This window comes from Thunnus maccoyii, chromosome 19 (assembly GCF_910596095.1).
Source record: "Thunnus maccoyii chromosome 19, fThuMac1.1, whole genome shotgun sequence".
NCBI lineage: Eukaryota > Metazoa > Chordata > Actinopteri > Scombriformes > Scombridae > Thunnus > Thunnus maccoyii.
This window is the reverse complement of record NC_056551.1, coordinates 27,223,790-27,338,308: the sequence shown is the minus strand read 5'-3', so window position 1 is coordinate 27,338,308 and position 114,519 is coordinate 27,223,790. Positions and strand designations below refer to the sequence as shown.

General features: G+C 39.1%; 1 protein-coding gene and 3 long non-coding RNA genes across 6 annotated transcripts; 1 reads left to right on the top strand and 3 right to left on the bottom strand.

Annotated features, from left to right (window-relative positions):
* Nucleotides 1-23,445: 23,445 nt before the first annotated feature.
* On the bottom strand, nucleotides 23,446-66,112 carry npy8ar (neuropeptide Y receptor Y8a). Of its 3 annotated transcripts, XM_042394833.1 has the most exons (5): nucleotides 66,043-66,112; nucleotides 33,538-34,147; nucleotides 31,137-31,378; nucleotides 26,406-26,612; nucleotides 23,446-24,675 (listed from the first exon to the last, which is right to left on the bottom strand). In XM_042394833.1, exons 2-5 carry the CDS (start codon nucleotides 33,847-33,849, stop codon nucleotides 24,225-24,227), a joined length of 1,212 nt encoding a protein of 403 aa, XP_042250767.1. In that variant the 5' UTR covers nucleotides 33,850-34,147; nucleotides 66,043-66,112; the 3' UTR covers nucleotides 23,446-24,224. The 3 variants fall into 3 exon arrangements, with proteins under 3 accessions (XP_042250767.1, XP_042250768.1, XP_042250769.1); XM_042394834.1 differs by lacking the exon at nucleotides 66,043-66,112 and having other exon boundaries at nucleotides 26,466-26,612; nucleotides 33,538-34,783; XM_042394835.1 differs by lacking the exons at nucleotides 26,406-26,612; nucleotides 66,043-66,112 and having other exon boundaries at nucleotides 33,538-34,783.
* A 31,352-nt stretch (nucleotides 66,113-97,464) lies between these two features.
* On the bottom strand, nucleotides 97,465-99,627 carry LOC121885137. The gene is made up of 2 exons (XR_006092471.1): nucleotides 98,282-99,627; nucleotides 97,465-97,967 (listed from the first exon to the last, which is right to left on the bottom strand). It is a non-coding gene; the product is annotated as an uncharacterized LOC121885137 (long non-coding RNA).
* A 363-nt stretch (nucleotides 99,628-99,990) lies between these two features.
* LOC121885136 lies at nucleotides 99,991-104,223 on the top strand. Its single transcript, XR_006092470.1, has 2 exons — nucleotides 99,991-100,070; nucleotides 103,784-104,223. It is a non-coding gene; the product is annotated as an uncharacterized LOC121885136 (long non-coding RNA).
* On the bottom strand, nucleotides 100,064-108,253 carry LOC121885135. Its single transcript, XR_006092469.1, has 3 exons — nucleotides 107,553-108,253; nucleotides 107,212-107,392; nucleotides 100,064-100,506 (listed from the first exon to the last, which is right to left on the bottom strand). It is a non-coding gene; the product is annotated as an uncharacterized LOC121885135 (long non-coding RNA).
* Nucleotides 108,254-114,519: the final 6,266 nt, after the last annotated feature.

The window sequence follows — 114,519 nt, the reverse complement described above, 5'->3', positions numbered from 1 at the left end:
TTCTATAAAATTCAGTTATCATGAAAATAAGAATAATGACAATGTTTCATAATAATGAGTTAAGTTAATTTAAATTGTACCATAAATTGTTGTTTCATTTGTATATTTTACACAATTGATTCATGTGATTATTGATTTCATAATTATTTATTTATATACCAACACCTGGAAAAACAAGTAGTCAGATGAGGATAATAAAAGCAACGACTGTCAGTTTACTTTTAATGGAAGTAAAAGGTGTTGAAGGTCAGTTTAAAAGCATCCGAGTCGCTCTGATTATGATTTAAAAATCCTTAATTAATACATGAACGTACCAACGAGTTTCAGCTCTTCATCAGGGTGTTAAAGGCTCAATTTAAAACTATTATATGAGAAGTGAAGTTGAGTGAAGATGTCGCAGTATTTGTCTGCACTTATTTTGTCAAGTTATTGTTGTGTTTTTGTATTTTGTTCCCCAAAGTGGGCAGAATTTGCAGCCATGTGATTAATGTCACATGATCACTTGATGAGTTTTAAATTGAGCAGCTGTCCTCATTGCACTAATAATAATAAACAAAATGTAATCCGTTAATAAAATAGTGTCAATCCTAATATCCTGGGGTGCGCTGGAATACTTTTTTGACTTAAAGTTGGTTACATTTCATTTTGGCAAATTCATTTTATACACAATAATCCACAATGCAAAAACATATTGTAAATACATACTGTAAATAACAGATTTACATTTTTCTTTTTAAATAAATGTGCAGAAAATTAAACACAAAAAAGTTCTACAGCACAGAGGAATAAGATACATCAGACTTTGATACACACACAGTGCCTGTTAGTGGATCAGTTCATTGTTGGTTTTGGATTTTAATGGGATTTAATGACAATAAGAAAAACAGAAGTTCATCCTCTGATTAACTGAGATAACAATGTGCTTTCATGATGCATATTTCTACATTAAACTGTGGGTTCACGGAGGGTCAAAAAGGGTAAATGTTTGTCTGAAGTGTGGTTGGACTTTGAAGGGGTCAGTGTTGCTTCAGGTAAAGACAACCAGAAGATGAAGGTCGTCTTCCAGGTGATTCCAGCTGTGACCACCAGATGTCAGTCAAACACCATCAACAACAAACAGTCACTTAATGCTTCTACTCACTGTAACAACAGAAAAGACACAAACACAAGTAAAGCCTCATTTGTTTGTGAAATATATTTAGAGAGTTTATTCCACAGAAGCAAATAATTTTTCTCCGTCTTTGAAGTGATCTTCTTCCCACACAGAACAGTTTCAGACAAAACAAAAAGGACTTTATATCTAATCCAGAGTTAAATATTAAGACTGCAAATATGAATAAACAAATGTGAAAAAGAAAAAAGAAAAGCAGAACAAAAAAAACAACCGTGATATCTCATAATCTCTCTGTAATAAATCACACTCACACAGGCCCGACAGACTGGATTTACAACTAGAGCTGAGAGGATTACATGATCAATAGATGAGTTGATCAACAGAAAGTCAATCACCTACGATTCTGTCAATCAATTCAATGTTAAAACAAGTCCTCAAGAGGCCTCTCAGGCCTCCCTGCGACGGAGAGTTCCCAATACTTTACATTTATTAGAGCAAATTACAAATCGAGGGACTAATCAGCAGATCAATCAGTGAAAACAATCATTAACCTCAAACTACAATAACTTAAACCAGCAGTCAGGTGTCTGTAATCATTCCTCCTGTTCATACTGGATATTAAAACATCCTTCAAATGTGCTTTCAATGGAAGTGATGGAGGATAAAATCCACAGTGTGTCCACACAGTCATTTAAAAGTCTGTGTGAAGCTTCTATTCAGCTTCATCAGTCTGAGTTAGTCATATCAAGTGGATATCTGACACATTTACAGTCTTTTCAGCATCAAATTCCCTCTTTGTGTTTCCTCGGACAGTGTTTCCCTGTTGAGCTGCAGGTGGAAGTATAGTAACAAAAAGAGGAACTTTAACACTAAAAAGACTGTAATGTTGAAAGATATCTACTTGATTTGACTCATTTGGACTCTGAAGCTTCATATTAGCTTCAGATAAACTTTTAAAGACATTTTTTTGCACAGAAGGAGGACTGTGGATTACACTGTCAGTGCATTATGAATGATGTTCAGTATGAACGGGAGGAATGATTACAGCAAGAAAAACATGTCAATGTTCATTTGGGATCCTGACTGTTGTTTGAAGACACACTGGAAAATTGTAGTAGTGAAGTAAAGCTCGGTGAAGTGTAAACAATAAAAAAGTTTGATGGAGTTTGCTCTGTTGTCAATCATGAAAGCTGGAAAAAGATTTTTCTTTCCAACATCAAGATTGAACTTTCATCCTCAACAAATCAGAGCCCAGTGCAGCCACACTAGAGACGAGATTGACTTTGGTTTTATAAAGTACTGAACAAATAACATTTTTGATCTGATGGTGGCGCTAGATGAGAAGTTAAAGGATCACTAAATGTATCACAGTTCATCCTCTGAGGACTATGAATGTTGAATTTTAAGGCTTTCAATCTTATATTTTCTAACGTAAAACCATAAAAGTCATGGTGACAGAGGATCAACACAGTCAGCAGGATTCATCCTCTGAGGAACATGAACATCTGAACAAAATATCATTACAATACGTCATTACATACAACAAAAACAACAACAAAAAACTACCTAAAAACAAACAAACAAGAAAAATCTATAAATCTGAAGCCTTCATGAAGTTAATACTAAACCACAAGCAAAAAAAAATTCTATAAAACGTATTAATATGTAAACAGGAACGTGAGCACACGAGCTGCAGTCATGACATCAATAATGAAAAGAAAAAGATATTTCTACTCTCTACGTGTTTTCATGTTTTCTCTTCAACCTTCACGCAAGTTTTCTGTTTCATTCTCGGCCTTGAACCTGTTGTGATGATACGAGGATCCGAGAGAGAAAACAAGTTTTTATATCAGAGCTTCTCAAAACTTTTCACATCAAACCGACTCAAATGAGACCGAAGACCCTCAACTGATCAGGTTTCTGCTTTTAGATGTTTTATTACAGAAAGTATGAAACCCATGATGAATATAGTCACACATTCTTTCATTATGTTACTTACAGATGGAATTATAGTCAAAATAAATGATTCCCCTTTTTGCTGGGACCTCCTGGAACACCCTCAAAGACCCCTGAGGGTCCCTGGACCACCCTTTGAGAACCACTGTTTTATACAATAAAAACGATGATAACTGACGACACGGCTGCACACGTGGCTGCAAAACTCTTATTTACAGATTATGTTTATCATATTATTTTTTGCTGCTAATGGTGTTTATTGTATTTACTGGTCATACTGGAAGCAACACCAGTATAAATGGAGTTTGAGAGGTGAGATTACAAAATTAATCCAGACTCAGATTGACTGTAAAAGGAACCAGATCTACATTAATCCTCTGAGCCTCCAAGTTGTCATTTCTACATCTCCATCCCATAATTTATATATATATCTCCATCCCATACTTTATATATATATGAACGCAACATCTGGAACAGCAGCACCTTCGTGTTTATGTACTGGACCTGTGGATGTATTCAGGATACATATTTAATCATGTTGTATATATTTTAAATCAAGAAATGTGTTAGCAGGCTAATAGTTAGCCGATTAGCTTCCGACTATTAAATTAATCATCAGCTATTTTGATAATCTATTAATTGTTTGGAGTCGTTTTTTAAGAAGAAAATGTACAAATTTGGCATTTTGTGACATTTTATAGACCAAAAAAATAATTAATTAGTCAAGAAAATAATCAACATATTAATAGATGATAAAAAATAATCGTTAGCTGCCGCCCGGCAGGCTAACATTTGCTAATTCGCACTAAAAACAAAGTACATCTGAGGCTGATGGGACTGTCGTTGGTTGGTTTTGTCGTTGGAATCTGGTCATAAATCAAAGTATTGGACAAAATGAAATGTTATTACAGTTCATCCTGAGGGGAACATGAACGTCTCAACCACATATCACAGCGATCCATCCAACAGTTGTTGAGATATTTCAATAAAGAGTTAAAAAGTCGACCTCGTGGTGGCGCAACAGGAAAAGTCAGAGAATCACCAAAGTCAGTGGGATTGATCCTCTGGGGAACATGAAAGTGTGAATCAAATTTCACGTTAATCCACATAAAATGTGAGACGATGGAAACGTTTAATCCACATCGACTCCGACCTGCGTTCAGCGTCTCTGTCTGTCAGCAGAAACTAACTGAACATAAACAGTTTTCATGTCGGATGAAACAAACAGTGTTTGTATTTATTGATTCAATGATATATTTATCAGCGACTGAGGAGAATCTGCCTGTAGTTAGTCTCACATAGTCAGATGTATCTCCGCAGCAGACTGGGAGCCTGATCAATCAATATAGATAGTAGGGATGTGCAGAGAGCCCTGTATTTGTATCTGTATCTGTATTTGTTGAGGTAGCAAAATTATTTGTATCTGTATTCGAATAAAAGTGGAAAGAGGCCTAAAAATACTGATTTTGTCTTTATTACGCTTTTAATTTTAGAAAATTAAAGTGTCAGTAGCTCCAGGAGTGATGTCCAAATTAGGAAATGTGCGTCATGTAGCAGGTGGATGTGACTCCCCTCGTTGAGACCTGCTGATAGACGTCACAGCGGAGCAGAGGAGAGACACTGAGATAGCGACGTAACCGACCTGTATGCTGGTATTTCACTTTCCTTTTTTTTTCTTCCCGAAAACAAATAATATTTAAAATATTTGTATGAAATAAATATTTGTAAGAAACCCCACTGTTTGTACTTTGCCGAATAACGTATTTGTATTCGGGCACACTCCTAATAGATACTGTTAATAAGTTCAGAACATATAAACAGCGGGACTAATTATGTAATTTAAACAGCTGTCTGTGCAGATTACGCTTCACTAAACGCAACAGAAGAGAAAAACATAGACCTGGAGGGTAAAAAAATGTCCGTTCCGAGCTGACACGTCTCTCAGAGTCAATGTATAGATAGATTTGATAAAATATATCAAATATATCTGTCAAAAAAGCCTCTAAAAACACTTTTTATGTGGATTGGCTGTTAGAAGACGGACTTACAACTTTTAATAATGTTGCTAAGTTTGGTAATTGTTGCTATGCGTTTGCATTTTTGACGTTTAAAATAAAAAATAAATAAAAAATTTTTTTTTAAAAAACATCTCACCCTTGCTATTATAAGAAATTTAAATTTAATTTAGAAATTAAAAAATTAAATTAAAACAGAGTTGCCGTCGCTGCAGATTCAAACTGACTCAGCTGATGTTTTTACGCCTCCACGCTGTGACCGTCCCGTTCTCTCAGGAACGCCACGAGGGAATTTCTCCAAATTTGGCACAAACGTCCACTTGGACTCAAGGACGAACTGATTAGAATTTGGTGGTCAAAGGTCAAAGGTCACTGTGACTTCACAAGGCACGTTTTTGGCCATAACTGAAGTTATATACAGACTAAGTTTCATAAAAATGTCTAACAGGATAAAATGATGAAATGGTGAGATTTTATATCCAAAAGGTCAAAGGTCAACTTTCCCTGTGACATCATTATATTCTGCAAAAACACTTTACTGGCCGTTATTCAACACCATAACTCAGGAACTGAAGGGAGACTGTGAACATGTTTCACATTTGGTCGGATACTGAAATGGTGACTCTGATCTTTTGCTCCCATCTTGAAAATACGGTGATTGTTTTATTACATTCCTTCAAAGTTTTCTCTACAAATATTATTATATAAGTCTGGACAGACATGGATGTAAAGTGCAACTTCACTGTTGGCGGAGGCAGAAATCTCTAGTTGATTATCAACTCTTTAAATAACAAATTAAATAATGAAATAATGAATATTCATGAGAATAAAAGTAAAATCCAAACATCAAATAATACATTTCCATAACTAAAGCTGACATAGACCATATAGCTGTATTTTTTTTATTTATAATTGGCTTTTCATTGATTGAAGTGAGTATTTGTTAACTGATGTTTGGTTTTCATGATTAAATATGGATTTTTATTATCTGATGGTTGGATTATACATTTATGTGCTGTGAATATTCATTATTCGATGACGCACACGATCATTATTTGTTGTGGTAATTTGTTATTTTTATTATTAGATGATTCATTGCTGTAATGCGACATGATGAATACAGGTCATCACACTTTAAAACCTGCACTTTTTCATCTTTATTATCTTGTTTATCAGCAGTGTTTGTAAGGTTTGTCTGAAAAACATTAAATTAATCATCAGTCTAATGAGCCGATGAGCCAAAATTACAATAATTTGGGTTTGTTTTTTTTTTTTGGCAAAATAAAACAAGTTTTATCCCATCAATTCAATTTCTATTTTACTGTCATAACACAATATGCAGACACATACTGTATGCGGTGCATTAAACACAGCAAACACACAGTAAGACACAATATAGTGAATATATAAAAACACACTGAGAAAAATATCAACATATACACAAACTTGCATTATGCATGAGTTTGTAGGCTATATATTTGATTCTCTTTTATGCAAAATAACCCCATGAATTATGGGTTAGTTATCGGATAAATATCGGCGTCCCCGAGGACTGCGTAACGATAACTGGAGGCAACAAACACGAGGAGGAGGAGGACGAGTGAAGTGAAGATCTGAGAGCAGGAAGCTCGATCTGTCATTTTCTGCTCTCTGTCTGTAAAATATTGAAGAAACAAAGTTATTAAGCAGCCTGCTGACATGATGCAGGAGACGTGGTTTTGGCACAATGACGTTCATCACCGATGCTGTCTCATCTTTCCTCTTGAGTTTGTACCCTTGAAATCCTGCTGCACCGTAGGAAAGCGAGCGTGTTTCAAGGCAGCAGCAGCGGCGGCGGCGGCAGCGGCGGCGGCAGCGTCCTCCCCTGTCCTCAGATAAATGAGCTCTCCTGACATGTAGACCAAGGTTTTCCTTTTGCTGAGCTAACAGTCTCCCCGGGACTTTTAATCTCCAGCAGGAGTGAAAAAAGTCAAGGACAAGAGCATTTTGAGAGTAAATCAACCCCAAAACAACATGAGAGCAGAATTTAAAATCTTTTATTTAAAACATCAGCTGCAACAAATTCATTTTCATCCAGCAGGAAAAGTGAATACATCAGTGTGAGGAGTTCAAGCTGCTTTACATAACATAGAAAGCTTAAAGGATCATTTGGGGTTTATTACAACTTGGGACTTATTTATGTAGTTGCCTTTGTGCTCATCAAAGCTGCTGTTGAGAAGTCAAACGAGACAAGAAGCTAGATGATCTAAAGCACTTTAATTGGGGGTCAAACTGAAAGTCAATACACCTGTAATGCAGTGGTGGAAAGTAATTAAGTACATTTACTTGTACTTTACTTGAGTATTTCCATGTGATGCTACTTTACACTTCCACTCCACTCATTTCAGAGGGAAATATTGTACTTTCTACTCCACTACATTTATTTGACAGCTTTAGTTACTTTTCAGATGAAGATTTGACACAATGGATAATATAACAAGCTTTTAAAATACAACACATTGTTAAAGATGAAACCAGTGGTTTCCAACCTTTTTGGCTTTTAACGTCTTACAAAAAGCAGTGTGTAGTCGGGGTCACATTTCAGCTGACAGCACTGAGCGACCTCATAGTGATGTGATGGCTCTTGTATGGACATCCTGGTGTGTGTGAGTTCAAACAAATACGGTGATAACGCAACACAAATAAGTTTAACCGAGTGTTTGTTATACAGTGTGCACTAATTGATGCTTAATGTTTGTGCAAATACTATAGATTTCACAGCATTGTTAATGTTATCACACAGTCAGACTTCATGTTCCCAGACCGACGTTATCGCACTGAACCAGATATACAGTACAGGACTACATGCTAACGTTACTTCATTGTTTTCATGCTAATGTTACATCATTGTTTTCATGCTAACGTTACTTCATTATTTTCATGCTAATGTTACGTCATTGTTTTCATGCTAACGTTACTTCATTGTTTTCTAATGTTATTGTTACTTTACTGTTTTTATGCTAAAATTACTTTATTGTTTTTCTAATGCTAATGTTACTTTACTGCTTTTATGCTAACATTACTTTATTGTTTTTTTAATGCTAATGTTAATTTACTGTTTTTATGCTAACATTACTTTATTGTTGTTTTTTTTAATGCTAATGTTACTTTATGGTTTTCATGTCAACGTTACTTTGTTTTTTTATGTTGAAAGAAAATTCTGGTTTATTTGAACCTGGCGTTTCCTATAAATGTGGCAGTTTTGACTTTATGTGTCATGCTAACTTTGCTTTCTGCAGCTCCTTTATTGAGATTCTGGAAATTCAGATTATGATTCAGGCAAACGAGGCCTCACGTATACTGACGGTTACCGGGGCAACTTCCATCAGCCTCCTACTGCTTTTGAAATAGACATGATTGTTTCAAACATTTGTTTCTGAGTCTGAACGAAAGTAAACACAGGAACTAACCATCTGTAGCAGCTATTAAGGCTAAGGGAACTACACCTGGGGCAGCATACCAGCTACTTGAACCACCCACAAGTGCAATGACAGATTATCGCGTGGACTATTATGAGGACAATTGTGAGTCATTTCACTTCGATGGCCAAGCATATTTATTTGAGTACACAAAGGAGATAAAACAACTGAAAGAGGAAAAAATGAAGATTGGAGGCAGAAAGGCAACAGGACCGTCAGGAAAGACAATGTACGGTAACGTTAACGGAGAAACTACTGGTGTTCCTGCAGTCACTGCTCCTCTTCTGCTGAGTGAAGAAGAAAACTTTTTCTGCAGTGAGACTGTTCCTACCAGACTCGGAAAATCTACACGTAAGGGATAATCAACGAGTAGGTGTGTGCTTAACGGTTTTAAGGCACGACGTGGAGACGAAAAACCACCTGACACGCACACCTATTAGTTTATTATCCTGCTCATACCATGGTCATTTGCCAACAATATAAAAGAAAAGCATTCGCAAAGTTTTGCACTCATAATTGAAAGGTTACAAAGCAGGAACTTACTGTTGTCATGACAACTTGCCACCAGCCTGAACCGAGGCTTAAAATTCATGTAACGTGTCATTATGCATAACTGCAGAGTTTGTCTCCAAAACAGTGTTCTTTTGTTTTTGGTAAAGAAAGTTCCTGAGTATATTAACTATCCATATTTGTTGCCTTTTTAATATTAATCTCCTTCTCTTCCTCTGTCATTTTAAGCTCTTAAAGTGTCAGTTCCTTGAGCCACTTGGTTTCTTTCTTTTCCCTCTGCTGCGTCCCATTCTTCAACACTTCATAACGAGTAACCTTTGACAGCTGTACTCTTTAATGTTGCTATGGTTACAGGTTGGGTAGCAGATTAATCTAGAGCGGTGATTAGACTTGAGCTGAACTACGTGTGCAATAAACATTTTTTACACACACCTGCCAGCCAATCAGAAAAGAGTATTCACCAGACCATAGTATAAATGGACTTACATTTATACACATTGTAGTCCTGGAGACTGTTTCACTAACAGCTGGACCAAATGTTCAGCTCCACACAGTAATGTCCACGGTTCGAATATGGCAGCGGACCTTTGTTGCATGTCATTCCCTGTTATTGTTTTCATACGAACGTTACTTTGTTTTCATGCTAACGTTACTGTAATGTTATGAGGGGAGCTTCAGTGTTTTTAATCTGTGCTGTTTGGGACACTCGCGGTTCATTTCTCACTACTTTTAAAGCTAACTTTGTGTAGCCTGTGTTAGCGTCATCACTGCTACTAGCTGCCGTTTCTCACTGGAATATGTGTCGTATGTTAGCTAGCCAGAGCTGACAGATGTCTGACAAAGATGGCGTCTGGAGACAGAAAAGCTCTGGAAATGTAGGGATGAGTGTCACATACAGATTCATCTCTTTGATTGTAAATTGTCTATTTAGCTCAATGGATCTAGAAGAAAGTGAAGCAGATTAGTATCTTAGCATGAAACTGGGTTTGGTGTCAGGAGATTTTTACCTGCCTGAATGCACAGTGCCAACTGGTTTTTGTGTGGCAGGAATATTACTGTAAATATCTTATTTATTTATTTATTGTTTGTTTGTTTGTTTATTTGATAGAGACAGAGCACATTAATGAACATCAGTATAAAACATGAGATGTAAACATGCTGGAGTTAGCAAGAATGCTAATTTACATCTGTAGTCCCTTGATGTAATTAATGTTATGTATTATTGTGTGTGTGTGTGTGTGTGTGTGTGTGTCTGTGTGTGTGTGTGTGTGTATGTGCGATTGCATGTTTTTGTTGCCTTATTAGGACCTTTTCCAGTATAAACACCGATCTTGTTGGGACCAGTAGTCCTCATGGGGACCAAAGCCAGGTCCTAATGAGGCAAAATGTCATTCTGAGGTCCTGGTTAAGGATAGGTGTGAAGGTGTGGGTTAGGGTTAGGGTTAGGGTTAGGGTTAGGGGTTAGGGGGTAGGGGGTAGGGTTAGGGTCAGGCTGTCCACAATGAATGGAAGTCGATGCAATGTCCTAACAAGAACAGCTGAGCAAACAGACCTTGTTTCCACAGCCCAAAACTGTTTTATCCTCAGCACTGCTGCACTATGACCCACACAAAAAGTGAGGACAATTTAAATTTCAGTTTGATTTCATTCATTAAATAAACATATTTCTGTGTGTGTGTGTGTGTGTGTGTGTGTGTGTGTGTGTGTGTGTGTGTGTGCGTGCCATCAGAGGTAACCAAGGAAACCAGGGATGAGGGGAAACGGTGGTGCTACTGTTCTTTTTTTTTTCGCCATTCGGCCACAAGCGAAGACAGAAAAAGATGAAAAATCCATCATCTCTTTGCACCTTCTCCTCACAGGCGGAACCACTTTTCAACCCACTTTCTGTTTGATTCGACTCCTCTGAAATGAAATCCTTGAGTTCCACCTTCACATGTTCGTCTCCATGTTTATTCTTTCTATATATCAAACTAATGCTAATGTATGCAAAGTGAGTCACCCGTGCGAAAGCCCAGCAAATCCCTCTGTAGTTCAGAGCTGCTGTGTGTTTTCCAGGCGAGCTGAATCCCTCCCTGCGTAGTTGTATACAGTGTCAAATTGTCTGCTGCTGCATTGTGCTTTAAACACCCCCCCCACCCCCACCCCGCCCCCCGCAGCAGTCTTGTTGTTAGGGGCTTGAAGAGCTGGTGGCAAGAATCTTATCTTATCTCCGTGTACTTGTCATGTTGAATCTCAGGGATTTCTGCAGCATCTTCGAGACACAAACTGCAGCTTAAAATAAGACAAATCATCAGTCAAAGCAGCTGTCCTCATAAGAGCAGTCACACAGAAACAGTGTCATGATGTAGGCAGTCTGCTGCTGAAGACTCTGCCAGCACAGCGAGCTCCTATCTATAATTGAGGTTTAGAGGGATAAGGGCGGAGGATATGAGCTGGGTCACAACTGGACAGGAGATGTTTGGACCCCCCCTCCACCCTTCCATCCCCCGTGGGAAATCAGACTGAGGCTTTGATCTGAATGCATTTTGTCCTCGCAGTCATGTACACGTGCAGAGGAGAGATGCCTGCCAGCTGCTGTTTGAAGTCACGCAGCACGTTTTTATCTCACGGCGAGTTCAAGTTCATCACTTATTGCGTCATTATTGTCTCATCGACTGCTTTAGAGGCTTCACCGTTACAAAACAAGCCAAACTTGTTAAAATCTGTGAAATTGATGTTTAAATGTCATCTGTGTTTAGTCTAAAAACACTAAGACTATATCTCAGGAGTTATTTCATAATAGAAGTCTGATTTATTATTTATTACATCACGGCTTAATTGTTCACAAGAAATGTTTCAGAAATAGAGCGTCTGTTCTTCAGCAGCCGAATTTCTAATAAAAAAAATCTAATTTTTTCCGACATTTTAACTGTTTTACCAGCATGAACACGTCGGTAGTCGAGTTAGATGTGTGAACAGATGCTTTGTGGCTGTATTTGAATATAACAACATTTTGCTGCTTCTAACTTTTTTCTGTGATCGTTAATTTTAAATATCACATATCATATCTGACAGCTGCTGTCATTAACCTGTATTTTTGATGATTTTGTCTGACAATGTTATTACAGTGTTGGGCAAGTTATTTGAAAATGTAGACACATATTACAATATTGCATATTGCACTAATTACTTGACAGCAAAAGTAATTAGTTACATCACTCCTCACTCAGCCGTCAGTTCTGTCCAAAATATTTCCTTTAAAGGATATTTTTCTTCTCGTCAACAAATCTCATGTTTGGATCCAAACCAACAATGAACTGATCTACTAACAAGTATTGTGTGTGTATCAAAGCCTGATATATCTTATTCCTCTGTTGTTGTCCAGAAACTATTAAAAACATGTCAGTGAGCCACACCGCTGCACTGGGTGACATGTTCCTTCATTATGAAGAGTTTGGTCAAGTGAGTCTGTTTAGAAACGGCTCCAAAGACGAATAACAGCATCACGTTTTTGTGTAAAAACCCCTTAAAGTAAACCCATGAAAAACACCTACCTACACATACCTTGAAATGCCTCAATTTTCTAATTAAGGGGAAAATTCAGGGGTAGTTTTCATGGGTTTTTTCGCACTTCCCCCATTCGAATGAATGGGAGTAGAGCTTTTCAGCTGCGGGCATTTTGGCCGTGGTAGCGCCGCACTGGACTGCGGCCAGAAAGTTGAGCCAGCGTCAACTTTTGGAGAAACGCAACCCCATGTCACTGCGGCTGAAGGCTGCGGTGATCAATCACAGCCGGAGATCAGACTGATCAGAGCTGTAAACTCTGCCATGAGGGAGAACAAAGACGTTAGTAGGACGAGGGGAGGACATTTCTCTTAGTTTGATAAAGTTATAAGTAAAGTAAGTAAGCAAATAAAGTTAGACTTTGCTGTCAGCTTCCCGACTCATTTTAAAAAAGACCAGAAAAAGAGAGAGAGAGAAAGAGCAGATGTGGTCAAGTGAGCTGAAGAATGAGTGGAGAGACAAAGTGCTGGTAGCGAGAGAGAAGTGAATCAGAACAATAAAACATTTTCTGATTGTTTCAGAAATAAACACACTCACACCCCCACACCACACACCCCTGCCTGACCCTGCGGCAGTGTGCCGCATCGCCTGATTTGATCTGAATACAGCTTTAGTTATGTGATGAGTTAAAAGCTCTTCTGTGCAACAAACAGTCTGGTTCAAATGTCTCATCATAATGAAATAACTTGCATATTCATGATCATCCATTCAGGCTGCACAAACCTGCAATCACAGCAGAGACGCGGCAGTGTTACAGCAGAGTTCATTAGACTGACAGGTAATTCAGTCTGTGTGATGACAGAACAGGAAGCCGGTTTGCAGCTGGAGGCCAGGATTCAATCAGCGGCACTGCCTGAGGCCACTTCACAAGTCAGTGAGTTGAGTGGGATTATTTCTGTCATGCATACAGAGCTGATGGTGGTCGCAGAGGATGTGAGGCGCACATGCTCGCAATAACTCATGATATGTTACACACACACACACACACACACACACACACATATATACACAGAGCTAATTAGATGGTGGTAATGTTGTACTCTATATAATGGGAGACAACAGACCACCAACAGACTTCATCATGGAATGAAATGAGATTGTAATGGAGTTAAAGTCTCACAGAGTGATTTGAAACAGCTGGATTAACAAGAAAAGTCTAAAAACTTGTAGCGTCTCATGAGCCACCTTCGCTTTCTTTCAGCTCCACAATTACAATATCATTAAACAAAACAGAGATAGTATCAGCTCTGACTTTATTTAATGCATTGTGCCGTTTTTCACTTTGAGAAACTAATCAACACAACAACAACTAATCTCAGTCTGCTTTGAATAATAATTTGTGTCTAATTTGTTTTTTCCACAAGAAAGTTTAATTACCTGATTAGAAATTCTTAAAGCAAATCTACTTCTTTTCCCACATTAGGTGCGTTTCCATCCACTTGTCTTTATTTGCATTTTCAATTTGCAGTGGAATTTGAGTGGAAATTACAAACGGACAAAAAGGGAAACTTTAAATTAGTACTTAATGAAAAATATCTGCAGATCCCGTCCTTATTAATATTATCATCACGTCATGTTTCTGTCCAGTATTCACACTGTCACTTGATCCACTGCTAATATAAAAATATTGATTACAGCAGCTTTAATAGTATTGTAAGTCCGCGTCATATTGTGGCCATAATTGGCTCCAATCCCCTCAACAAGCAGAGAGCTCATCATGCCCTCTGTTGACATCTCGTCATCAGTCGATAAAGAAACCTCAGCTGCTGCTGTTGTCAAACATCTGTCCTGGCTGGAGGTGAGATCCACCTGTGAAGCCTGTTTCTCCTTCAGCTTGCCTGAGTGCAGAGATGTGAGCTGTCTGGAAAATAGTTTTATATTCTCTCTCCCCAGTCGCCTCCTCTGTTGACATCAGCACGTAGCTGAGGGCTGAATCAACACCGCCATCCTTTATTCCGTCTACATCGGCCACGTCCCCTGCAGCGAGCGTGGGGGGGGGGGCGTTCTGCTTCTGTTTGTCACCTGCAGACTTCAAATCTGGCTCCCGTCCGCCCTCGACGAGTCGCTCAGCAGGCAGGACGGCTGATTCTATCATCAGCTGCAAGATGTGCTGCTGTCTGCAGTGTTTATCAAGAGGAGAAGAAGACAAACTAAAATATTTCACCGTAAACAATAAATTAAATATAAATACAAATACAGGTAAATATATGTTTTAATTTATACAGTATATGCTGTATATATACATAAAATGTGAAAATTACTATATAATTTACTGTGCTTTTTATATTAATGCTTTATGACTACATGAAAAAGACTTCATGCTTTATGATAGATAATATAGCTAGTAATATTGGACTATATCTGTTAGTATAGTATTTGCATCTTTACCACAAAGAGCTTTACTGCCTTCTTGTATGATGATTAACTGGTATTAAAAATATAGATAAAAAACATGTTTTTACTCCGAAAACATGCAGAGCAGGTACAATCCTTTTTTTTTTTTTAGCCCTGAGTCTTGTCTGCAGGCTTCCTTTTTTTTAGGCTGCAAACAGTCCCAACAAACTGCAGCAGTAAAGTAGGGCAGGGCAATGAACTTCAGCATCTGCAGTTTCTCCTTAAATTTCTTGCTGTGAGCGTACGGTAATAATTGACTCAGATGATGAGCATATTTTAAATTACATTTTCTTTCATCTGGATTTTGCTGGCTGGACAACAAGAGGACACGGTTAAGAGATATTTTAAAAAAGCAAATCAACTGTAAAAGTGGAGGGGGGGGACAGAAGTAGGAATTTGAATATTTTCACAATGCAAATCATGGCCTTGGCTTTGATACACATCCGCAGAATGGAATGAGCGATAAAGATGAGAGATTTACATCCATTTTGCTGTCTTTAAAAGAAGAAAATGGATGAATGACATAAAGACATACTCATGGTAAGTCACAATTACTAGAAAGCAAGTCAAAGTTTAGAATTATTTATAACTTATCTTAGTATAACTTAGGATTTTTGACATGGTTACTCAAATTTATCTTCATATCCATATAATTTTAACTCAGTTTTCAAAAAGTACTTAAAAAGTTCACACATCAAAATCACTTTTGTTTCTATTATTACGCCTATTTTGTGCATCTTCCCTCCTTTGCTAAAACTGTCAGAGAAGAATGACAATAACAACAGAAATAATATCAACAAAACAACAAAATACAATTTACAGGACTCTGATTTGGTTAAACACACTCCAGCTCCCTGTTTCAGTCTTTGGTTTGTTTGTTTTTTCTTCTACTTCTTGTATTTTCAGTTTTATCTCAACTTTTCATCTGTTTTTTTTTTAAAATTTTCTCTGCAGGACGGGGCTTCCATAGAATCCCTTAAATATGTGCATTTAAGTAAGAATGTTGATAAAGGAGTTCAATTAAGTTCATTAAGTGACATCCAGCAGACCTGTAAAACACTCTGGAGCTGCTGTCTCCTTTAATCAGGAGACACCTGACTGATGCAGCCAAACTGTGCAACATCAACATCTGTACAAACATGAATGTCTTCAGCAAATGTCACGACAGTCCATCAAATATCTGTCAAAACATCTCACTCTGAACCAAAAATGTCAACCTGCTGCGGGCTGAAGGGAAAAGTCCCCAAAGAGATTCGGATACTTTGAGGAACCATGAACGTCTGTACATGTTCCTGACATGCAGAGTCAATATATACTTTCTATAAGATGTAAAAGTCTTCATAGTTCATTTAATTTCTTCTAGTGTGGCGTTTGGTGATGATCTTGAAATCAGTTTCAGTGTCAAAACATAGATGTGGGTTCTGCATTTGTCACATATTACTTAACAAGACCAAATATGTTTATGAACACAAAGTGAGGTGAATTTTCTCGTATCGTTTGACTGCTGCTGTTTGTGCGATTCAACCGTGTGTGTGTTTATGTTCAGCTCAGCCTCAGTTTTCTTTCTGTCATTTCCCTCCAGTCTCTGTATATTTATGAAGTCATTTAAAGGGGAAATATTCTGCACATTTCCAGCCTCTATATTTATATTCTGGGGCTCTACTGGAATATCTTTGCATGATTTATAGTTTAAAAACTCCTTATTTATCTTCTACTGGTCCTTTATGCAGCCCCTCAGTTCAGCCTCTGTCTGAAACAGGCCGTTTTAGCTCCTGTCTCTTTAAGGCCCCGCCCTCCTGATGAGTCCACCCACTCTGTTCTGATTGGTCAGTTTCAGGAAGCTTCCTTCGGCTCTGGAGGCTACGTAAACAAACTATAGTAGCAGGATTTCACTTCTTTTTCTCCTTCTTTACTCCAAATGTCAACTTCTCAAATCCATCCGTACATGTTGGAGCTGAATCAGATCTGAAATATGAGTGGACAACACATGGAAACACCTTAGCAACCACCTTAGCAACCAGGGCTACTGAACAGACGGCTGTTTATGATCATGTGCGATGAGCCCACGTCAGCTCGTCAGCAAGGTAGAAAAAAACCTTGCAAAGAAACGTCCAGAGCAGGTTGACGCCCTGACTTTTGACTTGCAGGCAGCATTTCTACATACGTTAACCTTAAGTTTTAGGAACTTTGACCATGTTTAACATCCAACAACAGGATATAAATAACAGAAAATAACAAATAGCATAATTTGTAGCCTTTAATAAAGCCCTGGGACAAATTCCTCACTCAGGTTGAAACATTTTGAACTTCCATTGACGCCTTCATCTGTGCTTCTCCAAGCAAATTTGTGTCTAATCGTGTCTTTCCATTGACCTTGTATGTAATTGTGTATGTATATATGTAAAAGTCTAAATGAAAAGTCAGAAAGATACAGGAGTATCTCTGTCTCCTGAAGAAGACTGTGAGCCACAGTTAAAACTCTGGAAAAAGCTAGTAAGTGGTCTTGAGTATGTTTCTAAGGCCAAGAATGAACTTGTGGCAACAAGCTGGCAGTTGATAAGCAGCACCTGTGTTGGATAAAGTTTAACTAGGCTTTTACATCATCTTTGAGGATTTATTTTTTCCTCTGTGTCTCAGATAATACTCTTCTTGTAAATGGCTCATTTATAAATCTATTACCTGGAAAGAAAGCTCTTTCATCCCATCATTACCCCGTAAAGCCCGACCAGACACAGCCTTATGTCGAGCCTGGCATCCATCTGCCGTGGTTGCCCTCAGGAGACCTCTGTCACAAGTCTCATACAGCTGTAGAAATGAGCTCTCCCATATTTTTCAGGCATTCAGCCTCACTTTAGAAACCATTAGAGCCCGTAATCGAAGTAGTGTGGCCTCAGCAGTAGTGAAAAGGTACATTTGGTGGTCTCTGATGGCTGTTATTGGCAGCTACTAAGTGTACTAAGGTTCAGACAGATAGATATCTACACAGTAGGTAGCAATCTTTCCAAATAAGTCACTTTAGCCAGGTTTCCATCCAAATGTAATGCAAATTTTAACAGAATTTCCAGAAAATCAGCAAAAGAAAATGTGAATTAATGCTCATTTCCATCATCATAACTGTTATGTGAATATAAGAAGTTGGTTTGTTGAGATAAACAGCTGACGAATGATGGAAAACATGACGGAAATATGACATTTCTGTTTGTTTCATCTATTGATGTGAGGAAGGTTACAGTCTCATCATCGCTCATCACACAGATCTGATGTTTTCAGCTCTTCAGTGACGTTTAAGTCACATGACTCATGGACGTCATCATTTATTCACTCAGTCTATTTACATTTGCTTTTTATCCACACAACCACTGTTACACCTCAGACAAGGAGGAATACTATTTTGTGATATTCTGACTTTTTCTTCTTTTTTTTTTTTCAACATTATTTATGCACAAATTGAAAAGGCAAATAAAATCAGATGTGGGTGGAAACATACTTACTATGCTGTATTTAAAGTAATTCCCAGTCAACTACCCTAAACTTTTAACAACAAATCTGCTTCTTTTTAGAGTTTTTTTTATGTCTATGTATAATCACTGTTTGGGAAAATAGGGGAAAATATCACGCATATTTCCAGTTGTATATTTATATTCTGAGGCTTTACTTGAATATCTTTGCATGATTTACAGTTAAAAACTCCTTATTTATCTTCTACTGGTCCTTTATGCAGCCCCTCAGTTCAGCCTCTGTCTGAAACAGGCCGTTTTAGTTCCTGTCTCTTTAAGGCCCCGCCTCCTGATGAGCACACTCTGTTCTGATTGGTCAGCTTCAGGAACTATTTACGTAAACAAACTATAGTAGCAGGATTTCACTTCTTTTTCTCCTTCTTTACTCTGAATGTCAACTTCTCAAATCCATCCAAACATGTTGGAGCTGAATCGCATCTGAAATTTGAGAGTAAACAACACAAACAAACTGTTTATGAACGTGTGCGACGAGCCGATGTCACAAATGAAGCGTTCAGAGCAGGTTGAAGCCCTGACTTTTGATTTGCATCAGCATTTCTGTATACTTTAACCTTAAGTTTTGGAACTTTGACCATGTTTAACACAGATATCTGACATCATAACAGTATATCAATATCAGAAAATCACAAAAAGCATAATATTGCTGTTTACTGTGATATTTTTCACTACAGTGAAAAAATTGTGGTGTGAAAATTCCCCACTAACATTTTAACCCTCCTGTTGTCTTCCCGTCGACCAGATGCTATAAATTTTAAATAAAAACACCAAAAATTCAATGAAAGTAGTGATCATTACTTTTACCAGCAAAGTGTGCGGTATGCAACCATCCATGTGATTTTCAGGCAATTAGATGAAAGAAATCCATATTTCTGATATAAAAACATTTGCAAACGGGTCAAATTTGACCCGAGGACAACAGGAGGGTTAAGACAAAAAAGATTACAGAAGAGTTTATATTTTCAGGCCGTTTGGGTGACTCTGGGTGTCTCCACTTGGACTTTTGATAACTTCGTTGTATCTGTTAAAATTGTTCATCTTCTATCGTTTAAATAGCTAAATCTTTAGCTCAAAAATCAAATCTGGTTGATTTCCATTTATAATTTGTGAAGTTATGAGCCGCTCTTTTAAAAACTTGGTGTTTTTCAGTCCACACTTAAATTTGTGCATTTCCAGATGAAGCCACACACACACTGCACACTACATTTTTCACACTTGGTTTAATGACATGGTCACAATGAACTAACAAACTTGACAGAGTATTCAGCGAAGAAGAAAAGCCAAAACTCACTGTTACATCACTCAAAGATACACTCCCTGATTTATGACTCATCATCCAGATTTTCCTTTATGGGAGAATAAATAAAAAGAAATAAAATTAAAGGCAAAAATGGAAAATTAAATGTAGCAAATGAATCATTATTCTGCTCCACTACGAAGGATAATCAGTCATAATTAAATGTTAAAAGGAAACTAAAATCACGTTTGGATATTGTTAAATGTCAAATTTTGAAAGTGAAAATAAAAATGGAAAAGGAGGACAGAAAAGCTCAGATATAAATGCTCAAAATGAAAAAGCTCAAATTAACATTTGTAATGGAAACATAAATAAAATAAAAGTGAATTTTAAGATATAACTGTCTTTTTGTTGTTTTTTAAACCTGGGAGGAAATCTATGAAACCAAATCCCTTCTCTTTTTTTTTTACCTTAAAATTCCAATAATTTATCCATTTATAATTATGAAATTAAGTTTTTTTTAATGGGATTTTAAGGGGATAATTAATGGATTGTAATACATTAGGCCATTATATGCACAGATGAAGGGGGTTTTATGGGGTAAATCCCCCTTATACATGGGGGGAAAATACCCCTCCCCTTAATTTACAAAAGCTTTGTTCTTTACATTAAAGTGTACATTCAGTGATGTTTTTTCATGATTTTTGTAATGTTATTTTGTATATTTTAAGGGGTTATTCCTTTTATGAGGCCCTTAGTAACACCTTAAATTGATAATTATGGTAAAAAAAAAATGGCTACCCTACTAAACACAATGGGTTTGGTATGTTTTCAGGTGTAAGTTAAAGGTACACAATGCAGGATTTGTCGGTTGGTGTTTGTAAACACAACATTCAAAGTTGGCCCCTCCTCCCCGGCTCGACAGCAGAGCGAGTGAGAGAGAGAGAGAGAGAGAGAGAGAGAGTGCAGCAAGCGAGCTAGAGAGTAAATGAAGAGAGCGAGCGGCGCCAGCGAGACCAAAGCCTTGAATCAGATAAATAAAATGTAATTTTCTGCTGCAGCTCTTTATACATTCATGACAGAGACAGAGAGCAGAGCGGAGCAGAGGAGAGGCGCTACACTACGAGTCACGACCTCACACCCTGGGCGCTTTTATTTACTGAGGGCTACACACCCACTGCCCAAAGGCTGATGCCCAGAAGCTTCTGAACACAGCAAAATAATAAGAAGATGCAGGCAGACGGCAGAATCTCTTCTCCTCTTCTAGTGGGTCATAAGTGATGATTGAGAGGGATTACCTCTGTCTGAGTCTATACATTGTTTTTTTAGGAAAATCCTGCATAGTTTACCTTTGAGGAGTAATTAATGGTGTTTTAAGGGATTCTTGTTTCATCCTGTTAATTTGAGGAGATTTGGTGGCATTCATTAACAAAACCCCCCCCCCAAAAACAGGGAATGTATCTTTGCAATTACTCTCGTTAGGTGTTTCCTGTGACTTCATAATTCATAACCTGGTGTTGGATTTGATATCTGCTACAAAACATGCTGATTCCTCAGTATTTTTAAACATTCCTACAAAGTTTTGTCCCATTCAGAGAAAGTATAAGGCTGAGTGGCATCAATAATAACTACATCTCTCATAGACTTCAGTGTGTCTATAACTCAGCTAACGGAAAACAGGAGAAAACCCATTCAAGTTTCTAAATGGTCATCATAGCAAATGCATCACTTGTTTGGTGGTTTATAATGAAAACCTTCATAGTTCATGAGTTATATAATACAATAATGTTAGGCAGCAATTGCCTCATTTACTTCCATTGTATTTAAATCAAGCACCAATAATCTCCACCAGACTTTTGAAATGCTCACTATGGGATGCTTATCAACAGTGTTCACTATCATAATGATATCATTTACACTTGGTAAGTCACATATGAAATACATGTATGTCTGCAAGCTGTTTCCATTTCCAAACATCTGTCAAGTTCTCCCTTTATGACATCGGCAGTATTTTTCTCCTTTCATCTACATCTTCCATATTTTGTTGTCAGTCACTGCTAACAATCGACCGTTCGCTAAATCCTCCACTTGACAAGACACGTTTGTCGGTGTTTGAATTTCTCCACATGTCGAAGCAGTGTACAGGAGCTGCAGTAAGAGAAACACTCTGTATACAAAGAGTTTGGAGGGTCATCTTTTTTTTTCAAGAGCAAAAACATAAGGAATGGATTTAACAGTGTTTGTGACGTTAGCATGCCTGGCTAACTACCATATTATCCACAGTAGTAACCTAGTGTTACTTCCAAGTCCAAGACATATCATCAGATAACTATTTTAGTTTGTGGGGTTACAGGTGACGTTCGAAAAAGCCTTGTTCAGGACTGGAACGCTCACTGTGGTGGGGCTGGTCCTGTATGCTAGTATATCAGAGTTTTAAGCTAACATTAGCAGCTATGTCCTGCTCTTTATTTGGTTTGGGGAAGCTTACACTCCAACAACCACAACCAATGTTCAAACATTTCTCCCTGCAGACCCCAGAATGTTCCAGGAAGTGCAGGATCATTTCTCTGGTTTTGTCACAACATTTGCTTTAGCATCAAGAAATAAAATCCAGTCATTATGTTTCTTTTTAAAGAATATTTTTCTTCTTGTGAACAAATCTTTCATTTAGAGCCAAACCAACAATGAACTGATCTACTAACAAGTATTGTGTGTGTATCCATCTCCGTTGTTGTCCAGAAACTATTAAAAACACATCAATGAGCCACATTTATCAAGAAGAGTTTGTTTGTTAGTCACGTTAGTTTGTTTAGAAATGGCTCCAAAGACTAATAACAGCGATCACATTTTCAGTCTCCGGAGAGTAGTTCTGTGTCAGGAAGAGGCCAATGAGCATGTGCAAGGATGCAGTTCTGTTTACAATACAGTGATACAAATTACAGCAAACAATTGCCATTTTTTCACGCTCACTGTATTGATTAAACTCTGACCCAGACATTGTAAATTTCTCAAAGAAGTTTAGTACAAATTCAAGACTTCGTGATACGTAGTGGCGTCCTCACGCATGCATGGTGGCCTCTTCCATACATGGAAATACTTCCTGGAGAGTAGAAAAAATTGATCGCTGTTATTAGGATACACATACAAATACACTTTCTGTATTCCAATTTCAAAATTTTAGTTAGTTAATCCTTGGTATTACTTAACATAGAAACACGGGACTCTCCTAGATACGAACAATCAAAGAGTTTACATATTTAAGTTACGACCACCGGTTTTGATGATTTCGCTTCCAGACTTCAATTATAGTTTCTGACAAATCAAGTTTTTTCCGTCACTTTGGATACCCATAACTCTTGGCTGCCGTTGCTATGGAGAAGAAGCCGGTCAGAGGCACGAATGAAAGCGGTAAAAAATTCAAATGTTTCGTAATTACAGTTGTACAAAAAAAACGCAGCCCCACAGTTACTAAATTCACTCAAAGTGACTTAGAAATTATTTACGCTGCAGATTGTAAAATCAGTTTTCTCAAAAATTCTTTCCACCCACCGTTAACGGAACACCTGAAAGAATTTTTTAGCTCTGTGATTGGACGTTAATTTTTTATTTTTTGCCCTTTTTGTGGTTAACGTCTACCACAAAGTTTTTATGTACACAGTCTTGTAGCTTCGGCTTTTTTTTTTTTTTTTTTTTAATTCAAAGAACCAGATATTTTCTAACATAGTTGTTAATTGTTTGGACTGATGATTCAACCAGGAGAGTTTCATGTTGATCTAAACTGTAGAAGTGAGTCACTAATGTTGTCTATGAGAAAAATGAAATGAGATGTTTCCCTCTGTAACCAGAGCACCTGAAATCTTCCACATGTCGCAACTCTGAGTGCGTTTACATGTGCACTAGTATCCCGGTTTTGAGTCTTATCCTGGTTTTAATCATATTCAATCATATGGTGTTTACCTGGTTATTCATATCCATGTTTACATGATTCTAACAGTATCCAGGTTTCATCTGTGTGCAGCTGTATCTTGATTTCTCACCACATTTCTGAAACCAGGTTGAGATGTTTACATGCACAAAACATAACCAGGATACTGGTGCACATATAAACGTGTCTATGTAAACTGCAGACGAACCGTGCTAATGTGTAAATCCCGACAACCATAGCAACTGTAACCAAGGGGGCGGGGCTTAGCGAACAGTCAACTCTACCAGCTCTTCCACTGCTCGATGTCCCTCTGCAGAGTCCATTTGCCTCTTGTGTTTGGACTTGAGGATCCATCAGTGAACCTGTCCTGTTCCTGAACAGTCATCCCGACTGAAATAAGCTGTTTCATTCTGGCAGGAAAGTTATGGAAATGAAGTGAAGTAATTGACTCGCTCAGAGGTCCCAGACAGTCTGTTACACGCTGTTCCAGCTGTCAGACACTCACAAGCTGATTGCCTTCAGCCACTTGTCAGAAAAGAGTTTGCTGCCAGTGGTTCCTAGGTGTTAGCTGGTATTGTTTTAGCTGGTATCTCTGAGCTGATCTCAGGTTTGGGTGAGGGAACGCACACGGATCCCATCCTGTTGAGGGACGTGGCTTTGGTCATGCCCTCGCTGCCCACGGTGGAGAGAGGGAAGCTCTCGTAGCTCTCTGCCGCCCGGCCGCCGCACTGGCAGCGCTGCAGCGTCACCTTCAGCTCCCTCTGGAAGTTGCTATTGAGAAAGCCGTACACCACGGGGTTAATGCAGGTGGAGGCCATCGCTGTCAGGTGGCAGGCGGAGAAGACGACGTCGTGCTGGCAGTCGGGTAAGGCCTGGTGGTGCCAGTCGAACAAGGTGTTGAAGACGTTCAGCGGCAGCCAGCACAGAGCGAAGGCTATGACGATGGCTAACAGCATGACGTTAATCCTCTGGGCCCCTCGAGTCCTCCTGCTGCGCTCCAGCATGTCCCTGCAGACACACAGCGTGACGCCTATTGTCAGACAATCCACTGTGAAATATCACTCCAACCCTCAGGCACAACTACGGGACAAAGTGATGACAACGTGCCTGAAAAACTGTCTTGATATGATGGCATTGGATTGGTTTCAGAAGTGGGGGAAACATAATAAAGAAAAGCACAAACTCTCTCTCTCTCTATATATATATACATATATACATATATACTATATACATTCACTGAGCACTTTATCAGGAACACCTGCACAGTCTAATGCAATCAAATACAACAGCTCTGCCATAAATTCTATTTTTACGAAGCTTCTACGTTTTCAGTTTTTGTTGACATTGTCAGAAAGGTGATATTGTATTTTATGTTTATTATTGAGGTCATACTGGGTGGTAATGGTGGCGTACTGGAGTGTATTAAATTGAAAAGGTTCCAAATATTCTGTCATACATACGTGAGGGCTGCTGTATTGGATTGCATTAGATTGCACAGGTGTTCCTAATAAAGTGCTCAGTAAGTGTATATATATATAGTAAACACAGCAGGGCTGCAACTAATGATTATTTTCATTATTGTTTAATCTGCAGATTATTATCTCATGGATCGATTAATTGCTGCGGCCTGTTATAAAGAGTCAAGGTGACATTTTCATTTATCTTTTTTGGGATTCGGCCAACAGATGATCAGTTGACTGTCATGAACGACAAACAAAAGCAAGAAATCATCACTAACGAGAAGCTGAAACTAGAAAATGTTTTTGGCATTTTTGCTTAAAAAAACAACTAAAACAAACGATTATCAAAACTTTAGATTAAAATTCTGTTGATCATATAAATGATTAATTGACAAAATGTTGCAGCTTTAATACACAAACACACAAATATATGATACTTAATGATGGACTGATAGATAAGAACACTGTCCTTTGCTGCCTAATCTTTTTTTGAGAATGTTAACCGTTTAATATAATGTAAAAAATACAGATTAAATAATATTTATTTTTACCTGAAAAACACGAGCAGTGAAGTACTTTTAGAGTGTCTGAAGCTTTTCCTCTCAGGCTGCATTCAGCCCCAGTAACCTTCAACAATAATGTAGGTCAGCCTGTATGAAGCCTGAGAGGCGAAACCGAGGGCAAAAAGGCTCCTAAACACTTGCCACTCCTCGTTAAGTTTCTTCCTTAACGAGCAATAATTGAAAGCGACTCAGATGAGAATATTTATAACATTTATATGAACTTAGATGTTCTTTCATGTGGTTGTACGCTCAGAGGAAATGAAATGATTTACAGAGATTTTAGTGAGAAAATCAACCTGAAACTGTAAAAATGAACGATTTTGAAAAGTCGACCCCCGTTCCCAGTGAAATTATGGAGTAAGAGATAAAATAGATTTTACCGCCAGATGGATGAAAAGTTAGACATGATAAAAATAAAAATACTAATGGTAAGTCAACATTTACTGTTAATATCTCCTAATTTTGACTCAGTAACTCAAAATTCGGTCTTTATATCTCATTATTTTAGCTCAGTATCATACATTTAACATGAGTATTTCTAGTTTTACAAAGCTGACAGTGACGGCGACTCAGATGTGCTTCACATCAACATTTTTATCAACTCGTATCTGCGCTGTGGTTTGTGGATATTCTCAGACGCTGCTCACAGAGCTTTAAAGTGAGGAAATGATTTTCTTGACATAACGACACAAAACAGGCTGTCACACACACACACTGGATGGCAAATAGCTTGTGATGTGAATGAAGTTCGCCTTTGACAGGACAGCGGAGCGACCTGCGTCGTCTCAGGCGCAGGAAGATCCGCAGGTAGCAGAGGAGCACCAGCAGCAGAGGCAGGCAGTACTGGAAGAGCAGCAGCGAGGTCGTGTAGGCGAGACGATGTTTATCTGACGGCCACAGCTCCATACAGATCAAGTGGTCTCTGAGACGAAACAGACACAGGGTTACTGCACGGGAAAGGAGAGAGCTATTCGCCTATTTGGCATACCCAAATGGAAAAGCTTATAATAGATGAACTGTAAGGCTATGATGCAGGTATCAGGCTTCATTTGACAAGTGACATCTTCTAGTTTCTGGTAATGTGTTTGTTTAGCATGTAGCTAAAACACAAACAAAACTACATCAGTTCAAATAAGGCTCAAAAAGGTGTTTTTGGTCCTCGTCTATAATGAGTCATATTTGAATAACAATAATTAGGACATGCAGAACACCATAAACCTTCTACATCTTGTCAACCTGTGTAATATTCCAGACCTCTAGGCCTAATCTTATGGGAGCTTTTTAGTTTGTGGTGTCACTGGTGTCCCTGAACCTCTCCAGTCATCTCAAATTGGCCAAATTGGGCCAATTGCTTTGACTCATTACTGCGTAATTTTACCGCTTATAACCGGCTTCAGTGAGTTATGAGGATGTTATGAGGTTAAATACAGAATAAAATGATTAAAAAGCTCCACATCAAGGCATCTCATTACATTCCACGTTTTTGTCAAACATGATTTTGACAAGTTATTAACGTTTTGTGTCGGTTTATGTTTTTTTGTTTTATATATTAATGGCACTAAAATTAGAGGAAAAAAAAAGTTTCTATGTGTAAAATCAACCTTTAGTTTGGTGAGTGAGGTCAAAATGAGCTGAAAAGATTGAGAAATGTTAAAATACTTTTTTCATTTTTCACCATCTTGTTTGATTTTGCCTTTTATCAACCATGTTCGCTTGCTAAGTTTACAGCTCATGTTAATGTTTATTAGCAATAATTAATGCTATTAATAGTAACTTAAAGAAATAACCCTCATCCAAAAAAAAAAAATCCCAAAACAAAACCACAGGGTTAAGTTTAGTGGATGATTGTAGTTATGGTCCACATATATACGTCATCTGAACTGCACCACTGCTCTCGGTTACTACGACCGCTAGACGGCAGCTGTCACTCAAACGTAACTATCGGTCTTTTTTTGGGTGACTGACAGTACGACTTTTCTTGGGAGGGCAAGAAAGGCTCTGAAAATAAAAACGACAGACGGACAACAGCAAATAACTGTTGAACAAGGAGAGAAAATATCTGCCTAAAGGGATTTCAACAGGCTGAGTGACACAAATCAAGTGGATCTTGATTAAAAATACTCGTTTTGTTCACTTTATTAACTTTTAGCACTCGATTGTTATCTCTCTCGCACAGAAAAACTAAAGAAATGTAAAAGAACTGCATGAGTGAGACAATTGTATGTTCTTCTCATGTCAGATCAATCTATGAAGATGTTTTACGAATTACACGTGATTAAAGAGTCGGCATCTTCACCAATTTACCCAAACTGTGAAGTCAAGGTTCCCGCAGCACTCGAACGCACCGCGGCGAAAACAAATTGCAGAGAGCAGCGAATGTTTTCTGATCAAGGTGCGGCGAAGAGTGAAGTCGTTGTATGATGACTGAATATCGTTTGATGAAGAGGAAACAATGAATTCATTGTTTCTTCGGCCGAGTGCTTCAAAGCTCTGAAGGGATTTACGTTTCAAAGCAGGCGGATAATACGCTAAATGTGTAATTACCATACTCGCTCCTGCTCATGTCGGTGTGTTCTCCTGACGAGGGAAATGACTTTGAAGTACTTTTACTGTAGAAAACACACAATGTCCACACTGGACGCTGCTCACACACACACACACACACACACACACACACTGCATTTGTTGTTGCTGTCGGCTGTGTTATGAGCCTGCTAATCTTATAATTATGTTCTTGTTTTACTTTTTCTTCATTAAAGCTGTTGCACTTCTTCTTCTTCTTCTTCTTGTTTGGCGTTTCTTGTAGTCTGGCTGCCCTGTTGATGCTGGAGGAATATGAACTTACTTTGTCACTGTGCTCAGTCTGCACTAAATGCCCAAATGGGGAAATGCAAATGAGTGAATTAAACTGTACTGACATCTTCCCTGCACTTCATAATAAACAGAACTTCATAAAAGCTGCAGTCTTTGCTGCAAATATACACCTGAATTATACCTTTGTATTAGTAGCCTTTGTCTTTGCAGTTTGAATGCATACACTTGAAATCTGTGAGTGTTAATAACTGTTAGATCCTGGCCTGCTGCTGCTGTGTTGGGAGATTTAAATAATTAATGTTAACGATGCCTTTGTCTTAATCCAGAGACTGTAGATGAAACATTAAAGTTCCTGCTGCTCATGAAGACGAACGCAGGTGTTCAATCAACTGAAAAGATGCAATTTCATTGTTGTTGGAAACTCGGTCGGATGAATATCGACGTTTCTGCAAAAACTGTGAGTCCCTGAATGACACTCAGTGATGTGTGAATGATATTCTGGGTGAGACTCGGTCATTAATGCGCCCATTACAGGCTCTGCTTTAATCACATTAAAATGTGTCTTTTGACGCACATATCAATCTTCATTAGATTAGAAAAAGAAAAAAAAAGTGTAACATCATACATACAGGATGTGGTGTTTTGGAGATATGTGTGTGTGTGTGTGTGTGTGAGCCTCTTAAAAACAGAAGCCACAAAAACGTCCCCGTGTCTGTGATGAGAGGTGGTCTGAACAGGCGGAACGGCGATGCAGAAAATGTCCCGCGTGGCCTGAAGAAAACTGCAGAAGGAGCGATGTGGTGCTGTCGCTTTTTCAAAATGTCAAGTTTGAACAAATTCAAACTAACAAGTTAGTTCGTTTGAATTCATTTGAACACAACCCAGATACTGTACTGACTGTCATAAGCATATATGTACAGCTGCACTATGTGTGTTGAGATCACACCGTGTCTGTCCAGGTTGTAGAGCTGCCTCACCTGTGTGGTAAACTAGCTGCTGAGTCCTCAGATTTGTCGTCGCAGCCAGACCTTTGTAGGCAATTTGTAGGACGCCGAGCAGCTTCCAGCTGCAGGTCATTACAGTTCAAACATTAAACTTTACCCCATGTTTCAACTAAAGTTCAAATTTCAAATAAAAAGTGTAAGAAGCCCTCGACTGTGTTTGTGCTACCAGGGCTGGGTATCAGTACTGGATACCTTTAAGGCAGTGGTCCCCAACCCCTGGGCCGCGGACCGGTACTGGTCCATAGGTCATTTAGTACCGGGACGCACAGAAACTTATGTTATTTCTGTTTATCTAAGTTTGAACGATATTTTATTTTGAAAAATTGCCGGCTTCTCCCCATTACATCTGTCTATGATTTTACTCTTGACGCATGTCAAGACGCTTGTCTCGGTCACGTGATACGTTACCGCTAAAAATGAAACCCACAAGCTAGCAAAATGAGTAAAAAACAAACGTCTTTGGAAAGCTTCTTTGTGAAGGGGAAAAGGTCCAGTGAGGAGACAGAAGAAGAGCCTACGACTTCCAAGAAAAAGAAAGCTGCATTTAACAGACAACACCAGGAGTCCTACTTAAAATATGGATTTATCGCGACAGGTGATTCCTACAAAATCACGGAGTAGACCGGACAACACACTTCGGGTGTCATTGTCTCCCGTTACCCCTAGATGGGACGTCTCGTTGCAGAGAAACAAGCTCAGGTCCGTGAAAATATTGTCTGACATTAAACCGGTCCGTGGCGCAAAAAAGGTTGGGTACCTCTGCTTTAAGGTATCGACTGAAATAACCCAGAACCAAGTAGTATCCAAACCTCTCCAGTCAAACGACACCTGCATTCAGTCCTTTTTGTACCCTGATCTAGAAAAAAATGACTATTTGTATGGTTTCATTGATTCAATGCAACATGTGATTGGCTCACTGCTGCAGCAGCTACGACACATACAGTCTGTGGTTATAATACTTCATTGTACAGTTTTGTACAGTTATTTAAATAAATATTTCAATCATTTGAACACTTTCAAAATATATTTGTGTAAAAATCATTTGGATTGGGAGGAGTGGTGGCGTTTTACGCAACTAAATGCTTCCATTCGCATGTCGGGTATCGAATGAAGTACTCTGTTGGTATCGGTATCACTTTAAGGGTACTGGTATTGGTACTGGTATCGTAAAATAGGGCATCAAGGCAATCATCCTGAACGACGTTTTGTTCGCAGGACTGAATATTAATTAATTCAATAAAGAGTTCTCCAAGAATCTGTGCTAACTAACTGCTCATTAGCTCTGTTGCTAACGGGACTATAAGTTCACACAGTTTATTTGAATCACTGACTCCTGTTTCAACTGAGTGTAAACCATGTTTCTGTTGTGGAGCAGTTTATATTCCAACAGAGGACTTTAAAGTAGACAGGATGGTGACACACAATTAATAAGCTATATTAGCTTCCTCCATTTTTGCTCTCCATCACCTCAAAGGTCAGCACCGTCTGCTGTTGGTCTGTGGTGTAAATTCGCAGGTCTGATTGTGACATTTCCTTTGGAATAGATGCTGCCTTTTCCCTGATGCTGTGACAATGTGCTACATGTAATCAACACATACCTGCCCACATGTATCTATATTTGAGCTCACCTGAACGGGTTGGCGGGCAGGCTGATGTTCTGGAAGGGATCATTAGTGAGGATGTTGAAGGAGAGGAAGGGCAGAGAGATGAAGCAGGCCACCAGCCACGTCAGCCCTACAGCCAGGTAGGAGTGTCCGGCGGCGGGGGACCAGCCGGTGGGATGGAGGATCAGCTGGTGACGCTCCAGAGCGATCAGCACCAGGGAGAAGATAGAGACTGTCACTGACATGCACTGAACAAACGGAGTCACCTGATAGAGACAGACACAAAAAACATAAACAAATCTCAGCCAGATTTAGACGTTTTTACACACTTTTTAAAAGTCGAACTTCATTTTTTCTAAGAATTCAATATCAACTCATTGTTTGTTTTGGCATGCGTACTTATTTGGTAAAACTGTAATTACTAAAGAGAAGAAACTTAATTCATCTTCACAGTTCGTCCTAGTTTGTTGAACTCGATGTTTTGATTTGTTCAGAACTATAATTACAGCCTCAGACGCTCAGGAGCAGCAGCTCCATGTTCAACTGAAAAGCTGACACAATTATGACAAATAGTTTCAAACTGTGTCGATGAATCTTTCAACTTGATTGAAAAATTCATGAAAGAAACTGAAGTGAAATAACAGAGAAATGGAGTCTCTGCAGTGGCTGTTTGGGGCGAATAAACAAAAATGTTCAAGCGGTCAACTTTTCACTGTCTGTCTGAACACACATTAAAGAGGACACATATTCTGCACATTTCCAGCTCTATAATTATATTCTGGGGCTCTACTGGAATATCTTTGCATGATTTCTAGTTAAAAACTCCTTATTTATCTTCTACTGGTCCTTTATGCAGCCCCTCAGTTCAGCCTCTGTCTGAAACAGGCCGTTTTAGCTCCTGTCTCTTTAAGGCCCCGCCTCCCGATGAGCCCACTCTGTTCTGATTGGTCAGCTTTCAGGAAGCTTCCTCTGGAGGCTACGTAAACAAACTATAGTAGCAGGATTTCACTTCTTTTGCTCCTTTGGCCTCGGACGGCCGTTTATGAGCATCCGTGATGAGCCGACGTCAGCTCGTCAGCAAGGTAGAACAAAACGTCACGAACGAAGCATTCAGCCCTGACTTTTGACTTGCAGGCAGCATTTCTACATACATTCACCTCAAGTTTGGGAACTTTGACCATGTTTAACATCCAACATCATAACAGGATATAAATGACAGAAAATCACAAAAAACAATAATAATAACAATAATAATAATAAAAAACGAACAGCACTATAGATCCTCCCATATGTTGACTATTGTAAAGGGACAGACGCTAATGTGCAACGCTATGTGGATTTTTCGAAAAAGTTCGTGTATCATTGTTCATAGGATACACATTGTGTCCAGTCAGTAGAGCACCACAGACAATGTGTCTCCTAGCAACGTAAGCTCTCTGTTGTCAATCATCCATGGATACCATGGAAACGGATCCTGGCAACGCTCAGAATCTGTTTCCACAGTCCAAAACTGTTTATCATCAGTTCAATAGCTGCATGATTATAGTTTGCACAAAAAGTGAGGACAATTTAATTTTTAGTTCAACTTTAAGCATTAAATAAACATATTACTGTGTGTGTGTGTGTGTGTGTGTGTGTGTGTGTGGACCTACAGTAATTCTATTTACACACTTACATTGTAGGGACTCGCCTCCCTTTTGGGGACAAGAAGCAAGTCCCCATAATGTAAATCACTTAATTTTATGAAGACTTGGTTTAAAGTTAAAAATGCAGATTCATAATTTTTCAACCTGTTCATACTGGATATTAAAAGATCCTTCAAATGTGTTTTCAATGGAAGTGATGGAGGCCAAAATCCACAGTGTGTCCACACAGTCATTTAAAAGTCTCTGTGAAGCTTCTATTCAGCTTCATCAGTCTGAGTTAGTCATATCAAGTGGATATCTGACACATTTACAGTCTTTTTAGCATCAAATTCCCTCTTTGTGTTTCCTCGGACAGTGTTTCCCTGTTGAGCTGCAGGTGGAAGTATAGTAACAACAAGAGGAACTTTGGCACTAAAAAGACTGTAATGTTGAAAGATATCTACTTGATTTGACTCATTTGGACGCTGAAGCTTCATATTAGCTTCAGATAAACTTTTAAATACATTTTTGCACAGAAGGAGGACTGTGGATTTTGTCCTCCATCACTTCCATTGTAAGGTCATTATGAAGGAATCTTCTAATGGTCAGTATGAACAGGAGGAATGATTACAGCAAGAAAAACATGTTTCAATGTTCTTTCAGGCTCTCAACTGTTGTTTTAAGACACACTTGGAAAAAAGGGTCAGGGTAAGTCTCCAGAAAATGAATATAAGTCAATGTAATGTCCTCTGAAGTGATGTAAACGTGTGTGTGTGTGTGTGTGTGTGTTGCTTACAGACCTTACACAGGGCCTCTCCCAGCACCCAGCGGTCCATCAGCGTGTATATGACGGTGACGGGCAGACACACCACACACATGAGGATGTCAGAGCACGACAGGTTGGCGATCAGGATGTTGGTGACATTACGCAACTCCTGTTGCCGGGCGATGATGAACACCAGGCCTGCATTGCCTAGCAACCCGATGGCTATGACAGCACTGTAAGCCACAATCAAGAAAGTCGCCCCGCCAACCGAAGGCGGACACTGAGGGGTTTCTGCCCAATCGGAGGCCTCCCAGGCGCCGAGGAGGCTGCTGTTGTCGTTGGACATGGCAGAGGGAGGGAGGAGAGGGGAGGGGGTGATGTGAGGAGAGACTGTGTGTCACGGGTCAGGCTGAAGGGGGACCAAAGCCCGGAGGCTGCTGTTAAACTTCTCCCCCCCGAAAAAACAAACGTGTACGACCGGATCAAAGTAGAGATGACAGGCAGGAAACAGTGATGGACTGCACAGTGAGTTGCAGGAGATGAGGGAGCGTGTGCCTGAGTGATTCAGATATAGATGCTGTTCTCTTTTTCATTCACTGCCGGCATCCCCCCCGGTGGATCAGCTCAGCATCGATGTTTCCCCCCTGCGAAGGACAGAAAACAAAACAAAGCAGAGACAAAAAAAAAATGAAAGACAGACAGGGAGGCGAAGGGCTCTCCACGGACGACGAGACGCAGTTAGAGGTGAAGATGAAAGAGAAAGTGAAGTGAGGCTGTGTAGAGGAGCGACTTTAAAAAGGGGAATTCTGAATACAGAAGAAAAGAAAAAAGGAAGTTTTAATGTCCCTTTCTTCTGTCAGACTGTCTCCACAACACTCATTAACATACAGCGTCGCTGGTTTGATGGCACATTATACAGCTCGGTTCAGCGGGGTCAGACTCGTACCAACAGATTAGTTCTGAAGTGGCTCGTACAAGAGCTTCAATGGAATCTGTGGCGTTCATCATCATTTTTTTCACGTATTTCTTTTCAATAGAAAATCTAAAACGATCCCTCTGAGACCACCTACTTCAAAGCCATTGAGCGTTCACACCGTCTGTCAGACAGACAGAAGAGCTGAAACCCTCCAAGTCCAACTGAAGATAAATTGCATTTTTTGTCTACTACAGTATACATGTGTTTTTATTTTAGAGAAAAAAAACAACCTGAAAGTGAGATTTACCTGGTGAATGTCTCCTTTAGCTCTGCTCTCTACTAGGGAGTGTGCCTGAATACAAATATATTATTCGGCAAAGCACAAATAGTGGGTTTTATACGAATATTTGTTTCATACAAATATTTTAAAAATTATTTGTTGGGGTGTTCCCCAGAGATAAAGCTGAGCTAGTCCCAAAGGACTCTCCATAACCTGTTGTTCCTCTTCTCCTTTCCACAAAGTTAGGTTGTAAAAAGGAAGTTTTTCTACATGTTGCACGCTGTGCTGTCTCTGTGTTATGGGTGTATATACAGGTAGAGGTCTGTCTGCAGTGAGGCGATGAGTAAAGTTTTAGCTCAGTCGTCTATGATCTGGGAGACTCCAGTTCAAGACCTGATGTGGAGACCTTCTACATAAGGTAGTTTATTCATGAACACTTATTGTAACACTTTTTCTAATTTAAAAGTGTCATAAAAACAAAAACAGGATTTTTAAGCCTCTTTTCCACTTTTATTCAAATACAAATACAAATAATTTTGCTGCCTCAACAAATACAAATACAAATAATTTTGCTGCCTCAACAAATACAAATACAAATAATTTTGCTGCCTCAACAAATACACATACAAATACAAATACTGGGATCTCTGCACATCTCTGCTCTCCACCAACTCCTGAGGGAAATATCTGACTCTTTAGCTGCTAAACGCTCCACTATGTTCACCAGCTAGTCTACAGCTTCAGATCAACTTTTAAAATACATTTTTTTTTTGCATTTACATTTATGAAAAGATCTTCTAATGATCGGTATGAACAGGAGGAATGATTACAGCAAGAAAAAAAAAAACACTTTTCAATGTTCATTCATGCTCACACATTTGAAAAACTGTGAACTCGTCCTTTAACGGCAGGAACAGACAATATGTACATAATAACATTATGATGATTAAATTCCCAGATGACTGAATTCTCATTTCAATAATATTACCAAACTCTAATTACTTTTATGAACGTAATGAACCTTGCACATATAAAACCACACACAAATATACATGAGCATGTAAACAGACAAAATGTCACGTTTCTCATAAACAATTAAATGCTAATAAATAAAAAAAAACACACACACACATGCAGTATTATGTTTCCTCTCTAGCACTTATCTGCAACATGCTTTCTCTCCCCGAGGCAAAGTGACTTTCTGCTCTGAGTGAACTGTTTAATTAAGATACAGCTCATTAACAGCCTCAGCCTCCTCCTGTACATCACATCATCTTATCCTGCTGGCACAATAATAATGCACATCCACTGATTACAGCATTCATCAAACCCTCACTCACATTAGCATATACCATACCGAGCAAATGGAAACAATCAGCTGACAGCCGCCCATTCACTCTGCCAGCCCTCCCTCCCTCTCTCTCTCTCTCCGGAGAGCTCCGTCTGTCTCTCCCACTCTGAATTTCTTTTCTCCTCTGACAGCCTTTATGGGCCCCCGAGGGACGGCGCTGCCAAAGAATGAGACGCATTCACAGGTGTTACAGCGAATCCACGCTGACTCACTCGCAGCCATCCACCCCGGCTTGTGATAACACCCGTCAAAAAAAAAAAAAAAAAAAAAAAGCTCGCTATATCCTGCAAACGCACACAAACACGCCTCTTTTATAAAAAAAAAACGTCTCACAGGTGTGACAAAAAATAACCCCACCCTGACAACAAAGAGGTGATATTTGTAACCGCGTTTCTCCATCTCTTGCTTTTGACAACAGTGAAGGCATCACATATTTATTTCTGTGCAAACGAACAGATAAGAATCTATTCCATCATTTTTTTTTTTTTTTTTTTTTTTTTTAAATCCAGTCACCTCCAGAGTAAAGCATTAGCTTCAGCTGTGGGTGCAGATTTGGCATACTTTGGGGGATATTACTGGGGGAAAAGGTCATCATGGAAACCTGCTTTGCTGCCTTCATCATAAACTGCTTATTTCTGCCAAAATTTTGAGAGAAGGACGGTAGAACAATGTCTGAAACTGGCTCCTCCATGGCTGGATTAAAGAGGACATATTTCTGCATGTTTTCCAAGTCTATATTTATATTCTGGAGCTCTAATGGAAACTGCTAGAAATATTATGATGTGTTCCGTTTGAACTGGGAAGTAGGAATTTTTGAGTGACCCTTGAAGTCGGAAAAACCTCATCAACCCCGACCTCAACATCCAAGATGGCTGCTCTGCATATCGGCAGTGTGAAAGCGGTAATAATATACTGTTTATTAGCACATCTAATATAACCTGGACACAACATGGAGGCTACGACTGAGTCTGTAAAACTCATTGCAGAAAAAAATAAACTGTTAGATAAAAGTTTACTTTATACTTCCACTCCACTACATTTCAGAGGGAAATATTGTACTTTCTACTCCACTACATTTATTTGACAGCTTTAGTTACTTTTCAGATGAAGATTTGACACAATGGATAATATAACAAGCTTTTAAAATATAACACATTGTTAAAGATGAAACCAGTGGTTTCCAACCTTTTTGTCTTTTGACGTCTTACAAAAAGCAGTGTGTAGTCGGGGTCACATTTCACATGTCTATGAGTTGTTAACAGCTCCACCAAATAGTGATTTTTCCCTCTAAACTTCTCACATGCTTTCATTTCAATAAATGTTCAAATGATCCAATATTTCACCAAAAATCAAAGATTAGAGAAAATGTCCAAAAAACTGAAAACAGATTTGTGTATCAGAACTTTGTTTTTTTTTCTTTCCTCTCCCATTAATCATCTCACCACCCCTCAGATTTATCTGCTGACCCTTTGGAGGGGCCCGACCCCTAGGTTGGGAACCACTGGACTAAACTAGCTAACTGTATATAAAGTAGTGTAAACTAGCTCCACTTCCAGCAGCTACAACAGTAACATGCTGCTCTAACACTGATGCTTCACTATTAATAATCTAATGATGTCATATATAATAATATATCAGTCAGAGGGACCAAACCACTACTTTTACTGCAATACTTTAACTACATCAAGCTCATAATACTTATGTACTTTTACTGCAATACTTTAACTACATCAAGCTCATAATACTTATGTACTTTTACTGCAATACTTTAACTACATCAAGCTCATAATACTTATGTACTTTTACTGCAATACTTTAACTACATCAAACTCATAATACTTATGTACTTTTACTGCAATACTTAAACTACATCAAGCTCATAATACTTATGTACTTTTACTGCAATACTTTAACTACATCAAGCTCATAATACTTATGTACTTTTACTGCAATACTTTAACTACATCAAGCTCATAATACTTATGTACTTTTACTGCAATACTTTAACTACATCAAACTCATAATACTTATGTACTTTTACTGCAATACTTTAACTACATCAAACTCATAATACTTATGTACTTTTACTGCAATACTTTAACTACATCAAACTCATAATACTTATGTACTTTTACTGCAATACTTTAACTACATCAAGCTCATAATACTTATGTACTTTTACTGCAATACTTTAACTACATCAAGCTCATAATACTTATGTACTTTTACTATAGTAGGATTTTTCATGCAGTATTTTTACATGGCTGCATTCATACTTTTACTTAAGTAAAGGATCTCAATACTGCTTCCATCACTGCTAATTATTGTGCTGTCTGAATAAAACAGAATTTTAAAAAAGCAGAAAAAAAATTGCAAATGCTTTGCTGCCAATAGAAATTGTTCAGTTCATGTGCTTCTACTCTTGAATAAGTCTTCAAAGATATATTATATTCACATAGACATACTGAATAGGATAATATAGTGAATAATTTCAGTTAAGCTAGTTTAGCATATTAACAGTTGATGAATAGAACCAAACACAAAGTAAAGTTACACGTCTGTAGGATTCATCGTCTGCGGATCATCAATGTCTGTTCAAAATGTCACGGGAACTCATCCAATAGTTGTTGAGATATTACAGTCTGGTATGAAGTGGTGGAGGTTTCCATCCCCGGAGTCACGCTGCTGGAATGGGTAAAAATGAGTAATCGATGAAAAATATAAACAAAGCAGGTCTTGCCGTAGAGAATCGATTCATGGCAGTGGAGATGTTTATCAGATATTTATCAAAGGTGTCTGTTTATGTGTCCATGTAAACATGGTCTGAGTGGATGATAATGAAACGATGATGCAGTTAATCTCACTGAAGCTGCAGACAGACACATCGATCCAACATACTTAATTACAATCGGACTCAAGGTCATTCAAGCACATGTTGTTATGTTACAAAGCCAGAAAGTATTAATAGTATTAATGTAGGATTGTTTTCCTGCACGGGCCTCAAGCGAAACTCTACATTTTCAGTGAAGTTATTAGAGTTATATCGTCCGTGACATTAATTTGTATGGATGTGGAGGAGCCCAGCGGGTGAGAGCTTTGCCACTTTACCCCTTGATGACGACGGTGCCCTTTTCTATTTAATATATTTATTTATTTGACAACACAGCCTCACTTTACCTCACCTCACCTCACCTGACAAAGCTGTGATGCTGAGTTTAGTTTGGACTCTTCATAACTCTGAACAATATAACATTTAGATGATATTGTAGTATTATGTCCATCCACTAAAATACTTACTGGGCACCTACAAGAGACAAGAAGTAATAACGGGGAAACAATTTTGTGTTTAAGAGAATTTAACTGTAAGTTTTGTTTAAATTACAGAGTACTGATTTAATAAATATGGGGGTTGTTATTATTGTTACTGGGTAAAAAGACCATTTTCTCCATTTTAGTTTAGTGTGTTAGCATGCTAACACTTGCTAATTAGCACTAACACAAAGTACAGCTGAGGCTGATGGGAATGCCATCGGTTTTACAGATATTTGCTCATAAACCAAAGTATTGGACACATTAAAGTTTTAACCGGATAATGGCGCTAAATGGAAAATCCATGAGATTATAATGATTACATTTCATCCTCTGGGGAAAATGAATGTGTGAACCAAATGTCATGACAATCCATCCAGTAGTTGCTGAGATATTTAAAAAAATTGCTTATGCTGTGATATATCTCAACATCTACTCGATGGATTGGCACAAACGTTGGTTCAGACATTCATGTTCCTCAGATGATGAACTATAACAACTTTGGTGATCCTCTGACTTTTCCTCTTGCGCCACCATGAGCTTCACTTTATAGTTCCTTAATGAAATATCTTATCAACTATTGAAAGGATTGCCAAAAAATTTGGCGTTCACATATTCGTGTTCCCTGATGATGAATTATAATAACTTCAGGGATCACTTATCTTTTCACTTGGTGCCATCATCTGGTCAAAATTTTATTTAGTCCAGTACTTTGGTTTGTGACCAAATACCTGAAAAACTGATGACATCACCATCAGCCTCAGCTGTACTTGTGTCTAGTGCTAATTAGCAAACGTTAGCATGCACACGTTAAACAAGCACTGTGAGCATGGTTAACATTATATGCTGGCGTTATGCTCACATCGACACCCGAGCTGTAATTATTGAGTGAAACTAGGAACAAATGAGAAAGCCTCATGTTAGTTTGTCGTTCAGTGTAATTAAACCCACATTTAATGGATATAATACAATTTAACAGAATTTTACCACCAGCTCACTTCACACTTGTCAATCCTTAACACAATCCTCCGACATAGCATGAACGGTCCATTATCTCTACCTCAAAATATTTAATAGGTATCAGGTAATTTAAAAAGTTCTTACAGTGTAATTTATTTCTCAGTTCCTTTGAAATGCAGATTTGCTACATGTACTCCAGTGTTTCCTGTACTTCTACCATTATCCTCCACTGGGCACCCAGTACTTCACTGATACCCTGCATATGTACAAAATATTTACACTGTAATTTGCAGACTGTAATCTACAGTATTATGCTGGAAATTGTGCAGCAACTTGTGTCTAAAAGTGGTCCTGTTTGTGCAGATAAAGCCACTATGTACTATTCTATTGTTATATGCATATACTGTACAAATTAATTTCTGTAAATGTCATAAAACAAACACGACAAAACAAACATGACCCCCCCCCCCCCCCAAAAAAAAAATACTAGCAAATGAACATAAAACACGGAAAATAAAAGAATCCTCTACAAGTCTATTATCTCCGGGCCATTGAACATGCATTGTTAATACTGCATAAAGAATTAAATAATGTTTTCATAAAGCTTCACCCAAGGCTCCTGAAGAGGATCATCGAAAAAATCTTCACTACAAACACTGAAGAAACAAAAAGAAAAGATATCTGTGCTGCCTCAGTAGCAACTCACATCAATGAATCTCGGTCAAACTGTTATAGCCTGAATCTTTGGCTCAATGCTTATTTATTAAATTTTTAATGAGATATTGTGCACCAGACATTACGGTTGAGCTGAATACTTGGATGAAAGAAGTATCTGGTAAAGATATTGTACTTTTTACAGTGTCATCCGAGTAATATGTGTCAATATCTGTACTCGTCATGAAGGAAAACCCTCATTGGACAGCTGTTTCTACATCGTTCTGTGATAGGCCAACCACACACAGAGCCTCTACAAAGCAACATCCCCAACTTCCGGTTAGGCAACAACCACATCCGGTTTACTATAGTTGGTTGAAGAGACACAGATCACGGTGCACTCGCTCACCCCTTCCAATCATGCAGTTCAAAGAAAGCTTTCGATAAATCAGAGCTGTCCTGGTGATCTGACAATAGAGACTGCTCCGCTTTGAATATTACTGCGCCTCCCACGGTGAAATCAAACAGTTATTGAGCTGCACTGTTGCCTCACAGCGGGAGAGTCCTGATTGTGAACCTGACTGGCTGCAGCCTTTCTGTATGTCTGCTTGGCTTCCTTCCGTGCCGATCGAACACACGGCGGTCAGGTGAATTGGAAACTTGCTGGTAGGAGTGAAAGGAAAGTGTGATTGCGTCATATGTGTGAGATACCGGTTGGTGCGTATTGTGGGTGGATGGGTGATGATATTTTTACATTAAGTCGTGCAGACACTGTTTGGATTCAGCTTGACTTTCACCTCGAATGTCTGTTAGTTGTGGATTGACGTGCAGTTTGAGGTCACGACGTCTGATTAATCACTTGATTGATCGGTTGGGTTTCTGGCAGGTCGGAAACCTGCAGTTTGAGCAGCTCTGAGATCAGATTCCCCAACATGGCTGCTGTCAAAAGATGTGTTATAAACTGTGGTGAGCTGGTTTTAATGTTATATCATACAGACGGGTGACAAATTAAAGGAAAAACCAGTACAGGTCTGAATGTTAGACCCCTACAGTGAGGAGGTCTGGTGGCTCTGTTATGCTGTGGGGGGCATTTTGCTGGAATGGTTTGGGTCCACTTGTCCCCTTAGAGGGAAGAGTCACTGCTGAATGATAAAACATTTCTATCCTGATGGGAGTGGTCTCTCTTCCAGGATGATGATGCCCCAATTCACAGAACACATAACAGAGCCGCCGGATCCCCTAACTGTAGGGGTCAACATCCAGGCCTGTACCAGTTTTTCCTTTAATTTGTCACCCGTCTGTATGCGACATATTGTGGTTAAACGCTGTGATAGAAAACTGAACTTCACATCAGATTGTCTGCATCTTCCAGACATCTGCAGCTCCATGTTTTTTCTTTTATTTTGTAGCAGAATTGCATAAAGTAACGCTGCCTTTCTCTGTTTTTGTGAACATCGTTGAGGACACGGTCGTCTTGTTTGAATCAACTTTATTCAAATTTTAGTCAGGTTGGGTTTTTTTCCCCACTATGATGGCGGTGCGCTGCAGCTTTGTGTCTCCTGACACAGTGCTTTGTTCTTGTAGGGCCCTATTTTTGTGCACCCATGGTGCACTTAGATACGTGGCGGGATCAGAGAGAATACATTACCATACATTATAGGAGGGCATGTTATAGGCTGTGACATTCATGGCCAAGCATATCCGCTACTTTTATCCCCATTAAACACAGGACTTTCCCTATCGTGACACACTGACAGTTTGGGAATCCTGCATAGAGAAACTGTACAGAATAATTAATCATCACTGATAAGTTTAATCAGCACAGCAAGCTGAGGTTTCTGTGGTTATTTTGCAGCAGTCTGGTGCTGGTTGCACAAAATTAAACCAGCAGATCTGGTGTGTGTAATTGCGCCCTGGCAGCACAAAACATCATTCCAATTAGAGACTGCAGAATGAAGAGATACCTGACATGTTCAAACAGCTGTAAAGAGAGTAAACAGGTGGAAGAAGAAGAGGAGCAGGCCGTCAGTATGGGATGCTGGCTGTTGTGGATGACAGATGCTGGTAAGAATCCCTCATTATTCTTTAGTCTCACAGGTATTTAAGCCATTACCAGAAAAACAAAAACTGTCTGGGAAACTGTAAAGACGAGCAAAACACATTATATAGATGTGGTTTCACAAAATAAAGTGACAAGATAATACTGAACATTAGTGCGCTGAGCTGTTGACCTGCTCTGGGCAAGATGTACCCATTCTTGGCACCAGGATTGCGTCAACACACCCTCAATCGCACCTCTCCTCCCACTGTGGTGCATGACGAGTCACCAAGATACCAAACCTGCACGGCCGAGGATGTAACCTCAGTGCACTGCAGGGAAATACCAGAATACAATAGGTCCCTTAGTGGTACTATTGTTTTTTCATTTAGTGTTATGGTGTTATATTGTGTTTCCTTCTTTTGTTATTGCATGTTTATATTGTGTTGTGTTCAATTGCATGCATATTTATCCCTTTTATCTGCCTTTAGGAGCCACAAGACACTTTTCGCTGTACATGTTCTCTGCACTGTATAATATCTTTATATATCTCCTCACAGTTTTTGGTGTAGTGTTTCCAGGTGTTGGGGGAGTACTACTGTATATGTAAAAAAAAAGTAGTATAAAGCCTTTTGTGTGTCCAGAAGGAGCTGCTGTGTGAAATCTGATAAATTGCCTCAAGTGACGTCACTTGAGTCGGCGTCAGTTGGGGCTGATGTTTGAGAACGACAAAAATCTGGAGGTGTGGAGTTAGAGAGAAGTGAGGTTAGCAGAGGCTAGCAGCTCCAGGCTACATTACTACGCTACTAGCATAACACATGCTAATCTCTGATTGAACTGTCAGCGTCAGTTGGGGCTGAAGACTAAAAGTTACAAAAGTAATAAAATCTGGAGGTGTGGAGTTAAAAAGAAGTGAGGTTAGCAGCTCCAGGCGACATTAACCGCTACTAGCTTAACACATGCTAATCTCTGATTGAACTGTCAGCGTCGATTGGGGCTGAAGACTAAAAGTTACAAAAGTAATAAAATCTGGAGGTGTGGAGTTAGAAAGAAGTGAGGTTAGCAGAGGCTAGCAGCTCCAGGCTACATTAGCCGCTACTAGCATAACACATGCTAATCTCTGATTGAACTGTCAGCATCGGTTGGGGCTGAAGACTAAAAGTTACAAAAGTAATAAAATCTGGAGGTGTGGAGTTAGAAAGAAGTGAGGTTAGCAGAGGCTAGCAGCTCCAGGCTACATTAGCCGCTATTAGCATAACACATACTAATCTCTGATTGAACTGTCAGTGTCGGTTGGGGCTGAAGACTAAAAGTTAGAAAAGTAATAAAATCTGGAGGTGTGGAGTTAGAAAGAAGTGAGACCTCTGTAGTTCCTCATCTCTGCTGGAGGCTAGCAGCTCCAGGCTACATTAGCCGCTATTAGCATAACACATACTAATCTCTGATTGAACTGTCAGCGGTGGAATTGCATTGTGGGTAATTTAGACACCAGGTTTTGACAAAGAAGAACAGAATAAAAAAAACAACAACAATATCTTTGGTTCTGCCATCATGAATCTGACTCTTCGTGTATTAGACGTTTTACCTCGAGGAATTTGTGTTGAGACCATTTAATGTGTGTTTAAATGTTGTCATCGCCTGGTATGTTTACCGGTAATGAACAGAGACAAGGTCCCTGTAATAATGTTTTCTGGTGAGTGTGAGTGTTCTCGCTGCAGAGATATAAATAACTTTGGTGTTTTGTGAGTGTGGAACTGGGACAGTCAGATAGTAAAGCTATTTAATCCCTTTGGATTAAACTACATCATGGTTTACTTTATGTTAAAAAAGAGAAGAAGAAGAAGAAGGAGCGCCTCGTCATTGAGGCATCTCTGAGGTTATGTTGTGATGTTCTGAATGACGCTTTGATATTAATTAGATGTGTCAGAAAACAAATGATTTACTCCTTTAGTGTTATTACTGTTTGGTCATCTGCATGTTTAGTTGTGACTTTGTGTCTTTGAGTTTCGCACACATTCAGACAACACAGCCTGTGGACCCGTGGAGCTGCAGTATGCCATCTTCAAACTTTGCCACGCAGGGCCGAAGATGGTTGAAATGACTGGTCGGTCAGTGTGGGTGAAATGATCCTTCAGGTTTAATGTCTGTTAGGATTTAAAGTGTCTTTCCCAGCTCGAGGGGAGAATAACTTCACACAATGAACACGGAGCCGGGAGGGGCGAGAGAGAGAGAGAGAGAGAAAGAGAGAGAGAGAGCTGCTCCGGCAAAAAATAGAAGGAGAGGACGAATTCAAGGACGAAACCCGCACAAAGAGCAGGAAAATCTCTGCTTGTGTGCTTGTCACATCGATGCAGATGGCGTATTCTCACTTCTCCCCTTGATTGAATGTGACTGTCACTTTCCGTCACACTGAACAGACTGTTATGTTCCTGAAACGCAGATGGGAGTAACAGAACTGCTGCACCTTTTCATGAATTATTGAACCAGATTTGATATGAACGCTAAAAAATTGTCTTATTAAATGAAAATTTCAGCTGCGGATGAGAGGTTCAAGTACACAAGCATGAGTGGGAATCCGCTAAAGGTTGAAAGCACTGATTTCACCCTGGTTTAACATCTCCATCAGTCAGTAGTGACAGCAATGAGGACGCGATGCAAAAAAACAAAACAAAACGTGGGAGTATACACAACCTAATTTCCTCAACGCTGATATTACTCACACACACACACACACACACACACACACACATTATCCCTTTCTCCTTTTCTTCTATCTTACGCAATCCCACACAGCAGAAGAAGAAGAAGACAGGCTGCTGCTGGAGATCAAACGAGATACTCGTCAACAACCTCATCCTCTCTAGTTACAACAATCCCCACCTCCTCTGATGCTACTTCAAAGTTTCCCCGAGTCACAGTCTTATCTAAAATAAGGTCTGCTGGCAGCCTGATCTGGTTTTAAAATGAGCCTGTGATGTTAATCCCTCGAAAAAGAGGCGTTTTTTTATTATTTTTTAAATTTTTTTATCAAGTTGAACTCGATTCCGCAACTGATAAATTTCCTCTCCTACAGTAGTCTGAGAGCTGTGTTTGGAAGATTTGTGTTCCACTGACAAAATAATTAGATACTGAAGCCTCTCAATCCAATTGCTATGATGCTTTCATTATGAAACCGTTTAGCCTGATAAGAAATTAAGCATAAGAAATAATACTGTTTTAATACGCATTCATTGTAATTATTGTTGTTGTTTTGGGTGAAAGAGGATTGTAGGGATGCTTGTTACGTCGCTAAAGGCAGACGCAAGGTGCTAATCTGTGCTCGATTCTACCAACAGCTGAGAGATAAACATAATTAGCATGCAAATAGATCTGGAAGTCTCTCTCTCTCTCTTTCTGTTCTCCCTCTGAGAACACACTTTTCATGTTGGAACTCGTGTTCACGTCCCAAGTGGCTGGAAAAGTTTTTTGTAAATCAGATGAGACAAGTTTCTAGTGTTTATCTCGCGGCTCATCCTGTGTTTGTTGCCATGACGGCGTTATAAAGAGGAGCCCGTGTCCTCCTGGTTACGCAGGGAGGGGGGGGCGGTATGATTAATGATGTTTCCATTAAATGCGGCGCCATGTTCCACCAACTCATATCATGTTATCAGCTCACAAACAGAGAGCTCATCGTGAGGTAATAGCCTTGATCTTCACATCAGTTTTTGTCCTTAAGGCATAAGCCCTAAGAAATCTTAGAGAGATCTTTCAAAGCCTGACAAGGGGGGTTTGTTAATGCCAGCAGGGCTCAGACAAGCGATTCATCCAGCAGATGGCAGGTCGGTCTAAAGCCAGGCTGCCTCTGGCTGGCTCTGCCACGGGGGCCCCTTATGGGCCCTTAGCTCTCTCTTTATAATCCTTTCCTAATATTAAAAGATGGTTTCTCAATATCTCAAGTGTGTCTTAATACAGCAGTCAGGTGTCAGTATGAGCAGTGAAAGAGGTTTTTCCTCGCTGTTCATTCTGGCTATTAAAAGATCTCCTTCAAATGTACTTTCACTGTAATTGACTTGCGGTGTCTTTCATGGGGAAAGACACTCGGCTGGAAGCAGGAGATGAACAGTGGTCTCCTGCATTAAAAGCCACTTTCTTCCTTTTTGCCATTTTGCTAATTATCTAAGGAAGTCACCTGAGCTGCGTCGCTTCCCCGGGTCATAAACGTAACCGTAAAAGTAACCATAAGTCGTTTTTGCCGGCTTAAATTTTAGACCTATACTGTTTCACGTCAACCTCCAAGTCATCATTGCAATTTAATTGTAGTTAAACCCAAATATAATGTAATTTAGACGACCCACTCGGTGTTTTTACAAGCTTCCTGAGTTGTCAGACTGCCTTTTTGCCATTTTGCTAACTATCTAAGGGAGTCACCTGAGCTGCGTCACTTCCCTGGGTCATAAATGTAACCATTAAAGTAACCATAAGTCGTTTTTGCTTAAATTTTAGACCTATACTGTTGTTTTTCTTGTGAGTGCGGGCTGCATATATGGAGTTATCGTAATTATGAGTTTATGACTTGTAAATAACAGTCATCATTGCAATTTAATTGTAGTTAAACCCAAATATAATGTAATTTAGACGACCCACTCGGTGTTTATACAAGCCTCCTGAGTTTCTGATGCCTGATTTTTTTCCCAGCGATCTGACGTAACATAAACAGCATTATCATCGTGAGCATGCTCGGTCCACTATCAATACCAAACTGCAAATGCAAATTTGTTGCCCCCTTGTTCTCTGCACTTCTGATAACCTGCATGTACAAAACTATTTATAATTTAAATGTACAGTAGTTACACTGCAACATGTGCAGCAGTAACTTATGACAAAAAATGGTTATGCTTGTCCAGATAAAGCTGGTGTGTACTATTCTGTTGTTATATGCATATACAATAAAAATAAATATATATGTGCTGTGATCATGTGACCTGGAATTAAACCTGCAGTGTGGAATTTTTACATGTAAATTGAGTTCACACAATGCTGATTAAACCACCAGATAAATCTCTCTGTATTTCACAGTATAAGTTTTATCTGGTGTTGGGTTTGACATTCCCACGTCGACCGGATGAATGCATGAATGCAGCCGGCTAACTTCCAGTTAGCTCTCTGCTAGCTAACGTGAAGGGGGATAAAATAATTTAATCGTGCAGCTCTTCTAGACTTTCCAAACATTTTCAGACCGAATGGATCAAATTCTGATAGTGAAACAGTTCATTTCATGGGGGTTTCTGTGACGCTCAAAACAATTTATCCACCGTTTTACAGCTGCAACAGTATTGACGCAGTAGGCTATGGCTGCGGCTACGACGTTAGCATGTGTCGAAAGTGTTTTTGTAATTACAAAAGTCCCGCACTGCAGCTTTAATTGATTTCTGTAAATGTCATAAAGCTGATAAATTACATCGCAATTTCCACAAATGTCTTTTCAAAACAAAACAAAAAAAACCACAGACAGCAAATACAAAACAGATTTAATTAATTATTATTAATTACATCATCAACATGTAAAGGAAGACAGATGCATGGTGTTAGAGAGAGAGAGAGAGAGGAGAGATAAAGGAGGAGGAAAACATAATCCTCTTTAAGACTTTGATATTGTCTCTGCAGTTCATTTACACAGTCATAGCTGCAGGTAAACAGGAAAGTGTTTGAATACATGTGAGGGAGAGGCAGAGAGGTAAACATGAAGATATATTCACACACACACAGCTCTGATATAGCTGTAGTTGTTCCATATTCATAACTCAAATGTTTATTGATGAGCTATCGTCCTAATAGGCCCAGAAGGCCAGAGAGAGAGAGAGAGAAAGAGAGGAAGTGAAAAAGGACAGCAGAGAATATTTATACTCTATTGTTCGGACACAGTCTGATGCCTGTCCTTGGTTCATTTTTTGGCTCTAGCATTCACTCTTGCAACCATCCTTCTCTGCCTTTTCATAAATAAAGAGGAAATGAGCAGATGAACAATCCTCCCACGCGCTGATTATTAAAAAGAAGCGTGACGTGCCTTTCACAAACGCTCGTGACGGCTATCTTTAAAGTCAGCGATCGATCTGCTGAATGAAGATATGCTTCAAGGACTGAGTCACTTCTTTTATTTCATGTGCGACTGCAGGACGCGGCTGGATCACTTTGACTTTAGCCTTCCTAATCCCTCAGTAAACTGAGGATTTACCACCATTCAATCCCAACGCTGAAACTATAAACATGAGTCATTTAAAAACAACATTAATTATTGATTGAACATCAGAAACATGTTTGATATATTATGGTCTTATAGAGAGCCAAAGTCTGCTTTTCCTCTTCTACACATGTTAAACACAGAAGATGGAACATGTTGTTTAAAGAGTAACTACATAATCAACTTCTGCTTGCTCCCTCCATCCATTTTTAATATTTTTTATCAATTTATATTGTTGTATTATGCATCTTTCTGCTCTCTTTATACACAGCACTTTATAAAGCCTTTTATCTTTACTATTAACTACTATTATTATTATTATTGTCATTATCATAATCAAAGTGTTTCTAAATGTATGCCATATCTAATAGGCACATTTTTAGATTAACAAAAAACCCAAGTACCACCCCCATAGCTGCACCTTTCTAATTAATGGACTAAATATGGTGTCACCCATGTCCCTTCTTGGACAACGATTGGCCTGAAGCCACATGACCATATATCCAACCCGTCTTTGTAGATGCCCCATTGGCTGATATGTGTCTGGATGTATATGATTGGTTGTCTTTTTCATACCCAACTCCCAACGACCCTGATGAAGACCACAAGCCGAAACGCGTCGGTCAACTAATAAAGTTGTTCTTCATACTACAAGTGTTGCTGGAGTTCTCATCTCTCTTCTCTGTGCACCTTGGAAGTAGTTGAAGTTGTGCCAGCTGACCTTCACTCTGCATCTACAGCTCCCTCCATCCCAAATGCAACAGAGTAGTGGAGGGAGACGACTGTGTGGAGCGTGGCCACGTCAAGTGAGATGCCACGGTCAGGGGTCACGACTGACCACCGCTCAGTGTAGCATGAACAGCGATGTAGAGCTGGTAGTCGGAGCTAACCAGCCATGAACAGCTGCTGTCAGACTCTCAGTGTCTGTGCTGGAAAACACAGAGAGAGTCTGCTGCTGCAGCTTTGACCGTCACTAGAAGCTCATTCGACTAAACCCGTGTTGTAGCTGAGCCGTGTGTGTCAGTACGTAGCCGTAGCCCTGTTGTTCACCACGTTAACATTGACCACCGTCAGCCTTGAGTATCTTATTAAGCTAAGAATATGCAGGAATGTAAATTACTACAACTTGTCCACATGAAATGTCCAAATCAACAGACGGCTTGTGATTCAGACCAACTGTAGCATTTGTTGTTGTCGTGGTAACTTACATCATCACAGCACATTCAGCAAGGACTCAGGCGCATTCAGGTGGAAGATGGACAAATCTCACCCGCCAACAGAAATTATGCCACAGACCGAGTGAGACAATTCCCAAATGTTTTGCACGACAGCTTGTAACATTGTGGTCGACCACAAGAGGAAATCTTCATTGAACAGTCACTTCTCTACCAGGAAGCATAAGAAACTATAAGTAAATATTATTTTAACAGCATTATTGACTGAAGCTAAATAAATAAAGGCTGATAAATGGAACTCAAGTACAATATTTTCTTTTTTATATAACTTAGAGCCGGTGGTTCTCATGTTCAGAAAATAAATTAAAACATACACATATGCGATTATGTGTACTGCATAAACAAAATGATTTAGTGCATAGTTACAAAGGGTGTGTCCGAATGCAAATACATTATTCAGCAAAGCACAAATAGTGTTTTGTTTCATACAAATATTTTTAGAATTATTTGTTTTTGGGGAAGAAAAATAAACCATGTCAAACACCAGAGTGCAGGTCGGTTACAGTCGCTATATCAGTGTCTCTCCTCTGCTCCGCTGTGACGTCTATCAGCAGGTCTCAACGAGAGGAGTCACATCCACCTGCTACATGACGCATATTTCCTAATTTGGACATCAATTTAATTTTCATCTTTAATTTCTAAAATTATAAGCGTAATAAAAACAAAAACAGGATTTTTAAGCCTCTTTCCACTTTTATTTGCGTACAAATACAAATAATTTTTGCTGCCTCAACAAATACAGATACAAATACAAATACTGGGCTCTCTGCACATCCCTAGTAGTTACCCTTTAAAGGAGCCTTTGATGGAGCTGACGACTGAGTAACAAGTAATGTAACTAATTACGTTTGCTGTTAAGTAATTAATAATGTGATTACTTTTTAAACGAGAAATATACTACGTGTAAATGAAACTTGCACTACATGTAGACGTTTGCTTCATTGTTCATATAAAATAATTGATTGGAGCAGCTGTCAGTGTAGCCGGCAGCGTGCACCTGGGAGATAATGGAGGGAGGGGAACCCTGAACGGAAGGTCAGTCAACTGCAGAGCTAAGACACAGAAAGACACATTAACATAAACCCACCAGGGAGTTTGGACTTTCCGATTCACCTGACCTGCATGTCTTTAGGAGTGTGGGAGGAATCCAGAGCAACTGGAGAGAAGCCACACATACAGCAGAGAAAAAGACCAGACGTGGCATCGACCACTGAGCGGGACTGAGTCACTTTAGCACAGAGCAGAGTGTAGTTTCTAACAGATTGCAAGCTTGTTTTCTTCTGTATAATTTGACCAATGTATAATTACAATCAAGCAGACATTTAGAGACAAGCGGAGTCAGACCGAGCAGACCAGACTGGCTCCTTTATTTGCAGAGAGCGTTCGCCAGCTCTCAAGGCTGGCATAAATCTTAGAAATTCATAGTGTATGCCTTAGTTTTTATCATTCTGACTATAACAGATGTTTCTTTATACCAGGGCATTTAGATTTCTGCCTCGGGTCATAGTCACTTTGTTGATAAAGTTTTCACCACGTAATTCTCATTTTGCTCTTTCATGACTTTGCCTTTTAGAAAAGAGTCCTAATTATCATAAATATTATTTTATCACAGAGAATTCAGACCTCTGATAGAAATATTGATGCGCCTCACATAAGCGCAGATTGTTTTGTCCTGTCCTTCCCTTTAGGCATGATTAAATGCATAACCTCCCACTTGTCAGTCTACATCAAAATGGTACAGCTTTGACACAAACTCAATGTGATGCTATTTTGGTTGTTGACCATCTCTGGAAAAATCTTTACATCTCCAAAAATATCTGATTTCTCTTTGACAGTACCAGAGATTAACATATCGTGCTACAATTATTTTCATTATCGAGTAATCTGCAGATAATGTTCTCGGTTAATCTTGTAATCTTGTTTTGTCTATAAAGGCCTTTTCACACCAGGATTTAAAAGCGGCACAATTTAGCTGAATTAATTTCAGTGTCATTTCCTGTCAGAAAATTGTGAAAAATGTCCATCAGATGTTTGCTTAAAGGATAATTCTGGCAATTTTCTATATTTTTCTTCTTAACTGATCTACTAACAAGTATTGTGTGTGTATCAAAGCCTGACATGTCTTATTCCTCCGTTGTTGTGCAGAAACTATTAAAACACGTCAGTGAGTCACAGCGCTGCACTGTGTCATATGTTTCTTCACCATGAAGAGTTTGGTCACGTTATTTTGTTTAGAAACGGCTCCAAAGTCTAATAACAGCATCATGTTTTCAGTCTCCAGAGAGTAGTTCTGTGTAAGGCAGACACTACTGAGCATGTTCTGTTAGCTTCACTAGCTTGTTGTGCTACATATCACAAAGTCTGGACTTTATACTGAAGTTCTTACAGAAATATATAATGTAGCAAAAAGTCAAATGATTGTGATATGTAGCACGTAGCATGTAGTCGTGTTTATGATGATAGAAGCTATATGTTTATGATGATAGAAACGGCTACAAAGACTAATAACAGCATCGTGTTTTCAGTCTCCAGAGAGTAGTTCTGTGTAAGGCAGACGCTACTGAGCATGTGCAGGAAAAAGGTTCTATTTACAGCTTCACTAGCTTGTTGTGCTACATATCACAAATTTTAGCCTTTGTACTGAAGTTCTTACAGAAATATATAATGTAGCAAAAAGTCAAATGATTGTGATATGTAGCACGTAGCATGTAGTCGTGTTTATGATAGTTTCTGGACAACAACAGAGGAATAAGATATATCAGGCTTTGGATACACTCACAATACTTGTTAGTAGATCAGTTCATTGTTGGTTTGGATCCAAACATGAGATTTGTTGACAAGAAGAAAAATATAGAAAAACCAGCCAGACTTTTCTGAAAAAAAAAAGATATACTGAAACAAAAAAAATCAAGAAGTTGCTGATTGATTTCCATATAAATTAAATATAAAATGTGGTGCATATCTCAGAGAGAAATAAGGACAAATCAGGGTGAGTTGAACAGTATGAGAAGAGCACAGGGAACAATTCAAACAGCTTGACCGGAGTGCTGCTGAATAGCAGGGCTAAAAAACTACTGAAATGTTGTCATTTTAAACTGACATGCTCCTTGCCATCATTGAGCGAAGCCCAGCAGGCATATGAGTCATGCTGCCAGTTTCTTTCTCACAGAGAGCTGTTTGTGTCGGATGCCATGAAATAAAATCAAATCAGTGTCCAGCTCTGGTGGTTTTTATACTCTTCCTTTTCAATTTTTAACAATCCCGTCACCTGTGGACTCTTAACCGTGGTTCATCTTATCACTATGTTTCACTCTGTGTGATGCTGATGGATATTTCTATGAAACTCAAACTTGTAAATGTTTTCTGCATGGTGACATTTTGGATTTGAGTTTGCAACTTGACTGCAGATGACCTGCATACACTTTAGTTTCAGTTTATTAGGAACACCTACTGATGGTACAGCCTTCACACAAACCCAGTGTGATGCTACTTTGGTTGCTGATCATCTCTGGAAAACTCTTTACATCTCCAAAATATCTAATGAGAAAACACCAGAGATTAACATATCGTACTACAATTATTTTTATGATCGAGTATTCTGCAGATTATATTTACAATTAATCAATTACTTGTTTTGTCTATAAAGGCCTGTTTACACCAGGATTTGAAAATGGCACAATTTTGCTGAATTCTACTAATTTCATTGACATGTCCGTCACAATTTCCCAAATCCTCAAATTACTTGCTTTGTCCCCAAATAGCCTGAAATCCAAAAATATTCACTATCATATATGACAAAGAACAGCAGCAAGTTATCACATTTGAACAGCTAGAAATAGTCAATGTTTGTTATTTTTGCTAAAAGGATAAGGCTGGCGATTTTCTGTATTTTACTTACTGTCAACAAATCTCATGTTTGGATCCAAACCAACAATGAACTGATCTACTAACAAGTATTGTGTGTGTATCCAAAGCCTGATATATCTTATTCCTCTGTTGTCGTCCAGAAACTATTATAAACACTACTACATGCTACATGCTACATATCACAACCATTTGACTTTTTGCTACATTATATATTTCTGTAAGAACTTCAGTATAAAGTCCAGAATTTGTGATATTATTAAGCACAACAAGCTAGCAAAGCTGTAAATAGAACCTTTTTCCTGCACATGCTCACTAGCGTCTGCCTTACACAGAACTACTCTCTGGAGACTGAAAACATGATGCTGTTATTAGACTTTGGAGCTGTTTCTAAACAAACTAACATGACCAAACTCTTCATAATGAAGGAACATGTGACTCAGTGCAGCGGTGTGACTCACTGACGTGTTTTTAATAGTTTTTGGACTACTACACAACTACACAAATCAGCTCTAATTGCAATATAGCAACACTTTGGACAAAGCCCTTCCTAAATAAATGTGAAAAATGTTTCTTTTAATGTTTAAAAGGACAAATCAGGGTGAGTTGAACAGTATGAGAAGAGCACAGGGAACAATTCAAATAGCTTGACTGGAGTGCTGCTGAATAGCAGGGCTGAAAACTACTGAAATGTTGTCATTTTAAATTGACATGCTCCTTGCCATCATTGAGCGAAGCCCAGCAGGCATATGAGTCATGCTGCCAGTTTCTTTCTCACAGAGAGCTGTTTGTGTCGGATGCCATGAAATAAAATCAAATCAGTGTCCAGCTCTGGTGGTTTTTATACTCTTCTTTTTCAATTTTTAACAATCCCGTCACCTGTGGACTCTTAACCGCGGCTCATCTTATCACCATATTTCACTCTGTGTGATGCTGATGGATATTTCTATGAAACTCAAACATGCAAATGTCTCCTGCATGGTGACATTTTGGATTTGACTGCAGATGACCTGCATACAATTGTCAAGCAACAGTCAGGTGTCCATATGAACAGTGAAAGAGGTTTGTGGATTTTGTCCCCCATCACTTCCATTGTAAGTGCATTATGAAGGGATCTTCTAATGGTCAGTATGAACAGGAGGAATGATTACAGCAAGAAAAACAGGTTTTACTGTTCATTTGGGCTCCTGACTGTTGTTTTAAGACACACTTGAAATATTGTGAACCCTTGTGTAGACATATATTTGTCATTGGATGGTAGACCTGGGACGACATGCTTACTGTATCTCCTGTGTGCCAAACCATTCACTGCTGTCCTCAGTCCACTGAAATACAATATGAAACATAACTGGCAAATAAGATAAATGGTCTGCAGCCTTTTTTTTAATTTAAAAAGTTAGCTGTGTTACTTAATGAATCAATTAATTTGAAAAGCATCTTACAGTCTCCTGCCTGTATGAGAATAACAAACTGAATGGGAGGAGGCTCTGCTGTGTAGTTATTAATGTCATGTCTCCTGGAGTGGAGAGCAGCCTCTCTGCTGCACCGTGTGACATTGTTTTACAAGATGCTGAGCGACCACAAGGTGTCTGAGGTGAAACAGACTGAGCACAGAGTTACTTTCTTCGCCTCAGAGTTGGTTTAAGTTGTTTAAAGCTGCAGTGTTTGTTGGTCAGCTGGTGATGATGTAGAAAGTTCACGATATACTTCACGTTCGTCTCACAAAGGTAATTATTTAATCATTAAATCAAAAAAACGTCTGCATCCGCTGCCTCTTTTGAAGATGAACTACAGGATAACTCTAGCGTGTGCGCAGCGCTGTAGACTATCCGGCTGCTGCACCGCCCTCGTAGTTGAGTTCCGCCTTTTTTGTTCCATCAAACATCACGTTATTTAACTAACATTTAGAAAATCTATTCTTGACATTTGTGAAACGATTCAGAATCGTAGGAATTGATTTTTGATTGATTGATGAATTGATTTTTTTCAGCCCCCCCCCCCCCCCCCCCCCCCCCCCCCCCCCAGGAGGTAACAGAGAAAAGTGGCTTCTGGCCTTACACAGAACTACTCTCCGGAGACTGAAAACATGATGCCGTTATTGGTTTCTAAACAAACTAACGTGACCAAACTCTTAACAGAGCCAAACCACACACATCATAATCACAAGAACACAGAAACTAGATCTTCATGTTACATACAATTCACTACAAATACTGCAAGTATTGTAGAAAACAGGTATAATTAATTAGAGGTAGAATGGAAAATACAGTTTTCCATTAAAGTCAAAGGGTTTAACTGTGTTGATACAGTGTAGATATTGTAGTTTGTGCTGTGGTTGTAATGCATTTCTAATATCATGAGCTCAGCTGATAAAGATGTAATATACTATAAATACTACATTCAGCTGATCTGTCTTTCAGGAAGGTAAACATCTAATTGCACCCCAGTGATTAATATTAACCTGTTCTGTCTTTTCCTACACACCTGATATCATGTTGGGATGTACAAACACTTTCTTGAGAATATTTTCTGTATCATAGCTGCACATCCAGGCTATAATCCCCTCTGTGTTGGACATACCTTAATTAAAATGAAGTACAAACTTTCCCCGAGGAAGCTTTTATTGAATCCATGTTTCCTGTGTGTCTCTCATCCAAATTAAATGCTCTCTCATTATCTCAGTCAAGTAGAGACATTACTCCTTGACGACCTTACAGCTCCAGTTATAAAAACACCATTGAGGACTCAGTTAGTGCCGTTGTCGTTGAAATCAAAGTGTATTACACCTATTCGCCACTCGGCAAGTAATAATCAGTTGGACTTTTATACATCCTCTTAGAAAAGTGAGAGGTACATCGAAGCGACGTCTGGGTCAAATTCTAATTAGATGTCCACTCTCTGTAGACCTGTATTCAATTAAATTATGTGCTTCATGAAGATGAACAGGGATTTACAGACTTGAATTATAACAGACCTGGATCATATCTACACAGAGTGAAGCTGAAAGACCAGAGAAGGGAAGAACAGTTCAGTATTCTTATTTTAAACCTTGCTGACTTTTTTTTTTTTCTGTCAGGTTTGTTCGTACGACTTTTCTAGCAAACTCTCTTAAAATGTGTCTTGTTTCAACTGGATGAATGATCACTATGATACACCTGTAATATATACACACTACAATCTGTCAGTCAAAGAATTGTCAAGAGTCCAATTTATTAAGAATTTTTGCTAATTTACAACCACATAGTGTAACGTTAAAGGTCTTTGCACACCAAGTCCGTTTTTCTCGTATACGTTTTTTTAATCCGTCATCCGACAGAAACCTTGCAAACTGAGTCTGATGCGATTTATTACTATATTCGCTGCGAAAACTCACAATATGAGGCAAAATGGAGTCGTCAAGCAGTGAGGATGATTTTGTGGTCCTCTAAACTCTTGAAAGAAAAAAGAAAGAACCACACAGTAAAAAGAAAGAACCACCAATTGATCACAGGTGATCAGCCTTTCAGATATTCAGGGCACAGCCTCAAAACGCTGCAACATACAGACAAGATCATGATCAATAGTCGTCCTGTGATCAGTCTGTGTGTAACTTCTCTGCTGGAGCTGATAGTATCAGTGTTTCCAGGCTGTGTTGTTTGCATGTACGGTGGCTCTGTGTGGTCAAACAACTCTGTAAAGGCTTTTGACCAAGCGGCAACCTCCGGGGCTGTAAAATGAAGCCAAAAACTGCAGTTCCTTGAATGACCACTTGAGGCTCCAAAAGCGAGTCAATCCCCATAGACCCCCATGTTACAATGTCCAACTTTACAGCAGAAATAAACATGTTTACAGCCTGGTACAAACAACGGTTTTGGTCTCTGTAGCTAATTTCCTCTTTCATGACAACTGTACGGGGGGTGAATTTTTTTATAACTCACCCGTTTAAATTTTATTAAGCCGTAAAGTTATGCATAATGAAGGACATGGCTGCTTTGAGTGACAGGTCCGCCAGCCGCTAGGTGGCTTGTTTCAGCCATTCGGCCCGCCTCTTTGCCCATTTTTGATTGGCTGGGAGTTAGGCAGCGTCACGCACTGCCAAGATGGCGACGGCCGGAGCGGCTCGCTTTGAGCTTCAAAACCGCTCTTCAGAAACCAACGGGTGACGTCACGGTAACTACGTCCATATTTTTATACAGTCTATGCTTTTGACTGATGCAAAAAAACACAGAAAATCGAACCTGCTCCGAAAAGTTTAATGATGGACGAAACTTTCATGATTGACACAACGTGACGTCGTATTTATTTTTTAACGTGCGGCAATATCGGACGAAAAAAACAGACTTGGTGTGCAAAGACCTTGACACTACAACAACGGCTAAACAAAGTTTTTTTTAACATGTTATTTTAAAAAAAGCAAGAGTTGAGGAAGACAGACTCATCAGACCACAGCGAGGTCGGCCCGGCTGCTCGCTCTCTGGCGGTATATCGCTTTCTCTCGGCCAGCCTGATGAGAGTTCACCCGTCGGTTTATGAGCAATTTATGAACCACCTGCACAGCCAAATTTGTAGGTTTTTCCCTACAAAATCAAGGTGCTTCTCATTACAGCGGTATAGATAATTTTCTTGGTTTGAATACAGTGTAAGGACGCCGTTTTCTGTAAAAATGTGCAGACTCGGTTATCCGTGAGCTGACCGGTACTGTAAGTAACAAAGGCTGTAGGCTATAATGAATGGACCAGGGGGATTATGCTGTATGTGCCATTTCTGTCTGAAGTTAATACCTTCTCTGCTGCTGTATGGGTTTATGTTTAGTTGCCACTTTGTGTAATAAAATAGTTAATTAACTGCCATGTGCTGTAGAGCCGATGAGCAGCTGGTGCAAATATACTGTATTTTAAGGCTGGACAAGCTGTTGTGCTGATGCTCTGTTGGTTGAGGATGTTGGATTCGTGATCCAGAACGTTGCAAAGTAAACTGGTTGCTGGTTTTTCAGTTTGTCTGTGTTTGTTTGTTTTTTCTTCTTCTAACTTTTCATAAGTCAGTTTTTCTGGGAAAAGATGACTCACCCGCTTTTGTACTAGCCCACCCAAAATACAGTTTCTGCCTACACCAATGATATGAAATATGATGAGTGGGTACTTACCAACTAAACCAACTTCTTCCCAGCTTCTTCCCATAATTTGTACCAAATTGCACCACCCTTTCTGTAAGATGTCCTAAAAATGAACTATTAAATACCTGCAAATTACACAGTAGTATTAAATTAAAGGACCTGTGAAAGCCAATCAGAGGCAGAGTAGGGCAGGTCATGACCTCGCCATCCTAGGGAAAAAAAAAAAAATTGGCATACCCTACAGCCTGACAGAGCTGCTAGTACGGATGTGGACCGTTCCCATGTGAAAACTCCTTTATCTTATCGGCAGTTGTTGAGATTTTAATGACAAATAAAACACCCAGAGAGAACAAACTGAAGTCTGATTACAGGAGGTGAATAAAACTCCTATGAAACCAGACGATGCTCGAAGTCTTTTACTGATGTAAGCTGCTGGTGGAAGTCATAATAACATAATAGTGCTGGGAGGGTTCGCAGCCGGAAGCTGTTTTTAAATTAATTTATTTATTATGTGTGTAACACTAAAAGCCAAATCCAGTGAATACAAATATGACCAAATAGCAAATACACTGTAAGTTCCTTCATCGCCATGAACACACACACACACACACACACACACACACACTGTTGTTTATTTTGACTCAGTCACACACACACACACTGTCCTGCTGCCAGAAATGTGGATTCATCCACTGCTGAAAATAGTCCACAACAAACGCACTATGTCCTCCTGTTTGTTTGTTAAAAACTACAGCGTCCAGCTCTTTAAGGTCATTATTGAGCCTTCTTCAAACGTGAAACTAAATATTTGTGAAGCAGTTTTTCAGTAAGGAACCAAACTGAGAGACACAGACAGTCATAAAGAGTCTTATACTTTCCTTTAAAGTTGTAGTTTTGGTCTTGTCTGCCAAAATAGCCATTGATTATTGTTGTGATACAACACAATGTAGAAATAATCACACTTGAGTTGAGTTTTAATATGATTTCTTTAGCTGTAGTCAAGGGTGCAGTGGAATTTAATAAACGTCTTTATCCTCGGTATTATGCATAATCCTCTACCGCATATACACCAGCCTAGTTACACAAGCACAACAGCTACACCTATGGTGTGTGTATAATCTCATAATCTCCATCTACAACAGATCCATCCAGTAACCAGTTTCTGTAGAGGAAACACTTCAGAGAAGCTGAAAAGAGACTAAAGAGTAGATCCTTCAGAGAAGCAGACACGATAAACCAACCTGAGTGGAAACGCCAGAAACTCAGAAATATCTCATATTAATAATAAATCAGTCAGACGGATCAAACTACTACTTTTACTGCAACACTTTAACTACGTTTTGCGGCTAATATTTACTTTTAATGAAGTGTTTTTACATTGCTGTATTGGTACTTTTACTAAAGTAAAGGATCTGAGTGCTTCTTCCATCGCAGCAGAACAGTTATCGCTTATAGGTTTATAGAGATGTCAAACAGCCTCACTGCTTCCTCCCGTTTATTACCCTTCGCACCGACACGTGGCCAAGGAGCGGCTGGTGGCAAAGTTCAAACCAGTGAACCGTGAAATGGAAGCAGCGTTGTGTGTTTAACTCCTATCAAACAGCGTCTGCACTGATCTGCTTCAGTTGTAAAACTAAACCACAAAAAAGTACGGAAGTTGTTTCTGCCAGGAAAATAAAAAAAATGGCTGAAAAATAATGCATGATAAAAATAGAAAAAAATATGAAAATATAAGTCAGTATTTGTTGATTTATGTATTTTATGTAGATTTTTACAATGACATCATAACTGGATTAGGAAAAGTCTGATTATAGTTTTAATAAACTGAAATGACATTTAGTCATCAGTCATTGCATCTCAAGTTAATGTCACAACATGTGTGATGGATGGTAAAGATGGAAAGATTCCCACATTAACGACTCTAATAATCAATAATCATTAATCATCAAGACGCATTTTTATTGACTCGCCTTCTTGTCTGACAACTAGACTTATTTGTTTACATAATACAGCTCTGTTTATTTTACCTTATAGATGATTTTATCTCTAAATGTCTTCTGGAGCTGCAGCGATTAGTCAATTAATCAATCAGTTGTCAACTATTAAATGAATCGCCAACTGTTAAGATAATTGATTAATCATTTTTTAAGAAAAAAAAAGTCCAAATTCTCTGATTCCAGCTTTTTAAATGTGAATATTTTCTGGTTTCTTTAGACAGTAAACTGAATATTTTTGAGATTTGGACAAAACAAGACATTTGAGGACGTTGTCTTGGGCTTCGAGAAACACTGATCAACATTTTTCACCATTTTCTGTCATTTTATGGACCTAATCAATTAATCAATAAAGAAAATAAACAGACCTAATGTCTCCTATGTTGTGTGATTGTATTTTTTGTTTTGTTTGTTGTTACATCTCTATGTGATTGTCTTTTATGCCGTCTCTCCCTGCAGAGCACTTTATGCTATATAAATAAAGTAATAATGATAATTATTATTACTTACGTGTATTTTGGTAGCAAAATGAAGCATAAACTGCTTTATTTCCACTTGATACTCACATATCCTGTTTCTGCACTGTTGTGGCCTTAAAGATGCACCAAATACTCTAAACACTTGAAAGGTTCATTATATTTAGATTCAAGTTCACTGAGACAACAGAACACTCGAACTTCTCGGCTCGAACGCAAACTTTACCAAACAGACTGAAAAAAAGAGTCTAAACATCAACAACTGCAGGATCACCGTGTTTTGTTTGAAAAAATGTTGATATCCACTTTTATAAAATGAACAAAGATCGTTTCTGCAGAACTCATTTGGAGCACGACGGGTGGTTTTGATAAAGAGCTGCTGTGTATTACATGTAAGATTAAGTTATTTTTCCGGGTAATAATGTTGCGCAACCTCTTTGCTCGGTCAGATATGAAAGGTATTGATAACACATGTTTGTTTCTCAGGCGAACGCACACACAGGTGCAAACACTCACACACCTCACATGGCTCTCTGTTAATGATCTGTTCGCATGACAAATATAGCGCAGCGTTAATTATCAGAGCTCATTAAAACCAACACAGTAAAGTCACCTAAAGCTGTCAGCATGTATGGAGAGAAATTAGTGTCACAAGAGAAGAATAAAAACAAGATTTACAAATGTGCATGAGGAAAAACGTGCATATAAAAGTCAAAAAAATTACTTTTTAAAAACATTTTTGTGATTCTTCTATCGCTAAAACATTTAATCAATTAGGTTGATTCATCATTTTAGTAATTTTTAATGCAAAAATGTCCAACATTATCTAGTTCAAGCTTCTCAAATGTGAGAATTTGCTGCTTTTCTTTGTCATAAATGATGATAAACTGCATTAACACTACAAGGTGTATTACGGTGCTACTACTAACTTGAATAAACGTCCATATTCTACATATGAAGTTTATTAATCTAATAATAATTTCTTTTCAAATGTTCTCTGTGTATTTAAATGTCTTAAATTATTTGTGAAATATTGTTGCCTTTATTAACAGACTGATGAACTTGATACACGTTGATCAGGTTACATTTCTGAAATGATTCATCAATTAGTTGATTGACAGAAAATTAATTGATTTGATTTTTCATGCAAAAATGGCCGACTTTATCTAGTTCAAGCTTCTCAAATGTGAGAATTTGCTGCTTTTCTTTGTCATAAATGATGCTAAATGTAATATATTTGGATTTAAGTAATAAGTAACTTGGAGACAATGACTCTAACGGGCATGTTTCATTATTTTTTTCATTTTATCGACAAAACAATTGATCGCTTAATAAAGAAAATTAAATAGTTGTTAGTCTTTTCAACAGAATCACCCCTAAATTCCACCGGGCGCGTGTGCGCCGCGTTCTGGCCCCGACGCGGCCGCCGGAGCTGATCGCGGGCCGCTCTAGTCAATGTAACCGATTCCACCGGGCGCGCCGCGGCGCGTTTCAGAAGCGTTCCAGAAGCAGCTCTCCGCTCCGCTGCGCTAAAGATAGGCGCCTCGTCTGTTTTTTACGGAGGCCGCGTCAAGCAGCACAGAGCAGATCGAGCTGGGCAGGAAGTCAGACACAGAAACAGCATTGAGCATCCGGTCAATTTTCAAAATAAAACACCCCGTGCAGACTCCTGGTCGTATATCAACAATAAACACAATTAAAACAATAATAACGAATAAAGAAACCATTTAACTACGTAGCCTAATTAACCATAGAAGAAGCACAAAAATCAAGGAAAATGACCAAATCAACGAAAGCTGAGCAAGTTAACAAAATTGAGCAGTTTAGTTGCCCTGCTACTGCAGTAATTACGGTAGCCTTAAGGCACTTTATTAGCTTTTACTAGGCTGCTGTAATTACTGTAGTAGGAGTGCAACTGATTTTAAACGGCGGAAGGCTTCCCCGCAATGAAGACGCTCCGCTTCTGACTCACTCCCGGTGGAATAGGGCGCCGTGCAGAGGACGGAGCAAAACCACGTTGGAGCCGCCTGGGGTCAGTCAGCAGGTCTCCCAGAACGACACCTGCTTACGTTGCAGTGACGACGCCCTCTAGTGGCTGTAGCAATTATGACATCACTTCCTGTTCCCAGCCACAAGTTGTTGTTTTTTTTAAAACCATGATCCAACCTTAAAGGACCATACTGGTAGTTTGCTTCCACCTTCCTATTACTGCCAGTCATTTCTCAAAACCTGCTGACATATTTTAGCTTTTGTAATAATCAGCAGAATTCTGACACACGTCCACATCTCGAACTCATGATGTTGCTTCGTTGTTGTTTTACATTGATCAGTCTAGTTTCATCTGGCTTTAATTTTGGATAATTTAAAGATCCCCTCCAGATATGTTTTAAGATATGCGAAAAATAATCATCTTTGAATAATAATTTGTATCAGATATGGGTTTTATACAAGAAAGTTCAGTTAATTAGTTAAAGTTTCTTAAAACGTCAATGTGAGTCTGTAAATATTGTTGATTTCTAAAGTTTTCCCGCCGGACACAAGATGTTGCTCCAAACTACATCACATGCATCATTCTGCACAGAGAAGAGAACATCCAGCTGAAGGAACAAGAAGGAAACACGTCTTTCAGCGGAGGAGGACTTTAAACTCAGCACATTAATAAGCACCTGTACGTGTCTCCTGCACTGTAAAATCCCACATGAATGCGCCGAAAGGCTCGACGTCAGAGTTTCCCACCGGCACCTTAATGCAACACGCATTTAACAATCTGAAGATGAGCGAAGAAGAGTCTCAAAAATTGTGACTCAGTTCATACATTCATGCAGATTCATATAACATTAATATAACCAGGAGTCATTTTAATAACAAATGCTATTGATTAATGAGCTTGAAGTTGGAAATATGCAGATTATTGATGTTTATTCAAGTTGTATTTATTTGTAAGATTGTTTTGCATTTATTCAGGTTGGTTGGTGCAGATGTGTTTGTGGATCATCGACTATCAGGACTGCAGCTTCAGTTAATCTGTCGATCATTTTAACTTTTAATCGGCTAATCGATAAGCCTAAAAAATGTCTGAAAAATATGAAACAAATGCAAATCACAGCTTCCCAGAGCCCAATATGTAACATCTTGTTCTCCAAAGATATTCAGTTTAGAGCTGCAATGATCAGTTGAAAACTGTTCTGATAATAAAATAAAGCCAAACGTTTGCTGGTTTCAGCTTCTCAAAGGTGATGATTTACAGCTTTTCTTTGTCATAAATGATAGTAAAGTGAATATCTTTGGGTTTGGGACTGTCGGCTGAACAACAACAACAGTAAAAGAAAGTATAAATATGAATAAATGGCCACTGTGACATTTTCTAGACATAACAATTAATCGATTCATTGAGAAAATGATATAAAACAGAGAAAAGAAGCAAATTTTAAAAGCTGGAACCAGAGAAAAATGTCTGCTTGAAAAATGACAAATGACAAATCAATTATCAAAATGGTTTCTATCAATCTGTGTAATTCGTTTGTAAATCTTGTTTTTGTTTGTGGATCCTGAACTGGTTTCCAGCATCATACAGCCAATTTTTTTTTACTTTTCTGGATGCAGTTCAGGAAAAATATGGTTTAATAGAGGAAATAAAAATCAAATATTTGTCCAAATTCTGTTTATTTGTGACCCTGAGTATCACTGACACATAAAATATAAATCTAAATAAAATTCTGTTCAGAAGGTTAAACTGATAAACATCATGTCACCATATCAGAGAAATGTCTGCACCTTCACCACCTAATAATCCATCAATTAAACAACAATTAACCCATTAAACCAGCTGCTCCCAGTACTGGCTCCTTCATCCTCCAGTTAAGATAAAAATGAGTTTCAAGTGATGCTTAAATGATATATTTATTATGATTTTAATTAAGATAACCGATGCTTCAGAAGTTCAATTTCCTCTAGTAACTATCTTTGATCTCTCTGAGCATCTTAACCGCCCTCTGACAACTGACATCCTCTGAATTTCTGCCTGTAACATCTGGTCTCTGTCGTCTGTCTGAAACAGCTGGAAAATCGACGTTTAAAAAACACAATAAACATATAAAAATATAAAAAAAGCGCCATCGCGGTTCGGAGGAAGGACGCAGAGAGCTGCACTCACCTGTCCGGGCTGTCGGTGTTGTGTCTGGGTCCGCGTGTGTCTGCTGATGGTGTTCACTGCTCCGCACGGAGAGGAAGCGTGTATGTGTGCGTGTGCGTGTGTGTGTGTGTGTGCGTGCGTGCGTGTGCAGGATCTCCTGTATATAGCGGCCGGTGCTGCGCAGGAGGTCTGTGCAGTTTGGAGACATTGCGCAGTGAAATCCGCTCTGGAGACAAACACGACAGAGGAGCTTATTTATTATCGACCTTTATTATTCAGAAAAGGTTACTGTAGCTCCTGTGGGATCAGCTCTGCAGACTAGTTGCAGGATTTTTTAGAAATACTGAGGTCATTATCGACATTACTGTAGACTTTTTCCTAAATAACACACTCGGATGTGTTCATGCATAAACCAACATGAGTAAAGCAGGCAAGCAAAACTTTATTTATAGCACATTTCAGCTCAGGTGGAAGCACAATGAGCTTCACACAGCTACCAGCCACAAAAACTGTATTATACAGGATAACACATTAGACATAAACACAATTAAAACAAACACATATATCTGTAATAAACCATTAAAAAAATGGGAATAAAATGGAATAAAATAATTAAGACCAGCAACTGACCAGAAAAAAATAAGGTGTGTATTAAAAACCATTTAAAAAGTAGGAATAAAATAAAATAATAATTAACCAGCAAACCAGATTACTGAAAGCTGCAGACAAAAAGGAATGTCTTCAGTTTAGTTTTAAAGGACCAGTGTGTTGCATTTAGGGGAGATCTACTGGCAGAAATGGAATATAATATTCATAAGTATGTTTTAATTAGTGTATAATCACCTGATAATAAGTGCCATTGTGTTTTCTTACCTTAGAATGAGTCCTTTATATCTACAGAGGGAGCACATCCTCTTCCACAGAGCCCACCATGTTGCACCGCCATGTTCCTACAGTAGCCCAAAACGGACAAACCAAACACGGGCTCTAGAGAGGACCTTTCATTGCCACCGTAGGTTCTCCTACACACTGAGAAGGGAAGGGGGGAGGGGTAGTCGGTCGGTTGCAATCTGCAACCTCACCGCTAGATGCCAATAAATCCTACACACTGGTCTTTTAAAAATTGATAGCGTTGGAGCACACCTAACATTGGGTAGGATGTTCCAGCAGCTTGGAGCACAAAAGCTAAAAGCTCACTAATTGCCGGACAATAACCAGACATCCTGTTCCAGATGACCTGAGTTGCTGAGTCATAAGCATATCAGAGAGATATTAGGGTGCCAGACCACGTAAGGCCATAAAAACGAGTGTTAAATTTTTAAAATCAATTCTAAAATTTACTGGAAGCCAGTGTAACGACCTCAGCGAAGGTGTTATAGGGTCGTATTTCCTTTTTCTAGTTAAAACTCTAGCAGCTGTATTCAGTCGTAAAGTTTTTCAGCATCCTCCTGGGATAAAAAGCTCCTTAGCTTTGTGATATTTCTTAAATGATAAAATCCGGTTTTAATTTTGCTTCTAATGTGGCTCTGGAAAGTGAGGTCAGCGTCCAGGATGATGCCAAGGTTTCTTACCTGTGTGACACTTTCCCGAGACAGTTGAGACAATTTAAAAGACATTTCCTGTCTGTTAGCCTTTGCCCTGATAACCAGGATTTCTCTCTTGTCACTGTTGAACTGTAAAAAATTACTAGACAGAAGTAAAAACTCCAGCAACAATGACCCTGATGAAGGTCACAAGCCGAAACGCATTGGTTTAACAAAAAAATTGTTCTATATACTACAAGTGTTGCTGGAGTTTTGACCTCTTTAGACTTTTTTCCCTTCTCCGTGCACCTTGGAATTAGGTGAAGTTGTGCCAGAAACCCGTTCTCTGCATCTAAAAATGACTAGACATCCAGTTATCAATGTCCTCGATCCATTCTGATAGTGTGTCAATAGGGCTCAGGTTATCGGGGGACAGGGAAATATATAGTTGCGTGTCATCAGCATAATTATGGTAACACACACTGTGTTTCTTGATAAGTTGGCCCAGAGGCAACAAGTACAAACTAAACAATAGTGGGCCTAAACTTGACCCCTGGGGAACACCACATGAGATAATTTTTTCTTTTCGATCTAAAATTCATAAGACAAACACTAAAATCACTTCCTTTAAAATATGATATGAACCAGTCCAGTGTTGACCCAGACAGACCAGCCCATCTCTCAAGATCCTCTATTAAAATATCATGATTGATCATCTCAAATGCCGCATTTAGATCCAATAATACTAAAATAGAAACACTACCATTGTCACTATTTGTTCTTAAGTCATTAATATTTTTGATTAAGGCTGTTTCTGTACCATGGGTGGGGCAAAAACCATATTGGTAGAGATTCTGTATTTTGTATGGCTGCTTGTGGACGACTTTATCAATAACTTTGCTCAGGGATGGGAGTTTGGAGATTGGGCTATAGTTATAAATAATAGATGGATCTAGAGTAGGTTTCTGTAAGAGTTGTTTAACAACTGAAGATTTGGGTGAGCTTGGAAAAATACCAAAAGATGCAGTACTGGTCTGATAAAGCAACGTCAAGTGCTGACACGGAAAGGACATTAACTCCTTTGGACATGAATAAATCTAAGGTATGGCCTCCAGGTTATGAGTGGGTAACTAAAGGCCTCCAGGTTGTTTAGCTCTTTAGAATAGTAGGGTTAGGAAATTTTAGAATAAAAGGCCTTAAAGATGTCTTTAGGCAGGAGTTTGACATTTAAGTTAATTTTCTTTCAATCAACTCATTAAAAATTTATCAGCAACCATTTAATTTATCAAGCAAAGTGAGCAATAAGAAGGTCTGGGAAATGTTGATTAGCATTTTTTAACTATTGTGTGACATCTTATAAACTAAACAATGGATTCAATTTTTAAAAAGTAATTAAAATATGAAGCAATGATTAGCTGCAGCCCCACCACTGGCAATCTGCAGCGAGGTAATGAGGACCTGGGGACAGACAGATGTTCACGGTGCCTTTTTAAATCCCCTGTGTGACTCTGCAGCCCGCCTTCCTTATATCCACACAACTGTAACTCATGTTTGTCATGTCTTGTGATACTTAAAGGACAGGCTCACAGATTTTTTGAAGTGTGTCTTAAACTAACAGTCAGGAGCCCAAATGAACAGTGAAACATGTTTTTCTTGCTGTAATCATTCCTCCTGTTCATACTGACCATTACAAGATCCCTTCATAATGCACTTACAATGGAAGTGATGGGGGACAAAATCCACAGTCCTCCTTCTGTGCAAAAATGTATTTAAAAGTTTATCTGAAGCTAATATGAAGCTTCAGCGTCCAAATGAGTCAAATCAAGTAGATATCTTTCAACGTTACAGTCTTTTTCTTGTTTGAGGACCTGAGGCTCGTTTCACTAAATTTGCAACATGCAAGCTGTGATTTGCAAAAATGAGATAATTTCCACTCTGGTGAATTATGGCATGTTTAACTAATGAAAGCACAGTACTTGTGCATGTGCCTGCGAGTGGACAGAAGGACACACAAATTTATCTGCAGTGGGTGAATACCAATCATTTGTTCTGATCTGAGACAGGACAAAACCAGAACCTGTTCTTATCAAGCGTCTCAGATAGGGATGTCCCGATCAACAGGTATCTGCAAAAACTGGGTCTGTAATGTACATAATGTACTCATATTTATCTAAAAGACACAGCTGCACAACTGAAGCTACAAACTGAAAATGAAATAATGCAGACTCATGCTGATGATGCTCAATATGCAGCATATAGTAAAAATAATTATATAAATTACACTACATAACAGCAAGAGAGAAGACGTTTCACTCTGTTGGAGTTGCTGGAACCACAGAAACAGTCTGATCGTATAGTGGTGTTACAAATTGTGATCTTTGGTCAAGTTCAGACTCACGAACTGACAACAAACAACTTTCACTTGTCATCAAATTACTCACATAATTAATTAGTGACAGCTGATATGAGCTGCTGCCCAAAATGTTTGTCATTTTATGTAAAGTGAAGACTAAAAATTAGAAGCTGCAAGCTGAAGCTTTTCTACACTACTACTTTTACTAGAAAGAAAAAGAGAGAGATTCCTGATATGTTAATACAGAAGTTTAGCGAAGCGTCTACACTTAAGCGAGAGGCGGCTTGAACTTCTGTATGGTGGTGACAAGAACTTGTGTCCATGTGTCACCATCAATGCAGCTTTAATGAAATTCATGAGCTCTGAAAGCCAGAGAAGAATGGGCTCCCTCACATAGCACAACAGGATGTCAGTGGTCCTGGATCAGGCTACGTGCTACCCTGTGCCAGACCACCAATGAGCTGCCATCATTCTGTGCTTGAAGTCCCATGAGAGGCTTTTAACACAAGTCAAATTTATCCCTAAAGTCTCCAGTGAGCTTCATAAACTCACAGCCCATTTAATATTGTTCCAGTACCTCCGAGGATGTAAACATAATGCATGCCAAGAAGCTTTTGTGCCATCCGTTTAATTAAAAACATATTTTATCAGTTACTGCAGTGCTGATCACAACTGCAATGTGTCTTTGATAACTCACTAAGTTTATTTTCATTATATCATTCATAACATCAAGTCCCACTGGACCCCTAAATATGATGTGCTCTCATTTTAAAGCATAAAAACTCGACTTAACTGCCTGCAGAGTCCTCGTCTGTGTAGCCTTAAAGGGATTAAATTGAATAATGCCATTGATCGAATAACATAAAAGCTGCTTGTGGCTTCAATCACATCATCTCTAAAGAGATCTTGGGTACCAAACAGAAAATGACTATGTAGAGAGAGAGGAATAAAGAGGTGGGCAGGGCAGTGTGAATGTGAATGAAGTGGTTCAGGGCAAATGTATTTCATCCCTCTTCTTCTGGGGTCATTGTAGTGAATCAGTTTTTAAAGGGCAAAGGAGGGAAGAAGAAAGGGACAGCTAATATTGGACATGACCAGAGAGAAGAAGTGGACTCCCCTGACAGTCCTCCTCAAGAGAAAAGCTTCCTTGCTCACGTCCATATGACTCTTAGTTTGACCATTATCGCTTCCCATTTCACTCGGCATATAATCACAGTGTAGCACTTCACATCTTTCCCATTATCAGTTCAGTTCCTCCAGGGAATGTCTTCAAATTGGATGACTGCATGAATTTATGTCAAGTCTCGGTGCAAGAATTCATGTTCCCTTTATGTCCAAAATCCTGTCACAGACCTGCAGATATGGCTCACAAAGAAAAAAAAAAAAAGCTAAGCAGTTTGTTTTTTTTAATCTCTTTTCTCCTTTTCAGCCTGCCAATTCTGACACACTGCTCCAGCTGCTGTCAATCAAACACAGATACTGACACGCCCCTACAGCTGCTGTCAATCAAACACAGACACTGACACGCCCCTCCAGCTGCTGTCAATTAAACACAGATACTGACACGCCCCTCCAGCTGCTGTCAATCAAACAAAGATACCAACACACCCCTCCAGCTGCTGTCAATTAAACACAGATACTGACATGCCGATCCAGCTGCTGTCAATCAAACACAGATACTGACACGCCCCTCCAGCTGCTGTCAATCAAACACAGATACTGACACGCCCCTCCAGCTGCTGTCAACCAAACACAGACACTGACACGCTGATCCAGCCGCTGTAAATCAAATGAAGACACCAACACACCCCTCCAGCCGCTGTCAATGAACACAGACACCGACACACCCCTCCAGCCACTGTCAATCAAACACAGACACCGACACACTCGTTCAGCCACTGTCAATCAAAACAGACACCGACACACCCCTCCAGCCACTGTCAGTCAAATACAGACACTGACACACCCCTCCAGCCACTGTCAGTCAAACACAGACACTGACACACCCCTCCAGCCACTGTCAGACACAGACACCGACACACCCCTCCAGCCGCTGTCAATCAAACACAGACACTGACACACCCCTCTAGCCGCTGTCAATCAAACACAGACATGACACACTCGTTCAGCCACTGTCAATCAAACACAGACACTGACACACCCCTCCAGCCGCTGTCAATCAAACACAGACACTGACACACCCCTCAAGCTGCTGTCAATCAAACACAGACACTGACACACCCCTCCAGCCGCTGTCAATCAAACACAGACACTGACACACCCCTCAAGCCGCTGTCAATCAAACACAGACACTGCCACACCCCTCCAGCCGCTGTCAATCAAACACAGATACTGACACACTTGTTCAGCCGCTGTCAATCAAACACAGACACTGACACACCCCTCCAGCTGCTGTCAATCAAACAGCTGCTGTCAATCAGACACCAACACTTAGAGTTCTTTTATAACAGGTATCTGCAAAAACAATGTCTGTAATGTACATATTGTACTCATATTTATTTAAAAGACACAGCTGCACACTGATGCTACAAACTGAAAATGAAATAATGTAGACCTTAACACATGCCGAGATAATATTTTGTGTACTTGATGTGTATTGTCACACTTTATTTAATATTCAGAGCATGGCACACTTACACTCAATACAGGCATACGAGCTGCTGTAGAGGAGTGAGCCCCGCACAGTGGGATGAATACTTCTTATTCTGTTTCACACCAACCTCCAGGAGTGATTACTCTACGCATGATTATACCGAAACAGACATAGAGAATCGAATAAACAGATGTTCTTTGTTTCTCTCTCACATAAGGACATACTATTCAGATGCACAAACATGATTTCTATGACTGTCACTAAGCAGTTTTAACCTTTCACTATACATATTCATGCGGTAATTTCCCTCACATTGCCCATCTTTTGATTATTCTTAATCAATAAAGCCAGAAATTATTGCATGCTGCGTTCATAAGGAATTAGATTTTGGTTTACACAACATCCTCATCATAGTATGGCAGTTCTTGCAGAGCCATTTGTTTAATTTATGTATGCACATGGAATGATCGTTGTGATGAGCATGGATCTGAACAGCACAGCAACAAAGAATAAGGACTATAGTGGGAACAATCTTCATCTGACTGCATAGCCCTAGCCAGAGCTGTCATGCTGGGAATACCTGATTGAATAGCCTGCCCATCGTCATCATTAACTGGGATAAAGGTACAGCATGATGTCCCAGTAACAGCCTATACGCCTCCCTGCACAGCGGTGGTTTGATCATCGCTAAATACTGCATCTGTCTCTATAGTGATGTTGACAAAGGAACCTGTGCTTGATGGTTTCCAGACACTTTTGAAACTGCAAACATGTATTCATCGTGCAAGAGGAACGCTCCACGAAACTCCTTTACTAGATTATTTCTGTAAACAAACATAACCGCCATAACTAATATAACGGGCCCACTTGCTGCTTACTACTTCTTACTACCTGCTGCTTCAATCATATTGCACCGGACTTTAACTGCTGTGATACATGAAAAATCTGGGAAAAATAAACAGGAGACCACTGCGAGGAACAGAAAGCTCTCTCTGCTCTCTGTGTGCTGAATTAAAGTGTCATTTGCATTTCTAAGTGAGGAAGCTGAGGGACAATTCAGATGAGATAATCTGTCACTTCGCTCTCATTCAACATGATGAACTACAAGAGGTGGTGCAGCAGTAAAGTTCTGCAACATGTGCCCTTGACCCAATGCCTGTTAAGTTGTTCAAAAATGTTCTGGACTCTTCCCCACATGATATTATAACCCTGTTGTTGAAAAAGAGCAATCTTGATCATGTGTTCTTGAGAACTCCAAACCAATCTCAAACCTTCCATTCCTGTGAAAAATTAGGTTGTAAAGGTTGTTTACCAACAATTACATATGTATCTGTCATCTGACAATTTGTTTGATGTTTACCAGTCTGGTTTTAGAGTTAACCACAGTACTGAAACTGTACTGGTTTATTTTTATTTTGGTTTATAATTAGCTCAGACAACCATTAAGTCTCTATTCTTGTACTTGTTGACCTCAGCGCAGCCTTCGACACAGTTGACCATATAATTCTTCTTCAGCGCCTAGAACACTGTTCAGGCCTTAGACGCACAGTTCTTATTTGGCTTTATATCTTACTGGAAGATTGTTTTCTGTTTCTATTGCTAGCTTTAAATCAGTTGAAGTCGGCATCACATATGGAGTTCCTCAAGGGTCAGTTCTTGGACCACTGCTGTTTAATTTGTATACGCTCCCAATTGGGTCCATTGGATATGTGCTTCCACTGGACAGATCCCTTAGATCATCAAGGAAAGGTCTCCTCACTATACCTAGAATAAATTATAATCAGCTTATGGTGCCTTCAGTCATTATGGTCCTACTCCACACGAACCAAGGTCTGCTACAACAGTGTCTTCTTTTAAAAGTGGACCAAAAACATCTTTTTTCGCAAGCTTTTAGTCAGCTTTAAAGTATGTGGTTAACGGGTAAAACTTTTATTTTAGAATCACTATTATTATTATTATTATTATTCCCTTTTAAATAATAACTTGTAATACCTTCTTATCTTACATGTTATTATATGTTTTTGTCATGTATGATCTTTGCACTTTTTTTGCTTTTTATCTTTAAACACATTGAGTCTATGCCTGTCGTATGAAATGTGCGTTATAAATAGACTTGACTTGACTTGTAGTCTGTTGTCATGGTAAAAGGGAAAAGCATGTCCTAATAATAAACGGCTGCACTGTGGCATTTCCAAATGAACATTAGGAACATCTCGAGTGGAAGCTTTACACTATCCCGGGGGGGGGGGGGGGGGGCAGTGGTGAAAGGAAACAGAACAGCCTTTAGTGTCAATACCGTGTAATCTACAAGATTGGTGCTGTCAGTAGGAGTCTAACAGTACACACTGTTCAGAACGCCCAGTGAATCAACATAATCTTATTAGTCTAATATAGTTTAATCACAGTCCATTATTTGGCACTTATATAATACTTTTAATTCACAAAAAGTGAGATTTACACTTGGAAACCTTTGGCACTGTATCATGTGTTTACTGTTAGCTACTGCTGTTGAGGAAGTGATGTGTCACGATGCTTTATCTTACGATATGTTGGGATACATTGTGTTGTGTTATTTGTGTCATCTTTTTTTGACAGTTGACAACTGGCATTTATTTTACAGTTGACCCTAAAGTAAATGTTTGAGTGCAAATCTAGGGTGATGCGTTACTTAGCGACGCATTGTTTATGTTGTAATACCTTATGATATGATGTAATACAATATGTTGGGATACACTGTGTTGTGTTATTTGTGTCATCTGCTTTTGGCAGTTGGCATTTATTTTACAGTTGGCCCTGAGCAAATGTTTGAGACATGCACATGTAGGGTGATTCATTACATTTGTGATATGATGCGTTGTGTTACCTTGCAGTCTATTAATTTGCGATGCATTATGTTTTGAACACATTGACACATTCTTTTACTTTACAGTTGGCTCCAAGCAAATGTTTGAGTGCACATATAAGGTGATGCATTACATTGCGATGCAATACGTTGGCTTTCATTGCATCATGTTGCTTCGTGTCAGGGTCCTGCAACACCCTGTCGGGGTTCTTCTCACAATAAAGACCCACTCGCTGTACATAAAGACCCACTTGCTGTACTTACAATACAATGTAATACATTATGTAATACATATATGTTGAGATACATTTTTTATTTCAGTTGCCTTTTTTTGACAGTTGTCAACATTTATTTTGCAGTTTGCCCTGAGCAAATGTTTGGGTGCACATACTGTACAAGGCAAGAACTCACAATGTTTTTCTTTCATTTTTTTTCTTTTTATTGAACTATTAGCAACACTCACTTGCATACACAGATTTTCAGACTCAGTGCTGAGAAAGAAGAATACTTGGTGTGAATTCAGTGGACTTTTGATCCTGGCTGGTAGCAACCTAAATGATTTAAGAGACTCAAGGACGGCTTCACAGTGTTTTATGTCTGTTTTAGAATAACACTCAGTGACTAAATGAACGTTGAAACATTGTGTTTCTACTGTAAGTGATTGTTGTTCACAGTCTGCTTTCTGTTCATAAAAGTATTCAAAGGTTTATCTGAAGTTAATTTGATGCTTCAGCCGTCTCAATCAGAAAAATCAATTGTTTTTTTAGCGTGAAATTCCCTCCTTGTGCTTCACTGATGTTTTTCTTTGACGAGCTGCTCATCGGAGGGACACAAAGTGAGAAATTTCATTCTAAAAACGCTTTGACTTGATTTGTCTAAACTGTCTAAATATCATGAAACTATCCTTTAATATGAAGCCGACAAGTAGAGCTCATTACTTTCTTTGTTTTCCTGTTTGAATCTTATTTTCTTGGAAAAAGTTGCTATTTTACTTTTGACATTCATCAAAATAAATGGAAATATATTTTATATTTTCCCCTCTCCCTCCTCAAGCCTTAGTGTCTCTAGTCAGAACTATTTTATACTCTTTATTCTTCTTAAAATGACACACCATTTCAAACAATCCCTATGGGCACAGTGCATGACAGATAACAGAAATCCTCTTAAGTATTGCCCTTTTAGATTAGAGTTTTGAGTGACACTGGCACAAATGAAGGTTTGTAGTGGCTCACTCTCCGTGGAGGAACCTTAAGTGGTTTGCCAGAGGGAAGCAGCTCTTATTCCAGGTGGAGAGTAATTTTTTTTTTAAAGCGATATGTCGACTGACTGTGTACAGACGGCCTGAAGGGACGGGTGCTCTTTAACTCCAATGATCTGAAGTGTTGTTTCTGCAAGTTGGGATGCGAGCTGTGACACCATGTCTTATAATTCTCTCTGACATGACATAATAAAGAGCGAGACGCAGCGTTTTTAGGCTTTGTTTAATTCTGAAACTTTTACAGTCAGAGTTACACACATGAAACATTTTAAGGCTGCCAAGAAAAAAACAACACAATAGGTTGTAATTACCAGTCATCCAAAACATCTACAGTTACGTTTGAGGTTTACGGTTTCTCCCAGGAAATGTTGTGCCCTTAAAACAGGGAAAATAGTGAGGGAAGAGGGATGAGGAAACCCGCACGCTTCTCTCGTTTTCACTCGCTTGTATTGAGTCTTAATTATGTACAGTACAACCAAATTCACACATCTTCTCAGTATGGATACACTCAGTCTCAGGACCACATTTTCCACAACTAAGTTTTTTTTCTAAATAATGTAAATTATATTTTTAACCAACATAGACTGTAACTTAAATTACCTTTTTAACTTTCATATTTTACCTAACACATGAACTGACTTTCTACAGTAATACATAATGTTTTTAAACACCTTACAGACAAACTTAAATGCAGAAAATGGCGGAACAACAGTTAGACACTATATCGAGACAACAGCAGTAGCTAGCTTACACGGTGACGGAGTTAGCCAGAAACTCTTTAACAACATAAAAGTACAAAATTCGCCTCTTTCACTCACAATGACAAAACAACAAGTATCAACAATGTGTGTCGCTAAGTTTATAGTGCTTTAAGTACAGTAATTACCTTAAAACAGGGAAAATAGTGAGGGAAGAGGGATGAAGAAACCCGTACACTTCTCTCGGAGAGGAGCGCGGTTCCCCCTACTGGAGCGCTGAGGCATTATCGATAGCTTGACGCACAATCAACCCAGAAAAAGAACACACATTACCTATTTGTACTATTTACACTCTGGCTGGATATTCTCCCATAGACTGTATAAAATATGGACGTAGTTACCGTGACGTCACTCGTTGGTTTCTGAAGAGCGGTTTTGAAGCTTAAAGTGAGCCGCTCTGGCCGTCGCCATCTTGGCAGTGCGTGACGCTGCCTAACTCCCAGCCAATCAAAAATGGGCAAAGAGGTGGGCTGAATGACTGAAACAAGCCACCTAGCGGCTGGCGGACCTGTCACTCAAAGCAGCCATGTCCTTCATTATGCATAACTTTACAGCTTAATAAAATTTAAACAGATGAGTTATAAAAACATTCATCCCCCGTACAGTTGTCATGAAAGAGGAAATTAGCTACAGAGACCAAAACCGTTTTTTGTACCAGGCTGTAAACATGTTTATTTCTGCTGTAAAGTTGGGCATTTTAACATGGAGGTCTATGGGGATTGACTCGCTTTTGGAGCCTCAAGTGGCCGTTCAAGGAACTGCAGTTTTTGGCTTCATTTTACAGCCCCGGAGGTTGCTGCTTGTATTCTCCACAGTAATAACCTTAGCAACATAACCGAAATAACAATAAAATGATGTATTAAGAAAATATAGCACGAGAAATATGACTGCATAACTCTGAAAACAAATAAAATGATGTTTCTGAAAAATCTAATTATTTTTAAACTCTTAACTACTACAGAAACTCCCATAATCTGCATGACCTTCTACCTTTATTATGAATAATCGTCACACACACACACGGATCCATAAGTTTTGTAAGTGTTTGTTTGTTACCCAAGTTGTCAGAACATCTATAAAACACAATCCAGACACAACATACAATTTCAACCCATCTGTCACCACAACCCGATTCATGCGGCGTGTACACAGCGGCTGTCTGCACAGGTGGACTTTCCTCCTGTCCTCTGTCGTCCTCCTTCTGCTGCCGATGTGATTCATCGCCTGCAGGTATCGCTGCTAGAGAGGAGGAGGAGGAGCTGCTTCGTCTCAGCCGGCAGCGAAGTTTAAAAGAACTTTCCAAATTATAAGATACATGCCAAACTCAGACAGCTTTGATGTCATTAGCTTAACCAGCTAATAAGATGAATATTTATTGCACAAACACTAACAGCAGGGACAAGTTTCAGGTCGATGCAGCCCCCATTACTTCATATTAATGTACTTCGGTTATCACATTCATTATTTGTCTCTTTGTGCACATATACTGTACAACAAGTCCTTCAAATTAAGTAATTTGTGCAATAAATTATTAACTTTGGAGCACAAATTTAGTAACTTCTGTGTACTCGTGTATGAATTCAAGAGCAAATATGTTCTAATTTGGTAATTCATGTCCATCGCACCTGCTGGGCGCTTTATAACTCAAAATTCAGTTTTATAGAATTGTATTGCATGAGGACTTAAAGAAATTACATGACGGGATACATGTTTTGACCATGTGACTCCAGAACGATTGCTAGGAGCGTCTGTGCTTTCCAAAATCATCACACATCACTGTTAAACAATAATGATGTTTTATAATGTGACGACACTGTGGTTCAGGTCTGGTTAGGTTTAGGCACACAAATGATCACTTTGTTAAGGTTAGAGAGACGTGTGTTGTGGGTTAAAGTTACTACTTGCTTAAAGTTCGGCCACCTTCATCGTCATGGCAACGGTAAATACCACAAAACTGTCCCGACTCGCGGTTGGAAATGTGAAACGAACTACAGTCTCCTGCACAAAAAGTCCAAAGTTCACTTTTTGCAAGTTAAGCGTTGAACTGTCCACCCAACAACCCGCCTCCTCTGACTCTCCGGGTCATAATTACTACGGCCACTAGATGGCGTCTGTCACTCATACGTAACTACAGGTCGTTATCGGCCGACTGACATTACGACCTGTCGTGTCGTCGTTCTTGGGAGGACAGTCTCCTACTGTACCACTGTGCAGCCTGACATTAACGTCCTGAAGAAGAGATATTTTATTTCAGATGTAAAGAAACTTAAACCTCTTACTTCTAACCTCTTCCACTCCTCGCCTACGTTGGATTAAAAACGCCTAAAGTGACGGACCACAATAGTCCAAATGTCTGTCGGTCTAAATATTCACACAATATGGTGTTGAGTTCACAGCGGTTCATTTTTGACAAATTGGCTTGAGTTTACATTTAAATACGTTTAAATGGATGCTGTTTTTGTGAACACTGTCGTCCATGTTTACAGAAGGGGTGTGACGTAGCGGGGCGAGAGGAGAGAGGACCGCTGGCGTCCTGAGGCTAAACTACAAAATGGTTTCACAATAAAACAAACAAACAAACAAACATTTGATTCAACTATTTAAAAAAACGCTGCAAGAAACTAGTGGACTAAAGGAAACTAATACCAAACCAAAGCCGAAAACAAACCAATCAAAAGCAGAAAGAGGAGAAAATGATGATAAAAATACAGAAAAAAAACTATAAAAAGAAAGAAAATCAGAAGGACTCAGCAGACAATATTTAATATATGCAGAAAACTATAATCATACTCATCTTTTCATATGTTTTTTTATTCTCTTCTGTAGATTTTTCCTTTCCTTGGAGTGCTTGTTGATTTCCAGCTACAGGTTGATGAGCTCATAATCGTCTAGAGAGGCACAAAAACCCACAAGGAGGTGAGGGATTATGGGATTAACGAACAGCTGCTGTGTTGTGAAGAATAAAAGAAAAAATGTCTCTTTCAATTTTTTTTTTTTTGGAGACGCCTCTTTCTTTATGTTCAAGTCAATATTTTTACATTCTGTAAGCTGTCATTGACCTTGTGCTTTGAAATCATAATCCTTTTAAATTACTATTTTTCCTTTTATGAACTTCAGAGATTAGTTCCCCATAACAAATTTCCACTGCTGCCCCTGTGTGACCCCTGAGGACTGAAAGACGAGTAATTGCTTATTCTCAAGATATAATAATTCACCACAACAGCCTCTGTGGACAAATAGAAGCTTCCTCGCAGCATTAATCAAAGTACTCTGCTGTTTCTCAACGGCCTGTATTTATCAAACTGATAAAAGCAAAAAAATCTTCACTTTAAATCACAAACATGAGAATGAAAACTATTTATCAAACTAGTTTTAAGTGTGAAATGCAGTTAAATGCAGCGGTGGAAGAGGTACTCAGATACTTTACTGCAGTAAAAGTACCAATACAACAATGTAAAAGTACTCCATTACAAGTAAAAGTCCTGTATGAAGGATCCTACTACAGTAAAAGTACATAAGTATTATGAGCTTGATGTAGTTAAAGTATTGCAGTAAAAGTACATAAGTATTATGAGCTTGATGTAGTTAAAGTATTGCAGTAAAAGTACATAAGTATTATGAGCTTGATGTAGTTAAAGTATTGCAGTAAAAGTAGTGGTTTGGTCCCTCTGACTGATATATTATTATATATGACATCATTAGATTATTAATAGTGAAGCATCAGTGTTAGAGCAGCATGTTACTGTTGTAGCTGCTGGAGGTGGAGCTAGTTTACACTACTTTATATACAGTTAGCTAGTTTAGTCCAGTGGTTCCCAACCTAGGGGTCGGGCCCCTCCAAAGGGTCAGCAGATAAATCTGAGGGGTGGTGAGATGATTAACGGGAGAGGAAAGAAGAAAAAACAAAGTTCTGATACACAAATCCGTTTTCAGTTTTTTGGACTTTTTCTCTAATCTTTGATTTTTGCTGAAATATTGGATCATTTGAACATTTATTGAAATGAAAGCATGTGAGAAGTTTAGAGGGAAAAATCACTATTTGGTGGAGCTGTTAACAACTCATAGACATGTGAAATGTGACCCCGACTACACACTGCTTTTTGTAAGACGTCAAAAGCCAAAAAGGTTGGAAACCACTGGTTTCATCTTTAACAATGTGTTGTATTTTAAAAGCTTGTTATATTATCCATTGTGTCAAATCTTCATCTGAAAAGTAACTAAAGCTGTCAAATAAATGTAGTGGAGTAGAAAGTACAATATTTCCCTCTGAAATGTAGTGGAGTGGAAGAATAAAGTCGAATTCATTAGCAGACAGTAACAGGAGAAGGTTCATTGTTCATATATTTAAGTCTTGTCAGTGTGAGAATCTAATATAGTTAATATAGAATATTAATACTTTAATACAAACAAATAGAAGCTTTCTTAGTTCATAGTTTAGTAGGACTTTCAGTGTTGTGATATATATAGTTCAGGTGTAAACATGTTGAACCTTCTAGTAAAGTTCAGAAAACTTTGACCTTTGAGTATTCGAGTGATTACAAACTCTACAGCCAATAACATCCATCAAGATAACCGTGTGAACTTTTTGGAAGTTTCATTTTTGTTTGTTCAGAACTTTGTTAACAAAGTGAATCTTAATAGTGACTAAAGTCAAACAACAGCCTCTCAGTACTTCGAAACTGTAAGCTGAAACACCAACAAGTGAACAGATGGAACTGGATTTCCACAGCAGATTGTGTTGCAGGATAATTGGCACCGGTTGAAGTCGGATGTCATGCAAATTTTGTCAGCCGGTGCATTTTAGCACCGAGCCTTCCCTGTCAGACAGCTGCCATTTCCTCCCCCCCCCCCCCCCCACACTGAAACTGTGCGCATGGTAACAAGAAGCAGGTCACCGCTGTGCCACCCTGCTCTGTTCTGATACCGTCTCCTGCAGCTGTGAGAGCTCTGATGACTTGGTTACAAAGCTTTTGTCTCACTTTTCTCTAATTGAAAATAATCTTTGTCATGCCATCTGTAGAAAGTTTGCTGTAAAATGGTCCATGTGAGTTTGTTTTTGCCGCAGATGTTTGTCCGTCCCTCCGAATGACCTCAACAACCAGACAGATTGTTATGAAATTCTTGGTGACCTGCTGATATTTTCCTCCACCATCCAGACCAAAATTTTCAAGACTTTCCTCCCAAGAAAAAACGACACAACAGCTTTTAATGTCAGTCACCCAACAAAAGACCTATAGTTACGTTTGAGAGGACAGATTCCCTCATTCAGAGGAGGATGGAGGCTTTAACCCAACGGTTGCTTTACCACAGGAGACGCTGTTCGTTTCCTGTTTTTTAAAAAGCGTAACTATGATCGTCCCCTAACCTCAACACCGTGGTTATTATTGTAGCCATTAGGGGTGTGCCCGAATACAAATACATTATTCAGCAAAGCACAAATAGTGGGTTTTATACGAATATTTGTTTCATACAAATATTTTAAAAATTATTTGTTGGGGGTGTTTCCCAGATATAAAGTGCTCCAAATGGACTCTCCATAACCTGTTGTTCCTCTTCTCCTTTCCACAAAGTTAGGTTGTAAAAAATAGGCAATAAATGAAAAGTGCAAAGCAAGAATCACCTTTGAAGTTCTTCCCTACATGTTACACGCTGTGCTGTCTCTGTGTTATGGGTGTATAAATAGGTAGAGGTCTGGCTAAAGGTTTATCTCAGTAATCAGCGCAGTCGTCTATGATCTGGGAGACTCCAGTTCAAGACCCGGTGTGGGGACCTCCTTCATAAGGTAGTTTATTCATGAATACTTATTCTAACACTTTAATTTTCTAAAATTAAATGTGTTATAAAAGCAAAAACAGGATTTTTAAGGTTCTTTCCACTTTTATTCGAATACAAATACAGATACTGGAATCTCTGCACATCCCTAGTAGCCAGGACGACAAAGGTGGCCTAACTTTCAGGAAGTAGTAACTTTAACCCACCACATGTTTCTCTGACCTTAACAAAGTGATCATTTTAACCCAAACCATCATCTTTCCCTAAAACCAAACTGGACCTGAACCACAGCATCGTCACATTATAAAACATCATTATTGTTTAACAGTGATGTGTGACGGTTTTAGAAAACAGACAGATGATGTCGTCCTGCTGACAGCGGCGCCAGATTAGAAAACGCTGCTATGTGTCGTTCTGGAGTCACATGTATGTATGTTGGTTGTTTAACTTGGAGGTCAAGTTACACATATTAAAATGCACCTAATATTTACAGTGATGGCAAATATAAAGCAGACTTACATATTAATTGATGCACATAACCTCCTACTAGAGATGTGCAGAGATCCCAGTATTTGTATTTGTTGAGGCAGCAAAATTATTTGTATTTGTATTTGAATAAAAGTGGAAAGAGGCTTATGACACTTGTTTTTATGACACTTTTAATTTTAGAAAATTAAAGTGTTACAATAAGTGTTCATGAATAAACTACCTTATGAAGGAGGTCCCCACACCAGGTCTTGAACTGGAGTCTCCCAGATCATAGATGACTGCGCTGACTACTGAGCTAAAACTTTATTCATCGACTTATTGCAGACAGACCTCTACCTATTTATACACCCATAACACAGAGATGGCACAGCGTGTAACGTGTAGGGAAGAACTTCAAAGGTGATTCTTGTTTTGCATTTTTCATTTATTGCCTATATTTTACAACCTAACTTTGTGGAAAGGAGAAGAGGAACAACAGGTTATGGAGAGTCCGTTGGGAGCACTTTGCATGTGTCAGTAGCTCAGCTGTATCTCTGGGGAACAGCCCCAACAAATCATTTTTAAAATATTTGTATGCAACAAATATTCGAATAAAACCCACTATTTGTGCTTTGATGAATAACATATTTGTATTCGGGCACACCCCCTCCCTCCTACACAGTCAAAAAAAAAACTTTTTTCCCCAAATGGACCCGTCAAACTCTCCTATCAGACACTCAAAGTACACATACTTCATGCTGCTGTGCCTGAAATCTATGTGAACTGAACAATCTGAATGCATCAAGATTCAAGAAACTTTATCGTCTGTCAAACAGAAACTCCTCTTTGACAAGACAACGGAGGACGAACGTAACAATAACAAAGCAGAGACAATAAAACATCACAGTGAAACTGAGTTACGAATGCCGTTAGAAGACGAGTTTAGATGACTGAAGGACATTTTAAAGGTGTTACCCTACAGCGACAGTCTGATGAGAGCAGCTGGAAGAAGTGCTGGAGGGGATGAGACGGATACTGACAGCTATCAAGTGACTAAAACGTGTATCCTGTGTTATCCTTTATAACTATAAAACTGTAGGTCAGTCTCTTCTTCTTCTTCTTCATCTCAGTGAAGTGATGCTCCTGCTGTCTCTCTCTCTCTCTCTCTCTCTCCGGTTGTCTCGGTTGCCATGACAGCAGGACATCAAAAGACGCAGAAAGTGCTAAAATAAGGAGAGCAATTACTCAGAAAGATGCTGATACAGTCGATGTTTGTCGTGCCCTTCATGAAAAGGCTCCGACGCTTCTGATGATGTGTCTTGATAACTCATGTGATCATCACCCGGCGTGACCTCACACAGCCCGGCAGATACTCTGCCTCAGCCTCCTGACTCAGCAAGTCGGGTTCATGTTGGAGCTGAACACACACATCTACACAGTCTAACGAATTATGACACTGACCTACACAGTGGCCTTCCTGCTAATTCTGCTCGTTTGAACATATCTGACATTATAGCAGTAAATCAGGGAGGGAGGAGATGAGAGATGCTTTTCCATTCAGCTAACATGGCTCTCCTCACTACTTCTTCATCACCTCTCAGCTCCTCCCAGCAGGGATGTGAAAGAGAGAGAGAGAGAGAGAGAGAGAGAGAGAGAGACAACCTGGGGACGTGAGGACGTTTAACTCACCAAACAGGACTTCCTCACTCGCTGCGGCGTTGCGTAGAGGAGACGACGATTACTCGTGACACGCAGCGTCTTAACTGTCAAACACTGTTACCGTTAGATCACACATGAGTCAACTATCACATGTGTAGAGCTAATTAAGAAACAGTTTAAAAGGAAAAAAAAAAACGCCTGATGACTGCTGCTGCTTCACTTCTGATTATGGATCTAATGCAGCGTCAGGCCTCACAGAATGTGGCGATTAATAGACAATTAAAATCAGTTTATTACCGAAAGAACAGAACAGACCCGAGGGAGCAATAACAGCTGCTATAAATAAAGATCTAAGGAGCTCAGATATAGAAAGTCTGGCGTCTTTTTCTTTTTTCAGAAAACAAGAGAAGAAGAAGAAAAGTAAAATCTTTTAGATTATGAAGAAAAAAACATTGAAAAAAGTGTTTCCATGACTCATTCATGATTCAGATTCTACACATATGTAATATTTTATGAATAACTCGACAGCTGTCCTGTTTACATGGGTAGTTTGAATCGTCTACAGCAGGTGTGTCAAACTCACCGAGGGCCACATCAGCATAATCGTTGCCCTCAAAGGGACAGATGTAACTTTTAAATGTAACTACTCCTTAATGTTAAATAACTCTGAATGTATTACTTATTCAAGTTACAAATATTATATATATATACTTGCTTTGTGATTATAACATAAATCTTTTGAATTTGTCAGGTTATGAAACCCACATGACTCCATCAATCAACCATCAAACCATCCAAGAGAATAAAGAAAAATAACATCCAACACAAGTTATTATTATTAATAACTCCGCTCCGTGTTTGGTGTCAAAATGCCGACGTAGATCGTTCTCTTTGACCACAGACGACGCCTCATAACACAAACATGTTTTCTTCTTCCCGTCTTTCTTGAAACTGCTTCCGTCTGCATCAGTTTTTCTCTTTCTGGACATTTTGGGCTCATTATTTATTTTTCTCAATTCCACTTGTTGGGAAAATCACATTGATGTTGATACATTGCAGTCTAGCGGCGGGATACCGTCACTTCCTGGGTAACATAATTGGCATGCATTGTGGGAAATGTAGTTTTCGGTCAATGCCCGCTTTTGACTTATTTTTTTTTTTTTACAATCAGACCTTTTTCTCTCGCGGGCCACATAAAATGACGTGGCGGGCCACGAGTTTGACACATATGTAATATAATATATAACTGTTCCTTCAGATCAGCTGGTCGATCAATAAAAAGATTCTGATCGAAGGGTTGCTGCTGTGCAGTAAAAGACTCCTGCATTAGATCCTCGTCTAATCCAAGCAAGCAAAGTTTATTTATATAGCAGCTTTAACAAGCACCAGTTACAAAGAGCTTCACAGTCAAAGAAATAAAATAAAATAAAATAAAGTGTAATAAAATAAAATAAAGTGTAATAAAATAAAATAAAGTGAAATAAAAATAAAATAAAATAAAATAAAGTGAAATAAAAATAAAATAAAATAAAATAAAGTGAAATAAAAATAAAATAAAATCAGAATAAATAAAAAACAAAGACATCAGATAAACAAGGAAAGCAGATAAAACGGACAAATTAAGATAAAATATCACATACTACCCAAATGCCTGTCTGAACAAATGGGGTTTTAGCTGCTTTTTAAAGGAGTCCACATCATCTAAAGACCTTAAGCTTGTTGGAAGACTGTTCCAAAGCTTAGAAGCTGCTGACTGGAAGGCGTGATCCCCCCCCGGGTCTTAAAACGTGTTCGAGGTTCACTTAGAAAGCCCTGGATGGAAGATCTAAGATCTCGACTTAATCAAAGACACATTTAAACCGTCGGTTTGTGTGTGATGGGCTGATGGATGAAGGAGCGAGGATGGGGAGGAAGCAAAATTAGCAGAATCGAAAGCTTCCAAGAGGAGAGAGGAGTCTTCCTCATCCTCCAAGATGGCGGCGCTCTGAGCTGACCTGCGTTCCGTATCAATCCCGCCAACTGTTTCCTTCAGCGTCATTACTGTGATTATCATCGTTTTCAGAAGACATCGTGACCACAGAGCAGCTTCTGCCTTCATCAGCAGTTTGGTTTTGTTTAGTCAGAAGGAAGAAGCTTCGTACGGTCGAACAGACGCAGAATAACCAGAGACACACGTCACGTTCTTCCTCACAGATCAGCTTCAGCTCTGCTTTGATTTGTTGGTGGTAATGTGGAGGAGGTGTTCAGCCCTTTCATGCATGAATTATGAAATCAAAGAGTAATAATTTTTTTTTATTGTTTATTTTTACTCTTAAACAAGTGAAAAATCACGTCAGTAACTTTAAAAAATATATATATATTGTATTTTGAAATGTGTCCACTGTAAAAAGTGATTCATGGAAATCAATATAGGGAAAAAAACATATGTTTTTATATATATTATTTTACTACTAAGAGCAAATGGTATAAATACACATAGGAACATTAAATAACAACAATAGAGAGGCCCGATAGGCAGAATATACCCATGACGTCCACTGGAGTGGACAGATGTATTTTCAGTATTAAAAACTTGATAAAAGTATTTATGTTAGAAATACTTTTATCAAGTACTTATCAAATACTTGGTCCCCTATCCACCTACATGAAGAGTTCTGTTCTTCAATTCAGGTCTAAGTTTCAAACCACACATTAACAAAGTTGTCCAGTCCTGCTTCCTCCAAATCAGAACCGTCTGCAGAATTAAGCCGATGCTTAATGCCCTATTCCGACCTTGGAAAAAAATCATCCACGCTTTCATTTTCTCCAGACTAGATTACTGCAACTCCCTCCTCTCCGCTATAACACAAAAATCCCTGTTCCGCCTCCAACTAGTCCAGACTGGTTACTGGTTTTAACAGACGACATCACATCACCCCGATTCTGGTTTCTCTCCGTTGGCTCCCTGTTCGTTTTAGAATTGATTTTAAGATTTCACTGATCAGTTTTAAAGCACGTCTGGGTCTGAAGCTCCAAGCTACATAACAGATATGTTGACCCCCGTACGAGCCGGCCCGCAGATCCTCAGCTGGGGCCCTTCTGTCTGTTCCAAAGTCGAGGCTTAAATCTAAAGGTGCTTTTTTCCATCAGGGCCCCTCGACTTTGGAACGACCTGCCTGAGGAGATGAGGCTCCGCAGAATCAGTGACGTCTTTTAAATCATAAATAAATAAAGACTTGCTTTTATGTGATGTTGTCTTTAGATCATCTGTCTTTTAAACTTTTTATCATCTCTTTATTGTCTTTCTTTGCCTTTGACCGCCATCTTTTTAAGGTCGGATCTGTTATTGTTTTCTGTTTCATGTCTTTGCTTTTTGCTTTGTCTGTCAAAGCACTTTGTAAACTCTGTTTTTAAAAGGTGCTATATAAATAAAGTTATTATTATTATTATATCTTATTTAGTTGAAAAATATATATTTTTACCTGTTCTTATTCCCTCCGCCGTTTTGAATTTATGATTCAATAACTCAAAATCACAGAAAGAGTCAAAAATGATATTCAGATGGAATTGTAGACGACACTTTGGGGGTTTTCCACCTGGTATTTAGGACATGGTACTACAACTTAAATGGTTCAAAATGGCTTCCAAATATCTGTCCGCTGTAGTGGACACCATGCATGAACAGAGCCCAGTATAACAGTTAACAGTTATTGACAGAAATCAATCAATTTCTGTCAATCAATAACTGTCTTAAACTTTGAACAACATATTTTTGTTTACAGAGTTTAAACTGTTCATAAGTTCTTGATGCAAAGTCCAACAAAGCTGCAACATACTGTTAATAAAATCCAACACGATCATGGTGAGAAGTCATTTAACACTATTTTGAAATACATTTTCTCTTTTGTCTCAAACACACATCATCAGTCCCGCAGCTTCATGCACACTGAGACAAACAGAATGTCATCTCCATTAAAGAAAAACGTTACAGCGAAATCAAAGGCGGCGTCTGGCGTTCCCGGTGAAGAGCGGTGAAGTATTTTACTCTCTCACACACACACATACAGATGAGCGTGGCGCGCTCTCACACTGATGAATGACTCACTGTCACTTTCACATCGCTTTCAGTCACAATAAGAAACGTTTGCTCTTTCCTGAAGCTCGTGCTGTGTCACTGGGTTTCCGCTGAGTGCTCCGCAGCCTGGCGACAAGTTGAAATACTTGGAGGAGGGATGTAGCTTCAGAATTGGTCCAAAAAAAGGCCTTTTTTTTTTTGATAATGTCAAAGACAAGAATTTGAAAAGGTCCATCTCTGAAAATGTCAAGGCGGTTGAAGTTAAAAGCGTCTCCAGTCACACGCAGACAGAGAGATAATAATGAGGCTGAGAGTGGAGGATGATGGGAGTACTTGGGTGATAATTGCAGCGGTTTTATGCTCTGTTGACCCAGACTGAACGCTCTGTAAACGTTATGTAACTGCCATCAGGAACAATTCCGGTTTATGACAACTTAGGTCTTATTTTCATTGTTTTGTCCATCGTTTCTATCAGTAATCATGACATTACCTCACCGAGTTAATGGCTGAGATCTGAACCAGTCTGGACACAAACCAACAGGTTAGACGATTATATCTGGAAGACAAAACGATAAAATTATTACTTAAATTGTCAACAGTTTACTGATCGACTTCCTGTTCAACTGGATTACTGTACTTCTTATAGTTGTGTGCACACAGTCTTCCTGCAATGAAGTTGGAGAAACACTTTTGGTTTTACCTCCAGATAAACCTGTTATGATTGGTGCCAGGAGTGTAGCGTTGCCTCAGCGTATCCCGTATTTGTTGTTTCGCACCTTTCAGGCGACGAGAGTGCAGGAGCCGGAAAAAACTGCATAGATTCATGACCAACATGACAGAAATGTGTCAGATGTGTTATTTTCATCAGATTTGTAAAGTTGTGAGTTCTGTTTTATAAATCTCAGTCATTGCGGCACGTGCACAAGCTGAAGATAAACCCTGAACCCGTCGTTTTCACATCAATAAGCTGCCTGAAACACCGGTTTTTATACCTGACGATGAAATAAATATAACAGAAGAAGAAGAAGAAGAGCACCGATCGTGTTGCACCGGACAGTTTCTCTGACAGCAGAACATCTGTTTATCATCACGTCCGTATCATCAGTTCATCACATGGACCTGTAAACCATGATGTCATCTTCATTATTAAAGGTCAGAAATGTAATCAATGATGCGTTTGTAGTGTTCATGTTGAATTAATGTAGATGAAGAGTGGAAGTATACCTCAAAAGTACCTCAAAATTGTGCTTAAGTACTTGTGTAAATGTACTTAGTTACTTTCAGCACTGCCAATCTGATTGGGAAACACCTGTAATTAATTTAATGAGTAACCATAATGAAATACAACAAAATTGGAAATATCAAAATGGTCCATGACGCAAAAAAGACTGTGGACGCCTGGTTTAAATAATCTCTTGTATTTTTTTTAACTTATATTTGACTTTCTTTATTGTCATCTTGAAAAAAACATTATATTGAAAAAAACTTCCTGGAGTCTGTGAGGACAAGACTTCAAGTGACCCAAATCAGTAATAGAAAGAATCAATCCTGAAGTCTGTCAGAAGTTCCCATGTGCTCATGATGCATTAGAGAGACGCTCTGAAGCGCTGTCTTGGTGTTCTCAGTTTGATGAATATGACACAGCTGCCGCAGGCAGTGATTAGAAAGCACAAATTACTCACCAGTCTTTCTTTCACGACATCTTCATCGTCTCCTGCGTCCTTGGATATGAAAATGACACACTTGACTTTTTAAGATGCGCTGAAATGAAACTTTTCTCCGTAACTGAAGTAATTTAGTCGATAACTGGTGGGAGACAGCGCTGTCTGTCTCTGAACACACACACACACACACACACACACACTGAGAAAACAAAATGAGGCTCAGAGAGACAGTTTCAGCGTGAGCTGAGGTGGTAATGATGGCTAATAATTGGAGGCAACTCCCATAAGGCTGCATTGAATTACATGGGCTGTCATGCATTCAACCCACCGGAGAATATCCAGAAATACCTCTCTAGGATGGACACTGAGTTGATGCTGTGAATTCTTAAATTGAACTAGTGGTTTGTGAACTCCTCATACAAACATTTACTGCATAAATCGTTTACTGTAAAACTGAAATAATAAGAAAATGGAAATATAAATATAAGATGTTCTGTGGACAGGTAAACTTTCCTGCAGTCTTTTACTTACTGTGATTACTGTGTTGATGCTACGTGTGTTTTTACTTTTTAACAGTAAATATGACCAATTTATCATGACAGTCGCAGAGTTAATAAATTACCTTGAGACAATAAAGGTATATTTAAATAAAAATTAACACCGACAGGCACTAAAGTCGTCTAACTATCAGCGAAACTGCAGCAGTGAGTCTCAGTAGGAACAGTATCCACAGGCTAACAAGCTAACTGGCTAACATGCACCGAGTCCACGATAAAATAAGGGAATTGGGATGTATCCCGGTATCAGTATCAGCAGCTGAGTTGAGTCTAGTTTATGGGTTTTTAGTGCTGAACGGTCTCAGCACAGCAGCACAGCTACGGTAACCCCGGGATTCCACCGGGCGCGTGTGCGCCGCGTTCCGGCTTCGATGCGGTTTTGCTCCGTCCTCTGCACAGCGCCCTATTCCACCGAGAGCGTGTCAGAAGCAGAGCGTCTTCACTGCGGGGAAGCCATCCGTCGTTTAAAGTCCGTTGCACTCCTACTACAGTAATTACAGCAGCCTAGTCAAAGCTGATAAAGTCCCTTAAGGCTACCGTAATTACTGCAGTAGCAGGGCAACTAAACTGCCCAATTTTGTTAACTTGCTCAGCTTTCGTTGATTTGGTCATTTTTGATTTTTGTGCTTCTACTGTGGTTAAGTAGCTACGCAGTTAAATGGTTTCTTTATTCGTCTGTTTTAATTGCGTTTATTGTTGATAGACGACCAGGAGTCTGCACAGGGTGCTTTATTTTGAAAATTGACCAGATGCTCAATGCTGTTTCTGTGTCTGACTTCCTGCCCAGCTCGATCTGCTCTGTGCTGCTTAACTCGGCCTCCGTAAAAAGGAATTTAGGGGTAAGCCCAGAAGGACAAACGTGTCAGTCAGTCACCACTTGCACTAATTAAAGCAGCTAAATATGGCCAAACAGTACTCAAATAAGCTTTTTAAGGTTATAATGCCTGCGTTTTTATTGCTGTTAGCTCATCTGGTAACATATACAGCTGAGTAGGCAGGACTAAGCCAGTCTAGACTCTAGTTTTAGGATTTAGAGTGTGAGTATATGTCTACTTTCTGTAGGCCGTATGTTCCAGTACGGTACCAGTACAGTACCAGTACAATCCCAATACGTATAAAAGAATCAGAATCAGCAGTTCAGAATCATTTGTTCATTTTTTGCCAGCCAGATTTGAAAACGCCTAAATGAGAAGATTGAAATCAAAGTGTAATTTTCTGACTAACATTGCTGTTTCAGTGTTTATTGTAAGAGAGGAAAATAATTGTCTCTCCAGCAGCGTAGAGCAGCTTCTCTGCTACTTAACCCCAACCTCCTCGAGAGAAATAAATCTCGTCCGATTGGGGCTCGAGTGAGGAGTGTATAATGAACATCTCATGCAATTTTAGTCTCATTGTGAGCTCATTTTGAATTGGGTTCAGTATCACCAACCAAACCTCACAGAGAAATGTGTTTTTTGTGGTTGTAAATTTGTAGCTTTTCAACCGTGTAATTAAGTTTTTATTCTCACAACATCAGTCATTATGGATTCAAAATCTAACGCTGCTGCTCACAGCCGCTGTTTGGGATTTGTGGTACATTCTGATAGATGTAACCAATCCTAGCAATTACAGTAGCTCTTGATCCAAATTTACAACCAATTATTCATACTCACTGAGCCAAACAAATGTATCTGTTCTTCACATTATCTCTTGTTAACTGTGTGTGAGCTCCCTGGTCTTTCAGAGAAGATGAGAGAAAGAGAGAAGAGGGTAGAACAGAGGAGACGGAGAGGGAACGAGACAAGACGTTACCGGCAGTGAACCCACACTACGCTCTATTGTATATCTCACCTTACACACACACACACACACACATCCACACTTCAACCGCAGCCTTGTTAGCTGGTGCACTGAGGCAGCCCTGATGATCACAGGATCAAAGTTAGGACCTGTCAGGAAAACACAGTTGTCATGGAGACAGAGTACATTAGCAGTAATTGCAGACAGACCTGCTTATAAGGGAGAGCTAAGTTTGGATTTTTTGCATCTATGATGAGAAAATATCCAAGTGTGTGAACGTGCAGACATGTCAAACTGACACATACAGAATTAGTTTTTGGCTCACTGGTTGTTAGGTAACATTCCTGTCTCTGTGTCTTTGTGTCTCATTTTACTAACACAGTGGTCAGATACATGAACTGTCCAATCTAGAGCCAACAAGGAGGGAAAACCTGTGCTTTAAAGCACTCTGAAAAGTGAACCGTCCAATCTAGAGCCAGCGAGAAGCGAAACGGCGCGCTTTAAAGCGGTCAGAGACGTGAACCGTCCAATCTAGAGCCAGCGAGAAGCAAAACGGCGCGCTTTATAGCGGTCAGAGACGTGAACCGTCCAATCTAGAGCCAGCGAGAAGTGACACGGAGCGCTTCCAAGCGGTTAGAGACGTGAATCGTCCAATCTAGAGCCAGCGAGAATTGACACTGAGTGCTTTAAAGCAGTCAGACATGTTCCTGGAAAAACTTAAAAAATGCGTTTGGACTGATTCCTTCTGAAGTGCTTCATAAATACAGGTGCTGCTTTTGGTCGGTCACTAGCTTAATGCTTTGCTAGAAAGCTCTTCTTTCCTTTATTGTTGCAGTTGTCATCTGTAATTACTGAATGTGACAGAAAAGGTACAGCAGTATCCCTGCTCCTGGTGGGTGATTTTGTCCTTCCTCCACGCTGTGACCTTCAGAGTAGTTTGCACTCGAGTGTGACGCAGATGAGATGAGGATCAGCACCTCTGAGTCAGAGACCAAGCTTTTGTCCCAGAAAAAGATAGATTGCTTTATCTATCTGTCCTGACTGGAGGAGTTCGATCCTTTGTGTTCTCAAGACTGACTGCTGCTCAGCAAAGCAGGCAGTCCTGATGTCACATGGAACTAACTGATTTGCTTTTTGCTTCGTTTAATTAGACTTGTTAATTGTTCATTTATTAAGAGCCTTTCACTGTGTTTAACATTATAAAATTCAGGCTTCACAGCTCTTCAATATATTAATGGACATGAACATCAGACCGTGCAAACACTACTGGGTCAGGAGCTTCCTGTGGGAAAGGAGGTCATGTTAAGGTGAAAAAAACTTTAAAGGGGACATATTATGCTTTTTGTGGTTTTCTATTATTTATATACTTTATGATATTGCATGCTAAACATGGTCAAAGTTCCAAAACTTGAGGTTAATGTATGAATAAATCAAAAGTCAGCACTTCAACCTGCCCTGAACGCTTTGTTTGTGACGGTTTTTTGCTACCTTGCTGATGTCAGATTGTTGCAGATACCGACCAATGATACCGACCAATGGCTGTTTTTCCATGTGTTGTTCACATTGTCAACATGTACAGATGTATTTGAGTAAGGAAGGAGAAAAAGAAGTGAAATCCTGCCACTATAGTTTGTTTACGTAGCCTCCGGAGCCGGAGGAAGCTTCCTGAAGCTGACCAATCAGAACAGAGTGGGCTCATCAGGAGGGCGGGGCCTCCTGATGAGCCCAGACAGGAGCTAAAACGGCCTGTTTCAGACAGAGGCTGAACTGAGGGGCTGCATAAAGGACCAGTAGAAGATAAATGAGTTTTAAACTGTAAAGCATGCAAATATATTCCAGTAGAGCCCCAGAATATAAATATAGACCTGAAAGTGTGTATAATGTCCTCTTTAAACTTGCCACTGGTTCTTCTCTTTATACACAAACACTTTCACGTCACAGCACAGTTCAGTAAAAGTCTTTACTGTGAGTACACTAATGATACACACATAATATCAACTTCCTTAGAAGCATTCCCTTCTTTGAATACCTTTAAAGGTCTTTTATAAACTGCCCTGAAGGAAACATGTTGCTGTTTTACATAATCCTTGACTTGTGGTGGACTGCGTTATGAATATTGATGGATGCTTCTCTTCTTTTACTCTTTCCCTTGTGTGGTTTTTATGTATTTTATGTTTTATGTGTTCTATTATGTGAAATTGTTTTTTTTAGGTGAAACTGCTTATGCTGCCGTCTTGACAAGGACTCCCTGAGAGAAGGGATTTTGTTTCTCAATGGACCTTCCTGTCTAAATAAAGGATAAATTAAATAAATAATAGGCCTTATGTCCAAAAGCACTGACAGTTATTGGAGGCTGGAGGCCCAAACAGTCACCTGGTGACATAACAACAACCTCTTGCTCAACACATCCAAAACCCAGAAACTTAGAATTGATTTCAGGCACAGCGCTGCACCCAAATCTCCCACATATAACCGTCATGGACTCATTTAAATTTCTTGGCACACATACTGGCAACACACACTTAAAGTCCAACTGAAATCACATTTAATAATCCCTAAAAAATAATGTCATGTTATTTTTAAAAAATATATTGTTAATAGTTTTGCATTTATAGAATGAAGACAAAAGGTCTTTGGGGAAATATAAGTGTTGGTGTCTGTGTTTGATTGACAGCAGCTGGCAGGCTACCGGTGTTAACAGAGACAAAGTAAACAAACTGCTGTAGCTACAAGTACATGGACAGACAGTGTGTCGCTAACAGGGATTTTGAAGAGCAACGACCAAACTAGCATCTAACGGGTCTGAACAGTTTACACACTGTTTAATGTGCTGCAGCTGAGCTAATTAGCTATCTAGCCTGCTAACTGATGTTAGCGGTGCAATTTTTCCGGCTCGTTCATCAAGCTAAGGTGCAGGACAAGATGCGTGTTCATGTCTGTAAGTTAGATGAGAAGCCAGGATGTAGCTCCCCCTTGTGGTGGCTGTAGGTTGTAGCATCTTACATTCAGCAGTGTAGCAGGATGCAGGCTCAGTGTGACCGTCTGCTCTGCCGATGATAGAACGACACGTTATCGCTTTGTGTAAAGATTTGATATACTGCATGGAAGTAATGACTCCAGCTACGTAAGTTGATGATGGAATGATATTTAAAGAGGACAAATTATGCTTATTTCAGCTCTAAATTTTTATTTTTGGACTCCACTTCAGTAGCTCCGCATGATTCAAAGTTCAAAAAACTCCTTATTTATCTTATACTGGCCCTTTATGCAGCCCCTCAATATACCAGTTTCTCTTACACACCGTTTTAGCTCCTGTCTCTTTAAGGCCCCCCTGAACCCGCTCTGTTCTGATTGGTCAACTTTACATATCAGAGTTGTGTAACTTTACCATCAATGCAAACCAAACATTTCCTGCTTTACTGCTTCAAATTAAAAGCTTTTAAATGAATAACTAATGGGAGACTTTTATTGTGAAGAATTTATAGGAAGGAAAAACGTGTTGCTCACTGATTTAGCAGAGCTTGGTTAGCGGCGCTAAAAACCGGTCGAAACTACAACACATGGAGCTATTTGGAGTTATTTGTTCAGCGGATCAGTTTGGAATAACGCAGGGAGGAAGAGTACAAGCAGAAACAGGCACAGTGATGATGATGTTTTGATGAAGAGCTGCAGACAGCCAGCACACCTCCAACAGGTAAACTACTTATTTTACTTTGCTGCGCTGTGTAATGGAGTCGTAGCTTGGCGTAACTACTCTCGGAGTGGAGCAGCGAACTCGCATGCTGTGCACGTAGCAGATGTCCATATAAAGAAATCCGTCACGAACGGACGTCAGCTCGGGCTGAAAGTAGAAAAAACCGTTGGAAACTTAGCGTTCAGAGCAGTCTGAGGATTACTGCTACATACGTTTACCTCGTTATTTGACACATCAGCCAGTTTTAACATGAACATCCAATATGGTGACATGATATATATGTCTGAAAATAAGGAAAAGCATAATACGTCTCCTTTAATCTAAATGATGCAAAAATAGGTGGCGCCATCATGAAATCAAAGAACTTACATATAATTTTCACCCTTTTGGTTTCTGATGTTTTCTCAAGTGATTTACAGAGAAGAAATGTAGCTGTGGTGGACAAAAGGCAGTTTAATTTCACTTTAATGGCATATTAACTCATACTACATCTCTAAAAAAAGCCCAGCAGACAACTTCAGAAATTCAAAGTGAAACACTGAGTTCTTGTATAGTTCTCTACAATCATCACTGACACTATCATTACTTCTGTCTGCACAGCTTTAATCTGTTCTCCAGCAGATTCTTCAGCGTCACCTCCTCAGCTTTAAACTGAAGAGTGCTGGATTAGAGAGATCTGAGCAGTACAGCAGAGCGTTAATGCTGATCAGCCCTGATAGTTGTAGCAGACTTTCTTCTCATTAGCCCTGTGGCCATTTACTCTTTAAGATGTAATATTAATTTAAGTTGCAGTAAGACCATCTCACACTGTGAAGGGACTTTCTGGAGGAGTTACTGTAAGTCTGTGCAACTTATAATATTACAGTCAGCTCGGTGGAACGGCTGCAGAGCTGTCAGGAGGAACTTTCTGAAGGTCTGGGTCCAGGCGGAGTTGAAAACTTTCAGAAAATCCTTGAAGCAAGACGTAGGGAGCAAAAGTAAAAAAAAAGGAGAAAGAGATAAAAGCACTCCTTCAGTATTAGCTGAAATTCCTTTATAGCCAGAGGCAATTCTTTCAACTCAAACTGAATGAAAGATTAAGGCTCACAATGGTGCATTCCAGCTCTCCGGGTACTGTCTGCAAGTGCATGTCTGTCTGTGTGTGTGTGTGTCTGTGTGTGTGTAAATGTGTAATTTATCAGGTGCATCTACTGTATGTATACTGTTGCAGGGTTATTGTACAGCAAGACTGTATATCTCCTCATTGACTTATGTGTCTTACTTACACAAAGCAGGTTTAAAGGCTTCCAGCTGCATTATGGAACCACTTCAGCACTTTGAGGTAAAGTGTAAATATGACAAAACGAGCTTTCAGAGAAGTGACACGAAATACGCTTCCTCAGCTCCCCTTTGGTCCCTGGAGTTTTTGGATAAGTGGTAGTAATGACTGCGAATCAGTTCTTTCAACATACATCCTATTTTACAACCATTAACCATTGATATATACAGAGCCTGTAAAGGTCCATGGAGGGAAAAAAAAACGAATACTTTGTGATCTAGATTTAATGAATTGCGCTCCCAAATTAATAATTTGTGCTCCTGATTCAATCATTTGTGCTCTCGATTGAACTATTTTTACGAGTCAGATGGAAGTTTTAAGAAAGCAATAAAGAAGACATTTCCCCTGTAGCATCAGTTACCGCTCCAAGCTGGATCCAAGGCACGAATTACTAAATCAAGAGCACAAATCAATATTTCTTTTCTCCATGGCCCCTCCCAGGATCTGTAGATTTATGTTGTTTGTAGTAAAATACATTTATTGGTTTTCAACACAAAAAGCTATTGGATACATAGAGAAAAATAACAACTAAGAATTAGAAATAATGATTAATAAATATGTCTATGCAATTATTAACTAATTCATCATTCTGTCACACAAAAGCTGCATTTCTTTCTCTTGGTTGGATAAGCAGTATTTGTTTTGTAGGTTCTCTTTAGTAGCGTATGTCAGATTCTCCATGACCAGGAAGCTTTGATGGTGCCACTTCACCACTTTGCCCCAAACAATTTTAATTTAAAGAGGAAAAAAACAATAGCTGAAGAATGAACTGAGGAGGTTACTGTTGTGCTACTAACACACACTGTAGTTCCTTATTTGTAAGCACTTAAATAAGTGTTTTCCAGGGCAACTATAGATCTTTAGCCAAGCTAGCAGTGTTGTTCTGACAGTTGGTCCACCACCAGAATGAAACATCTCCACAAGTTTCAGATGCCATTAAATTTTATACAGACATTCATGGTCCCCAGAAAATCCCGTCTGGAGCAACATGCTTGTATTAAGTGGATGTCTTGAGTTTTTTCAGTGGGAAGCATTGCTTATTCTCCTACAACAAAAATATTTTTGCTAATGGAAACGCCAACATATGGGCCTATTTCAGAGCCAGTATGACGACAGACAAAAATGAAACCATCAGGAGAGCAAGACCCATGGATGTCTAATAAGAGCTGGATAGGGTGCCGCCGCTCAGCCTTGCAGCCATTTTTTCCCAGTATCCACTCGCGGTATTGTAGCGAAAAATCGCCCTGCAGCCCAAAAAGCATTTTCCCCATAGACCACCATTGTAAAAGAGACGCCTGTAAAACTGTTGACTGGACACCTTGAACTGCAAACAACGTCAATTATGACTCTTTCTATTATGAACTTTTGATCCAAGGAGGTTTCATGTTTATAAAACTTTCCTCGAGCCGAGAAAAGCAATTTAAAAATCTGTGATGTCATCACAATGTAAAGTCTATGGGCCGAGCAGGAGCTCATGGGCGGGGCCAATGGGGGAAACACTACTGCGCATATTCAGTGGGCCGAACAACGCGGAAGCAAACCCGGAAGCTAGAAACTTTTTTTGGTGTATGCGCCAGGCGAGCAATTCCTAGAGGACTGAATGGGCGCCATTTTTAGTCCCGTATCCAGCTCATATAATACATCCATGGCAAGACCCCATCATCAAGCTCATCAAATGAGCTGTTCTGATGTCAGCAACAGGTCCAGTGGGTACCGCTCTTCTCTTTCTTTATAAGGTAAATTCTGCAGCTTCTTTTATTCTCTGGTTTCTAAGTGGATTCATGGAGATTTATTGGTGATGCATATCTGAGATAATGATATGCTCAGGAAATGTAGGTCACACTGAACGATATCAATATGTGTTTCATGTGTGTTCACATTTGATATAACAATGAGAAGGAAGACAATTTTTATTGGCTTCACGCAGTATCTTCTGTCTATTACAGACCTTATGCTGTCAGTTCCCCATGGTTGAATTCCCATCCACAGCATGAGTTCAGTAACTGAGGAGCACAGAGAATATTTCATTCCTCATCTCCTCCAGTAATGTTAATGGAGCTTTAGTCTTGACTGAAAATCATTAGAAGAGTAGAGTAAATATTCCTCAATGAACAGGTGAGATTTTGGAGAGAGGTTTCTCTGCCAAAAATTTAAATCCAGAGTTTCTTCTTCCTGGAATTAAAAGACAATACTAAAGTAAAAGTACATAAGTATTATGAGTTTGATGTAGTTAAAGTATTGCAGTAAAAGTAGTGGTTTGGTCCCTCTGACTGATATATTATTATATATGACATCATTAGATTATTAATAGTGAAGCATCAGTGTTAGAGCAGCATGTTACTGTTGTAGCTGCTGGAGGTGGAGCTAGTTTACACTACTTTATATACAGTTAGCTAGTTTAGTCCAGTGGTTCCCAACCTAGGGGTCGGGCCCCTCCAAAGGGTCAGCAGATAAATCTGAGATGATTAATGGGAGAGGAAAGAAGAAAAAACAAAGTTCTGATACACAAATCTGTTTTCAGTTTTTGGACTTTTTCTCTAATCTTTGATTTTTGCTGAAATATTGGATCATTTGAACATTTATTGAAATGAAAGCATGTGAGAAGTTTAGAGGGAAAAATCACTATTTGGTGGAGCTGTTAACAACTCATAGACATGTGAAATGTGACCCCGACTACACACTGCTTTTTGTAAGACGTCAAAAGCCAAAAAGTTTGGAAACCACTGGTTTCATCTTTAACAATGTGTTGTATTTTAAAAGCTTGTTATATTATCCATTGTGTCAAATCTTCATCTGAAAAGTAACTAAAGCTGCTGAAATCTGAAATGCAGTGGAGTGGAAGTATAAAGTAGCATCACATGGAAATACTCAAGTAAAGTACAAGTACCTTAAAGTTGCACTTAGATACAGTACTTGAGTAAATGTACTTAGTTACTTTCCACTCCTGATACTGAAGCTTTAAACATGTTCCAGACACTTATTGTATTTACAACAAATTAATTTAGGGTAACTTCTATACTGTTCACTGTAACTGAGGTATTGTAGGTTGAGTGAGTATAAGGACTGAACAGAAAACAGTACCTCGCCTTCCTTATCTGTGCAGCCCAATAACACAAAGTAAAGTGAGCGACTTTCAGTCCACTCCTCTCAAAAGGGAGATAAATTAAGTTGAATCCTTTGACGCATACTATTTCAAATGAAAGACTGAATAGTAGACATCCAGGGAGCAGTGAACCAGGAGACACCGTGTACAGTCATCCAAATCATTCGGCGGCCAAGCTAAAGCCCAGGACTCCAGCTGTTATCTTCAATTTATTGCTTGCACTCATCTCACCTGTCTCTCTCTGAAGATACTTTGACACTAATGTTTTCCACAAAGCTCTGAGGTTTAATTCTCCCCAACCCCATCTGACTCCCCCCCCCCCAAAAAAATCAATACCCCTCACATAACAGTAATAGTTTGCAATAATCCCCAATATATGGAGTTATTAAACATAGACAGACACTTGCAATCTCCACTATTGCAGGCGATACATTTTGCTATAAACTTTATGTCTGGCTGATGTGAGCGTTACGATGCCCTTAAGTGTCAAGCACACTGCAGTTTTCAACTTTTTTCAAATTTCCAAGCTGTAGTCACATTTATTCCACTGTTGCTCTTCGTCATTGGGAAGAGTAAAGACGTCCATACGGTGGCCAAATGCTTGAAACAAACTAGTGTGTTGTATGAACAACATGATACAGTAACACAAAAGAAAGACAGAAGAACATAAAACTCTATATAACAACCTGCATCTATATTTCAATAACCCTGTCATGCATGAGTTATGCTTTGTTTTACAGCTATTTTAATAATTTCCTGATCATTTCCAAAGATTTTTTTGGGTAAAAAGTATTAAATTTGGTATTATTTAGAGGGAAAATTGAAATTTCCTTGGAAAAAAAACTCCATTTAACCCTTTCATGCATGAATTATGATAACCTCAGTCAGGATTTTTTTCCTAAGTGTTTTTATTCCTCTTTAGGCATGAAAAAAAATTTTTTAACTTCATTTTTTTTAAACACGCATTTTTCAAGGAGTTAGTCCAACTTAGTGGACAGATGATTAATTGTCATTTTCTCCCAACATAAAATCAATACTTGGAAATTTTAACAATTGTATTACTCCTTAGTTGTTGGCTAGCTGTCTAGCTGAGTCGGCCATCTTGGTTTTGAGAAATTTGTGTTGCCCTTACAAAGGCTGGCCAATGGATGGCAGTGTATGGGATGACACACTAGAGTCCACTGTGTTGGCTGATGTGCAACTATACCATTAAAACCCCATGCATATATAAGAAAACGGCTTTTGAATAGCTGTCCACTGTAGTGACTACTATGCATGAAAAGGATAATTAAGGAAGAAGTCCATAATTATTATTATTATGTTTTGATCCCATTGTGAAATAGAGACCAGCTGGTGGAGAAAGTGGAACATTTAGCAACTGAGGAGTCAGATATTTTTCTCAGGAGTCAGTGGAGACCAAACTGGAGCTACGATAAGAGTGAATATTCAGTTTACAGGACTCCAAAGTAAAAGCTAGTAATAAATATTTAAATCAGAAACATAGACTTCAGCAGAGGAAGTCCAAACCTTTTGTCTGCAATAAGATCACTAAATCTCTTGGGATTCTGAGAAAAATAACATTATATTACAGTTTAATGTATCCATATTTAACATACTCTAATATTGTTTTGGCAAGTACTTTTCCAACTGCTGCAGAAACAGTTTATTAGATTAACAACTTTTCCTAAAGCTGTTGTACTAAGTGCACTTCTTTTATTAAATTGCAGTTAATGATTTATAATAAAATTCTTCAAATCTGTACATTAGTCTTTAAAGTGAGATATAATTTACCTCACAGTTTTAGATATAATTTTCTTAGTAATTTACACTTTCATAATTATCGAACTAGACAGGCTTCATCTTCCTTTGTATAAAACATCATGTGGTCAGTTTTCTATCAAATATCATGGAGTTATCTTGTGGAATACAAATGGACATTTAATGGATTTCTTTGTGTTATTGTCTGCTGTCAAAAACATTTGATTTGGAACAATAATCAATAAGCATTCCTAGTAACTATTGTTCATACTGTTAACATGGAAATACTCTGCATTTTTCACTATAATTTTACACTTATTTTATAGTGTAGTTTTTTGAATACTTATATTTAAACTGTATCGGTGATTTTGTATGTTTGCATTTTACTTTTTGTATGTCTTTTGGATGTGGTTTTCATATAAGCTGTTACAGATTTCTACCACATCCTCACACATAGTTTTTTTTATATTTCATTCACGTGTTTTATCTTTATATGTGTGAAATAAAAAAATAAAAAAACCTGCCATAATTATTGTATGTATAATGTTTTCTTTGTTTTCATTCCTTCTCCTCGGTTTTCATCTGCAGCCGGGAACCGATGAAGATGGATGTCGCTGCTGAAGAGGATGCAGTGTACGAGCAGCACCTGTGGCAGACCTTTCTGCCTTAATAAGATAAATATGATGGGAGTAAATACTTTATTGTGATGAATTACAGTGTGTATATGTCTATGTGTATGAGCGGAAGCACATTGAATTCACCAAAGAATTTCTTTCTTCTTTATCTTATTATCTTTAATTATGACTTACTGTCTCATAATTACAAGAAAACTATTGGATGGTTTTCTTGTATGTATGATAAACAGTATAAAAGTATAAAATAATTTGTAGAGGCAATATTGGAATCTATAATCAGAGTTGCAGAATATTGTGTAGTAATTCATGATTTCAAGTGATGGTCTCGAATTTTGGTTGATTGTTGGTGAATGTGATGCTTTTCTGTATTTATTAAATGAAATAACCAATGAACTGAGATGCTGGTGTGTTTACTAATCTAGGGCTGCAAATTTTAAGCAATTTCCTTAATTGATAGTCAGCCATGTTAACAAATAATTATTGATTAATTGTTAACAATTTATGAGATAACCTGGACAGTTATCCATAATAAAACACATGAAAAGTACATTATGATTTTAAGGAACAGATAAAGTAAATTACTAGAGTTGTACATTAAAAAACACAAAATAATGACTTCATTTAAATTGCAAAGCTTCCATCTGTTAACAACTGGCAGTCAAATCCAAACAGCTGCACAATTTTCAGCTTCATCAAAGGACACAAATTAAATAAGACCAGATGTGTTGGACATATTTAACAATTAAAACAAATGTGACACATTTTTTTCCACTAATCAAGAGAGCTGCATCCTTCAACAGTAAATAACCTGTAACATTATGAATAAATATAAAATCTCCCCACAACAGCCTTCAGTCTGACAGGTTTTATATTAAATACACAGGCCTGTTTTTTTACTGTAGCTAACGTTAGTCCAGGTGTTGGAAACGGCTGCTCAACTGGAACAGACACAATACTGTCTGGCAGCTTTTTCAATGCAGGACATCTATATTTACTGCCACTGCTAAAATGCATTTATGCCTAGAGCAGGGGAGTGTCACTTATACAGTCCAACACTTTAGATTTAGATGGATTCACGTGTCCTGCCAACCTGTTCTCACTCTCAACTCCTCACATATCAAAGCTTGGTCAGGACCCCGTGGCGTCACTTTTTAACGTGCTGGGTAGTCCAATAGACTTCTGTTGAACTCCCACAATGTCTGAAATAGACGCTATGAGGCCGATGACGTCTACATAAGGTGACAAATTTCAGCCTGGTCACCAGATTAAAATATTAGCATTGTATGTTTCTGCAAACCACAGATACGTTGAATATGTACATTTCAACACCTTTAATACAGAACATATTAACATTTCAACAATAGGTATCATATCAACATTTCTGAAGTGACGTAAATTACTTCACGACATCTATATAAGCTGACTTACTTTCTTATTTGGAGGTGGAGGGGTTGATGGATGGCTTGTAATATTGTTGGCAGAAACTAACCCTAACCCTAACCCTAACCAAGTGGTTTTTGTGCCTAAACCTAACCAGACCTTAACCACCACGTTGTCACACCATAAAATATAATTACTGTGATACTGCGTGTTGAAAAAGGATGCTAAAGGGGTACCCAGTGCGTTAAAAAGTGACGCCAGGGGGTCCTGACCAAGCGTCGATATTTGACGAGTTGGGAGTGAGAACATGTTGGTCCTGCTTGTTCTGATTGTTAGCACCACAGCTACAGCAGTGCTCCCTGCTGTCTGACACTCAGCTCTCAGCCTGTGTTAACCGAGCAGCTGCTTCTGTTGAAGATATTAATTTAGCATTAACATGAGCCTCAGATAGCGAGCTGAACCAGACAGCTGCCACATAACAATTACTTTATTCTGCAGTGTTCATCAACACGACTGCCACGGTCAGCAGAGCGATGCACGCTTTCTTTTTTCTTGGACAGCAGGAGGTGCGTTGGATTTACAATTTACTCCATCTCATTAAACAGCAAGAGACTCCACCTAGTGGCACAACTGGGTACTACAGCAAATGTAACCATGGTAACTCTTCTTCAGTCTGCGTGTGAGACGAGGACCGACACTCACTTTGATTTGTGTGGGGACTTTTATTACCTGGTCAACAAACATGGAAACCCATTGGTCAGTAGTCTCTAATCAGCACAGCTCTTCGGAAAAATTAGCTAACATAGCGTAGTGTACTAGCTAATTAAACTAGCTATAAATACTCATATAACCAAAATATAACCAATTTAGCACAAGTGCAACACAATCACCACATTTTGTCATCCAATCATAAACATAATACCATGATAGCTGTGTCATTACATTACGTTTTTGACAGACTGTCACTAAAAAGACTGTAACGTTGAAAGATATCTACTTGATTTGACTCATTTGGATGCTGAAGCTTCATATTACCTTCAGATAAACTTTTAAATACATTTTTGCACAGAAGGAGGACTGTGGATTTTGTCCCCCATCACTTCCATTGTAAGGTCATTATGAAGGGATCTTCTAATGGTCAGTATGAACAGGAGGAATGATTACAGCAGGAAAAACAGGTTTCACTGTTCATTTGGGCTCCTGACTGTTGCTTTAAGACACACTTTAGAGCTATAATATTTAACTATTTTGCATTAAAATTTCTAAAAATGACTAGACCTGTGTTATATATTTTGTTGTGCACTTACATCATCCCAAATGTTTCCAACAAGTTTCAAACCCAGAGAAATCTGTCATTTTAATCAAGGTAATGGTCCATTTTATTTGGTCACCTGTCAATGGCGTCAGACCCATCTACCAAAGTAGTATACGCATACAAGACAATACATCAGTGTTGTGGTTGTCCGCCAGTCATAAATTGACTTTCATTCAGTTTGAAGCCACATTTTTATGATAAACTTTTTAGATCTTTGTTGTTTTTAACTATATATTTTAATTGGATGAAGGATTTTAGTCATCGGACGTCTGGATCTTAAGTTATCAGAGAAACAAGCTGAGCAAACATTAGCAGCAGAGAAACACTGATTTTTTTTTACATCAAACTGCTTTATTTAGTGTTTTCACCTGTTTTAATCACCGGGTCTGTTTGTTTTAGAGAGGAGGAGACCTTTGTGGGTTAACAGAGCTCGGCTGAACGATGAACACTGAAGGAATCCTAACTGGGAGAAACTGATTGCAATGATGAAGACAACAACTCTACTTCACAACATCATCAAACTCCGTCTTTTCTTATTGTTTTGATTGAGAGCAGCAGAAATTGCATACATTCTACGTTTAAAAAAACTGGCAACCCATCCTTTAAAACCTTAATTAGAATAAGGTGCCAAAATTAACAGTGTTTCCTGTTATTGTGAAGCTACAACCCCGTAAGGATCATTATACCTGTCTGTCTCTTTTCCCTCCAGCTGTCTCGTCTCTGGCACAACAGACGATGATTTGCATGAAAATTACAGGAACAAAGGCGCAGCTTCCTCCTTCCTCTCAGGATATACCCCTCTGAGACTCTGTGGCACTCCGTCTAGCTGTCTGTTTGCAGTTGTCTGTGAACAGTAGCTGAAAATAACTTTTATCGAGAAAACAGATGTAGTTAAGATCCCCTCCGGACATGTTTAAAGTACTCTTCTTTGAAAAATATTTACAGTCTTTGTTTCTTCTTTATTTTTTCCTGTATCATGATAAACGTGTGAAAAGTACTTGTGCTTTTTATGTAAGGAGACAAACACCAAATGATGATATCCCTGTTTCCCTCCTGCAGCTCGCCGCCTCTGACAGCCGGGTCAGAGGAGTGCAGCGTGACTGTCGCACATATATCAAACTGTGTCTTAACGTTATTCCCTCCAGCTCTGCAGTGCTCTGACCCAGAAGAGACACACACAGTCTCCTCCGCCTGGTTGTGGAGGACAGAGTCGGGCTTGATGGCTGAATCTCCGGATTGTAACGCAGCCTGAAGGCAAGATAACTCACACTCCATTACGGAGACAGACAGGAACAGGAGTAAAGGCTGATGGGAGACAAGGCCAGCACAAGTCAAGAATTTGAGCTGGTTAAAGATTTAGTTTATGTAACACCTCTGGCTTCGACTCATAAATGTTTCATCTTCTCTGTTTGGTTCTTTTTAACCTCCTACTACACATTGTTGACCTTTGACAACACGGTGCGTAAAGGGGAGAAAGATATTTCAAAAAGTTGCATCAGTCTTGTAAATTGTTAATGAGATTGTATTCAGTAGGAGGCAGACTTGCTGACAGCTTTTTTAAAGTCTCCGCTCAAAAAATGTGTTTTTCTTCTTGTTCCATCACTGTGATGTTTAAGCTTCTCCGTGCAGAATGACGTAGGAACAGAGTTTGTCTTCACGTTCATCTGCTGAAGGAGGAAAGTTTCTCTGATCACCTTAAAGGACCAGTGTGAAGAATTTAGTGGCATCTAGCAGAATGGAATATAATATTCATAAGTATGTTGTAATTAGTGTATAATCACCTGAAAATAAGAATGGCTGTGTTTTCGTTACCTTAGAATGAGCCCTTTATATCTGCAGAGGGAGCGGGTCCTCTTCCACAGAGCCCACCAAGTTGCACCGCCATGTTTCTACAGTAGCCCAGAACGGACAAACCAAACACTGGCTCTAGAGAGGACCTTTTGCCTTCTCTTTTGCAAGTTTCACAGCCACCGTAGGTTCTCCTACATGCTCAGTCGGTTGCAATTTGCAACCTTACCACTAGATGCCACTAAATATAATCAATATTTTTATAACTCTCCTCAGCTTTATAGAGCTTTATAGTGAGTTTCAGCCATGGATGTATAAAGAGAACTGGATACAGCGTCAGAGGCGGGGCCCCATTCAAAAGCATGTGCACTAGTGACTTTCACTGGCCGAGTCAGCTACTTCCAGTTTAGCCCTCCGGCTAACTTGAATGGCGATAAAACAATTCTATCATGTGGCTCTTCGAGGCTTTTGAAATGTGATCGGACCGAACGGATTTAATTCTGATAGTGAGACAAGTCATTTCGCGGGGGTTGTAACGCTCAGAAAAAGACCTCTTTACTTTTAGAGTTTGTAGTTTTACACCTTAAACTGTGACAATGTTTTAAAGTCAAACTTATGACAGTTTTGACAAATTTACAGATTATGATTATAGCCTTGTTCTTTTATTCACATGAAGCTTATTTCTTTTTTTTGCATCTTATTTGTTTATATATGAACTTGCTTCTTTTCATTTGTACTTTCATCTGTTTCATGTATGTGTTCAGTGCTGCTTGATATACAGTATGTGCTCTAATGTTTCTATTCCTTGTATTTCAAACATGGGTCACATGTGTCTCTGATTTTTTCATTCTGTAAATCATTTTAATCTAGAAAGCATGTTGCTTCAAAACTGCTACATAAATAAAAAGTATTATTATTATGACAGGACATTTTGCAAACCATGTCTTCAGGGGAGAAAAATTGTGTATTTGGAGGCAATCCATCCACGAGCCTCAGAATCATGAATAGTAAACGGAAGGAAATATGGCACTCTAAGATAATACACCTGCCAACATTTGAAGCACACATACCACCAATCTTCAATGCTGGCATTTCCTTCTCTGAATTATTTCAAGTCAACGTCGGTCTGTACTGTAAGAAAACATAACAGTCAACAGAGACTCTTTCCTAACGGCCCCGAGGAGCTTCACAGCACACCGTTACACCCAATTTAAGCTCCTGTCAGACCAAGGTACCAACATTTATCACAGAGAAATGGATTAAAAGAGGCCTTGGCAGACTATACCCCCAAGTTTATGAAAAAGAAATTAAAAATATTTCATTTCTTCACATGTACTTTTCTGCGGGGACCTTGTGTTTTGCTCTGCACCGTACTTCTTACATCACCTTTCATTTCATTGAGATGAAATTACTTGCACTCAGAGTCCTGCTCATTCAGGGATCTAATTATTTTTGCTCATGTTGCAACTTGCTAAAGGCTTCCTGTTAAGTCGAGCACTAAAGTTTCATAGGGTTTGATGAGAAAATGGTCAAATGAAATTGGTTTTGGTGTCACAACTTCGTGTCTCTGTCACTCCCTGTGAGGAATATTGAGCAGCAGATGAGACCACGAGAGAGATGAATACAAACGCAAAGAACAGAGCCTGCAGGAGGCTGCTAATGAGGGATAAAAGCATTTACAGTAGAAGACATGTAGTGAAGCAGGTGGAGCAACAGCAGCAGCAAGTTTTTAGACAGGAAACAAACAGGGCTGAGTATCAGATTTACTAACTGAAATGTAACAGTTCAAAAACAACATTCAGCACATTTCCAGGTGTATATTTATATTCTGAGGCTCTACTGGAATATCTTTGCATGATTTCCATTTAAAAACTCCTTATTTATCTTCTACTGGTCCTTTATGCAGCCCCTCAGTTCAGCCTCTGTCTGAAACAGGCCGTTTTAGCTCCTGTCTCTTTAAGGCCCGCCGATGAGCCCACTCTGTTCTGATTGGTCAGCTTCAGGAAGCTTCCTCCGGCTCCATAGGCTTCGTAAGCAAATTATAGTAGCAGGATTTCACTTCTTTTTCTCCTTCTTTACTTGAACTTTCAATTTCTCAAATCCATCCATACATGTTGGAGCTGAATCAGATCTGAAATACCTTAGCAACCACCTTAGCAACCAATATTACAGAACAGACAGCTGATTATGGGCATGAACAATCTGATATCATAACAAGGAGGAAATATAGGTGACTTTGCAAATGAAGCATTCATAGCAGGTTGAAGCCCTGACTTTTGACTTGCAGGGAGCATTTTTACATACGTTCATCTCAAGTTTTATAACTTTGACCATGTTTAACATCCGACATCAGAACAGGATATAAATGACAGAAAATCACTAAAAGCAGAATATGTCTCCTTTAAAAAGCATCCCTCCATTCATTTTCCAACGCTCCGGGACCGGGTCATGGTGGCATCAAACTGAGTAAAGACACCCAGACATTCTGATCTGGGTCTGCCCCGGGGTCTCCTACCCGTTGAACGTGCCTTGAATACCTCCAGAGGGAGGCATCCAAACCAGATGCCCAAACCACCTCAGCTGGCTCCTTCCAATGCAAAGGAATGGCGGTTGTACTCTGAGCTCACCCCAGATGTCCGAGTTCCTCACCCTATTTCTAAGGCTGAGCCCAGATGCTCTCTAGAGGAAAACTCATTTCGGCTACTTGCATCTGTGATCTCATTCTTTCAGTCCCAACCAAAGCTCCTGACCACAGGTGAGGTTGGGACGTAAACTGACTGGTAATTTGAGAGCTTTGCCTTCTGGCTCAGCTCTTTCTTCACCACAACGGTTTAGTACAACACCCGCATTACTGCAGATGTTGCACCAGTCCGCCTGTCAACCTCACGCTTCATCTTACCCTCACTCGTGAACAAGACCCTGAGATACTTGAACTCCTCCACTTTGGGGCAGCAACTCAGAGGGAGCAGTCCACCTTTTTCTGGCAGAGCACCACAGCCTCAGATTTGGAAGTGCTGACTCTCATCCCGCCGCTTCACATCAGCTGCAAACTGTCCCAGTGCCCGCTGGAGGTCATCGTGTGTTGAAGCCAATAGAACCACATCATCTGCAAAAAGCAGAGAAGCAATCCTGAGGTCCCCAAACCAGAAACTCTCCTCCCCCCGGCTGCATCTTGAGATTTTGTCCATGAAAATCACAAACAGAAATGGTGACAAGGGACAACACACACTGAGAATGAGTAGCATTATTTTGTGAAATATTTTTGCTATTTTGGAGAGCTTTAGCACACAAACGCCAAAATGTACTGCTTACTATTTTAGTCCAGGTGATATGTGAAAATTATGTTCACTTTTTCATAAAAGCATGAAACTGGGCACACTTGTACAGTTTGGGGCCCTGAACATTTATCACAAAAACACTTTGTGGCGGCCATTTTTGCTTTCCACCATAACCGAATTACGTATTTTGCACCATATCACCTGAACCAAACATGATAATACAGAAAAGGTGAACAGTTTATGATGCTGTACATGGTATCGTTATAATCCTTGGCCATCAAAACATGGGGGTAAACATCACTTTCTCTGTGTTATTATGTTTGGTTCAGGAGATATGATGCAATATACATAACTAGGTTATAGCGGAAAGTAAATTGGTCGCCATGGCCACCACGAGGCGTTTTTATGATGGCTCCATTTCTGAAAATGTTCAGGGCCCCAAACTGTACAAGTGTGCCCAGTTTCATGCTTTTATGAAAAAGTGAACGTATCACCTCAAATTTGGCACATATCACCTGGACTATTTCACCTGTAGTGCTTTTACATGTCACCCTGAAATTTGGTAGAAGACAAGAAGTGTGGGAAATGTAAAATTTTATGATTCATATTTTTAGGTCCACTGTAAAACAGAAAAATCCAAGTGCTACTTTACTGTACACATGGAAAAAAAAGCTGGATTTAAATGTTGGAATGACTGTCTGCTACTATTGATTGAGTTCTGCCAGTAAGATAACTGTGAAACCAGTTACGTGCATCTGTGTCAAACCCAATTGATCTAAGTCTATCCAGAAGAAGATAAATGCTTTGGACAAATCAATGAACAGGGCAACACAACAGTCCTTCTTTTTCAGAGAACAGATTACATCATTTACCATCTTGTATGCTGCTGTCAAAGTGCTACGTCCAGGTTTGAAACCAGAATGCAATGCTAAGAAAGCGAATGAACCAGAACAGTAAAGCCAGACGGCTAAACAATGAGCTGAAACTCTATAAAGCCCCGTAAAGCCGAGAGGAGCTGCAGAGTCACTGATTATTCTCTGTAGGTTCATCACTACGAGCCTCGACCAGCACATTACACACTGACAGATCGGACTGTGGAGGTATTGAAAATATAGATTATAGCTGCTTTAAATAAAGCATCCGAATACTTATTCAATCACTGGCAACAACCTTGTGAAGAAAGGCTTTACTGTATTAATAAATTAATTTGTTAATTGTATTGGCTCCTTTGTTTTGCTGTGTGGCAGCCTGTTGAAGCTTTAACGAGTTACCAAGCGGAGGCTTCTAGTCAAGGTGATACCGACTCGACAAATTCACTCTATTTCTGGCTCGTGCTGACATGAAATTCTTCATTGTAGCATCTCTAATGACTTTCTGTGACCATGCAATGAGCTGCTGGAACTTAAGAGCTTTCTGAAACACCATAATCCCTTGTGAGATAGCGTTCCTATGACGACCGAAAGGACAGCGATGCTCAATTACCCACGCCGCCGCTTCCTTGCTATTTCCCACCTCCCTCCCTATGCATGAGGGTTTGTGTTTATGTGTCTGTCTCATTGTTTATTTGTGAAAGCACGAGTTATGCTTTATTACTCAGACTGTCTCTTCTGGTTCAGCATATTACAGCTCTTCCTCTACTCATTACTGTCCATTTACCGTTCACTGATAGGAGGAGGAGGATGGGAGAGTGGCAGTCAGAAAGAAAGAAGAAGCCAGAAATACTTTTTTTCTTCAGCACTAATGGGAGAGCAAAATGTGGGAGAGGTTAAAAGGGAGCCTCTTTTGTGAATACCTAGAATAAGCTCACATCACTGCACATATTAACATCATCATGCTCATTAAACACACATGAAGCTTCTAATTTCAGTTTGTCAAACAGTTTCTTCTCTACCTACTGTTTACTTTTTGTATCTGTATATAGATTTAATTGAATTTGGGTTTATGGGTAGTTTTCCCTTCTTTTCCCTTGCTGGAACCTGTCTGTACCTACTGTACATGGTCAATTCAACCCCCAGGGATCAATAAGGTGTTATCTTTTATGGGAAAGACTCTCATGTTTACAACTTGAAAAGTGTTCACAGCATCTGACAAGTCAAGATGGTTGTATGATTACAAAGTTGGTTGAGTGAGAGTTAAAAACATAGCACCATATCAAGTAAACATGGGTTTAATCACCTGGAAGGACGGACTTTGGCTCATGTGAGGCCGCAGCGTCCTTATCTGCTTTATTTTCAGGCATGAAGCAACAAGTTGAATATATCAAAGCTTTCAGAAAAATCAGAATTAGGTAATTATAGCTTGAAAGTTGGCATGAACGGGATTCACAAGTCGGAATCTCATATATATACAGTACTATATCCAGTACTGTGCAAAACTTTAAGGCACGTTAGATGTTTAGATTCTTCTCCATGATGCAACACCATCAGAGAGGCAGCAAGACAACGAACCCAAACATCCAGCCAGAGTCGTAAAGAACTATATCTTCAACAAGAAGAAGAACAAGGAGTCCTGCAACAGATGGTCTCTGATCTCAACATCATGGAGTCGGTCTGGGATTAACATGAAGACACAGAAGCAGCTAAGTGCTGAAATCTACAGAAGAAGAAGAAGAACTGCGGCAACTTCTCCAAGATGCAGGAACAACCGACCTGCCGAGTAGCTGAAGCACTGAGGAGAACTGCTGCTGGTTTAAAGGCAAAGCTGCTCACGGCACATATTGATTTACTTTCTGCTGTTTACTCAACTTTGGATCAAGTTAACTGATGAAAAAAACTATTCATGGCATTATTTTTGAAAGCATCCTCACTTTACTTTTAGTGCCTGAAACTTTTGGTGGACGCTCTTCCCTCACTCTGCCTTTATTTCACTACGGGTGAATGTCTGCTATTTCCTCCTGTGCTATTTCTCTCCATCACGTCTAAAAACCCT

Coding starts and splice junctions, on each gene's coding strand:
- npy8ar (XM_042394833.1), bottom strand. CDS start 33,849: ATGTCCAACGACAACAGCAGCCTCCTCGGCGCCTGGGAGGCCTCCGAT. Junction 31,379..33,537: donor TGGGAGAGGCCCTGTGTAAG/GTCTGTAAGCAA, acceptor TGTCTCTATCAG/GTGACTCCGTTTGTTCAGTG. Junction 24,676..26,405: donor CACAAGCTATTTGCCATCCA/GTGTGTGTGTGT, acceptor GTGTGTCTGCAG/GGACATGCTGGAGCGCAGCA.